This window comes from Hemiscyllium ocellatum, chromosome 2 (genome assembly GCF_020745735.1).
Source record: "Hemiscyllium ocellatum isolate sHemOce1 chromosome 2, sHemOce1.pat.X.cur, whole genome shotgun sequence".
NCBI classification, from domain to species: Eukaryota; Metazoa; Chordata; class Chondrichthyes; order Orectolobiformes; family Hemiscylliidae; genus Hemiscyllium; species Hemiscyllium ocellatum.
In genome coordinates this window covers 31,976,069-32,120,247 of record NC_083402.1, presented here as the reverse complement: position 1 = coordinate 32,120,247, position 144,179 = coordinate 31,976,069, and the positions used below count along the sequence as shown (strand labels likewise).

Sequence of the window (144,179 nt, the reverse complement as noted above, 5' to 3'; positions counted from 1 at the left end):
TCATGTCTTACCAACTTAATAGAATTCTTTGAGGAAGTGACAAAGTTGATTGATGGACTTCTGTAAGGTGTTTGATAAGGTTCCCCATGGTAGGCTGATGGCAAAAGTGAAGTCGCATGGGATCCAGAGTGTACCAGCTAGATGGATTGAGAACTGGCTGGACAACAGGAGATAGAGAGTAGTAGTAGAAGGGTGTTTCTCAAAATGGAGAACTGTGACCAGTGATGTTCCACAGGGATCCGTGCTGGGATGACTGTTGTTTGTGATATACGCAAATGATTTGGAGGAAGGTATAGGTGGTCTGATTAGCAAGTTTGCAGATGACACTAAAATTGGTGGAGTAGCAGATAGTGAAGGGGACTGTCAGAAAATACAGCAGAATATAGATAGATGGGAGAGTTGTGCGGAGAAATAGCAGATGAGTTCAATCCAAGCAAATGTGAGGTGATGCATTTTGGAAAATCCAATTCAAGAGTGACCTATCCAGTAAATGGAAACGTCCTGGGGAAAAGTGATGTCCAGAGAGATCTGTATGTTCAGGTCCATTGTACCCTGAAGGTGGCAATGCAGGTCAATAGAGTGATCAAGAAGGCATACGGCATGCTTTCCTTCATCGGATGGGGTATTGAGTACAAGAGTTGGCAAGTCATGTTATAGCTGTATAGGACTTTGGTTCTGCCACATTTGGAATACTGCATACAGTTCTGCTTGCCACATTACCAAAAGGATGTGGATGCTTTGGAGAGGGTGCAGAGGAAGTTCATCAGGATGTTGCCTGATATGGAGGGTGCTAGCTATGAGGAGAGATTGAGTGGTTCAGGATTATTTTCATTAGAAAAATGGAGTTTGAGAGGGACCTGTTTGAGGTTTACAAAATCATGAGAGTTATAGGTAGGGTGGATAGCAAGAAGACTTTTCCCAGAATAGGGACTGAATTACTAGGGATCACAAGTTCAAAGTGAGAGGGGAATAGTTTAAGGGAGATATCCATGGAAAGTTCTTTACGCAGAGGGCAGTGAGTGCCTGGAAAGCATTGCCAGTGAAGGTGGTAGAGACGGACACAATAGCGTCACGTAAGGTGTATCTAAACAGAAACATGAATGGGCAGGGAGTAGAGGTTTTGGATCCTGAGAAAATAGGTGACAGGTTGAGATAGAGGATCTGAATTGGTGCAGGCTTGGAGGGCCAAAGGGCCTGTTCCTGTGTTGTAACTTTCTTTGTTCTTTACACAGATCTCCACCAGGCCTGTGGCTATGAAGGGCTTGCTCTCTATCACTGTCCTCATCACTACTCCTACCTTTCACTTCTACCTCCGCCTTTTTAAGTTGACTTTGAGTTTTCAGTTTCAACCTCCAAAGTTTAAAAACTCTCCTTTTCTCCCTTTCTTTTGCTAGGGCCTCCCTTTCCTTTCATTTTTCCTCTGCTTTCAGTTGTAATTAATTTCCTTTTCATGTTCAAGCTGCTTCATTTGCAATTGAATTTTATCTACTTCCAATTATTCCAATGGCATTTCCGACAATTGTAAATGTTGCTGCCATTACCTCAACTTTTCAGACAGACAAAAACAACCCCAACTCCAGCTTTGCCTTGCTCACTTTCTGCAGATCTCCTGAAGTGACTTCTTCCACCTCCGGGGAACTCTTAGTGACTGAAAGAGCCATTATTACACAAGACACAGCCTGTTTAAACTGACCAAATTCAACACCTGCAAAGAGAATACCAACACTCACCACTCACTGCCTTTGAGTCCAATAATCCTAAACTCAACCTGGAATTCAAGCTTTTGATCCTGTTATCGACCAGACAAGACCCCCTCAAAATATATTAAGAAGGTAGTCTAGACTTTAACTTTTTCTTATTTTAAAGCTAAGTGTAAGGCATTGTGCTCTTGGTCCAACTACCAGACTGGAAACAAAACACCATTTATTCACATACTATAATCAAAATACAGGCAAAGTAAAAACAAAAAAAAAATTCATTTGACTGGAACCCTATCAAAATGCTTAAGAAAACTATATATATATATAATATATATATATATATATATATACACACACAACATTGTAGACCCGGGTTCAATTCCCGACTCAGGCGACTGACTGTGTGGAGTTTGCACGTTCTCCCCGTGTCTGCGTGGGTTTCCTCCGGGTGCTCCGGTTTCCTCCCACAGTCCAAAGATGTGCGGGTCAGGTGAATTGGCCAAGCTAAATTGCCCGTAGTGTTAGGTAAGGGGTAAATGTAGGGGTATGGGTGGGTTGCGCTTCGGCGGGTCGGTGTGGACTTGTTGGGCCGAAGGGCCTGTTTCCACACTGTAAGTCTAATCTATCTGAAAACCTCCATGATAGACAACAAGCACCAGCCACACACACTCCACATCCATGGACATTGGCACTAGACATGTACCAAGCACTAAGAACCCTCATAGCACATCTCCAGTTGTTCTTCTGCACTTCTGTACTTCAATGCTGTACCTCAGGCTTCACTGGCAACTATTATTGCAATGCTGCAGCAAGGCACATGCACCCAGCTAATGGACTGGATCAGATTGCATCCCTGGTGTCTGAACTTCATTCGCTTTCATGGCGCACTCTCGCTCTGAGCTTATCCCTGCCATTTATTGTCTTGCCTTTTTCTGCGTTCTCCCCTCAGCTTGGACCTTTATTACATCTGCCTTGCCATGCAGACGTAAAATCAAGAAGCTTGTCATATTTGTCAGCAGGCCTCAGTCATACGGTGGGTGATACCTTCTGTTAGGAGGTGCCAGCACAGTAAGTTCAGGACAGCCTCTGCTGCCGGTCCAGGCATTTGGAAAATGGTCAGTCAGCTTTCGGTTAGAGACACAAAAACTACAAATGCTGGAATCCAAATTAGACAAGCAAGAGGCTAGAAGGACACAGCAAGCCAGGCAGCTTCAGGAGGTGGAGAAGTCAATGTTTCGGGTGTAACCCTTCTTCAGGACTGGGGGGTGGGTGTGGAGGGAACTGTAGATAAAGGGTGTGGTGGGTGCAGGGTGGTGAGGTGGGGATAGGTGAAGACAGGTAGAGAGTACAACCTGGTTGGTCAATGGGAGGGATGAATCTGGTTGGTGGCAGGGAGCAGTGGAAGGGAGGGGGAGGGGCTAGGGAGGGAGTTGGGGATGGGAAGGGAGGTTATTTGAAATTGGAGAACTCAATGTTGAGTCCTCCGGGCTGTAGTCTACCCAGAGGGAAGATGAGGTGTTGTTCCTCCAATTTGCGTCTTGGCTCATTTTGGCAATGGAAGAGGCAAAGATGGTCATGTCGGAAAGGGAGTGGGAGGGGGAATTAAAATGGGCAGTGACCGAGATGTCTGTTTAGCACTTGCGGGCTCGACAGCAATGATCGGCGAGCCATTCCCTAAGTTTACATTTGCTCCCCCTGATGTAGAGAAGACCACATCGGGAGCCCCTGATGCAAGAGAGACAGGTGAACTTCTGTCTCACCTGGAAGGACTGCTTGGGGCCCGGGATGGAGGTGGGGTGGGGGGGGAGGTGGTGTACTGGCAGGTTTTGAATCTTTTCCAGTTGATTTCAGGGCAGTCTGAACCAGAGTATATTCTACATAATGGATGGGGAGCAGATTGATGGACAGTCCACCACCCGTCTTAACACTTTCTACCCTACTGTAGGCTGCTTTCCTCCCGGAATAAGAGTCGGAATCACATTGGGTGAAAGTCTGTGCTACATCTGTTACTTTTGGTGTAGATAGGGAGGTGAGTAGGCTGTGCAGAGGTCAATACAGGGTTAGTGGTATCAGCGGTTGGGATGGGTGAGAGCGAGTGTGGAAGATGCTGCTGGCAATAGTGAGCAGGGTAGACCATGCGCTTTGGTGGGAGGTGGGCACAGTAGCAGAGACAGAGTACTGTGAAGTATCAGAGAGAGAGGATGTTGGTGCTTTGAATTCCCCCAGAGGGCTGAGAATGCACTGCCACGGGTAGCAACCTCGGGCTAGGCAGCTTTGGTCTGGTGTTGTGGCCTCCACTGCCGGTTCTAAGGGAAGACAACAGCCCATGTTTACACCAGTCCATCCAGAAGGACCTGAACGCAGGGCAGGGGGTGCCATGTCTGCCATATCCATGGCAAATGTCAATAACCATTCAGGGCTGCTCCAAACTGACAGTGTACAACAGGCTTTTAAAGATGGCACAGATGCAAGGGCTGACAATCTTTTGGTGAACACCCAGTGAGTGGTGAGTTGATTTGGGAATGGTGCATGGTAAGGCAGGGATAGGATTGAATATGAGGGACCCAGTAGGAGCAGGATAGGTAGTTGATAAGGACTGTTTGGTAAGACATGAGAATAAACCTCACTGGGCCTCACTGGGCAAAAAAAAACAACCCAACTTGCACCTTGCGAAACAAGTACAATTCAATCCTGTAATTTCCATGCACGACATTTTACACAACTTTTACACTAACCACTGACCTAATGGGTATGCAAATAAACTGACCCAGGAAATTATCATATTAGTACCTTTGCCAAGTGCACTTGCTTTCTATTGTTGTAATGCACTGTACGAAATCTTGAATTGACTAGATGCAGTCCACGGCTGTAACCTAATTCTGGTGGTTTATAAATTGTTTCACCTTTGCTGAGAGCTCATCTGTAACTGCTGTTAGATTGCTGTGCAGATAATGTTTCATTAACTCAGCTGAATGCTAAAAAGAACAAATTTGATGGGTAGAGATTAATGGTGTTCATCACTAACTTACAAATTGTCTGTCATACACAAAGTTCACACTGATCTATGCTATCTACAAAATCCAATCCGATCCAAAAATCATTTCCACATAATATCTTTTTTTCTTGCACTTACAGATCTCAGAATGAATAGCTGCATGAAACTGGAAAATGTGAGATTTTAAGTCTGGGTAGAATTACTGTAATGAGATTATATCCAGCCCTGAATAGTTTCTCACAATCCGTATAACTGAAGTGTGAGAGCACGCGGTTGAAATACCACTTAAACACCACCTACATGTTTCCAGGAATTTTATCAGTTAAATCAGTTCAGTTAGTAATAAACCCACCTTGTTGATGTTTAATGAATATCATTCAAACTCTTCTTTGCCCCCACCCAAATATAACAGCTTCACCGAAAACAATGTCAATTCGCATTTAAATAGTAGAACGTCCCAACAGTAGCTTTGTCAAACAGAATTTGACATCAAGTCACAAATAGAGACTTTAGGGTAGGTGACCAAATGTTTAGTCAGAGAAGTAGGTTTTTGAGGACATGGATGAAAGTGAGATAGAGAGGCAGAGAGATTAAGAAGGAAATTTGAGAACATGGGACCTAGAAACCCGAAGGAACCACTGGCAATGATGGGGTGATGAAATCAGTAATGGAAGAGTTGCAGGAATGGAGGAGATTTCAGATGTTGGGAGATCATGGAGGGATTTGAAAAAGAGGATAGAGTTGTAAAAATGAAAAGGATCTTAATAGAGTGCCAATATGGGTCAGCGAGGTGAGGGCTTATAAGTGGATCAGGACCAGTGAAGTTAGGGCATGGGGAAAAGTTATTTGGTAGACATCAAGTCTGAGGCACTTTGAATGCAGGAAGCCAACCTTGAGTGCATTAGAATGCACAAGTCATGAGGTACAAAGAAATTGATGAGGATTTCAACAGCTGAGGCACAAACTGTGTTAGGTATTGCCCTCCAGATGAATGGCTTAGGATAGCCATGTGATCGTAAATTCACCACAAACATAGTGCCAAGATTCTGAGCAGTCTGCTTCATTCCCTGATGGTTGCTAGGGAGAGGGAAAGAGTCTGGGGCTCAGAAATGAAGTTTGCTATGGAGAACCAAATACAATGGCAACAACTTAGTTTGGTAAACCTCTGTTCCTCCACTACCAATGTCTCACAGTCGGATTTTACAATTTAGACAGATTAAAGTGGTTGAGAGTAGTGGTGGTGAGGAAGAGCTGGGGGGTGTCAGTACACCTGATTTCAGGTAATGTTGTCAGGCGTGTAAAAAAACTTGGAAAGATGCAAGGAACTGGTCCATCAATAACCAACCTTTAAAACTCCATGTACTTTATTATTTTGCTAAAAGGAGAGACATGTTGCTGAATCTTTCTGTCTTTCTCTCGTTAGAGTAAATAAAGATATCCCAAACATCATCATCACCATCTCTGGATTGGTCCTGGACTAACCACCAGGGTTGATCCAGCAGAAGTGGCAGCAGAGTGGTATACAGTCAGAAGGCAGTTGCCTTGGGAGTCATTAACATTGACTCCAGGCACAATGAAGTCTCATGGCTCATGGGCAAGGAAACCCCCCACTGATTATCACTTACTATTCTGATGAAATCATGCTCCCCCATGCTGAACACCACTTGGAGGAAGGCAAGGGTTTTGAATATAGTCTGGTTACTTTGCTTGATATATATGGTATATCTGATAAATTTTAAGCACATATTTCTGACCAATGAACACGCTTTTTCATTAATATCTAAATGGCCTACTATTAGAATTTTGTGAACCAATTGTAAAATTTCATCACAATACCCAGTTGAACGTTCCTCATCAGCTGGTGTTTGAGGTGGTCTCCATTACCTTGCCAGCACCTTGTCTTTTGTATAATAACATTGAGGTACAGGATCTGATTGAGTTTTTGAATAAGCTCTCTCAATTCAGGATCCATCTGTTACATTTCCATTGAAGAAGATGGGTTAAACATGTCAGACTCATTCTCGTTTACTTTTTTGAATAAAATGACAGATAACTGAACTTCCAAGCCATCTCCATATTGTAGCAATTTATCCTCTTCCTGTCTAATTTTGTGGGCCTGAGATCTATTCACAACACAGTCAGAAAGCAATCCAGGATGTTCGTCACTTAGATTCTCAGTCTATTTCACTTCTAGATTAAGATGCATAGGATAGGGAAGGAAAGTGCAGGGGATGGGCACAATTGAAATGTGGATCTTATTCAAGGAACAGCTATTGCATGTCCTTGATAAGTAAATACCTGTCAGGCAGGGAGGATGTGGTCATCAAGGGAGCCGTGATTTATGAAAGAAGTTGAATCGCTTGGTAAGAGGAAGAAGAAGGCTTATGTAAGGACTAGATGTGAAGGCTCAGTTAGGGTGCTTGAGAGTTACAAGTTAGCCAGGAAGGACCTAAAAAGATGACTAAGAAGAAACAGAAGGGGACATGAGAAGTCATTGGCAGATAGGGTCAAGAAAAACCCTAAAGCTTTCTTTAAGGGGAGACAATGGCCTAGTGGTATTGTGGCTGGAATGTTAATCAAGAGACCTAGATCATGTTCTGGGGACCCAAGTTCAAATCCTGCTATGGCAGATGGTGGAGTTTGAATTCAACAAATATTTCGAATTAATGGTCTAATTTTGACCATGAATCCATTGTTGATTGTTGGAAAAACCCATCTAGTTCTCTAATTTCCTTCAGGGAAGGAATTTTCCATCCCTACCTGGGCTGGCTTACATGTGAATCCAGATCCACAATGATGTGGTTGACAGTTAACTGTCTTCTGGGCATTTAGAGATGGGCAATAAATGCTGACCTAGACAGCAGCACGTCATCCCATGAATGACTTTTTTTTAGAAAGTATATCATGAATAAAAAAATGACTAGAGTAAAATTAGGGCCAATCAAGTACGGTAGTGGGGAATTGTGCACGGAGTCCTAGGAGAAGTGCCAAATGAATATTTTTCATCAGTATTCACATTTGAAAAAGTTAATATTGTTGGGGAGAATACTGAGATCCAGGCTATTAGAATAGATGGGATTGAGATTGACAAAGAGGAAGTGTTAGCAATTCTGAAAAGTGTGAAAATAGATAAGTCCCCTGGGCCAGATGAGATTTATCCTAGGTATCTCTGAGAAGCCAGGAGAAGATTGCAGAGCCTTTGGCTTTGATCTTTATGTCATCATTGTCTACGGGAGTAGTGCCAGAAGACTAGAGGATAGTAAATGTTGTTTCCTTGTTTACAAGGGGAGTAGAGACAACCCTGATAATTATAGATTAGTGACCCTTATTTCAGTTGTGGTTAATGTGTTGGAAAAGGTTATAAGAGTTAGGATTCATAATCATCTAGAGAGGAATAAGTTGATTAGGGATAGTCAACACGGTTTTGTGAAGGGTAGGTCGTGCCTCACAAACATTATTAAGTTCTTTGAGAAGGTGACCAAATAGGTGGATGAGGGTAAAGTGGTTGATGTACTATTTATGGATTTCAGTAAGACATTTGATAACATTCCCCACGGTAGACTATTGCACAAAATGCAGACGAATGGGATTGAGGGTGATTTAACGATTTGGATCAGAAATTGGTGAACTGAAAGAAGACAGAGGCTGGTGATTGATGGGAAATCTTCATTCTGGAGTTCAGTTACCAGTGGTGTACTGCAAGGATCTGTTTTGGGGCCACTGCTGTTTATCATTTTCATAAATGACCTGGATGAGGACGTAGAAGGATGGCTTAGTAAATTTGCAGATGACAATAAGGTCAGTGGAATTGTGGATAGTGCCAACGGATGTTGCAGGCCGCAGAGGGACATAGATAAGCTGCAGAGCTGTGCTGAGAGATGGAAAATGGAGTTTAATGCTGAAACGTGTGAGGTGACTTACTTTGGAAGGAGCAACAGGAATAAAAAGTACTGGGCTAATGGTAAGATTCTTGGTAGTGTAAATGAGCAGAGAGATATACATAGATCCCTGAACTTAATTGAGACATATAAGATAATCAGAGGGCTAGGTCGGGTGGGCAGCAAGAGCCTTTTTCCTCAAATAGTGATGGCTAGCATGAGGGTGTATAGTTTTAATTTAAAAGGTGATAGATGTAGGACAGATGTCAGAGTAGATTTTTTTACTCCATGAGTAGTAAGGGCATGGAACACCTGCCTGCAACAGTAGTAGACTCGCCAACTTTAAGGGCATTTAAATGATCATTGGATAAACATATGGATGAAAAGAGAATAGTGTAGGTAAGGTGGACTTCAGATTGGTTTCACAGGTGAGTGCAACATTGAGGGTTGAAGGATCTGTAATGCACTGTTATGTTCTATGTTCTATTAGTTATTTCAACACACTTGGTAAGTCTAATCTTATGAGCATTCCCCAAGATAAAATTAATTTCTTCATAGTGATTTGATGCCCTTCAACTTTAATTTCATCATTTATTGAGTCACTCTTTAATCCAATTGTGTATAATGGGACAAGTTTATAATCTCTATGTGTACCTCCAATTAATATTTTCTTTCTCATTACCCTTTCAGAAAGACAAATTGTGTCATCAACCTGCATTGATACATTCTGGCATCTTGTAACATCTTTGATAGTTTGCATCTTTGGTGAGAAATGTAAGAGAATATCTCTCGTCTCTCAACAAAACCTTTAAACCTTTCCATAATTAGTTTACTTATTTTATTGGAGAAGTAAGGGAACACTTTTCCTTTTGAGATAACATAAATACAAAATAAAACAGAAAAAGAAGTTCACTAGACTAATCCCTGGGATGTTGGGATTTTTTTTAGGAGAGGTTGAGGAAACTGGAATTGTATTCTCTACAGCTTCAAAGAATGATAGCTGCACTTATTGAAACTTACAAAATTCACACAGACAGGATAAGGTGGATGATTCCTCTGACTGAGGACTATAAAACCATAGACCTAATGTCAGGATAAGTGAAAGGTTATTTTATCTCTATGTTGCTCTTATGTTCCCGTAGACAGAACATTCAATAATCTGAATTTCATTAGCAGTAAGCAAGGAACAATGTTAGAAGATAGAACATAGAACAATACAATGCAGAACAGACCCTTTGGCCCTGGATATTGAGCTGACCTGTGAACTATTCTCAGCTCGTCCCCCTACACTATCCCATCAACAACCATGTGCTTATCCAAGGATTGTTTAAATTTCCTTATTGTGGCTGAATTGACTACATTAGCAGGTAGGGCATTCCACGCCCTTACCACTCTCTGCGTAAAGAACCTGCCTCTGATGTCTGTCTTAAATCTATCACCCCTCATTACCCCTTGGCTATCCTGAACAATCCGACTCTTCTTAGCAATTTCTAAGGAAGCACACTTGATCACTGCAATAACTTTAATACCCATTTCCTTTTCATGATATAGCCTCTATTGAGAATTCCTCAATTGATCTGACTCCTGCTATAGTTCTTTCATTTAAATTCCAGTCATTCGCTTTAGTCTGTTCAGTCTCATTACAATGGAAACATATTACTTTCTTTTTCTTTTTCTAATTATTTCATGTGATTATGGTTTGCCACTGGCTGGGACAGAATCAGAGATACTATGGTTCTATAAACGCTGACCCAGCCACATTGCTCATCACTTTGAGAAGATGGTAATGTCATCATTTTTAGCCTTTTCTCTTTATTATTTTGGCATCTTTCCTTTTGTTCCTTAAAATAATATCCCTGGATTTTTTTATCTTTTCACTTGGCATGTTGATTCTTATATGCCTATTTTCCATATGTAACTATATGTTTTTATTCATTCACGGTGTGTGTGTTATTGCTGGCAGACCAGTATTCACTGCCGATCCCTAATCATTCAGAGAACAGTTAAGAGTCAACCATATTGCTGGGGTCTGGAGTCACATGTAGGTCAGACCAGATAAGGATGGCAGTTTCCTTCCCTAAAAGGCATTAGTGAGCCAGGTCAGTTTTTCCCGACAATCAGCAATGGATCATCATTAGATTCTTAATTTTTGATGAATTCAAATTCTGTGGTGGGATTTGAACCCAGGTCTCTAGTCCAGCAGTAAGACCACTAGACCATCAACTCCTCTGAAGTTTATCTTTCAGGTAAATATATGTTTCTGAAATATATCATTTAGGAAAAATTTATTATCTAAAAAGTACCACAGGTATACACCAGAAATGCAGCTTCTTAGATTGTTGATAGTGAAGCTCATCCAAATAACTCTTAATGGTCACCAGAATTGAAATTTGTATTGTCATCATGATTTCCCTCATTCACAACGTTTTTGCTCTAACTTCAGTAACTGAAACAACCTTCACTGCAAGATCAAAATCCAATATCATCTTTACAATGAGGAACTGGATGATTTACATTCACCCTCGGAGATTTTTAGGCTCTGTATTTCCCAGAAAAGCATTTTGAGTTCTTCACAAATGCAACATTTTAGCTACCGTTAGCCAGTGTCATTTGCTTCATGAATTATTAGTTTTAAAAATTTCCACAAGATCAGCTGATATTCAAAATGAATATTTCAAATACCGCTTCTCAACACGTAAAACAAACCATCTAACATTTCACACCAACACCCAAAAGTGGAATATGTCGTGGAACATTGTCTCCACTATTCTTTCATTTTCACCCCATACCTCCCCCTTATCGCTCATCCCTCTTCCTTCAATCACTCTTTCCTCTGTTTCTCTTTTTGATCCCAACTCTCACTGCCCATTCTTATCACTTCTTTTCCACAAAGTTTTCTTTCCCTTTCACGACTCCCCCCCCCACCCCACCATGTTCTAATTCCTCTTCCCTATCTGATCCTTTCCTTATTGCTCACACCATCGTTCATTTGCTATCCCATATGTGCTACACTTATGAGGTTCTGAAACTGAATAGAAATAAAATATATCACTTCTACTCTCGGTTGCAAACAAATCAAACTTTAAATTGTCTTTACTTTGAATGTGTTGATCGATTTTGCTGAGCACTTAAAGAATTAATATCATGAGCATCAAGATAGTCATCATTTTACTTTTTTAAAAAAAAGTTATGCAATAACTTGTTTCAATGCTGATATTTCAGCATGTTCAAAAGTTCAACTACAATCACTCATTGAGAACTATGATGACTTGTAGAAAAAATGCTTAGTGACTGATTTCACATTTTCTGAAACTAACAAGAATGTAATTTACAACATGGGAAATCTGAAGGGATTTTTATGTTAAAAAGAAGCATTTTATTGCCCTTATCTGAATTGAATCAAGTGTTGATTAATTACGGCATTCAAAGTTAACACTTTGAATCAGGCACAGTTTAGTTTTACACGTTCCACCTTATTCAGATTCTAACTCCTACGATACCAATTACTTATGGATCAATAAGGCTGAGCTTGCCCCCATTGCTCAGTCCTTTGAGTATAGGAGTTGGAAAGTCATGTTGAGATTGTACAGAACATTGATGAGGCCTTTTCTGGAATACTGTGCCCAGCTCTGGTCGCCCAGTTATAGGAAGGATATTATTAAGCTGGAAAGGGTTCAGGAGAGATTTACCAAGATGTAGCTGGGTATGGAAGGTTTGAGTTTTGAAGAAAGGTTGGATGGGCTGGTACCGTTTTCACTGGAGTGTAGGAGGCTGAGAGGTAACCTGATAGAACTTTTAAAAATCATAAGGGGTGCAAAAAGAGTTAATGATGGGTGTCTTTTCCTTAGGATGGGGAATTTCAAGACTAGGAGGCATATTTTTTTAAAAAACACAAGAGGGCAAATATTTTACACAGAGGATGGTTCACATATGGAATGAACTTCCTGAGGAAATGATGGATGTGGGCACAAGTACAATATTTAAAAGACATTTAGATAAATAAATGAAAAGGAAAGATTTGGAAGGAGGTGGGGCAAGGGCAGGCAGGTGGCACCAGTTTAATTTGGAATTCTGCTTGGCATGAACTGATTGGATCTTAGGGTCTGATTCTGTGCTGATTAACCTTATGGCTGTGTGTCTATGACAGATGAGGAACAGCAATAGGCTAGAGAAAAAACATGTTCATAATTCACAGCAACATGTATTACAGTAAGGAAGAATGATTGTAGGATGGGGGATGAACTAACTGTAGAAAAATAGAAGCACAGAAAATAGGAGCAGGAATAGGCCATTCAGCCCTTTGAGCTGAAAATGTGTTGCTGGTTAAAGCACAGCAGGTTAGGCAGCATCCAAGGAACAGGAAATTCGACGTTTCGGGCCAGAGCCCTTCATCAGGAATGAAGCCCTTTGAGCCCGCTCTGACATTCAACAATAGGTGTCCTCTCAGCTCAGACAACACATTAAAGTCTGTCTGTGTCCCAATGTTGAGTCAGACTGGGTCTATTTCTAAAATGGGATTTACAGAATCTCACATGGATTTATGCTGTTTTTGAGCAAAATAAAATGCAATTCTGAAAATACTAATTCACCCCATAAACTTATACGTGTGCCTGTGCAGGAGAGACAGAGTGGAGTGTGTGTGAGTGCAAGTGCAAATGAAAGAGTGTGAGTATGTGTATGTAAGCTTGGTCAAGTATGTGTGTGAGTGTGATGGGATATAAGCCTGCAAGAGGGTGCAGTTTGGATGTGAGTGTTGGGGAGTTCATGGCGTGCGTATGAGAGAGAGTCTGTGTGAGTGTGTGTGTGTGTCTGATAATGTATAGTGCAGTGGAGTTAACTGTAATGTGACATGAGCTCAATGTCCCAGTTGAAGCCATCCCAATGGGTACCAAACTTGGCTATCTGTCTCTGCTTGGCCACTTTGCATTGTTGCTTGTCCTGAAGTCCGCCTTGGAAGATGGTAACCTGTAGGTCCAAGGCCAAAGAAGTGATTGTTTCACTTTGTAGAAGAGTTTAGGACCAAAGTGCATAGTGTCAGAGGTGTTGTTTATTTAACACAGAGATAAGGAGTAATTTCCTCTCTCGGGGTAGTCATCCTGAGGAATTCTTTCCTGCAGAGATTGTCTAGGCTGAGTAATTAAAGTTCTTCAAGATCAAAGTAAACAAATTTTTAATCAGTGAAAGAATTAAAAGTTATGGGAATAAGGCAGGAATATAAAGTTGAAGATTGCCAGGTCAGCACAGTGGCTCAATGCTTAGCACTGGTGCCTCACAGCACTAGTGACCTGGGTTCGATTCCAGCCCTGGGCGGGGTGTCTGAGCTCTGTCTGTATGGAGTTTGCACATTCTCACCGTGTCTGTGTGGGTTCCCTCTCACAAAGATGTGCAGATAGGTGAATTGACCATGCTAAGTTGTCCATAGTGTTCAGGGATGTGTAGGTTAGATGCATCAGTTGGGATAAATGTAGAGTAATACAGTAGGGGAATAGGTCAGGGTGGGTTACTCTTCAGAGGGTCAGTATGGAATTGTTGGGCCAAATAGCCTGGTTCCATTCTGCAGGGATTCTATGATTCTGTTCTATATTAGACATGATCTCATTGAATGGCAGAGCACACAGTGGAAGGGTCGAATTACTTCCTTCTGGTCCTATCGCTTATGGACTAAAGGACATTGCATGAGGCCTTTGTAGGACCTATCCCTTTGCCTCTGTCTGAAATACAAGTAGCTGAGATGTGTTTCTCTGATATTTAATTGCAGGTACAAAAAACATTTTGAGGGCCAGGAATGCTGGTAATTGGGATTTTATTATGCACTTCCTTTACAACAGCTACACAGTAACATTTGATGGTCCTGAATAGGGTTACACCCGAAACATTGACTTCTGTGTCTCCTGATGCTACCTGGCTTGCTGTGTTCTTCCAGCCTCCTGCCTGTCTACACAGCAACATTGGTGTATCACAGCTGATCTCTATTATTGAGAAGTTGAAGATAATAACAATAGTTATATAAGATAGCAAGGCTTCCTTCATATTTCAAAGTCCAAACAGATCTTCAACTGTAAAACCACTCTTAGATTTAAACAAATGTGTTAAAGTATTTGGTAAACTGCTATTGTTAGCATCCTTCAATTTGCTGAACTCCTTCTGAAGCATCTGGAGTGGTTAGCTTCTCTGTTTCAAATAGGCAGCATTGCTACAGCAGTAAGCAGTTGATGAGGTTTGGTTAACCGTAAGGAGGGAATGAGAAAACATTTAAATATATAATTTCACAGGCCAAAATGAATCTGTATCATTTTAACTCTACGCTGCTATTGTGAAAGCAGGTTCTGTGTAAATGCCTCCTGGTTTTCAAAGGTAATTAAACAAAATACTCTAAAATGTTTATTTCCTGTATTTGATGGTCATGTATGAGCACATTTACAGTTGTATTTCTAAGTACTGACATGCCATGTCATTTTTAAATAAGAATTTATGAGGTGAGATTGCCCTGCATACTATTAGTATGATTGGTCAATGCAGTTTAAATGCTAGATATTACAAAACACCCAAAGATCAAATTATCTAGCAAATTTCAAAGTAATAAAAACTACCATTGACTATTTTTGAAAGGAAGAATAGTTTACAGATCATTTCCCAAACTGAAATAATTTGGAATTACCATTGTCAATTTCCAAATGTTGTCGCTTCCAATGATAGCAAGAAAATATGTTAAGGAGGAGGTATTTGCCTCTGCACTTGTTGACTGTGAATGTGAATGTGAACAGCAGAATAAATGGTACAGCCTGAAAATCACACTGCATCACCTCCCAATTACACCTCCCATCACTTTCATTCAGTTTTAAAGTTGCCTTGTGCCAATCTGAATATTGTTTTTCATCTTCCTTTTAGACAGACTATTCCTTATTCTGCCATTCACAGTCACACTGCACAATTGCTTTGTTTTTTTTACCACAACCTTTTGTCTTTTCTCCATGTTTTTTTTATCATTTGATCTTTTGTGTCCTCCAACCTATCCTAGACCTTCCCTTTCTTCCTTCCAGCCCCTCGACTCATCCAACAGCATCATATCCTCATATGCCTATCTTCCTTCAGGTCAAAAGAAATGATATTCAACTCAAAGCTTTAACTCTATTTCTCCCTCCGCAGATGCTACTGGACTGGCTAATTATTTCCAACAATTTCTATTTCAGATTTCTAGCATCCACACTATTTTGCTTTAGTTTTTTGCTCACCACCACTTCTCTTTCAGGAATTCTAAATGTTCTGATGATCAGACCATTTGATTCAGTGTTGTTTGTATCTACTTGCTGAGTGCAACTTGTTTTTCATGTTTCCTATGTTACAAGAAAAACACATTTTGAAAGCCCTTTTTTCAGTGGTTTGTGACATCCTGAGGTCAAACTGGTTATGACACAAATGCAAGCCTTTCCTTTTCCTTTTTTCTTAGCTCACTCATATGCACTGCCTAGGTAGGGCACAAGCCAGGTATCTAACGTCCCAGCTGGAAAACTGCGTGGGTGAGGGAGGTTCAGAGGTGAACAGAACCTGGAAGTGTTCTAGTCTTTGTAACTTATCGGCAGTGAGCTTTCTTCATTAGACTGGCATACAAATTCTTGCATGTTGCACAGTCAACCTCAATAACTTCTGATTCTTTGAACCATTTCTACAAATGAGCAATGTGATTTGATGATCTGATACGATTAACACCATTGACACTGTTGCAAAGATGTTGTACAAAAGGACTCACAGTTAGAACTGATTGCATAACATGATTTAGTTCATTGCAGGGGGTTGGAATATAATGCAGTAGGCATCAGCGTGTCTAGCTCAGTATTGATCCAAACACAATGTTCTATATTGCAACTGTAAAATCAAAAGGCGCAGTTTCCAGAAAGATTCTTAATGTCTTCGAATAACTATTTTTGTACAAGAAGTAAATCCCTCAACTGTACATTGTCGATACGCTCTGCCTACCATCTTGTATCTAGAGAAAGGAGAAGAGAATCAATGCATCTGAATGGTAATTTGGAAATTTATACAATTTATGGTGGCTCAGTGGTTAGCACTGCTGCCTCACAGCACTAGGATTCCTGGATTCAATTCCATCCTCAGGCGACTGTCTGTGTGGAGTTTGTACATTTTCCCCGTGTCTGCGTGGGTTTCCTCCAGGTGCTCCTATTTCCTCCCATAGTTCAAAGATGAGCAGGTTAGGTGAATTGACCATGCTAAATTGCCCTTAGTGTTAGGTGCATTAGTTGGAGGGAAATGGGTCTGGGTGGGTTACTCTTTGGAGGGTTGGTGTGGACTTGTTGGGCCCGAAGGGCCTGTTTCCACTCTGTAAGGAATCTAATCTAATCTACCGACCAGATAAGAAGTTACAGATCCAGAGAATAACCTCGTATTCAGCTATCAACAAACTTTAGATATTTAAAGGCAATGTGAGAATAGCTTAACAGAAAAATTAATTTGTAATCAAATGGTATTACATTGTAGCTAAACATGATGCTGATCAGACTTCATTTAAAACATAAATTACAGGAGGAACGCAATGTGGTAGCTCACTATGGCACTAATTACAATATTAGCTCAGCACTTTGAAGGGTAAATTCTATTTTTGTATGAGGAGGGGTAGGTAGTTTAACTATAATCTTCTATCAGAACTGCTGATAGACTAGCAGATATTCTGGAGAACGTGCATAAACATCTATCTTCATGATTCCTCCAGAGTTTACCCTAATCTTCTGCTAATCACGTGCCAGCAATAAGATGGATGTAAGGGATCCCCTGCATTGTCTTTTGTAAAACAATGTCCCCAGCTAGGTATTGGAGAAAAGAGATTTATTTCCAGCATGTTCAGAAAGTTTGGAGATGGGATCCGGGCTGCAATAAGGAAGCATGAGGACATTTGCAGCTCCTGTCTGGGAGAACATCATTGAAATGTTTCTTTAAATAAAAGTTGCTTCTTCGTATCATGTTGGTGATCATCAAACAGGGCACATGCTTAAAATGTTCACCTGGATTGTCCACTGGTTAGGCAGTTATTATGCTAGTGTAGATGGGAGTGCAGGCTTTCCATTGCAGATAGGGGATCCCATTGTAGGAATTGCCAGGGAACTTTGATTTTCCACTGGGCATTTCCACTACACCTGGGAGTCTCCATTTAAATCAAAGACTTTAGGTGCTTCCAATGAAATTAAATGAAATAGTTACTCAGGAAAATTTAAATATTAAATAGCTGGAAAATAATGCTGGAGGAATAGAAATGGGGAACAAGGAAATGGCTGAGGAACTGAATAATTACTTTGCATCAGTCTTCATGGTGGAAGACACGAGTAAAATCCCAAAATTTCAAGAGAGTGAAGGGTAAGAGCTGAGTATGGTGGTGATCACCAAGGAGAAGATGCTAGAAAAACTGAGAGGTCTGAAAGTGAATAAATCACCTGGACTATACCCTATAGTTCTAAGGGAGATAGCTGAAGAGATAGTGGAGGCATTCGTGGTGATATTTCAGGAATCACTAGAGTCGGAAAGGTTCTCAGAGGACTGGAAAATTGCGAACATTGCACCCCTATTTAAAAAGGGATTAAGGCAAAAGACAGAAAGTAAAAAAGTGAGGTCTGCAGATGCTGGAGATCAGAGCTGAAAATGTGTTGCTGGTTAAAGCACAGCAGGTCAGGCAGCATCCAAGGAACAGGAGATTCGACGTTTCGGGCCAGAGCCCTTCATCAGAAATGAGGAGAGGGTGCCAGGCAGGCTAAGATAAAAGGTAGGGAGGAGGGACTTGGGGGAGGGGTGATGGAGATGTGATAGGTGGAAGGAGGTCAAGGTGAGGGTGATAGGCCGGAGTGGGGTGGGGGCGGAGAGGTCAGAAAGAGGATTGCAGATTAGGAGGGCGGTGCTGAGTTCAAGGGAATCGACTGAGACAAGGTGGGGGGAGGGGAAGTGAGGAAACTGGAGAAATCCGAGTTCATCCCTTGTGGCTGGAGGGTTCCCAGGCGGAAGATGAGGTGCTCTTCCTCCAACCGTTGTGTTGTTATGTTCTGGTGATGGAGGAATCCAAGGACCTGCATGTCTTCGGTGGAGTGGGAGGGAGAGTTAAAGTGTTGAGCCACGGGGTGGTTGGGTTGGTTGGTTCGGGCATCCCAGAGGTGTTCCCTGAAGCGTTCTGCAAGTAGGCGGCCTGTCTCCCCAATATAGAGGAGGCCACATCGGGTGCAGCGGATGCAATAGATGATGTGTGTGGAGGTGCAGGTGAATTTGTGGCGGATATGGAAGGATCCCTTGGGGCCTTGGAGAGAAGTAAGGGAGGAGGTGTGGGCGCAAGCTTTGCATTTCCTGCGGTTGCAGGGGAAGGTGCCGGGAGTGGAGGTTGGGTTGGTGGGGGTGTGGACCTGACGAGGGAGTCACGAAGGGAGTGGTCTTTGCGGAATGCTGATAGGGGAGGGGAGGGAAATATATCCCTGGTGGTGGAGTCCGTTTGGAGTTGGCGGAAATGACAGCGGATGATACGCTGTATACGGAGGTTGGTGGGGTGGTAGGTGAGAACCAGTGGGGTTCTGTCTTGGTGGCGGTTGGAGGGGCAGGGCTCAAGGGCGGAGGAGCGGGAAGTGGAGGAGATGCGGTGGAGGGCATTGTTGATCACGTCTGGGGAGAGTCTGCAGTCCTTGAAGAAGGAGGCTATCTGGGCTGTACGATATTGGAACTGGTCCTCCTGGGAGCAGATGCAGCGGAGACGAAGGAATTGGGAATATGGGATGGAGTTTTTACAGGGGGCATGGTGGGAGGAGGTGTAGTCCAGGTAGCTGTGGGAGTCAGTCGGTTTATAATAGATGTCTGTGTTGAGTCGGTCGCCCGAGATAGAAATGGAAAGGTCTAGGCAGGGGAGGGAGGAGTCTGAGACAGATAGAAATGGAAAGGTCTAGGAAGGGGAGGGAGGAGTCTGAGACAGATAGAAATGAAAAGACCGAAAGTTACAGACTGATTAGCCTAATCTCAGTCATGCGAAAGATTTTGGAGTTCATTGTGAAGGGTGAGATTTCTGAATGCTTGGAAGTGTATGGTAAAATAGGGCAAGGTCTGTATGGGTTCATCAAGGGGAGGTCATGGCTGACAAATCTGCTGGAATTCTTTGAGGAGATAATGAGCAGGTTAGACCAAGGAGAGCCAATGGATTTTATTTACCTGGACTTCAAGAAGGCCTTTGACAAGGTGCTGCAAAGGAGGCTATGGGTAAGATAAGGGCCCATGGTGTCAGAGGCAAGGTGCTAGCATGGATAGAAGCTTGGCTGTCTGGCAGATAGAAAATGTAGGGATAAAAGAATCTTTCTCAGGATGGCAGCTGGTGACAAGTGGTGTTCCGCAAGGATAGATGTTGGGACCACAACTTTTCACTTTATACACTAACAATCTAGATGAAGTAACTGAGGGCATTCTGGCTAAGTTTGCAGATGACACAAAGATAGATAAAAGGGCATGAAGTTTTGAGTAGGCAGGAGGCTGCAAAAGGATTTGGACAGGTTAGGAGAGTGGACAAAGAAATAGCAGAGGGAGTACAAAGTGGGAAAGCGTGAGGTCATGCACTTTGTCGGAAGAATAGAAGAATAGACTATTTTCTAAATGGGGAGAAAATTCAGAAGTCTGAAGTGCAAAGAGACTTGGGAGTTCTAGTCCAGGATTTTGTCAAGGTAAACTTGCAAGTTGCAGTTAGGAAGGTAAATGCAATGTTGGCATTTATTTTGAGAGGACTGGAATATAAAAGCAGGGATGTATTCTAAGGCTCTGGTCAGACCACATTTAGAGTATTATGTGAAGTTTTGGGCCCCATATCTCAGGAAGGATATAGTGGCCCTGCAGCAGGTATAGATGAGGTTCATGAGAATGGTCCCAGGAATGAAAAGCTTAAGGATTCTGGGGCTATACTTGATGGAGTTTAGAAGGACGAGGGGGAATCTAATAAAAACATACAGAATACTGAATGGCCTGGACAAAGTAGATATTGGGAAGATGTTTCCATTGGTAGCACAGCCTTACAATAAAGGGAAGACCTTTTAGAATGGAAATAAAGAGAAACCTCTTCAGGCAGAGAGTGGTGAATTGATGGAATTCACTGCCACAAAAGACTGTGGAGACTGGGTCTTGAGTATATTTAAAACAGAGATTGATAGGTTCTTGATTGTCAAGGGGATCAAGGGTTATGAAGGGAAAGCAGGAGAATGGGGTTGAGAAAGTTATCAGCCATTGAGTGGCAGATCAGACTTGATGGGTTGAATGGCCTAATTTCTGCTCCTATGTCTTATGATCTAACACTTGAGTACCTATTCAACTGAAACGATACTTATCTCAATACCCACTTGACACCCACCCCAGAATATTATCCTTACATTCTGGAGGGGTAAGGGTCATCATGTTTTCTCTGTCATCACACTCTGCCACTGTACCCACTTCCCACCAAGCTTCATGGGCTACCATTCTCATTACTTAATGCAGAATCTTCCCTCAAAAGCTCTCACTTACACCAGTACCACCCCCCCCCCAAGATGCTAACCTTTCCCTACTCACTCACCCGAGACACCTCACCACCTTTCCTGTTCCCGCAACTCATTGACAGCTCTTTCATCCACTTTCATCTCTCTTATTCCCTCCCTTTGTCTCAATGCAGGAGAAAACAGCCCACAATAGAGGTGAAAAGGCCAATGGGGGTGTGTGTGTGTGAAGGGGTGGCTAATAATCGTCTTCTTGCCCCATACATGGAAAAGGTTGTTCAGCTTGTGGGATAGGACCATAACTGCTCATGTGATGCTGCCGAAAGCTCCATGTCCTGGTAACCAAGTAAGTTTCATTGTTCTCTGCTGCTTTGTTTCTTCATTTCTGTCAGAATTGAACGAATTCTGAACATGCTCAAGCTTCCACACCTGTTGTGGAACGCATTCACTCTTTTGTTTTATGCAGATATGATTGTTCACCCCACAGCCATTGCTAACAAGAGAAAAAACCCTCTGGACATCAGCTCTTATCTCATCTATGAGCAAAAAGCCAGTGAACTCTCACAGGATGTACCAGCAAGACTGTCTCCTGCAAATTCCAGCAGCTCAGAGATTTTCACATTGCTGGGGATTTGACCTAGATTAACATCTAATCGTGGTTTATAAAGTTTTAGCAAGACTTCCTTATTTTTATACTCCATTCCTTTTGAAATAAAGCCACCAGTCCATTTGCCTTCTCTATTATCTGCTGAACTTGTAAGATAACTTTTTGTGATTTATATATGTGAGAACTCCCAAAATATGTCTGTGCTGCCGTTTCTACGGTAATATTCAGTTATATTGTTATTTCTGCCAAAGTATATATAACTCAATTTTTTTCCAAATATACACCATCCCCAATTTTTGACCACTCATTTAGCTTGTTTATATTCCTCTGTGGACCTTTTGTGTCATCCTCACTACTTGACTTCCCATCCGGAAACTTGTCAATAGTATTTTCATTTCTCCCATACAAGTCTTTAATATAAATTGTAAATAGTTGTGGAACCAGCACTCATCTCAGTTGCACTCCCCTAGATTGCCAACCCAAGAACCTCCTCTAATCCAAACTCTCTGTTTTCTATTGGTTAGCCAATCCTCTATCTGTGCAAATATATTGCCTCCAACACCATGCATTCTTACCTTATTAAGTAGCTTTATATGCAGTACTTTACAAAACGCCGCTTGAAAATCTAAATATATGGCATCTACTGGTCCCCTTTATCTATCCTGATTGTTACCTCCTCAATGAATTGAAATAAACTTGATAGATTTGATATTTCCTTCAAGAAACCATGACAACTCTGCTTGATTTTATTACATACTTCCCAGTGACAGATGTTAAACTAACTAACCTATAGTCACCTGCTTCATGTCTTTGTTCTGTTTTAAAAATGAATGGTTCATTGGCAGTTTTCTAATTCTCTGGAATCTAAAGGTTCTTGGAAGAATTTCACTTTGTGTATCTTAGGACACACCAAAGAATTTATCAGCCATTAACTTCAATTATGTCTGTAGTCCTTTTTCTTTTTGATAGATATTTTATTTTTCTCTTTTGCCCTTAGCCCTCCACACCCAGTGGTTAGCACTGCTGCCTCACAGCGCCAGAGACTCGGGTTCATTTCCCGCCTCAGGCGACTGACTGTGTGGAGTTTGCACGTTCTCCCCATGTCTGCGTGGGTTTCCTCCGGGTGTTCCGGTTTCCTCCCACAGTCCAAAGATGTGCGGGTCAGGTGAATTGGCCATGCTAAATTGCCCGTAGTGTTAGGTAAGGGGTAAGTGTGGGGGTATGGGTGGATTGCGCTTCGGCGGGTCGGTGTGGACTTGTTGGGCCAAAGGGCTGTTTCCACACTGTAAGTAATCTAATCTAATCTAACCTCTCCCACTTTGCCCCTTCTGATTAATTAGTAATTTTGGAATGCTGTTAGTGTTGTTTATAATGAGATCTGATGCAAAGTATGTATTCAGTTCTTCTGCCATTTCCTGATTCTTCATTATTATTTTCCCAACCTCATCCTCTGAGGAGCCAATGTTCATTTTTCCCTCTTGCTTCATTTTAATATATTTAATGAAGCACTTACAATCCTCTTTTGTGCTACTTGCTATTTTACCCTCAAAGTTTGTTTTTTCCACTTTTATTGTTTCATTATCTTTTGTTGGTCTTGAAAACTTTACTGCCCTGTGGTGTATTGTTAATCTTTGCCACATTGTGTGCCCTTTTCTTTCAATCAGATGCTATCCTAAGTTTGGTCCTGAGAAAGGGTCACTGCAAACCAAACATTAACTCTGACTTTCCTCCACAAATGCTCCCAAACCTACTGAGTGCTTCCAGCAATTTTTGCTTTTGTTTCTGATTTCCACCATCTACAGTTCTTTCAGTTTTTATTTGTTATCCTAAGTTCCTTGATTAATCATAGTTGGTTTATCCCATTCCTAGATTCCTTCTTCTTAATTGGCAAATAACTTTGAGTCACAGATTATTTTCTATGTTGCCTCCCTGGTGCCAAGGTCATGGCCATTCTTTATCAACAATCTTCTTTCTGTTAAACTACTTTCCCAGTTGATTCTAGCCCATTCTGCCCTTATTCCTTTGTAATTATCCCTGTTACATTTAGCAGAATTATTTCTGAGTGTCTCTCTCTTGAAATGAACGCTAAATTCTACCATGCTATGGTGACTGTAACCGAGAGGATATTTATTCTGAGATCATTTATTAAAACTGCCTCATGACACATTGTCTGATTCAAAGTAGTTTGATCCCTGTTTGGATCCACAAATATTGTTCCAGGAAACTGTCCTAGACACACAGTGAATTTCTGTTGGCTGCCTCTGTCAATTTGATTCTCCCAATCTACATGAAGATTAAAATCACCCATAACTAAAATATTGCCTTTTTTAATCTTCTGCTTTATTCTCTGATGTACTGGGGGTCTGTAGATTACTCCCACTAGTATCTTCTTCCCTTGTTTCGCTTTATAATCTGACTTGCTTTCCACATTAAGTTTTAGATAATTATTTAACTGTAGTATTCACCTACTTATGTAGCTTTTTGCATATTTTGTTAACTTCAACACCAATTTATATGTCATATTAAATTTTAAGAATAGAATAAACTTTGACCAGATAGATACTCAGCTCCTTTCTCTTTAGTGGAGCAAGAATCTATTTCTCCAGGGCAAGAAGGATAGAAAAGGTCAAAGAAACAAACACCTCCTTCTCCTTTTCCTGAACTACCCACTCAAAAACTCCCACATTTGTACTCAATTACATTAGCTGCCCCAATTTCCTACCTGTTCTGTTGATACCTAAATGAATAACGAACTCTGCCTGTACATCCTCCTCCTCAACAATAATCTGCAGCTACTTAGTGACACCCATGACCCGAGCACCACGAGGCAACATAGTAAACACAATTCATGGCACTATGGCCACTAGAATTGCAGTGGGATTGGGATTTCCATTCATTCATTCAGTGATTGGGTAAATTTCATATTTGCATTTGCATTCTACAGGTGTATTGTGAAAGGGAGGTGGCTACCCAAAGTATCCAACAGCCTATTATGAAGGTCATCTAACCTATTATAGTCACTCAAGGTGAAACAAAGATTACAGCAGAGTATCAAACTGAACAAGTCTATTGGCAAGCCTTGTCATTCAGGAGCAGATTTTTGCCATTTGATCAAAAATATCGCATTAACCTGACTCACTCCCCAAGGGTATCAAAGACTGATTCACAATGCTCAAATAAATCTTGCTCAAAACGCATGTATAACACTCATCAGCAACTATGCATCAACAATAATACACATGGACAAGATTAAAGATTAAATGAGGGTCACAGCACAATTATCGCAAGAATGACAGATTGGATTAAACCCAGTGATTTTAATGTCCACGTTGGTACTGGCTGTAATATATGAAAGGGAGTGCCGGGGCACCACAGCTTTGGAAGAATAAACTTCAATGACTGGCTTAGAACAAAAAACAAATAAAATTTACAGCCCAGGAACAGGCCCTTCGCGCTCTAAGCCTGAGCTGATCCAAATCCCCGAGTAAAAAATGAGGTCTGCAGATGCTGGAGATCACAGCTGCAAATGTGTTGCTGGTCAAAGCACAGCAGGTTAGGCAGCATCTCAGGAATAGAGAATTCGACGTTTCGAGCATAAGCCCTTCATCACTTATGCTCGAAACGTCGAATTCTCTATTCCTGAGATGCTGCCTAACCTGCTGTGCTTTGACCAGCAACACATTTGCAGCTGATCCAAATCCCCGTCTAAACCTGCCGCCCAATTCCTAAGCATTTGTATCCATCTGCTCCCCACCTACTCATGCATCTGTCCAGATGCATCTTAAATGAATCTACCGTGCCAGCCTCCACCACCTCTGCTGGCAACGTGTTCCAGGCACCTACCATCCTTTGTGTGAAGTACTTGCGGCATGTATCCCCTCAAACTTTTCACTTCTCACCTTGAAAGAGTGGCCTCTCGTTATTGAATCCTTCACCCTGGGAAAAAACTTATCTCTATCTACCCTGTCTATACCCTTCATGATTTTGTAGACTTCAATCAGGTCCCCCCTCAATCTCCTTTTTTCTAATGAAAACAATCCTAACCTACTCAACCTCTCGTCATAACTAGCACCTTCCATACCAGACAACATTCTTGTAAACCTTCTCTGCACCCTCTCCAAAACGTCCACATCCTTTTGGTAATGTGGCGACCAGAACTGTACACAGTATCCTAAATAGGCTGAACCAATGTGTTATACAATTTTAACGTGATTTGCTAGCTCTTACACTCAATACCCTGTCCAATGAAGGCAAGCATACCACATGTTTTCTTGACCACTCTATCCACCTGTGTAGCAACCTTCAGGGTACAATGGACCTGAACTCCAAGATCTCTCTGCTCACCAACTTCTCGTATGGCTCGGCTCTTCCATCTACTGTATAAATCACTCTAGAATTAGACTTCCCAAAATGCATCACCTCACATTTACCTGGATTGTACTCCATCTGCCACTTCTCTGCCCAACTCTCTAGTCTATATTTTCCTGTAATCTTTGACAGTCCCTTATGCTTTCTGCTCCTACACCAATCATCGTGTCATCTGCAAACTTGCTGATCATACCAACAGTGCTCTCTTCCAGATCATTTATGTATATCACAAACAACAGTGGCCCCAACACTGACCCCTGTGGGATACCACTGGTCACCTTTCTCCATTTTGAGAAACTCCCTTCAACTACTACTCTCTGTCTCCTGTTGCTCAACCAGTTCTTTATCCACCTAGCTAGAACACCATGTGACTTCACCTTCTCCATTAGCTTACCTGGGGAACCTTATCAAACGCCCTATTAAAGTCCATATATATGACATCTATAGCCCTTCCTTCATCTTTCAACTTGGTCAAAGAACTCTTCAAAGAACCCTATTAAGTTGGTAAGGCACGATCTCACCCATTCTTTTCCAAATACAAGTAGATTTCTATCCATCAGTACCTTCAGCAACCTTCTCACCACTGACATCAGGCTCACTGGTATGTAGTTACCTGGAATATCCCTACTATCCTTCTTGTACAGGGGGATAACATGAGCAACCCTCTAGTCCTCTGTCTAGGGGCAATGAATTTAATCTCACAGTGACAAATATAATCTTCCAGCAAGTTGAGAAACTGAAAGCTTAATGGTTGCAATTAGATCTAATTATGGACACTACTAGACAATGTTTTTGTACAAGAGTGGGGTGGCATGATGGCACAGTCGTTAGCACTGCTGCCTCACAGCACCAGGGACCCAGGTTCAATTCCAGTCTTGGGCGACTGTCTGTGTGGAGTTTGCACATTCTCCCCGTGTCTGCGTGAGTTTCCTCCAGGTGTTCCGGTTTCCTCCCACAATCCAAAGATGTGCAGTTCAGGTGAATTGGCCATGCTAAATTGCCCATAGTGATAGGTGCATTAGTCAGAGGGAAATGTAGTGAAATGGGTCTGGGTGGGTTACTCTTCAGAGTGTCAGTGTGGACTTGATGGGCAGAAAGGCCTGTTTCCACACTGTAGGGAATCTAATCTAAACAGAGAGATGTCAAGATCCCGTGCTCTATTCACAGCTTCAGAAATGCTGAACACTGGTCAGATTGCTGGCTGTCAAGAACAACATGCTTTCGAAGACAGTACCTGCTGAATCAAACCACAAAGGAAGCTTGGCAGAAATATCTGAACACATGTTGCCAAGAGACAAGAACTGGAACAAAAATTAATCATAGAACTTGCTGGTGTCACAGAATATAACACAGACTTCATTTTTGGAAGAAGATAAAGGATGTCACTCATAACATTGCAGCTGTAGTCATCTTGGATTCATCAAACAAAGACATCAAAGTTGTTTGACAAGAATCAGATCCTAGATTTTTTTATATATAATTCTCACAGAGTCTGCATATCTGACAAAAGAAACCAAATAAGAAAATCCAGATGCCATTAAGTCAAGTTTTTTTTATTTCCAAACCATATTTTGTTCATAAAAACGCTTTATATACACACACAGTCACAGAAGCAGTTTGGATGTGTACAGTAGCATATGGAGAAACTGATAAACGCTGGAATTTGACTCTATCCAATAAACAAAGTAAAGGCATTTTTCACTTATACAAGACTACATTTTCATGTATGAGGCACCAGGAGGGTCTGATAACTGAACGGATCCCCATTTAACTTTGACAGAAAGACCTTAGATGGTGGTCTGTCCCCACTGCACCTTGGCGGCAGCTCCCCCAAGCTTTAGTGCGTCCTTCAGCACATAGTCCTGGAACTTGGTGTGTGCCAGTCCACAACACTCAGTCGAGGTCAACTCTTTACACTGGAAGACCAACATGTTTCAGGCAGACCAAAGAGTGTCATTTACTGGCATGATAGTCCTCCAGGCACAGTAGGTGTTTGTCTTGGTGTGCATCCTTGGGAACGGACTGTGGAGCACAGAAATCTGCATCACAGAGCTACTCGGGATGAACCTCAACAAAAACAACTGCATCTCTCTCCAGACTTCCTTTCCAAAGGCACATTCCAGAAGGAGACATGTGACAGTCATTCCCCCTTCCCCCGCAGCTGCTTCGAGGGCAGAGTGCTGTGGCACAGATAGGCCAGGCATACCAAAAGAATCTCATAGGTAATGCCCTTCCCACCACCAACCAGCGATATCTTAGTGCTTGTTGGAAAGTTCTGGTGATGAGGCACTCTGCTAAATGACTTTGACAGTCTGCTCAGGGAACAATTCAATAAATTCCACTCCTCTCCTTTTCCCTCAGCGTCTTGAGGACATTACGTGCTGACCACTTCCTGATGGACTTGTGCCAAAGGTAATTTTCATTGCAAATTTCTCTGTGAAGAAGAGGTGATATAGAGAATGATCCATGTACTTGGAGTGTCCAGCAGCAACAAGGCCAGTCCTATACTTCACAACACAGGAGACAGGTAGAACCTCAATACGTGGAGATACTTGATGTTGGCATACCGAGGGTCAATGCATAACTTGATGCAGCTGCACACAAAGGTCACCATCAGGATACGGGCAGTGGTAGGTACACTCTTCCACCTTCCTTATTCAGAATTTTATACATGGTATCCCCACAGACACAGTCCATCTTAGACATCCAGATGAAGTGGAAGATGGTCGGGTGACTGCAATGGAGCAGGTTCTGGGAAAGGGCCGGGAACTGTGCCAGGTACAGTAACAGAAAGAAATGACCAGGTATTTACCCACAATGGAGAGAGAGTGATGCTGCCAAAAGACCAGGTTCTGCCTCACCTTGGTGACGCACGCCTCCCAAGATTTTGTGCATGCCCTGTCCCCTCTGAAGCATCTTTCTAGCACTTTCATGTACTCTAGTAGAAAGTGAGGACTGCAGATGCTTGAGATCAGAATCAAGAGTGTGGTGCTGGAAAAGCACAGCAGGTCAGCCGGCCTCCGAGGAGCAGGGGAATCGACGTTTCAGGCACAAGCCCTTCATCAGGAATGAGGTTTGTGGGCCAAGGGGGCTGAGAGATAATTAAAAGGCATCTGGGTAGGTATATGAATAGGAAGGATTTGGAGGGATATGGGCAAAGTGCTGGCAAATGGGACTAATTAGGTGGGGATATCTGGTCAATATGGACGAATGGACCGAACGGTCTGTTTCCGTGCTATACATCTCTGACTTTGACTCGATAAATGTGGGGGGGAGGGGAGGTGTGGTGTGAGGGAGGTGGTAGCTGAGAGTGGTAGATAGAGGTGAGGGAGAAGATGATATATCAGAGGCAGGCTGAGAGATACATGGGAGGGGGTGGAGTCTTGGGACCCTGCAACCACATGGGATCAATGTGGATTTCAACAGTTTTTTCATTCCCCCACCCCCTCCACATTATTCCAGTCCCAAGCCCCCAACTCAGTATTACCCTCCTGACCTGTCCATCACCTTTCCCAACTACTCCACCCGCCTCTCCGACCTATCACCTTCTCCCTCACCTTCATCTACCTATTGCATCCTCAGCTACCTTCCCTCTCACCCCAGCCCCCTCCCATTTATCTCTCAGTCCCTGGCCCACAAGCCTCATTCCTGATGAAAGGCTTATGCGAGAAACAGCGATTCTCATGCTCCTCAGATGCTGCCTGACCTACTGTGTTTTTCCAGCACCACACTCTCAACCCTTCATATCATCTGTCCTGACAGTGAAGGGGATAAAGAATCAGTCAGCAGAGATCCCAAAGAACGTAGCCTTGCTATCGGCTTGATTTACCTGGGGCCAGTTTGAACCAGTCACAGACGCTCATGAGTCTGTGCACTGACAGTGGATCCGAGCACAAAATGGTGACATCATCCACGGACATAGAGGCTTTGACCCACAGGCCTCTATTGCCTGGATAGTTACTGTTCTCAGGCTCCTATCTACCCAGATGGATTCAGCAAAGGGCTTTATACAACACATAAACAAGGCAGGACAGAATGGGCAGCCCTATCTAACTGCAGATCTGACCGGGAAGCTTTTTGATTCCCACTTATTGATTGACACTGCACTGATGATGTTGGTGTAGAGCAGGAGGATCCAGCTGCGCATTCCCTCCCCAAAGCCCATGTTGGAGAGTGCATCCCACATGTGATGTCCTGTTAAAGACCTTCCCATGGTCCAAGCTGATGAAGCAGGTGTTCACTCTCCAGTCCTGCACGTAGGTAATCATATCCCTGAGGAGTGCAAAACTCTCAGAAATTGTCCTACCCAGTACAACACAGGTTTGGTCAGGATGGATCACCAACCCCAGAGCAGACCTGACCCAGTTGACAATGACCTTAGACAGGATTTTATAATCGATATTTAACAGTGAAACAGGTCACCTGCAGATGAAAGCTTCCCTCTACATGAATGACGTGGCTGGTTTTCACTCAGATCCATTGACTTCCACTTACACTTCATCTGAAGGTCTAAGATGGACCCTGTCCACAGGGACAGGGATAATTTGGGGCAGGGAGTGGGGAGAATGAACATACCCAATGTTGTCCTCATCCTAATGGCTGCATTTGTGTGGAGCTGCATCAAGCTGTGCCTAGACCCTTGGTACGCAAACACCAAGTGTCACGACATACTGTGGTTCTACCTGACCTCAGTGTTGCAAAGGATGTGACTGGCCTCATTGCCATGGGATGCTCCAAGTACATGGACCGTTCCTTATCACCCGTCCTTCATGGAGAAATTTACACTTTGACCACAAGTCCATTAGGAAGTGGTCAGCACCTAGCATCCGAGACCCTGCGGGAAAAGGAGAGGTTGGATACTGTTGTGTGGTTCCCTCAAAACACTGCCAAAGTCACTGACAGTAAAGCTCATCACCAGATCTCTACAGCTTGGCTGGTGGTGGGAAGTGCACCACTGTGACATCCTTCACGTGTGCCTGGTGAGCCTGTGCCACCACACACTGACCTCAAAGCGGCTGCGGTGATTAGGTGGGGGCAGAGGAGTACAGACTGTCACCCATCCTTCTGGAATGTGCCTGTACAAATGAAGTCTGGAGAAAGGTGTGGTGATTTTTGTCGAGATTTGTCCCGAGCAGTTCCATAACACGGAACTCTGTGCTCTATGGTTTGTTCCCTGAGACACACACTGAGACAGCAACTGGAGCACAACCAACTTGGCGAAACAAGTTCTTTGGTCTACCCAAACTTGTTGGTCTTCCAGAACTAGGAGTTGACCTTGACCAAATGTTGCAGACTGGCTCATTCCAAGGTCCAGGACTATGTGCTGACTTAGACACCAAAGCTTGGGGCAGCTGCTGCAACAGTGCAGTGTCGACGGTCTTTTTGCTGAAGTTAAATGGGGGTCTGTTTAGTTACTGGACCATCCTGGTGCCTCAAATATCTGTAAATATAATACTTACATGTAAGGGATGCCTTTGGGTTGTTTGTTGGATGGAGTCAAACTTCAATGTTTGTTTGTTCCTTCATATGCTACTGTACAGAACTGAACTGCGGTACTGACTATGAATGCATATCAAGATATTTTTATGAATAGAGTATATTTTTGAAATAAAAAATAAGAAAACTCATTAAGCCTCTCTTGCTAAATCTGGAACAAGGCTATTTTCCCCAAGAATACAGGCTGTTTCTGTAATCCACCTATTAGAGATGAAGCAAATCCATCCCCGTGGTGTTTTGCTTCTCTTCATGACAAATAAAGCCCCCTCAAGGATTATTCTCAATTGGTTTGTCATTCATAGATTTTGTAAACGCAGAGCCACATTGTAGCTTTTATGACAGTCAATATCAAATCCACATAAAACAAAAGCCTCTACGTGGTGATTGTTGATATGACCAAAACATGGTAAACTGGGAAAGTTTATGAAAGATACAAATGATGATCAGGACCATCTTCTCATTTCCTCTTGGCAAATTGACACCTTATCAGCTGCATTTTATAGAATCCCTACATTATGGATGCAGGCCATTCCTCCCATCAAGTCCACACAAACTCTCCAAAAAGCATTCATCCTGACCCCGTAACCTTGCATTTCCCATGGCTAACCCACCCATCCTGTTGATCCACTATATGGGTAATTTAACATGGCCAATCCACCTAACCTGCACATAGTTAAACTGCAGAAGGAAACCGGAGCATCCAGAAGAAACTGACAAGACAGGTGAAAATGAGCAAAACCAACGCAGACAGTCACCAAGACTGGATTGAGTCCAGATCCTTGGCACTGAGGCAGCAGTGCTAACCAATGAGCCACCGTATTGCTCACTTCCCTGTCACGAGTAGCATAAAGCAAGGTTGTAGAATGACTCAATTTCTGTTTGTTATTTAATTTCCAAGTTTTCACAGAGAATTACTAAATGAACGGTCAGCTGGCTTACTGAACTGTGGTCTTATAGCACACACTCCAGAGGACATCAAGCTGCTGTTGGCCACCTCTGCCCAAGCCTGAGAATACTTTGGCCTTATGATAAAACTGAAAAATGTTGTACCAACCTGTCCACAGACAAATTGCAAGGGCACATTGTCACCCAGTTTTGAGAAGATTTTTCACCTTTGCCGCACTCAATTCAGTCTGCTTGGTTGACAGTATCTACTCCAACAAGATCATGGTGAATGGTGAAACCACCCAAAACTAAATGAGTGGAAGCTCATTATTCAGCAGGCTCACTCACGCGAAGACCATGGAATTTGTTGCAAAACATATAGATTGATGTCCACCAGGCACTGGGTTATCGCATCACTTTACTGGCAAGCAAGGCAAGCACAGCTTGACATTGTCAGTAAACAGCTGCATTCTACATCATCAAGTGCCAGGATAAATGACTAACACTGGAGTTCTTGCAAGGTGCTTCATTCCTGGTATTGAGAGCAAGCTCAACTGTTCTCACCTTCACTGGGTCAGTCCTGTGGTTTGCGATAGGGGATTCCCAGATATACACATCTGGTATATACACATCAGATGTGCACTTCTGGTACGCCGAGCATCAGAAGGAGCGCTGCTGGAGGTCCCAAACTCATTGACAAAGACATCCTGGAAGCTGATCTGAGAGTCTGTGCGCGTGTGTGTGTGTGTGTGTGTGTGGGGGGGGGGGGGGGGGGGGAGACAGAAACCCTGAAAAAGAGAGATGTTTTCGATCATCAAGCAAGCTTGCTATTTGAAGAGAGCAGTCAGATTCCTGCGGGACCCAGCCAACAAACCGGGCAAGTTAATGTCTCAAACCCAAGACTTGGGCTTCAGCGTCAGAGGACACCTGGGTTAAACTGTCTCTGATCTCCTCCAGAGACTTTATCGGCAACTCATCACGCCCGCGTCAACTCTTTGAACGATCGTAGGAAAATTACAGCAACTTGCGGAACATCAGCTCAAAGGGGAAAGAAAAAAGCCCCATACTTTGACGACTCATGCAGGGTTTTTTTCTCTCTGACAAGAAGGCAGGTTTTCCAACTCATTGCTACACTCCGTCATAATTAATTACACCGTCCAGCTCCGTTATTTGAGCGCCATCCACGGTTGTGATAAAGCCCAGCCTAAACTGGATTCGACACCAAAGTTTTGATGGAGTGCGCCAGGTTGGGGAAGAGATGCCTGTGTTGTGGGAGAGGGTACACACACACACACACACACAGAGGAAAGTGGGCAGGGTGTGAACTGGTGAATCATGCGAGAGATGGAGATAGAGAGAAGGGGAAAAGCCCCGAGGCTGTTTGGGAGAGCGGGCCCCGCCTCCTGTGTGTGTGAGAGAGAGACAGAGAAAGAGAGAGAGGCGCTCAGCAACGCTTCACCAGAAAGAGCGGGATCGGGCTCCAGCGCCCACCCTCACGGACTCTTCCCCCCTCTCTCACTCTCTCATCTTCCCGGTCCATCAGGCCGATGGTGTGACCCCCTCCGTCTCACCCTCACCCATCAGATTCCCCCAGTGAGCGGCAGAAGATAAAGGTGAAGAGAGCGGTTGGATTGTGAGGGACATCCAGGCGGCAGCGATGAAGCCTGTCCATCTCCTTCTGCATCTTCTCGCCTCTTCCCTCGGGACAAGTGAGAGAGTTTTAACTGATTTCATCCTGCTTGGTGTGAGCGCTTGGGCAATAACTACCATCACTGGGAGGGAGGGAGAGAGGGGGTCCCAAGCCTTGTTGAGTAATTTTTTTGTTTTGTTTTGTCCCTTTCTCCCCAAGGCAGTGAAAAATGCGAGAGCGAGCAGGTGACCGAATTTCCAGGTAAGTCATTTGCGCAGTGAACTCTCCTTGGTGTAGGATACCATTCGATCGTCCCGTGAAATGCTCTGACTTTATTTTTGAAGCATGCTTCACATACCCACAAGCGTTATATAATTCCGATTTGCTATCTGCTTCTCAATCTCCCATTGCTTCAGGACTGTGCAGCCTAACGACGTGACACTGTCTCTTTAACCATTGTGTTTCCTCGGGTCCCAGGACTCAGCCTGACAATTCCTTCTCGTTAACTCCAACACAACCTTTCAGGCTTTTGACACCTCCCTCCCCTACCCCCTCCCCATAATTGCCTCTTAAAGGGCTTTTTGTGGCACCACGGTAGTGTCCCTATCTTTAAACCAGGAGGCTTAGGTTGAAGTCCTACATGCTCCTGAAGTATATAATAACATCTCTGGGGGTGAAGAGAAGACATTTTCATACCCTCGATGTGAAATGCTTCCTGACCTCGCTCAGTTTTAAGGTTTGGAGCTGAAAATGTGTTGCTGGAAAAACGCAGCAGGTCAGGCAGCGTCCAAGGAGCAGGAGATTCGACGTTTCGGGCCAGAGCCCTTCATCAGGAACACCCTTCCTGTTCCTTGGATGCTGCCTGACCTGCTGCGCTTTTCCAGCAACACATTTTCAGCTCTGGTACTCCAGCACCTTTCCCTTTCTCTTCCCAGGTTTAAGGTTTGTTTTGCGCTCTCCTGAGAGGACCAAGTGGGCTTTTTTTTTCATCTAACCCACCCTGTCAACTATTTTAAGCGTTTAAGGACTTCAGCTTGATCACACCTTAGACTGCAACGCTGAAGCGTATTTTCAATGCTTTCAGTCATTTTATTTTTCATTCTGGTGAATCCGTATTACATTGGGCTGTCTTCTCCGGGAACCTGTGCCCATCATGGAATGAACACCGTCAAATCCAAGCTCAGAGGCACGATTGCTGGTGTTGGCCGTCTGAAGTCAACGCCGCTCAGACACATGGGTTTGGCTCCGCCGGGTGCCTCACATTCGGGGAGAGGGGAGAATCTGTTTGACCCTGACATTGGGACCCTGACAGAAAACCCTGAACGACTGAAATTTTTGGAAGTTTTGTTGAAAAAATGGGAATAAGTGCTTAAATATGCTTATACATGATGATCCATTCCTAACGGGTACAGCAAATCCTTCTCCAGCCACACTCATGGCTAGATATTATACTGACATTGTTCATAACCTGCAAGCTTGCAAGTCACAACTTTAACTCTGACTGTAACAAGTATAATTTCAATTTCCTTGAGCAGATGTACCTCAGAGTTATCTTCATTAATCATTTCTTGTTCTCGTCACATTTCCTTTTAACTGATTTTTTTTTTAGATTTCCTCATTCCTCTCTTTGTTGTCAAGAATAATTTAGTATTTGCAACTGTTCAGCATTGTTACAAAGTGAAGGTGATTTAGAAGTCATTTGTTTATCATTTTAACCTTTGTTGTGTTTAAATATCTATTGAACACTTTAATAGTGAACACTTTACTGAGTACTTCAATATCGAGCACTTTAAAATATACATTTAGTACTTTAATATGAGAACGTTACTATGAGGACTTTTAATATTGAGTTCTTTTAAATATCTATTGAGCGCTTTCATATTGAGTACTTTAACATGATTACTTTGTTATGAGAATTTTAATATTGGGTACTTTTAAATAAATGTTGAGTAAATAGAATGCTTTAATGCAAGTAATTTTAAATATATAGATTATTTTGTTATAAGTATTTTAATATTGAACAGAGATTTTAACGTATGTATTGAGTACTTTAAGATTGAGTACTCTAATACTGGGTGCTTTTAAATTTGTATTGTGTATTGTAACAAGGACAGAGCACCCCCAGCCCTCACCTTCCACCCCACCAACCTCCGTATACATTGCATCATCCTCCACCATTTCCACCAACTACAAACGGACCCCACCACCAGAGATATATTTCCCTCCCCACCCGTATCTGCTTTCTGTAAAGACCGTTACCTCCATGACTCCCTCATCAGGTCCACACACCATCACCCCACCAACCTCCCCTCCCCTCCTGGCACCTTCCCCTGCCACCGCAGGTATTGCAAAGCCTGCACCCTCATCTCCTCCCTCACCTTTGTCCAAGGTCCCAAAGGAGCCTTCCACATCCATCAGAGTTTTACTTGCACTTCCACACATGTCATTTACTGTATCCATTGCTCCTAATGCAGTCTCCCCTACATGGGGCAGACATGACGCCGACCCACAGACTGCTTCAGAGAACATCTCCAGAACACCAACACCAACCAACCCCAACGCCCCATGGCCGAACATTTCGACTCCCCCTCCCACTCCACCAAGGACATGCAGGTCCTGGGCCTCCTCCATTGCCACTCCCTAACCACCTGACACCTGGAGGAAGAAAACATTATCTTCCACCTCAGGACCCTGCAACCCCTTGGCATCAATGTGGATTTCACCAGTTTCCTCATTTCCCCTCAACCCACCTTATCTCAGTTCCAACCTTCCAACTCGGCAGCATTGTCATGACCTGTCCCACCCACCCGTCTTCCTTTCCACCTATCCGCTCCACCCTTCTTTCTGACCTGTCACCATCACCCCCACCTCCCTCTACCCATCACGCTCTCAACTACCTTTCCCCCACCCCCACTCCCCCCTCCCATTTATCTCTCTACCCCCTCAGCTCACAGCCCCATTCCTGATGGAGGGCTTTTGCCCGAAATTTTGATTCTCCTGCTCCTCAGATGCTGCCTGACCTGCTGTGCTTCTCCTGCACCATACTCTCAACTCTAATGTAACTCTAAGCCAATTGATTTAAATACTAAGCACTACCAGAACACTAGCCTTTTTCTTCTATATTCTCACCATAACTTAATCTTTATGTCTTCTTGCTTAACATCAAGTGATGATTTCCCATTTAGTACTTCATGTTCCTATGAAATTTATTCAACTGGCACCAGAGCTGTTTCAATATAGCTACATCACTGACATCTAGCCGATTTTTGCTCTAATTACAATTCCTCCTAACTGATGCTTTCAAATTTACTCTTTACATTATCAGAAATAAATATTTAGCATTTTGAACTTTCTGGAGCATTGTTATATAGTAAAGGTGATTTAGAAATCATTTTAACTCTCCTGCTTTATGTTTAAGTATGTACTCAGGACATTCATTTCAAACCAAACCATTGAAACACTGAGCAAAACAGTCATAAGATCAGACATTTTTCATGTAGTCTCACCGCAACTAATCTTTATCTTTTTGCTCATATCACAGAGATCATTTCCTATTTTGTACTTCATGTTTTTTTTTAAATGAAGGTGTTTAATTCTTTATTCCTTTATAAGAGGTAGGCATTGCTGGCAAGGCCAGCCATTGCTACCCATCTAAAATCACCCCATAACTGAGTGGTTTGCAAGGCCATTTCAAAGGACTGTTAAAAGTTAAGCAGCGAATCTGGAATCACTTGTTGGCCAGATGAAGTGAGGACAACAGATTTATTTTCCTCAAGGACATGCGTGAACCAGATGGGCATTTATTGCCGATCAATGGCAGTTTCAGGCTCTATCACTGAGACAAATTTATATTCCAGATTTATTAATTGAATTGAATTTGCACCAGGTGCTGTGGTGAGATTTGAGCCCATGTCCTCAGAGTATTAATCTGAGCCTCTGAATTATTAATCAATGATTGACATTACTAAAACACAACCATCTCCCTTCTTGGTTATGATTAGTGTGGAAACAGGCCCTTTAGCCCAACAAGTCCACACCGACGCACAACCCACCCAGACCCATTCCTACACCTAACATTATGGGCAATTTAGCATGGCCAATTCATCTAACCTGCACATTTTTGGACTGTGGGAGGAAACCCACGTAGGCACAGGAAGAATGTGCAAACTCCACACAGTCACCTGAGGCGGGAATTGAACCCAGGTCTCTGACGTTGTGAGGCAGCAGTACTAACCACTATGCCACCATGACTCTTACTTTAAACTGGCACCACAATAAATCTGTTCCAGTACCACTATGACACTGGCATCAAGCCCACAATGTTGAAAGCTGACCACTGAAAGCAAGATAGATCCAACCTAATCAATTATTTTCCTATCAGCCCTCTCTCAAATATCAACAAAACGAAACAAAAAGTTGTCACAGACTGTCAAGCACTACTTCACAGACAACTCATTCGTCAATCCTCAGTTTGGATTCAGCTAAGATAACTCAGTTCCAGACTTCAGTATTCTCCTGTTCAAACATGGATGAATGTGATTAATTTAAGAGACAAGGTGAGAGTGACTACCCTTGACATTAGGCAACATTTGTCCAAGTACCATACCAAGGATCACTAGTAAAATTTGTCAATGGAAACGAAGGGGAAAATTCTCCATTGGTTGGTATCATACCCAACACATAGGAAGATAGTTGTAATTGTTGGAGGTCAATGGCCTCCATTCGAGGACAATGCTTCAGGAGTTTCTCAGAATTGTATCCTAGACTCAACCATCTTCAACTGCTTCACCTATGACCTTTCTTCCATCATAAGGTCAGAAGTTGTGCTGTTTAGTGATGACTGTGCAATGTTCAATTCCACTTACAATTCCTCAGTTAAAAATGTGTTGCTGGTTAAAGCACAGCAGGTTAGGCAGCATCTCAGGAATAGGGAATTCGACGTTTCGAGCATAAGCCCTTCATCAGGAATGAGAGAGAGTAGCCAAGCAGGCTAAGATAAAAGGTAGGGAGGAGGGACTTGGGGGAGGGGCGTTGGAGGTGGGATAGGTGGAAGGAGGTCAAGGTGAGGGTGATAGGCCGGAGTGGGGTGGAGGCGGAGAGGTCAGTAAGGAGATTGCAGGTTAGGAGGGCGGTGCTGAGTTGAGGGAACCGACTGAGACAAGGTGGGGGGAGGGGAAATGAGGAAACTGGAGAAATCTGAATTCATACCTTGTGGTTGGAGGGTTCCCAGGCGGAAGATGAGGCGCTCCTCCTCCAGCCGTCGTGTTGTTATGTTCTGCCGGTGGAGGAGTCCAAGGACCTGCATGTCCTCGGTGGAGTGGGAGGGAGAGTTAAAGTGTTGAGCCACGGGGTGGTTGGGTTGGTTGGTCCGGGCGGCCCAGCGGTGTTCTCTGAAGCGTTCCGCAAGTAAGCGGCCTGTCTCCCCAATATAGAGGAGGCCACATCGGGTGCAGCGGATGCAATAGATGATGTGTGTGGAGGTACAGGTGAACTTGTGGCGGATATGGAAGGATCCCTTGGGGCCTTGGAGGGAAGTGAGTGTGGAGGTGTGGGCGCAAGTTTTACATTTCCTGCGGTTGCAGGGGAAGGTGCCGGGGGTGGAGGTTGGGTTGGTGGGGGGTGTGGATCTGACGAGGGAGTCACGAAGGGAGTTGTCCTTGCGGAACGCTGATAGGGGAGGGGAGGGAAATATATCCTTGGTGGTGGGGTCCGTTTGGAGGTGGCGGAAATGACGGCGGATAATACGTTGTATGCGGAGGTTGGTGGGGTGGTAGGTGAGAACCAGTGGGGTTCTGTCTTGGTGGCGGTTGGAGGAGCGGGGCTCAAGGGCGGAGGAGCGGGAAGTGGAGGAGATGCGGTGGAGGGCATCGTCGATCACGTCTGGGGGGAATCTGCAGTCCTTGAAGAAGGAGGCCATCTGGGCTGTGCGGTGTTGGAACTGGTCCTCCTGGGAGCAGATGCGGCGGAGACAAAGGAATTGGGAATATGGGATGGAGTTTTTGCAGGGGGCAGGGTGGGAGGAGGTGTAGTCCAGGTAGCTGTGGGAGTCAGTCGGTTTATAGTAGATGTCTGTGTTGAGTCGGTCGCCCGAGATAGAATGGAAAGGTCTAGGAAGGGGAGGGAGGAGTCTGAGACAGTCCAGGTGAATTTCAGGTCGGGATGGAAGGTGTTAGTAAAGTTGATGAACTGTTCAACCTCCTTGTGGGAGCACGAGGCAGCACCGATACAGTCATCGATGTAGCGGAGGAAAAGGTGGGGGGTGGTGCCAGTGTAGTTGCGGAAGATGGACTGTTCCACATATCCTACGAAGAGGCAGGCATAGCTGGGGCCCATGCGGGTGCCCATGGCAACTCTTTTAGTTTGGAGGAAGTGGGAGGATTGAAAAGAGAAGTTATTCAGGGTGAGGACCAGTTCAGTCAGTCGAAGGAGGGTGTCAGTGGAAGGGTACTGGTTGGTGCGGCGGGAAAGGAAGAAGCGGAGGGCTTTGAGTCCTTCGTGATGGGGGATGGAGGTGTACAGGGACTGGATGTCCATAGTGAAAATAAGGCGTTGGGGACCGGGGAAGCGAAAATCCTGGAGGAGGTGGAGGGCGTGGGTGGTGTCCCGAACATAGGTGGGCAGTTCTTGGACTAAAGGGGACAGGACCGTGTCGAGGTATTGGGAGATGAGTTCGGTGGGGCAGGAGCAGGCTGAACTAAAGGGGACAGGACCTGCAAGCAACAAAACTGGACAACTTTAAGCTTAGTCTGATAAGGGCAAATAAGACTTACACTTTATTAGTGCCAAACAATGATCACTTCAAACAAGAGAGAATCTAACCAAATCCTATTGACATTAATTGACATTGCCATTGTTAAATCCGTCAGCATCAATGTTCTGGGGGGTTTTCATTGGTGAGAAACTGCACTGCACCAACCATATAAATGACATAACTACTAAAGTAGATGACAGGCCGGACATCTCTGGAAGGTAGGACATCCTCTGGATCTGAAAGACACTTCACCTTGACATTTGTAAAACATTAGTTCCAATACCAATGCACTATAATTGCAATGTGTCTAAATGATATTGCATCCAATCCACACAGAATAGAATAACAGAATTATGATGATGTAGAAGGAAGCAGTTTGGCCAGTTGTGAGTGTACCAGCTCTCTACCAGTATTATGACTTAATGCCAATCTCCTGCCTTTTCTCCATAACCCTGCACATTGTATCTATTCAAATAATCATCCAGAACTATCATAGTTTTGAAATCCTGTTATAATATTTCCTCTTCGCGGTTTTGTGTCCGAGGAGGACCAAGTGTCTCTGACCTGTCCTCACCTACAAAGTTTCTCACTCTGGAACCATTTTTTATAACTCTCTTCTGCACTTTCTCCAGTGCTTTCACTTCCTTCCTAGAGTGTGGCACCCAGAACTTGCACATTACTCCCACTGAAATCTAAGAAATGTCTCGTATAAATTCAACATAACCTGCTTGCTCTTGCACTCTGACACCATTCTAATAGTGCCAATACTTACGACTTTAGTTTATCTTGCTATCATAGTTAAACATGTACTGTCATTTTGGAACATACATTAACCTTTAAGTCAAGATACATCAAATAATTTCTAAGTCTTAGATTTCCACCTGCTGTGACTTGTGTTAAAGAAGTTAAAAGATGAATCATCAATCTGACTTATTTACAGTACGTTATTTTCCTACACCTGTGAATAATAATGAATTTAAACAGCTAAATATATCCTGTAATTCTGAAACTCATAGCATTCTATTTATTATGCTCATCTAAATGCTACACGTTGAGAGCTCTAACATAATTTTACATTCAAGGATTGAAAGTAGCAGCTACAGTTTTTACATTGTCTGTCATTTTCAGAATTTCTGGTTATTACAGGTTCCTCAATTCCATTGCTCGATTTTCCAGGCAATATACTTTTAAACAATGTTAATATTAGTCAGTTACTCAACAAAGTTTCACTGGTGACATCAGCAGGTTAGAAATCTGAGAGTTTTCTGTAGGAAACAGCTTGAAGTTGTGTTTTGTTTCTCCTCAGCAGCATTTCAATTAACAGTACAGACAGCGTCCCTGCTAGAGAGGATGCAACTGGACTGTCCCTTGCTACCAAATTAATTACTGGATTGCGTCAAGTTAAATTGTTTGAGAAATGTAATCACAGTGACAATGTTAATCTAAAATGCGGTATGCATAAATTATGGGTGCATTTTGAATCAGCTTTTGACAAAAAAAGACTTAAGCAACTGGAGAAAAACCTCCTGAAATGTAGCACATAGTGCAATCTTCTTAGGCATTCTTAGACTCATAGAGATGTACAGTACAGAAACAGACCCTTTGGTCCAACTCAACGTATCGACCAGATATTTTAAATTAATCTAGTCTCATTTGCCAGCATTTGACCCATATCTCACTAAACGTTTTTATTCATATACTCATCCAGATGCCTTTTAAATATTGTAATTGTACCAGCCTCCGTCAACTCAGCTGGCAGCCCATTCCATACACGTACCACCCGCTGCGTGAAAATGTTGCCCCTTAGATCCCTTTTATAGCTTTCCCCTCTCACCTTAGATCTATGCCCTCTAGTTTGGTCTCCCTTACCCTGGAAAAAATCCTTGACTATTCACTCTATCCATGCCCCTCATGATTTTATAAACGTCTGTAATGTTATCCCTCAGCTTCCAATGCTCCAGCCTATTCAGCCTGTCCCGATAGCTCAAACCCTCCAACCCTGGCAACATGTTTGTAAATCTTTTCTGAGCCATTTCAAGTTTCACAATGTCTTTCCTACAGCAGGGAGACGAGAAATGAACACAGTGTTCCAAAAGTGTCCATAAAATAATAAAAAAGGAGCAGAAATAAGCCATTCACCCCTTCGAGCCTGCTCCACCATTCAATATGATCATGGCTGATCAACCAATCCAGTAGCCTATTCTTATTTCCTCCCCATTTCCTTTGATCCCTTTAGCACTGAGAACTATATCTAATTTCTTCTTAAAAACATGCAGTGGTTTAACCTCATCCATTTTCTGTGGCAGAGAATTGCACAGGCTCACCCCTCTCTGGATGAAGAAATGTCTTCTTATCTCAGTCCCAATCAGCCACCCTATTTCCTGAGACTATGACTCCTGGTTCTAGACTCCTAGGTCAACAGATACACACTTCCTGCATTTACCATATATAGTCCTGTTAGCATTTATAGGTTTCTCTGCAATCATCCCTCATTCTTCTAAAATCCACTGAATATAGTCCTAACCAATCTAGTTTCTCTTCATACATTAGACTTGCCATCCCAGAAATCCGACTGGTAAACATCCGGTGCACTCCCTTAATAGCCAGAACATCCTTTCTCAGATAAGGAGACCAAAACTGCACACAATACTCCAGGTGTGGTCTCACCAAACCCTCTAAAATTGCAATGGGACATCTATGCTCCTGTACTCAAATAATCCACATCCGTGTTATATTACATGCAACAACCTTTAAGCTTAGAAGCTTAGAGCGGATTGTCCAACAGATTTTATTCAGATACCGTAATTTGCATAATTTAGTGAATTTATTTTATGAAGAATTTACCATTTGAAATTAAATTCAATGAAATCATTGAGTACTAGTTTGCTTGGATTACAACTGAATGTCTTAGTCAAGGTAATTTGAGTACTATTTCTGCACATCCTGTAACCTAAAACCCAGCAGTACTACACTTCTAGCATGTAGACAGCAGAGTACTAATGCTAAATGTGTAGCAAAGCATCACTAAACTCACAAAGAGTTGAGTGGCATTGGTAGTCAGCTCCTTGTGAGTAGAAGAAAGTGAGGACTGCAGATGCTGGAGATCAGAGCTTACAAAAGTGTTGCTGGAAAAGCACAGCAATAGTGAGTAGAGGCTACCTTTTCAATATTATTGCTGTGCATCAAATGCTGTAGCTGATGCAGAACCAATTTTAAACTTAATATATATACTTAAAGAGTATACGGAGAGTGTGGTGTTGTTGACTGCAGCTACTGTAGTTCATGTCAGAAAAATGGTTGACCGACTTTTCAAATCCTTTTTCAGTCATTGTGCTGTAAAGTTTTAAGCCAGAGATGTGTGTATTGCTGTCCCTTTACCCCGGGCAGGTCCCCCAGTTTAGCACGATTCCTGGTGAGATACCCCAAATCATGGGATGAACTTGCTCTCTGAATTTGTTCACCCATCACCACAGTTGGTCGCAATGAGGTTAACTTATAGTGTCTTTGATGCCTTTCTCCTTGACCCAGATGAATGTTTGTTTGAAAAGGAATAGTATAGCCAGGATTTCTTGAGCTAGCAAAGAATGACTTTATTAATTACTAAATATAAATGCGAGAAGAATTAGTAACACCAAGCGTACACATACATTAGGAATAAGAGCTGAGTCAAAAAGATATAAGGATCTAAGAATTGTTCACAATGGGCATATAGTTCAACATCACAGCTATTTGAATGGAAGTCTGAAACAAAAACTGAAATTGCTGGTGAAACTAAATAGTCTGGCAGCATCCGTGGAGGGAGAAGAACAGAGTTTCAGGTCCATTGACTTCATCAGAACTGCTCGTAGTTAGGAAAGGCTTGTATTTATGCTAAAGCACAACTGAGGGAAGGGGGGAAGAAGTGTAGAGGTGAGTGGATAGGTGTAGTTGGAGCCAAGTGAGGGAGAGATATGAAAGGGCTGGGTAAACAAGAAGGTTATGGAGAGCAGGCCAGAATAGAAGTACAGCAGAATAAAGATAATGAGAGGAAGATAATAGATTAATTTTGTTCTTACTTAATTGAGTGTTGTATATATACTATAAGGATTCTTGAACAGAATAAGGTGAAAGATGCACCAGCACACTTTCAGTGGTGAATCTCATTTGTTGGGAGATCATATTGGGAAAGCACAAACAGTCCATGGTCTGCCAACCATTAAATATATTTATATCTAGGTAGCCGATACATATTGCCAGTGCTTAATGCTCTGAGTAGGAGGGCTCAAATGGAAAACATAACCTTTATCTAATTCAACTGAATAAAATGGCAATAGGTATTTTGTTTATTTTTTAAAAATGACTCACTGTTGTAATTACTTTATTAAATATAGCATGAAAATCCTTTCGTCATTATTATGCTATATAAAGCATTTGATCCTGAGATGAACTTTGGACCATAAATCAATGCCATTGATAAGGCATTAATTTTCACCTCAGTAATTTTGTCTGACTCTGCCTCACCTTAGCTCATTTATTGCTTAAGTAATCATTAATGCTACTTTGATGTGATTATTTCAATGCACTCATGACCAGCCTCCCACACACTGCCCACCACAAACAAGAGTTCAACTAAAGCACTGCTGTGCATATCCGAAATCACACTAAGTCTTGATAACCAGTCACAACTATTGTAACTGATCTGCATAGGCTCCTGGTATCGAAATGCTCCAATTTTTAAAATTCGCAACATTGTTTACAAATTTCTCCATGGCCTCACCTCACCAGAATAACTGCACACCTCCAATTCTGGCCTGTTCAATATCCCTGATTTTTAGTTGCTCCATCAATTCAACTTGTTTTCAGCTGCCAAGGCCCAGGCTCCAAAATTTCCTTCCTAAATGTTTCTCACTCTCTCTGTTCTGCTTTAAGATATTCTTTAAAATCTATTCCTCTTTAGCTCATCTGTCTTATATCTCCTTGTGTGGCTCAGTATCAAATTTTGTTTGTTAAATGCCTTGAGATGGTTCATTGCATTAAAAGCTGTAAATAAATACAACTGTTGTTCTTTTAAAAGTTTAGCGGGGAGCATTTAAATGGGCACGCTGAAGCATTTATAACAGCATTGCTCTCTGTGAATTCCTGGTTTGCATATATTCATTGTTTTTTGGAGGTTTGTTCAGCACTCCTTTGCAAACTTGAAGAATTGTGTGTAGTGAAAATGAATTTCACAGTGCATTGTTAAACAGCATGTGTTTATTTTTGGACATCAGACGGACCACATAACCTGCAATGCTACTATATAAAAGAAATTGAAAATGGCTTGAAGTGCACATGGAACCATGGAAAACACCATACAAATACTACCACCTACACACTAAAAATATACAGGTAAGTTCATTTGATTTTACCTCAGAAGATACATTTTTATTTTCAATTGAGCTGAGTTATTTTGAGGTGAATTGAGTTACTTTGAGCAAATTAACATATACGTAAATAGGAAATTTGCAAATGCTGTGAATTTGAAATAAAGTAGTCGCGAGAAATGACAATGTAAAGTGCATAGTTAGTGTTACATTCTTAAAATGTCTACGTGACAGCCTTCCTGCTGTGTACTTTTACAGATCAATGGGAAAGAAGCAGTACTGGATTTGATTTTGGGGAATGTTTCAATGAGGAGCATTTGGAAAATAGTAATCATTACATTTAGAACAATTGTGGAAATGGAAGAAGGAAACTCAGATGAGAAAATATGCAAACCAGAGGATGGTTAATTTCAGTGAGTTGAAAAGTGATCTGGCCTAGGCAGATTGGAAGGTAAACAGCAAAAGTGAGCCCAAAGAGAATGTTTTCAGGTACAGGATAGACACAGGGAAGAAGAAGAATGATACCCCAAAGCCTAAGATCCGGGATGGCTGTATTTATAGAGGTAAACGTGTCATGGAGAAAGAAGGCTTATAATAAGCACCAGATCTATAATTAACAGGACCAAATACAAAAACTACAGGGTAAGCTGCAAAGGAATAAGAACAATAAAGGGAGTAGAGTGGACTAGACCAACAGATAGCATTAAGGTGAAACCATAAAACTATTTTAGATATAGTAAAAAGGCAGTCAAAGGATGGGTGCAGTCAATTAGAAACAACAAAGGAGCAATTCCTTTAGGTAGTATGGTGGCTCAGTGGTTAGCACTGCTGCCTCACAGTGCCCAGAGACCCAGGTTCAATTATACCTTTGGGTGAGTGTGGGGAGTTTGCATGTTCTCCCGGTGTCTGTGTGGGTTTCCTGCCATAGTCCAAAGATGTGCAGGTTAGGTGGATCGTCAACAGTGTTCAAGGATATTCAAGGTGGATTATCTATGATAAATTCAGGGTTATGGGTTTCGGAGGGTTGGTGTGGACTCGATGGGTCGAATGGCCTCCTTCTACACCATAGAGATTCTATGAAATTCCTGTGGAGGTAGGCTGAAGTATGAAAAGAATGTTTTGCCTCATTGTTCATTAAAGATTTTTGAGGGTTCTGGGATGATGCTACTCCTTTATCAAGGTTATGTTGTCTTTGGTTTTTTTTCAGAGAGATTGTAAAAGACACAGACTCCGAAAAATTGAAGTTGAATTGGTTTTAGGGCCAATTTGATAATAGCTAACAGATCCTGCCTCAGGCAAAAGGCTTTTTAGTTTAAAGAAAACACTTGAACAATAAAAGGGGAGTGGCCAGTTCTCCCAGTGCATCTTTTCTCTGGTTTGGTTTGGTTTTAGCACAGTAGTGTTGGTAACGCTGCTGGACTCAAAGAAGCAGGACCATGCTGATCCCTCTGTGTTTGATTTTACCCGTTGTGCCAAGGGATGTTTATGGGGATTGCTGCAAGTATTTGGAACAGCATCATTAACAGGATAATCTGTTGGGTTTTCGGATAGGTTAGTTATTCTGTATTCTGTTCTCCTTTGTGTTTCATTCGGTAACCTTGTAAATAAGTTCTGTCTTGTTTAAAACTAAATGGTTTGACCTGCTGCATCGCTCCTGGAATATCTGCATTACACCCGCTTAAAACAACTAACAAAGTTAGGGTCTGGGCTACTTTCCTGAAATGTTTTGAGGGGGGGGTCTGGCCTGGTCCATAACAGTTCTGCCAATGCTGCTGTAAATAAAAAGGTTGTGGAGAAATTGGATAAGATAAAATAAATAAATTGATTCAAGGAAAGCTAATGAAAGCAGTGGAAGTGTTCAGCCAGCTCCACACTGGTGATGGGAGACATTTAGAATTGACAGTCCAGGACAAAATCACTTGGCATTTGGAAACATGTGGGTTAATACATGAAAGCCAACCCAGAGTTGTTAACAGCATATTTCTACATGATGACTTAATTGAGGGCTTTGATAAAATAACGGAGCTGATTGGCGAAGGTATTCTGGTTGATGTGTATATGGGCTCTCAGAAGGCATTTAATAGAGCACCACAAAAATATCTTCTTATTAAAACTCAAGTCTATGAAATGAAAGGCCCACAGTGCTTGTGTGGATAGAAACTTGACTAAGGGAAATGTAACAGGGAGAGGAGCTAACTGTTGTTTCTGAAACTGGAAAGAAACATGTAACGGTGTTCCCAGAGGTCAGTGTTGCGACCTGTCGGAGAAATTTGCCCAAGAGGTTAGAGATCACAAAACACAGCTCGACGTGAAATTGACAAACAGTTTATTGCAAGTGATATCGCTGGAGGAGAGATTGACGAGGCTGACACAGAACTGACAGTCTGCACAGGTAGATCAGATGGCTAGCACTATAAGGCCGGCAATGATAGCAATGAGGGCTATTAGTCCCTGCAGTAGGGCTGTGCCCCATGACCCTAGCCAGGAGGCCGCCCAGTCCCATAAGTCCCAGCGGGTGTTCTGATCATGCAGGACAGAATCTACCTGCTAGATATGTTGGACCAGGTCTGTGATGTTTTCACTGGGGTCAGGAATGTAAGTGCAGCAGTCAGCACCAATAAGAGCACATGTGCCCTCTTTCCCAGCGAGCAGACGGTCCAGGGCCATCCTGTTCATCAGAGACACAGTTCGGATGGCAACAGCCCCCGCATTCAGCTGGACGAGTGCGTCTGCTGTGGAGTTTGTCACCTCCTCTAGTGTGGCTGCGAGTTTGTGGGCTTCTACCTGTAACCGTAGGGTTGCAGAGTGGGGTGACATCAGGTAGAGAGCTGCTTCAACGGCAGCGAGGGCTCGTCTGCTATGGGTCATGGGTTTTGGGAAGGGAGGGGAACAGGGAATGATACATGAATGGTATGGCATACCCAACCTAACTCCTAGTCCAGCATACCGCCAACCAGGGGTAGGCTTTGTGGCCACAGATAAAATAGGTGCCGTTGTAGGGCCGGAGATGGCGGGTCTGGGTCCCTGTCCAGATGATGAGGAAGGTGGTGTTCTGGCTGGTCCTGTTGAAGACCTGTAGGTTTAAAATGCTACCTTCTGCAGTAGATCGACGTGCTGCAGGAGTTAGGAGCAGTGAGTCAGTGCACCGACTCCAGCCAGCCTGGACGGCTGTGTGCTTTTTAACCAGATGAATCACGCAGGTGGCCCTTGTGTGTCAGTGTCAGCGATGGTCAGGGCTGGGGGCTCATGGAAGAGGTTGTAGACCGGGTAAAACCATCCTTTAAATGTGTCCAGGCGGTACCCTGCCGACCTCCAGTGGGCTGGGCTGTTGTCCCATAGTTGGGCATGGCCAGTATGATAACTTCAGGGGATCTGTCTGGGTCTAGCCACCACTCCGCCATGTCAGAGATGTTTAAGGGGATTGAGGCTAAGGGAATGCCCCTGTGAGGGTGCACAGGAACCCCAGTGCAGACCCAGCAGCGGACCTGATTAAATCGCTGGGCATACCCATGGGCCATTTTGAGGAAGGTGCTGGCCCGTAAGTCACGGCTGGTTATAAAATGCGTTGTCCCTTGTCCCTGTTTGCCAGCAAGCCACAGTGTGTTGGTCAGACAGATCAGGTCGAGGGTGCTGACGGTGATGGCTGCCGCAAGCAGTTGGATCCATCCTCGGTGGTCGGAGTGGTATCTTCCTCTGTGTGGTCCCTGTTCATTGGTTGTGGAGCCCTCTTGCAGCGGGTGGCATGTGTCCATTTGGGCCGTCCATCCAGTTTTACTGCAGTCCGGGTCGTCATTAGGATCAGGTACAGGCCTTTCCACCTAGGGGAGAGAGAATCTTTTTCTAGTGATTTGATCATGACATAGTCCCCGGGTTGGAACGGATGAATGGGCACTGATTGGGGTGTGGGCAATGCGGCCTTGTCCTGGCCATGTGGAGCACTAATGCTCCTGCTGGTGGAACCGGGATACCCTGCTGTAGGGAGTTAATCACCGGCTTGATGCCTTCTACTGCTGCCGGGGACAGTGGGTATTGCCGGATAGACAGAAGGATGGCTCCTTGTTTCATTGTGACAATGTGTGGCGGGGTGGACTTCACTTGACCTGCATGGTTAGGGTGTTGCACCCACAGTGAGGTCAGGAGGTCTGCTAGCAACACGGGCTTCTTATAAGAGGGGGCAGTGTCTGGGGCTAGCTTGGTGAAAGTGGCCTGGAGTGTTACAGGAGTGCAGCTCACACAGAACACCTGCTCAAGTTGGGCAACCTCTACTAGAGGGGTGGGAGCTTGACCGAGAGGCATGACGTGGAGGAGGCACCCCTTTAGGCACACCATCATGTGGCCTAAATCCTTAGGGACCCCGAGGCTCTTAACAATGAGGGGAATGTATGGAACAGCCGTTGGGCCGTTGCAGAACAGTGCAACCTGTTGCTTATCAAGCTGTACCTCTGCTGCCACTCCCTTTGGTCCACAAAGTACAGGCCAGTGAGTGCTAGCGGGGAGGGGAGGGTGAGATGAGGGGTCTGCAAGGGCAGCATGTGCTGATGCCAGTTCCTGTGGGCCGGAAGCTGCACAGTGAGCCCGACAGACAAAGCGGCCTATCACTGTCACTCAGCGGAGGAAAGATAAAGTGGGGGATGAAGGGGCCGTTGAAAGGAGGGGTTCAAGAAGAGCTCTGGTAGGGGTGGTGGGACAGGACCAGGCGTAGCAGGAGCTTGTCTGGTTAGGAGGTTCTGGGCTGCAGGCAATTGCCGCCGGCAACATGGAATAGTGGGTGTCCGGGATCTCCAGTGTGCGGCCCTCAGGGGAACAGTGAATGCTGGCATTCAGTGCCCTGGTTTTTCAGGGCAGTGGCTGTGCTGTGTGTGTGAGTCTGAGTTGGGCAGCGGTAGTGACTTGGAATGCTCAGCGGCTGCTGTGTCCTGCTGCGAGCTTCTCGTGGGCTGCGTGGTAATAAAGGCAGCCACTTCATTTAGCAGTGGGTCTGGCTCTGGGGCCAGTAAGGGAGGTTTAGGGAATTGGGGGGGGGACGTAGGGTGGCAGGACTGTGCCTGGGCTGGCAGGGATCTCCACAGTCTGGATTTTATTGCTACGATCTTCAACTTTAGGAGGCTGATGGTGTTTGGCAATGTCCTGAAACTTTGCAAGACATTGCAAGATGTAGACAGTGTCCCAGAAGGGATCTCCATGCCCCCTTGTAATGGCCATGGTTCAGTAATCAATTTTATCAATTGTGAAGGATCCCCTATATAGTCAGTTCCCATGGGACCAGATGTAGAGGTCCCTCGTGAAGGGGATAGTGTAACGGCTGTCCCCTGTGTCTTTTAGCACGGTGTCTGCTGGTGACAAGAGCATCCCCTACCTTGTTCTTGCAGACCACGTATTTACCAGGCCTTTTCAGGGTACTCTTCTTCATTTTCGGCCCCGGGCCGTTCTCACCACGTGGTTGGGGTTGGCCAACTCCCACAGCTGGCATGTCCTGGCAGACGGTTGATGTCTGTGCTCCCATGGCATCCTGGACATCTTGGGATGATTTCTAAGTGCTGTGTTTTAGGTTTCGAGGAAAAAACAAGAGATAGAGAGCTAACAGAACACAGGCAGTGAGTGATTGACAGGTTAGGCAATAAGAGTTACTCAAGCATGTAATAGCTGACCACAAAGTAAACAAACACTTCAGTGCTGAACAAACACAGCCAGGTGGGACACCTGGCATTGACAAAGCAGCACTCAGTAAGCACACAACAAGCAGACACACCCAAAACAAACACTTAGAAACCACAGGACGGGACAACACAGCTGGAATCGAGTCAATGTTGTTCCAGCTGTGGATCTATCAGTGGTAAAGTAAGTATTTGATGAGTGGTCTCTCCACGTATTGTGCCGAACTTTCTCTGCCCGACCATCTTTCTCCTGGCTAGGATAGGTTTGTGACAGAAGTGAAGGTGAATCATGTGTGCGCCAAATGAAGGTTTGTTGTAAAATTTCAGGTAATTAATTTCACACAGTTGATGACTTCCACAAGCCCAGTCCACGCTGTTTAGGACCGAATTACCGGCTGCCCATTAACTTACTTTCCCACTGGAAGACCTCCTCAGGCCCAGATGTGGCACTTTAACAGTCAGTTAACAATTTCGGAGCCGATGCTCACCTCCACAGGCCAGAGTCATTACTCACCTTCCAAATTGCAGCAGCAGCCAATTAGTGAAATTTGAAAATAAATTTAGCCGCTTACCAGACTACCTCCTCAGGCCAAGTTCTGGCAGCAATTTAGGAGTCCAGTGGCCACCTCCCCAGGCCAGGGTCACTACTCATGTTCCAAATTACAGTAGGTGAAACCAATTCGCCACAGATCAGAATTGGTGCCACCCTCCGCAGTCATCCAACCTTTCTCTGGTCTGACCCGCTGGGCAGGGCTGGCCGCCAGGTACCAATTGGGCTAAATGTAAAATGTGAGGTTCGCTTACCCTGTTGAGAGAGAGAAAAAAAGGGCCTGCTGACTAACGCCAGACTGTGGGAGAAATTTGTCCAATAGGTTAGAGCTCGAAGTGAAATTGACCAACAGTTTATTGCAAGCGATATCGCTGAAGGAGAGATTGATGAGGCTGACACAGAACTGACAGTCTGCACAGGTAGATCAGATTTCTCCACCCACAGCTGAGGATGAGACCAGTTTTATAGTAATGTTGCACTATGGCACTGATTAAGAAATGGGAAACTACAATGTTTCTGGAAACGGAGTAATTTAGTTACAAGGGTGCAAATTGGAAACCAGTTTAGTCGGGTGAATCTCCTGTTCCTTCGCACACTGTAATATCCTGACTTGGAGATGGCAGTGTTGGACTGGGGTGTACAAAGTTAAAAATCACACAACACCAGGTTATAGTCCCAACAGGTTTAATTGGAAGCACTAGCTTTTGGAGCGACGCTCCTTCATCAGGTGGTTGTGGAGGACAATTGTGTACTCTACAACCACCTGATGAAGGAGCGTCGCTCCGAAAGCTAGTGTGCTTTCAGTTAAACCTGTTGGACTATAACCTAGTGCTGTGTGATTTTTAAACTTAATATCCTGATGGTATCGTGGTTCCATTCATCTTCACAGGTAGGTGTTAAGCTCTCTTCTAAAGTGTTGAGGTGCTTCCATTGTCCTGTTCCTGGAGCATGTCCTTTGCTGGTGCCTTTCTGGCTGTCCTGCTCTTTGTGTGGCTTTGGTATTGCTGGGTTGTGAAACTGCCCTTAGAGCTTTGCCATATCTGTGGTGCTCTGTCATGTCCATGGGAGCTTACAGTCTATTCCCTTGTCTGTGTGCTGTCTGATCCAGCTTGTGAACTGCTCGGGAACTCTGGGTGTTTTGGTACAGTTTGGCCAATTTTGCTTTTGTGGGTCTATCGTGGTTTAGCAAATCTTTTCCTACACGACCACTACTCCTTTTTGATGTCAAATGATTTGTTAATGGTAGGACAGACTCAAGGAGCTAAGTGGCCTGTCCTAGTTCTTCTCTTTCTGTTTAAGATAATTTGCAAAAAAATCAGAATCACCACCATCAAAAAGAATTGATCCAGCAAGTCCAAATCATAGAACTACTGAAGCGTTACGACACAGAAGGCGGCTATTCAGCCCATCGTGTCATCGGTTATTCAGCTAAGCATTACCTGGTGTCCACCTCCTGCTTTTGCCAGCACTATAGACAATCCACTTACCCTGCACATTATTTCAATCCAAATAAGCATCCAATACCTTCTTGAATTCTTCAATTGAGCATGCCTCCACTGTTTTTCCAGCGCATTCCATACCCTAACTATTCGCTGAGTGAAAACATCTTTGCAACTCACTTTAATCTATGCCCATTGGTCCTTGATGCATTTAGAAGTAAGACCAACTTCTTCCTATCTACTCTGTCTAGATGTCTCCCTCATTTTGAAAGCCATATCTCCTTTCAGCCTTTTTTTTTCCAAGGAGAACTGTGCAAACCTCTTCAATCTATCCTCACAACAGGAATTTCTGATCCCTGAACCATTTTTTTTGTATACTGCTTCTGTACTCTCTCAATACATTCACATCTTACAGTTGTCCACAACTGTGCACGAAATGTCAGCTGAGCAAACAAATAGGGAGGTCTTGCTAAAACTACACCAGGACTAATCAAACCATGAAAATAAAACAATGAGCTGTGGACACTCCAGATTTGAAACACAGAAATTGCTGTCAAAACTCAGTAGGTCTGGCACTATCTTTGGAGGGAAAACAGAGTTAATGATTCGAGTCCAGTGACCCATTGAAATGTTAACTCTGCTTTCCCACCACAGATGCTACAAGACTTGCTGAGTTTCTCCAGCAATTGCTGATTTTGTACATTACCTATCAAATCACATCTGGAATATTGTGAATAGTTTGGTCCCCTTATCATAGAATTCCTATAGTGTGGAAACAGGCCATTTGGCCCAACAAGTCCACACCAACTCTCCAGAGTATCCCACCCAGACCCACTCCCCGACCCTATTAGTCTACATTTCCCCAGACTAACTCTCCAAACCCACACACCCCAGGACACTATGGGCAATTTACCATAGCCAATTCACCTGACCTGCACATCTTTGGACTGTGGGAGGAAACCAGAGCACCCAGAGGAAACCCACACAGAGACGGGGAGAACGTGCAAACTCCACACAGGTAGTCGCCTGGAGCTGAAATTGAACCCGGCACCCTGGAGCTGTGAGGCAGCAGTGCTAACCACTGAGCCACTATGCCACCTTATCTAAGCAAAAATGTAATAGTATTGGAGGTGGCCTCAAGAAGGATTACTAGGTTAATCCCTGCTGTGAAGACTTTTTCTGATAAGGAAGTGTTGAGCAGATAGGCCCTGTAACACATTTTAGAAAATGGGAGGTAAATGTATGAAACCCTTAGGGGTCTTGAAAGGGTAGATGCGGAAAGATTGGGAGAGTCGAGGATGAGATGGCATAATGTCAGAGTAAAGTGGAGCCGATTTAAGACAGAGTCCAGGAGAAATTCCTTCTCTCATAGAATAGTGAATCTGTGGAATTCTTTACCACAGAAGTCTGCCAAGTTTGGGTCATTAAGTATTCATGGCTGAGATAGACAAGTTTTTAATTGGTAAGAGAATCAAGGGTTATAGGGAAAAGGTAGGAAGGTTGGGTCGAGGATTATCAGATCAGCCGCGATCTCATTGAATGTCAGAGAAGCCTCAATAGGTCGAATTGCCTTCTTCCGCTCCTGTGCCTTAATGTTTTATGCTCTTTCCTGGAGATTGGCATTTCCATGGCAAGTACTATTGCTATGGAAACTGTTGTTGCAGTCTATTTCCATTGCTGGGGAATGGTGGATCCCTGGAGCTGATGGCTGTTCTGTGCTCTGTGTGGGTGATGAGGTCACAACTTCCTGATCAGCTACCTGCAATGAAACATGAACCTTTTGTTGTTGTAGATAGATCTCTGCAACTGTGGCGGTATACCTGGTCACTCACATTCACTGCGTATGATGGAGGTGACAATGCTCAACACAAGGTCCCAATTTCCTGTATGAGCTGACTTGTTCAGAATATTGAATGTCTGGTTGGCTTCCCAATGGGAGTGACATGGTAGTATTACCACTGGGAAATTTGGCTGTTATTCTCTTTGATTTTGTCATTTACATCCACTATGACTTCTGGCTTCAATAATCGTTTTGCTATTGAAAAAGTATTTTGTGTAGAGTGTGACCGTTCTTGGACCACTTTCCATGCCTTCAGGATGTATGTTTCTCCATTCAAGGATTGCCTTACACAAACCTATGCTGGACTTGCTCAGTTTCATTACGATCCCCTTGTTGATTTTCATTGCCACCTCAGCCTTCACAGTTGATTGCGGGTAATGCAGAGATGATGAGTCATGTTGAATTTCCCAATCTTTTATGGAATGGCTGAATTAGGGCTGGCAAGGGTAGCTCAGTGTTTAGCCTCACAGCACCAGGGACCCAGGTTGGATTCCAGCCTCGGGCGACTGCCTGTGTCTGCTCCGGTTTCCTCCCACATTTCAAAGGTTAGCTGGATTAGCCATGCTAAACCATCCAGAGTGATGGGGCTAGCTGGAGTGGCCATGGGAAATGTAGGGTTGGGGGATGGGTGGGATGCTGTTCAGAGGGTAGCTGAGGACTTGATGGGCTGAATGGTCTCTTTCTGCACTTTAGGAATTCTATGATTCACTCAAGGACAGAGGGTCATTGTTACTCACAATGACTGGAATACAGGACAGAATGAAATGTGTTTTCAGCTATTCTGTAATCTCACTGATTGTCTTTGACAATGGTGAAAGTGACAAGATACAGTTCAATGAAGAATGTGGGGGGGAGGGGGGGTATGCCAGGGAGCAGCACAAGGCAACCAAATATGAAGCATCAACCTGTTGAAGCTTCAAAACAGAATTACTTATGTGTCAAACAGCACAAGCAGCAAGTGACAGACAACTGTTAAGTGATTCAACAACCAGCAGATCAGATCTCATTTCTGCAATTCTGTCACATCCATTCATGAATGGTGGTGGACAATGAAACAACTCACAACAAGAGGCTCTGCAAATATTCCCAACAGCAATAATGGGGGAGCCCAGCACTTAAGTGCAAAAGATAAGGCAGAAGCATTCGCAACAATCTTCAGCGAGAAGTACCGAGTACACGATCCATCCAAGCCTCCTTCAGAGGTCACAGCATCAGAGATAACAGTCTTCAGTGAATTTGATTCACTTCGTGCGATATCAAGAATTGGTTGAAAGCAATGAATACTGGAAAGGTTATGGGCCCTGAAACCATTCAGGCAATAGTACTGAAGGCTTGTGCTCTAAAATCTGCCGCTCCCCTAGCCAAGCTCTTCCAGTAAACTTACAAGGAGAAAGTGAGGTCTGCAGATGCTGGAGATCAGAGCTGAAAATGTGTTGCTGGAAAAGCGCAGCAGGTCAGGCAGCATCCAAGGAGCAGGAGATTTGACGTTTCGGGCATAAGCAGATTCGGGCAGATTCCTGATGAAGGGCTTATGCCCGAAACGTTGAATCTCCTGTTCCTTGGATGCTGCCTGACCTGCTGCGCTTTTCCAGCAACACATTTTCAGCAGTAAACTTACAACACAGGTATCCACCCGACAATGAAGACAATTGCCCAAGTATGTCCTGTACGCAAACAAGCAGGACAAATCCACTCCAGCTAACCTTATCAGATTACTCTCAATCATTAATAAAGTGATGTAAGGGTCATCAACAGTGTTATCCAAGATAGTGGTGGAGTAGGACTCCTCAGCCAGGGCTCATCCACTCCATCCATTTCTCTTTCTTCTTCCATTTTCTTTCTCTTTTGTGTGTTTCTTTCCCTTATTTCTTCTTGACGATGTCCTGAACACCCAGTCTCAGCGCAGGCTTGGACACCTGACCTCAGCACATACCTGGCGTGGCAGCCTCTCGGTGGCCCAGTGTAACAGTCTCTCGGCCCAGTGTGGCAGTCTCTCGGTAGCCCAGTGTAACAGTCTCTCGGCCCAGTGTGGCAGTCTCTCAGTGGCCTAGTGTAACAGTCTCCTAGCCCAGTGTGGCAGTCTCTCGGTGGCCCAGTGTAACAGTCTCCTAGCCCAGCGTGGCAGTCTCTCGGTGACCAAGTGTAACAGTCTCCCGACCCAGTGTAACAGTCTCGCGGCCCACTGTGGCAGTTTCTCAGTGGCCCAATGTAACAGTCTCCTGGCCCAGTGTAACAGTCTTGCGGCCCAGTGTGGCAGTCTCTCAGTGGCCCAGTGTAACAGTCTCCTAGCCCAGCGTGGCAGTCTCTCAGTAGCACGGTGTAACAGTCTCCTGGCCTAGTGTAACAGTCTCCTGGCCTAGTGTAACAGTCTCCTGGCCTGGCGTGGCAATCTCTCGGTAGCCCAGTGTAACAGTCTCCTGGCCTGGCATGGCAGTCTCTCAGTAGCACAGTGTGACAGTTTCCTGGCCTGGCGTGGCAGTCTGTGAGTAGCACACTGTGACAGTCTACTGGCCCGGCGTGGCAGTCACTCGGTAGCCCAGTGTAAAAGTCTCTGGCCTGATGTGGCAGTCTCTCAGTAGCACAGTGTGACAGTTTCCTGGCCTGGCGTGGCAGTCTCTTGGTAGCTCAGTGTGACAGTCTACCAGCCCGGCGTGGCAGTCACTCGGTGGCCCAGTATTCCGGTCTCCTGGCAGTGTGGTGTTCCCTTAGTGGCATGGCACAGTGTTCTCTCAATGGCCTGGAATAGCAGTCTTTGGCCCAACACGGCCTAAGCATGGAATTAAGATGGTGCCAGAGTGATGTCTCAGCCTTGTGGTGAAGCCTGGTTCAGTTTGGAGTCAAGGCCCAGTGCAGACAAGAGGCTAGGTGCTGGCATGGACTGGGTTTGAAGGACTGTCATTCAGATCTTCTTATTTCTTTATTTTTCCAAATTATACTTATGATACATAATGCTGGATTTTTTATTTTTTGATTAGATTAGATTCCCTACTGTGTGGAAACAGGCCCTTCAGCCCAACCAGTCCACACTGACCCTCCGAAGAGTAACCCACCCAGACCCATTTCCCTCTGACTAATGCACCAAACATTATGGGCAGTTTAGAATGGCCAATTCACCTGAACTGCTCATCTTTGGACTGTGGGAGGAAACCGGAGCACCCAGAGGAAACCCACACAGACACAGGGAGAATGTGCAAACTCCACACAGACAGTCGCCCGAGGCTGGAATCGAACCTGGGACCCTGGTGCTGTGAGGCAGCAGTTCATCAAATTGAAGATAACTCAAATATAAATGAGTACATATATGATTTTCTGAACTCGAGTAGATACCTTAGTTTATCTGGGTGCGTACCTGCTTGAACTCCGAGATTTCCTAGATGAGCTATTTCTTCCAGGTGGAGTGCTAGACTTCTTTTCTTTCTTCCTCCCAGAATCTCCATCTCCATCTTTGCTTTCTTCTTTTGCCTTGCTGTCACTTTCTGTTGTCTTTTATCTTGATGGGGAACAGCTTTCTTTAATTTTCTAACCTTTCTTCCCTAAACATTTGTATGTAAAAATCCGAACCTCTGTATCTGTGTAGCTAAGTTGGCGCCAAAAGTGGTGACTTGTAAATTTTTCACTGTATTCATTTAAGTACATGTGACAATAAAGCTAATTGTAATTCTAATTCTATTTACTCAGCAGTTGTCAAGAAACATCTTGCCAAATTTCTCACACTGTTCTCCCACATTTCTCACCCTGGCTCACATCTTTTGGATTTTATGAGATTATGCCAATTTTAACTGCCGAGTTGTTGACTTCCAAAGTACTGTATGTTGACCTGTTGTTTTCCCATTAAATCTGGAATCTTCCACACCGTGTCTTAGCACCCTGAATTCCTTTCTTGGTGAAGGCCACTCTCAGCAGCATGTTAGCAATGTACATCTATTTACCTTACTTGTGGGTCATGTCCAGATGATATTTTTGCAAATTTAGTGCCATAATTTGCAAACACACTACACAAATAGAAACTGTTTGAGGAAGATACTTTGATGTGGCATGTGATCATATTTTATTGCTACTTTGTCTCTTTCAAACAGGGGTAATTGTTTAAAATACTCCCAGACAAATACGAGAGCACCTTTTCAGTTTTCCAGGTTTTTTCACTGCGACCTTGTTCCCAGTCCGGTCTGTGGCAGTTGTTACTTTCTTGGTCTCTCACTTCTTTGCCACCTCTTCTACCTTGTCATTCAGGCTGGTTTTGAAACAGCTGATGCTGATTTGATCTCATACATGTACCGATTTCCAGATGATATTCCCCAGGAGACACCTAGAACCTGTAATAATGTTTCTGATGGCTTACTGGATCTGTTTGGCAATCAATCAACGTGTTTGTGGCCTGTGAAATGCTGCGAATCTCCTCTGGCACATTTGGGGTTACTGATCTAAGCTTTGATTTGCTTCAACTGTGATAAGTGCATTTCGCTTCATGTCTACTGCCTGGAACGGCAGATCTTCATTCTTCCCATTGCTTTCGGCTCTCTGTTTAAATTTTCCTCTTGGGATGAGTATCATTCCATCCCTAAGCCTCACCCTTACCTTTGAGGGCTTCATTCACGGATCACCGTCTCGAGCCACTTTTCACAAAGGTGTGAAACACTTCGTATTTTGTGAAGCACTGGTGTTTATCTAACGCTATGTTCTCCTACTGCAGTCATCACTCTAACTGTTTATCACCTTTAGATCTGACATTGCCAGCCTGTTGTCTGATGTGAAGTGATTGTTATAATCATTTGGTGACATCTCTTTGCAAGATGGCTTTGCTTCTTTCCAGCTAACTTGTGAACAAAGTGATTCACCTTCTTGCATTTGCAGCAATGCTTTCCCTATGCCTGACATAATTTTTTTTTGTGTGATGTCCTCTGCACCATTTGCATCCTATATTTCTGACCCTGATCATTCTGCTGGTTTTTCTGCAACTAATTATTGCTTTTTCCCAGTCTGTTATTTTCAGTGGCTTGGGATATTTCTCAGCACCTTGTTTATTGTCTCGTTAATACACCACAGTTGATTTTAGACAATCTCAGATCTTTTGTGCATGTTGATAGCTCACTTGGTACAAGGTTTCTCCTCTCTCAACAAACTTGCTATTGCAGCAGGATCCCTTCAGCTTAGGAACAATCATATCAATGATGAGGCCACCTTTCAGTTCTCCTAACTCTCAGGAACCAGGAAGATATATCAGTGCAGCCACGTTCAGATCAATAGTCTCCCCTGAGCTCAGATGTTGAACAAATATCATTGACAGATAATATTAATGTGGGGTTTAAAGTGTGTGGATAAGGCTTTCAATGTTTCTGCCGTTGAGCCTTTCTGCTCCTCAGTGAGACCGAGACAGTAACATAGTTTGTAACAACTTTTCGTGAGCACAGATAGCTGGGTTGGAGCTCCTACATCCTCAAACTTACTTATTAATTCTGTAACTATTTCATGCTTTTGCTGCTGAGAGTGCTCAACTCTGTCTTATATCTCCTTTCAGAAGCCCGGAGTGAAAAATGCACAGCTATTTCGATTCACTCAGTAATTTAAAGTTGCAGTCCTTTTTTTATAACTTATTTCTTTAATTAGCTGGCTCTCTTAATAGCTCTGAAAATCCACACACTTTTAGCTCTGCACCCTGACACCATGTTCCAAGTGATATGTGTTTAATAGCTATCACAAATTACACACATAAGCACTTCATGCAGATGTAGCGATCACATGACTATGCGCAAGTCACCCAGTGTTTTGAGGATACAATTGCATTTCTCCAAAAAATTATCTTGAACTTCAAAACCACCATGTTTTCCACTGCCATGCAAGAGAACAAATGAACAAATCTCCGTGATACAATGTTCTAGTGTTTAATTGAACTTGGTTTAGTCACAGTGCATATACCTTGTCATCACATGAATCTCTCTCTTTTACTCTCTCTCCTCTGTTCAAACACTTTTTCTTTGCAGGAACTGAGGGCCTGGAGACTGAGATATATGTGGTTTTATGCTCTGAGCCTTTTGTGATGGAGGTACTCACAAGTACTGCAGTGGGCACAAGACAGGATGTTGGTTTGTCATGAGCTGACATCCTGAAATATGAAGGCTTCTTTAGGAACTGATAGGGTGAGGCTTTTTTTTCCCAGCCATGAGGGCTAGCAGACCTTTTGAATAATTGTTCTTGATAAGCAGGAAAGCCAATCACTAATCGGCACGGTGGCACATGTGGGCGGCACGGTGGCACAGTGGTTAGCACTGCTGCCTCACAGCACCTGTAGACCCGGGTTCAATTCCCGACTCAGGTGACTGACTGTGTGGAGTTTGCACGTTCTCCCCGTGTCTACGTGGGTTTCCTCCGGGTGCTCCGGTTTCCTCCCACAGTCCAAAGATGTGCGGGTCAGGTGAATTGGCGAAGCTAAAATTGTCCGTAGTGTTAGGTAAGGGGTAAATGTACGGGTATGGGTGGGTTGCGCTTCGGCGGGTCGGTGTGGACTTGTTGGGCCGAAGGGCCTGTTTCCACACTGTAAGTCTAATCTAATCAAGGATTGGAAACTACTGAAGTTAATGTAAACTCAAAGACAATATTAGAATATATAAAGACACTAAAGTCTAACTAGGGCCTGATAGTCCACTCTCAGATTTTGAACCAAATAAGTCAGGGAAAATGCAGGTAATTTAGCATGAACCTTCCAAACCTCTCTTGATTTAGGAATTGACTTATGGTCTCAGACAGGACTAGGAGCCAGTGAGAACTGCAGATCCTGGAGATCAGAGTTGAGAGTGTGATGCTGGAAAAGCACAGCAGGTCAGGCAGCATCCGCGAAACAGGAAAATCGACATTTCGGGCCGGAGCCCTTCATCAGGAAAGGCTCATTCCTGATGAAGGGCCCCGGCCCGAAACGTCGATTTTCCTGCTTCTCGGATGCTGCCTGACCTGCTGTGCTTTTCCAGCACACATTCTCAATTCCGAGACAGGACTGCCTATCATGGCCCAAAATCTGGGGTTTAGTCTCTTGGGGTCCTGTCATGCTCTATCAGGGTTTGGACAACTTCACTCATGTCAGCAGACTGGGGGCCCAGGGAACAAGCAGCACCACAGCCTAAAGTTTCTGCCCTCACCCTGCCTTCTGAATCGGGAAAGTTGAAAATGTAGCTCCATTGTTTGAGAATGGTAAGATTGAAAAGCCAGGAATTTACATTCCTATTAGTTCAGTATCCATTGTGAGGAGGTTGTTGGTATCTATAATATAGAACAAAGTGACTGAGCATTTAGAAAAAAAGAATGAACTGATTAGAGAAAACCAACAGGGTTTTGGAAAAGGGTAGGTCATCTACTGCAGATCTAGTTGAATTTTTTGAGAAAGAACTAAAGGAGTAGCAAAACCAAAAATGACAATTCGTCTCTGGATGAAATCTATATGTACTTCCTAAAAGTACTCTTATAATTTCCACATGTGAGACTCTTAAAAGTAAAACTCATGAAATTGAGAGCATATTGTTGACCTAGTTCAGAGTCTGAGAACAGAGGGTAGAAAAATGTGTGTGTATTCAAATTTGACAAAGTGTTTGATGGTATCTCGTAGTGTTGTGGGCTTGACTTATCGCAATATTAAAAATTCAGATACTGCAGTGAAGAACTATACATTAAAATTCGTTAAAGGTGGCATAGTAAATAGTGTAGATGCGAGCAGAAAATTACAAAAAGTGAGAATGATACATTACATGAACATACAAAAATGTGACAGATGGATTTCACCGGAGTTTAGTGTGAGATCATCCATTTTAGATCAGCAAAGGATGGGACTGAGTATTGTTTAAATGATCAAAAGCTAGGAAGAATAGAGATCCAAAGATCTCCAGGGGTACATTTCAGGGGTACGTTTATCTAGATCAGAAAAATAAAATGCGCAGGTACAATAATGCACAGGTGACTAAGGAGGTGGACAAGGGTAAAGCGGTAGATGTGGTGTATATGGATTTTAGTAAGGCGCTTGATAAGGTTCCCCATGGTAGGCTACTGCAGAAAATATGGAGGTATGACATTGAGGGTGAGTTGGAGGTTTGGATTAGGAATTGGCTGACTGGAAGAAGACAGAGGATAGTAGTTGATGGTAAAGGTTCATCTTGGAGTGCAGTTACCAGCGGTGTTCCACAAGGATCTGTTTTGGGACCATTGCTGTTTGTCATTTTTATAAATGACCTGGAGGAGGGGCTAGAAGGTTGGGTGAGCAAGTTTGCGGATGGTACAAAAGTCGGCGGAGTTGTTGATAGTGAGGAAGGATGTGGCAGGTTAGAGCGGGATATAGATAAGCTGCAGAGCTGGGCAGAAAGGTGGCAAATGGAGTTCAATGTAACTAAGTGTGAAGTGATTCACTTTGGTAAGAGTAACAAGAAGATGGAGTACTGGGCTAATGGCCGGATACTTGGTAGTGTGGATGAACAGAGGGATCTTGGTGTCCATGTACACAGATCTCTGAAAGTTGCCACCCAGGTAAATAGTGCTGTGAAGAAGGCATATGGTGTACTGGCTTTTATTGGTAGAGGAATTGAGTTCCGGAGTCCTGAGGTCATGTTGCAGTTGTATAAGACTCTGGTGCAGCTGCATCTGGAGTATTGTGTGCAGTTTTGGTCGCCATACTTTATGAAGGATGTGGAGGCACTGGAACGGGTGCAGAGGAGGTTTACCAGGATGTTGCCTGGCATGGTAGGAAGATCGTATGAGGAAAGGCTGAGGCACTTGGGGCTGTTTTCATTGGAGAAAAGAAGGTTTAGGGGTGACTTGATAGAGGTGTACAAGATGATTAGGGGTTTAGATAGGGTTGACAATGAGAACCTTTTTCCACGTATGGAGTCAGCTATTACGAGGGGGCATAGCTTTAAATTAAGGGGTGGTAGGTATAGGACAGATGTTAGGGGGAGATTCTTTACTCAGCGAGTCGTGAGTTCATGGAATGCCCAGCCAGTAGCAGTGGTGGACTCTCCCTCTTTATGGGCATTTAAACGGGCATTGGATAGACATATGGAGGATAGTGGGCTAGTGTAGGTTAGGTGGGCTTGGATCGGTGCAACATCGAGGGCCGAAGGGCCTGTACTGCACTGTATTTTTCTATATTCTATGTTCTACTAACGAGGCAAAAGGGTAATGTAAGCATTTGTCTCTATAGCGCCAGAATATTAAGAGGAGAGTTTTGCTGCAGCTATAGAAAACCCTGATTATGCCACATCTAAAGTAAGACTTGCTGTTTCAGCTGCTGCATCTTAGAAAGGACAGATTTAAAAATCACACAACACCAGTTAATAGTCCAACAGGTTTCTTTGAAAGCACCAGCTTCCAGAGTACTGCTCGTCCATCAGGTAGCTACTTGGGCAGGATCGTAGGACACAGAATTTATAGCAAATAAAATAGTGTCATACACTGATGGAATATATTGAACAAACCTAGATTGCTGTTAAGTAAGTTACCAGGTTTTCAATGGTTAAATTATGTGGTGGAGTTTCATAAGGTCAGATTCTATTGCCTGCAGTGTAGGAGGGGATTTTATTTAGGCTTTCAGGATTTTGAGAAGAATTGATAAAGTCAATGTTTTCACACAGAGGGTGGTAAGTGTATGGAATGAGCTGCCAGAGGAAGTGGTAGAGGTTAGTACAATTACAACATTTAAAAGGCATCTGGATGGGTATATGAATAGGAAGGGTTTGGAGGGACATGGGCTGGGTTCTGGCAGATGGGACTAGATTAGGTCGGAATACCTGGTTGGCATGGACGAGTTGGACTGAAGGGCCTGTTTCCGTGCTTTACATCTTTATGACTCTAGGACGCTAAAATTTTCTGCTGATGAAGGAGGTTATGAGCATGAATTCATAACTTTAAAATCAGAACTAATTTATTGAAGAGAAAAATGATGAAACATGATGTCACACAAAGAGTAGTAGAATGATTAAACTATCACCCACAATCTATTGCAGCCACAGATAAATGAGTGCTTTTCTGCTGGCAGTCAGTGACTAGTGGTGTGCCTCAGGGATCAGTGTTGGAACCGCAATTATGCACAATTTACATAAATGATTTGGAGTTGGGGACCACGTGTTGTGTATCAAAGTTTGTGGATGACACTAAGATGAGTGATAGAGCAAGGTGTACAGAGGACTCTGATAGTTTGCAGAGAGATATAGATAGTTTAAATGAGTGGGCAAAGGGCTGGCAGATAGAGTACAATGTTAATAAATGTGAAATAATCCATTTTGTTGGGAATAACCATAAAAATTTGCAGCATGCCACTGTGCAGAGGGCCCTGGGTATCCTTGTGCAAGAATCACAGATGTTTAGATTGTAGGTGCAGCAGGTAATGAAGAAGACAAATGGAATGTTGTCCTTCATTACTAGAGGGATGGGGTTTAAAAGCAGAGAGGTTATGTTACAGCTGTATAGGATGCTGGTGAAGTCACATCTGGGATACTATGTGCAGTTTTGGTCTCCTTACTTGAGAAAGGACGTACTGGCATTGGATGGAATGCAGAGGAGGTTCACTTGGTTGATTCCAGAGTTGAAGGGGTTGGCTTATGAAGAGAGACTGAGTAGACTGGGATTATATTCATTGGAATTTAGAAGAATGAGGACACATCCTGTAGAAATATAAAATGATTAAGGGAACAGATACAATAGAAGCAGGGAGGATGTTTCCACCGGTGGCTGAAACTAGGACAAGAGGGCATGGCCTCAAAATTAGGGGGTGCAGATTTAGGACTGAATTGAGGAGGAACTTCTTCAACCAGAGGGTTGTGAATCTGTGGAATTCCCTGCCCAGTGAAGTAGTTGAGGCTTCCTCATTAAATGTTTTTAAAGTTAAGATAGATAATTTTTTGAACAGTAAAGGAAATAAGGGATATGGTGAGAGGGCAGGTAAGTGGAGCAAAGGCCATGAAAAGATTAGCCATGATCTTATTGAATGGTGTGGGCTTGAGGGGCCAGATGGCCTAATCCTGCTCCTGGTTCTTATGTTCTTATGTTCACAGGTATTTCCTTTCTCTTAATTCTTTCATGAGATTTGGGGGTCATGGGCAAGGTCAACATTTGTTGCCCACCCTTAATTTCCCCTGAACTGAGTGGCTAGCCAGCCCACCTTAGTTCTGTGCATTTGCTGCTGATTAATGAACCAACTTGCTTCATTTGGCAGCTCCCGAATTCTCCTCTTCTCCTCTGAGAAACTAGATGGTGCCAATTCCCAGCATGAGATTCAAAGCTGTTACCTTTGTAGCCACTTTAAGCTCTGGGCTTTCCTGCACACTCGATGGACACTGTCTTCCTCAACCCTTCATCCCGGCATCAAGAAAAGACCAGCCTCACCCGTTCTCAGACCAATTCATGTCCCACTTCAACCCTTCAGGACTTGACTTTGGAGCTCAGGGACACCTATGATATGTATGCTTCTGCCAGGTCACTTTGTGAAAAGTGACTTATGCACAAGATGCATCTTAATGCTCTTAGCTTCATTTGTTAGCATTCATTCACTTTGATCTTACTTCGAGGCTGCTGACTGCTAGCCTCCATGGCTTGTATTGCTTTCTCATGGACAAGCTCCTCTGTGCTAAGCTACAGGCTGTCAGCCTCTGTGTCTTGTATTGTTCTTTGGCACAAAGGAAGAGGAAGGCAGCTCGTCACAGTTCAGAATACTGGACCGTGAAGCAAGTGGACATGTCACTGTATTGCACTGTGCCAACAGTTTGCGTGCAAACATACTGCATGGGCTTCAACCAAATGGCCATCTGAAAGTCAAAGGAGGGTTATGTGGGGTCAAAGTGGACTATGGTCAGTCAAGGGTACCATCCCAATCAGTCAACTGACTCATCTGACTATAGTTGGTCAGATTCATGAATACAAACAGAATCTGGGCATCTGTATCTTTCTGATCCATGGATTCAGCCATTATAGGATCTGAAGGTCAAGCATAATCAGTTTGGGGATTACGGGCTCATCAGTCAAGGTGCTGTAGTGTCATTAGTTCAGGAGCCGGGCAATGCTCAACTGGGGCTATCCTTGCAAGTCAGTCCGGACAGTGGGCCACAAACACTGCATGAGATTGGGAATTAATATTCAGGAGTCTGTGAAGTCCTGGGGAAAGTGAGAAGTCAGGAGGTGGCCTTCATTGGATTTGGGCATTCAGGAAATGATATCAGTGAAAGGCAAAAATTCAAGATAGAAGGGCGTAATCTCTCAGAGGGGACGGGGAGCTTCTAGGGTTAAAGAGGTGTGTATTTCACAATAATCACTTAGTCACCTCTTGAGAGTGTAAGGCAACAGAAGAATGGTAATTAGTAAAACCATAGGCTCTAAATGGAAATTGGAGATGTCTGGGTTTTATAAAGGAATTGAATGAAAACACGGTAGAGGAGACTGAAAGATCAGCGAGGATACTGGGTCAGCAGCACAAAAGGAAACATGAAGGATGATGGGATCATCCTGTACCTCAGGCAAATCCTGAAGTTACTCATAACGAGACAAAATTGAAACTTTATTATTTTTGATCAAATTGATGACAGGTATGCAGTATGGGAGATATAAATTGGCATTTGCCTGTTTGGGGCAGAGTAAAATGTTTTGAATTTGAGACCCTGCTAGGGGTAGTTGCATTTATCATGCATCCACTGATGTCACCCATCTGACAACAAATTGCACTGTCTCAGCAAGTCATTCGTTATTGCAAAATATAGCCTCAAGCAGTTTTAACCATACATTGTTCCCACTAATTGACCCCTCATCAGGTCAGCTAAGCAACTGTAATCAGATGCTAACTTAAATGTGTCACCTGGACTTAGTATTTCTGAAATATATTTACCAGCTAACACCGGAAAATAACACTTCAGAGCCACCACATTCTCACACTAAACTGTAAGTATGCATAGACAAAGTCTGTAATGTTTACGGGCGCTATTGTTTGGACGTGCAGGTGTTATCATGGTGGTTTACTGCCAGAATTTCTCTCTGCAAATATAGCATGAATACTTTGTCTGTAAAATGTATGTTTGGGTAAGGATTACATATCTTACCATGTCTTATTGAGGTATGAGATTGACCTTCTGACAAAGCCATCACACCACTGTGTCAGGGCACAGCCGTTAGGGCAGGACCTGGATTGCAACGTCTTAAATGTTACGTGGCCCGGGGTTTAACTGTGGCACCCGCAGCATGAATGTTGCAAAGACCCAGCAGTGGTGGGCAGTTCCACCTTGTCAGTCAGGCAGCTCCACGATATTGGCATCAAGGTCAATGCCGTAGTTAATGAGATAAAGTGCCAAGGATTGCACGATTAAACTGCTGTGAGGCAAATTCAGCCCAAAGTTAGGGTTTTGGGTCAACTTTTCAGAACATGAGGTAGCACTGCAGTAAATTCAGGCTGAAAATATAAATGCTGGAGATCACAGTGTTTCAGGCAGCATCCATGAAGAGAAGGAAAGGTAATGTTCCCTTGTAGATCCCAGCTACCAGGCTTTAGATCCCTCCTCAGTTTATCCACTGAGTTAAATTTCAAAAACTTAGCACATTGAAGAGGTTCGGGGCACAGTTATTCACTCCGGGATGCTTTGCATGGTTTGAAAGCTGTACACAACAAATTAACTTTATCTGGGTTGAAACTGGTAGCATTCATGGTGGGTCAGTTCCTGTGTGCTGGAACAAATATTGAAAGATCTACCATTGGTTCCTTCATTCACAAGACAGCAGCTTTTTTTGCTTCTGCAGAGAGGAATACTGAGAAATGCTATGAGTTCATGGTAGTTCACTTGTCCTATTTCTGGTAATGCCGTGTGAAGGATTTCACAAAGCATTCACCACAAAAAGGAGAAGTAACTTCTAATCTTTGACATTCACAGAAGACACACCATCTCAGTGTAAAAAGCTCTCCAACATCTGCATCTCCAATGGCCTTAACTGTTTCAGTTCTTCCAGACCCTTAATTTATGTAATCGTCATTCCCCTTCCTCTTCCAATTTGGGAACAATGTATAAATTGTTATTGTCAGTTTTGCATCTCTGACTTTGACAATTACTTAGAATCATAGAGTCATAGAGATGTACAGCATGGAAACAGACCCTTCGGTCCAACCATCCACGCCGACCAGATATCCAAACCCAATCTAGTTCCCACCTGCTGACACCCAGCCCATATCCCTCCAAACCCTTCCTATTCATACACCCATCCAAAAGCCTTTTAAATGTTGCAGTTGTACCAGCCTCCACCACTTCCTCTGACAGCTCATTCTATACACGTACCACCCTCTGTGTGAAAAAGTTGCCCCTTAGGTCTCTTTTATACCTTTCCCTTCTCACCCTAAACCTATGCCCTCTAGTTCTGGACTCCCCGATCCCAGGGAAAAAACTTTGTCTATTTATCCTATCCATGCCCCTCATAATTTTGTAAACTTCTATAAGGTCACCCCTCAGCCTCTGACGCTCCAGGGAAAGCAGCCCCAGCCTATTCAGCCTCTCCCTATAGCTCACATCCTCCAATCCTGGCAACATCCTTGTAAATCTTTTCTGAACCCTTTCAAGTTTCACAACATCTTTCCAATAGGAAGGAGACCAGAATTGCATGCAATATTCCAACAGTGGCCTAACCAATGTCCTGTACAGTCTCAACATGACGTCCCAACTCCTGTACTCCATACTCTGACCAATAAAGGAAAGCATACCAAACACCTTCTTCATTATCCTACCTACCTGCGACTCCACTTTCAAGGAGCTATGAACCTGCACTCCAAGGTCTCTTTGTTCAGCAACATTCCCTAGGACCTTACCATTAAGTGTATAAGTCCTGCTAAGATTTGCTTTCCCAAATGCAGCACCTCACATTTGTCTGAATTAAACTCCATCTGCTACTTCTCAGTCCATTGGCCCATCTGATCAAGATCCTGTTGTAATCTGAGGTAACCCTCTTCGCTGTCCACTACACCTCCAATTTTGGTGTCATCTGCAAACTTACTAACTCTACCTCTTATGCACGCATCCAAATCATTTATGTAAATGACAAAAAGTAGAGGACCCAGCACCGATCCTTGTGGCATTCCACTGGTCACAGGCCTCCTGTCTGAGAAACAACCCTCCAACACCACCCTCTGTCTTCTACCTTTGAGCCAGTTCTGTATCCAAATGGCTAGTTCTCCCTGTATTCCATGAGATCTAACCTTGCTAATCTGTCTCCCACGGGGAACTTTGTCGAACGCCTTACTGAAGTTCATATAGATCACATCTGCCGCTCTGCCCTCATCAATCGTCTTTGTTACTTCCTCAAAAAACTCAATCAAGTTTGTAAGACATGATTTCCCACGCACAAAGCTATGTTGACTATCCCTAATCAGTCCTTGCCTTTCCAAATACATGTACATCCTGTCCCTCAGGATTCCCTCCAACAACTTGCCCCCCCCACCAATGTCAGGCTCACTGGTCTATAGTTCCCTGGCTTGTCCTTACCACCCTTCTTAAACAGTGGCACCATGTTAGCCAACCTCCAGTCTTCTGGCACCTCACCAGACATTTGTATCGATGATACAAATGTCTCAACAGGAGGCCCAGCAATCACTTCCATAGCTTCCCACAGAGTTCTTGGGTACCTGATCAGATCCTGGGTAGTTATCCATCTTTACGCGTTTCCAGACATCCAGCACTGCCTCCTTTGTAATATGGACATTTTGCAAGGTGTCACCATTTTTTTCGCTATTTTCTATATCTTGCATATCCTTTTCCATAGTAAATACTGATGCAGAGTACTCATTCAGTATCTCCCCCATTTTCTGCGGGTCCACATATACTTCCTTCTTTTTCTTAACCCTCAATTTCTTTAGTCATCCAGCATTCCCTATACCTACCAGCCTTTCCTTTCCTTTCACCCTGACAGGAATATACTTTCTCTGGATTCTTGTTACCTCATTTCTGAAAGCTTCCCATTTTCCAGCCTTCCCTTACCTACGAACATCTGCCCGCAATCAGCTTTCGAAAGTTCTTGCCTAATACCGTCTAAATTGGCCTTTCTCCAATTTAGAACTTCAACTTTTAGATCTGGTCTATCCTTTTCCATCATTATTTTAAATCTAACAGAATTATGGTCGCTGGTCTCAATTTCCCTCTGACTATTAGGGGTCTATAATACAATCCCAATGAGGTGATCATCCCTTTCTTGTTTCTCAGTTCCACCCAAATAACTTCCCTGGATGTATTTCCAGGAATATCCTCCCTCAGCACAGCTGTAATGCTATCCCCTATCAAAAATGCCACCCCTCCTCCTTTCTCACCTCCCTTTCTATCCTTCCTGTAGCATTTGTATCCTCAAACATTTAGCTGCCAGTCCTGCCCATCCCTGAGCCATGTTTCTATAATATCCCAGTCCCATGTTCCTAACCATGCCCTGAGTTCATCTGCCTTCCCTGTTAGGCCCCTTGCATTGAAATAAATGCAGTTTAATTTATTAGTCCTACCTTGTCCCTGCCTGCCCTGACTGTTTGACTCGCTTCTGTTCTCAATTGTTCCAGTCTCAGACTGATCTCTTTCTTCACTATCTCCTTGGGTCCCACTCATTAGCCTCGTAGCACTGGGAATAATCCAGATATTACTACTCTCGCGGACCTCCTTTTTAATTTTCTGCCTAACTCCCTGTAATCTCCCTTCAGAATCTCAACCTTTTCCCTTCCTATGTTGTTGGTTCCAATGTGGACAATGACCTCTTGCTGGCCCCTCTCCCCCGTGAGAACATTCTGCACCCTCTCTGAGATATCCTTGATCCTGGCACCAGGGAAGCAACATGCCATTCTGCTTTTTCGCTGCTGGCCACTGAAATGTTTGTTTGTACCTCTAACTACAGAATCCCCTAACACAATTGATCTCTTGGAACCCGCTGTACTCCTCGTTGCATTAGAGCCAGAAACTTGGCTGTTCGTGCTACATTTCCCGAGAATCCATCACCCGCTACATTTTCCAAAACAGCATACCTGTTTGAAATGGATATATCCACAAAAGACTCCTGCACTAGCTGCCTATCACTCTTACCTTTCCTGGAGTTAACCCATCCAAGTGACTGTATCTGAGACTTTCCCCCCTTCCTATAACTGCCATCCATCACATACTGTTGCTGTTGCAAATTCCTCATTGCTACTAACTGTCTCTCCAACCGATCCATTCAATCTGATACGATTCACAGCCAACAGCATTTATGGCAGATATAATCCACAGTAACCCTTAAACTCTCTTTAAACTCCCACATCTGACAAGAAGTACATATCACACTGTTAAAGGCCATTTTTGCTCCTTCACAATCTACAGACCCAGAAAATAACACCGTCTTATTCCACTACAAACACTGCCCCAGGTTAAATTAATAGTTATGGCTTATATTTAAGTTTAATCAAGAGACATATCTCCAAAAACATATAATCAAGAAAGAACCTATTCTACTCACTACTGCAGATTCTCTGTAGGCAGCACTTAAAACAACGACTAACTTATCTGATTCTGTGCTGTGAACCTCACCCAACAGTTCCTCCAAGGTGAGTTGTGAATTTCACTGTTTGTTAATTTTCCCAGATGCACTCCGCTATCCAGCAATATATGAATTCAAACAGCAAAGGCAGTTCTTCTCCCTTTTAAAACTGCTGTTGTTTTGACTTTTTTTTCCAAAATTCCAAAACAATGCAACAGCATATAAAACAATAATTGCTGCTCCTGGAATTCGAGGAAATCACCTCCAACACCTAAAATACCTCAAAAAAGGAGCAGCTGTTACAGCCAGAATTTTTTCCCATACTCCATCTTGAATTTCCCAGAATCCTCATCACATCTTTTATAAAATACTCTGCATTCAAAATCATGAGGTTTCAACAGATGTTCATGATTTATGTGCAAACCAGTTTTAAAAGCAGAAGTTCTACTTTTGTGTGAATCCATCTCATAAATTGCAACAAATCTTCTGAGTGTCTTGGTGTTAAGCAGACAGTTGCTTCCCAAAGATGCTCTTTGTATGTTTGCTGCCATTTTGTTGGTTTGAGATGTTGGCCAGGTATCTTACTTCACAGTATCTCCAGTGGCAAATGACAGAATTTGGAACTTCACTGCCCATGTCCCTTGCATTTATTGCTTTGTGAAAAGTAACACACCATTTCTGCTTCTCTGAATGAAACCGCATGTTCGTTTTTGTCTAATGCTTTCACAACCATAGGTTCTAAACTCCTCTACACAATGTTGAAAGCTAAATTGAAAACAGAGCTCGGTTACCTATAAATAAGACAATAAACAATATTGTGGAGAAGAGAAGATAAGGAGGATGCAGATGTGTATGTTTAGGTGAAATGGGTGGGCAAAAATCTCGCTGATGGAATATAATATAGAAGAATGTGAAGTTGTTTACTTTGGCATGAAGAACAAAAAACTGGAACCTTACTTGAACCAAAATGACTGCAGAATATCCAGGTACAGAGGAAACCACGTATTCTCGAAGTATGCCTGAGTCACAAAAGATTTTTTTTTGTTACTCAAAAGGTTAACCTGCAGGTATGAAAAGTAACTAAGAAGGCAACCTTTACTATGAGAGGAATTGAACATAAAAGTGAGGATAGTATCTCACTTGGCCAGATCACTGTACAGTGTGCAGTTTTGTTTTGTATCTTTAAGGAAAGACATAAATATGTTAGAGTCTGATAAGAGGAAGTTTACTTGAATGGCACCCGAAAGGAGGTGGAAAGGTTGAACAGGCTAGTTTTGTTTCCGCAAGAGTTTGGAACATGAGGGGCAACTTGATTGAAATGTATAAGTTCCTGAATGATCTTGACCAGGAGAGGATGTTTCATTTTGTGGGTAAGCCCAGAAATCGAGGAGATGTTTAAAGTTAAGGGTTGCTCTCTTAGGACAGAGACGGGGAGAATTTTCTTTCTCTGTTAGAGTTGAATAACACTGGGACTCTGCAAGGATATCTGAAGGATAGATTCTTGTTAGGCGAGGGACTCAAAGATTATTATGGTACAGGTAGGAATGTAGATTTCCAAACACAAATCAGCCATGATCTTATTGAATGATGGAACAGGCTCGAGAGATCAAATTGCTTCTTTCTGCTATCAAATTTGTATGTTTGTCTAATGATTGCACTTGAGTAAAATCATTGAAATTTACAATAACCCCGTTTCGTTTTTCAGAATTGGAAAAACCTCTTCCCTCAACACAAAATTTACCGCCATCACTGGCACTTTTTACGTAATTGAACGAAAATATTTTTACATTTCGGAAAATACAACAATATCGATAACAACAGTAGAACAGAGAAGTAAAATGTACCAGAATACAACATCCATCACATTGATTCCTAAAGATTCAGGTAATGAACCTGAATTTCTGGTAAGCACCTCATTCATGTTTCAGTTTCTTGAACTGTTTTCTCCAAAAGGACCTAATCATCAGACATGAATTCCTGTTTCAAAATGTGTATCAAAGTGCAAGGAAAAATGTAGTAATTGGATGAAAAACCAGTCATACAGGTCAAGTCTCAAAGCTTTTCAAAATAGTATTCAAGAGCTTTTTTTTGCTGCATTATCATGTCACATGATTAACACAGTTTTTTTTCTGTGGTAACGTTAGTACCAATTGTGTTTTCAACAATTCACTGTAGGATTACAACAAAGGTCTTTCTTAAGGCTGAGAATACTTTTTTCCAATAAACTGCTAAAATGTCTTTTAAGTCCTTAACTAAAACCCTTAGAACAAATTTAGCTTTTCGAGCATTTACATACTTATACTGAAAGTTAGAAATTTACACCATTTGTGCAAAAAATGTAATTCTAAGGCCAGTTTATGATCACTTGGCAAGTTCCAAATACTCCTGAGGTAGACTTTATTTTAAGAAGCATTGTACCTCATGTGCCAATTCAGGAAGCCAGCAAAGGCTTTCTATAGGTATGTCAAGAATAAAAGGATGACTAGGGTAGGTATCGGTCCAGTCAAGGATAGTAGTGGGAAGTTGTGTGTGGAGGCGGAGGAGATTGGAGAGACATTAAATCAGTACTTTTCATCAGTATTCACTCAGGAACAGGACACTGTTGCTGATGTGAATATGGAATCACAAATAATTAGAATGGATGCCCTGGAAATATGCAGGGAAGAGGTTTTGGGAATATTGGAAAGGATGAATATAGATAAGTCTCCTGGGCCTGATGGCATTTACCCCAGGATCCTATGGGAAGCTAGGGAGGAGATAGCAGAGCCATTGGCCTGGATTTTTATGTCATCGTTGTCAACAGGAATAGTACCAGAGGACTGGAGGATAGCGAATGTGGTCCCATTGTTCAAGAAAGGGAGTAGGGATAGCCCTAGCAACTATAGGCCAGTGAGTCTGACTTCAGTGGTGGGCAAAGTCTTAGAGAGAATGGTAAGGGATAAGATTTATGAACATCTGGGTAGGAATAACGTGATCAGGGATAGCCAGCATGGTTTTGTGAAGGGCAGGTCGTGCCTCACAAACCTTATTGAGTTCTTTGAGAAGGTGACCAAGGAAGTGGATGAGGGTAAAGCAGTAGATGTTGTGTATATGGATTTTAGTAAGGCGTTCGATAAGGTTCCCCATGGTAGGCTAATGCTAAAACTTCGGAGGTATGGCATTGAGGATACATTAGAGGTTTGGATTAGGAATTGGCTGGCTGGAAGGAGACAGAGGGTAGTAGTTGATGGATTATGTTCATCTTGGAGCGCAGTTACTAGCGGTGTACCACAAGGATCTGTTTTGGGACCATTGCTTTTTGTTATCTTTATAAATGATCTAGAGGAAGGACTTGAAAGCTGGGTAAGCAAGTTTGCGGATGACACAAAAGTCGGTGGAGTTGTGGATAGTGAGGAAGGAAGTGGTAGGTTACAGCGGGATATAGATAAGTTGCAGAGCTGGGCGGAAATGTGGCAAATGGAATTCAATGTAGCTAAGTGCGAAGTCGTTCACTTTGGTAGGAATAACAAGATGATGGATTACTGGGCTAATGGTAGGCTACTTGGTAGTGTGGATGAGCAGAGGGATCTTGGTGTCTATGTACACAGATCTCTGAAAGTTGCCACCCAGGTAAATAGTGCTGTGAGGAAGGCATATGGTGTACTGGGCTTTATTGGCAGAGGAATTGAGTTCCGGAGTCCTGAGGTCATGTTGCAGTTGTATAAGACTCTGGTGCGGCCTCATCTGGAGTATTGTGTGCAGTTTTGGTCGCCATACTATAGGAAGGATGTGGAAGCTTTAGAACGAGTGCAGAGGAGGTTTACCAGGATATTGCCTGGAATGGTAGGAAAATCTTATGAGGAAAGGCTGAGGCACTTGGGGCTGTTCTCATTGGAGAAGAGAAGGTTTAGGGGAGATCTGATAGAAGTGTATAAGATGATTAGGGGTTTAGATAGGGTAGATACTAAGAACCTTTTACCGCTAATGGAGTCAGGTGTTACTAGGGGACATAGCTTTAAATTAAGGGGTGGTAGGTATAGGACAGATGTTAGGGGTAGATTCTTCACACAGCGGGTTGTGAGTTCATGGAATGCCCTGCCCGTATCAGTGGTGAACTCTCCTTCTTTATGGTCATTTAAGCGGGCATTGGATAGGCATTTGGAAGTTATTGGGCTAGTATAGGTTAGGTAGGATTCGGTCGGCGCAACATCGAGGGCCGAAGGGCCTGTACTGCGCTGTATCCTTCTATGTTCTATGTTCTATGTAATAGTCAGTTTTTTGACTGGCAAAAGTCCCCATTGCCAAGTGCCCATCTTCTATATGATGCAGCTTATTAATGGCTAATTTAAGGTCAAGATCATCACAGGACAGTGTCACAGAGTAAGTAAACTGTTGTAGAAGGCTGATTCTCCAATTGTGTTCCTTTTTGCCATCTCACACAGTTGTCTCACAACAGATTCTTGCCCTTTCAGATCTTACCAAAGACAGCTCTATGTATATCTTTTGCCTTAGACATGGTTGCACACTCTTTACTTACTATAGAATCCCCAAAGTGTGGAGCCAGGCCATTCAGCCCATCAAGTCCGCACCAACCCTCCTGAGAGCATCCCACTCAGACTCAGCCCTGTACTCTATCCCTGTAATCCTACATTTCCCATGGCTAATTCACTTAGCCTGCAATTCCCTGCATACTGTGGGCATTTTTGCTTAGCCAATCCACCTAACCTGCACATCTTTGGACTGCGGGTAGAAACCAGAGCACCCAGAGGAAATCCATACAGATTAGGGAAAAAATTGCAAATTCCACATGGATGGTCACCCAAGGATGGAATTGAATCCAGATCCCTGGTCCTGTGAGGCAGCAGTGCTAACCACTGAGCTACCCTGCTGCTCAGTCAGATCTTCAGTCATATGACACATGTCCAGTGTAACTTGCTGCTGTTGCAAACGTGTTAGGTTTTAAGATCTGGTGTATTTTTAATTTAGTATCGGTCGCATTCTGTCATTCCATCATTCTTCTTACAAAAGTATGCTATATCTGTTTCTTTGTCCTCATTAAGTTACATTTCTTAGCCCCATTAGCAAATGCTGTCTTATACTAGACACTTTATTTCCTTTTTTCCATGTCCCATGATGTTTGTTCTCTCTAAAGAGGGAGATTTACTCCATCATAATTAGTAGAAAGATATGTGATAAACCTCTTCATTTTTCCTGGACATTTGGTTTCATACATTCATCCCGGCCTCTTTCTCTTCCTGTTTTTCTCTCCTGATCTTGAATGCGCTCTCCCTGTTTAGAAATGTGTAATTAGGCTAACGTTTGCGATCACCAAGGCTTCTTCGGCAGCACTATCAAAATACATGACCTCCCATATTTGAAATGACCAAGTCAGGAAGAGCATGTGAATGCCATAATCTGCAAATTCCCCTCCATGTAACACATCTTCCTCATAAAGACTGGCCAGGCCTGCAATACCCACATTGCATGAATGTATTTTTAAAAATCTTCGATATTTCTTCTTCTTCACATTGTAGTGTTTCTAGAAGAAGACCACATCCAACAACTGAAAGAAAACTAGGAATGAGAACTAAATGCCTACATTGCTAATGATTCCCATATCTCCTGAATGAATTTATAAAAACACTCTCTGAGTTCTATCCCTCTAGCAATATGCTGTATATAGTATTCACCTCTGTGCACCATTAGCCTGAGTGCTTTAATGAGCTATCTGCCACTATCCCTTACTTTTGCTCCCATTGTCTATTAATTTCTATTGCATAATATTGATTATTATTCCTGTTATTATTCCTTTAGTCGACCTTGATCCTATTGGTTTACTGTGAGACTTTTATGATGGATAAATCAAATAGGTTTGTTTCCTTAATACAATAAAGCTGTGGAAAGCATCTACAATTGCACAATATACAAAATATGTTTTACATCGCAACTTTCCATTTTTATCTCTTTCCTATGCAAATGTACCACTTTTTTTTTAACTCCAAGCAACAAGTATCTTCTAACTGCCCAGCAAATGTTATTCAAATATTAATTTCATTGCAAAAATAAACAGTGTAATCACATTCCTGAAAACATGACAGCATTATAGGAGCAAATTACTGCAGATCTGTACTGAAAACAAAAACTGCTGGAGATCCCAGTGGGTCAGACACCATCCATGGAGAGAGAGAGAGAGCAAGTTAACGTTTCAAGTCTCGATGACTCTTAATCAGAGCTAACCTGCTGTGATTTCCAGCATTTTTTTGTTTACAACATGGCAGTATTATTGGTTTACCTCCTGGTAGAACAGATGAGCAAGGATCAGAATGTTAATTAATTATATATTGCACCAACTCTACAGATCTTGCAAAATGAATGTTATGAATGTAAAATTGAGCCAAATCATGAGGATTATCAGAGAACATAGAACATAGAACATAGAAGGATACAGCGCAGTACAGGCCCTTCGGCCCTCGATGTTGCACCGACCGAATCCTACCTAACCTATACTAGCCCAATAACTTCCAAATGCCTATCCAATGCCCGCTTAAATGACCATAAAGAAGGAGAGTTCACCACTGATACGGGCAGGGCATTCCATGAACTCACAACCCGCTGTGTGAAGAATCTACCCCTAACATCTGTCCTATACCTACCTCCCCTTAATTTAAAGCTATGTCCCCTAGTAACACCTGACTCCATTAGCGGTAAAAGGTTCTTAGTATCTACCCTATCTAAACCCCTAATCATCTTATAGAAGCTGATGCTTTTTTTTTGTCATGAAGAACAATGCAGTCTCTGAATTGTTCAGGAGGCCACATTTGGGAAGAATAAATGCATGACAAATTTGCATAATTGCAATTCAATTGGTGTATTTTGATTGTTTCAGAAAAACCTGCAACACCTTCTGACATAAAGTACACAAAACATGAAGGGCAGTTAAAACTGACATGGAGTACTTCAAAGGAACTGGAGTATGAGTTAGCTTACAGGAAGGCTGGAACTTGCAACTGGCTTTCAGTAAGTAAAGCAAATCTTTGGAACTACGTGTTGATATTTATTCATTAACCAAATATCTTGCAATAAGAAATAGAAATAATAAATCCAGGAATACTGAAAAGCTGCAGTCACATGTGAAAGAGTTGGAAAAGGAGAGCACATGGTTCAATACCTGTATTCATAGTACACTTCATTAGTCTTAGAACTCTCTCATAGTATCTTCCATGTAAATGCAACATTGGAAGTCTGAAAGAAGCTGCAAACACTGTTAAGATGAAATCTCAATCTATTTTTGGGTAAGATGCCTAGGAAGGAATGTTGACAAGGACACCTGGAAAATTACCTTCTCTTCTACAATTGGTGTTATGAGGAATTTTAAAAGGCACTTGTTCAATTCAGCAGGCAGCTGGGGTCTTCGTTTAACATGTAGATTGAAGCAAGTGAACTGAGAATGTACTTGTTTGGATTATGAGCTCACTCCAGCAGATGCAGACTTTGAAACAACATTTCCACCAATAAGACAACATGATACCAACTAAGTCGACAAATGGGGAAAGATCAATCGTCCCAGCAAAGATGAATGTATAAGCAGCAATTTAGCCATAGATTGTAAAAAAGGGCCAATAAACTAGCCCACCCTCCTGATTTTTAACTGAAGTCAGTAGAACTGCAAATTAGGTAATAGGGAGACCAGTTTACTTCTACACTTGAAAATTACCCTTTTTTTTCCCAAATGATATTGATTTTTGTATCCATCATTGCTAATATTGGGATAAATTGCGTTACTTTGTAGTTTATCAAGTTGAAACATTAAGATTAACTACTTTTGAAAGGAAACCACAGAGTGCTGGAGAAACTCAGCATCTGAGGACAGAGAAGACAGTGGGTGTGTCCTTTCTTCAGAACATGATTAGAAACATGAACTTTATTTTCTCTGCAGAGATGTTGGCAAACCTGCTGAGTTTATCTAACAATTTTGGTTTTGGTGTTTGTTTCAGATCCAACAAATGTAGCTCTTTTTTTAAATTTTACAGTTAAAGCATGCTGACTCATTATTTAGTAAATTATTTCCAACAGTCTTTATTTAATTTTATTAAAGTAAACACTGAAAAAGATGTGCCCAAAATGGGCACAGCAGAGGTTTCATCTGCTGGCCTGTGGTGCAAGCTATGGTTGACTTCGTTTGGGCCTCATTTAATTGTCACCAGTAAAACGCAGCTCCAAGGGATGGGGTATCGGGAGAATATTGGAAAATTCAGTTGTATGGAGCGCAACAAGTTGCATACTTCACACGTTCTGAATTGAAACTTGTACTCCAGTATTGTGGTACACTGAAGTATCCTGCCTCTGAATTGAAAGCTCCAGATACAAGCCACACTTCAGGACTTGATGGCCAACAAAGGTGTATTCAAACTTAGCTAAACAGGTTAAGTATCAACCTACAAATCCTTCCAATAGCAAGTAGTGAGAGCTGGAAATTCCAGATAGATCTCCAGTTGTAACATACATATAACAATGCAGGTTACTACTGCAATACATGCTCCCAAGTAAACAGGAACACATCACACCAGCACTGAAGCCTAGAAAGTTAATTCCAGAAGAGGTATTTTTTCAGATCAGTGATTGAATAAATTGTATGAAAATTCTCAGTCTCTCCTTACACCACTAAACTTGGACGTAATGTTTCCAGCAATTGTAAATTGTTCTCCCAACCAGCCTCCGTGATTAAAACAGCAGTATTGCTATTGTAATTGCTGCTGTGAGAAATGATCATTTTGCCAGATAGATGGTTAACATGGAGGTAAAGATATGTAGCATGTAGAGGTGAGTTTTCTTTGTTGGCTAAGAGTGTAGAGTGGGTTCAACTTTCTGAGAAAAGTTATACTTTAAACCTATAATTTGTAATACTATAAGTATGTCATATGATCAGCTCTGAGTATGTACAGGTGAGAGCATGAACCAGAATTTGAGGTCGAAATGACATTGTGAACCATACAAGTGAAAACTTGAATATGTTTATTGAACCTTTCCCAGCGTTGAGATGTGTTATAACCTTAAAAGTGCTTGTAACTCTCATCTATGCAAACAGCATGCAGGAGAGACTTGGCAATATGCTATGATTCAACATTTGTTTTTCCTTTTTTAGCAAATGCTTCGATAACAACAACAAAACAATGCCTGTGTGACCTGAATAATTGCAAGTAGACTCACAGTGGTAGATTACTATTACACTGCAATCCTTTCAAGCTTGAACACATGATTTGAATCGCTATGTGATACACTATTAAAGCAGAAGCATGGTGCTATTATATTATGTAATATGAACTGCAGCATTAATTATTAATTCATTATGTGGTAGAAGAGATTATCAAATAAACATACAACAGCCCTTTTCTATGAATTACATGTAAATAATGCTTAGAAATTGTGTTCCATCCTCCAAATTCCATCGCTCTCTTCCCCCAAGGGGTGGCACAGTGGCTCAGTGATTAGCACTGTTGCCTCACAGCACCAGGACTTGGGTTCAATTCCCGCCTTGAATGGATTTTGGACATTTTCCCCATGTCTGCGTTGGTTTCCTCTGGGTGCCCCAGTTTCCTCTCACAATTCAAACATGTACAGATTAGGTGGATTGGCCATGCTAACTTGCCCGTAGTGTTCAGGGATGTGTGGGTTAAGTGCATTAGTCAGGGGTAAATGTAGAGTAATAGAATAGGGGAATGGATCTGGGTGGGTTACTCTTTGGAGGATCGGTGTGGACTTGTTGGGCCAAAGGGCACGCTGTAGGGAATCTATGAGAACCACCAGTACCAACACCATTCTTCCCCTGAAGAAGTTGCCACAGATGGCTGCCAGGACAGGAAAAGGGAAAGAAGAAAGGAATGTGTCTCTGCAGCTTGTGTTGAATGAAACAGACTGTGGTAATGGACCCAGATATGAAGGGAGGTAGTTATTCAGGCCACTATTTATCCTTCTTTAAATCTTGTTCCCAGGTACCTAGCCTCAAACTATAGCACCTGCCTTTTTCTGCTCTGTCCCTTTAAAGACTTTTTCTGTATATAAGTACATACTAAGTTGGAGTTGGAATAGGGCCCAAAGTTTGCTGCACCAGTCGATACACTCATAGCAGGAGAGAGTGAGGACTGCAGATGCTGGAGATCAGAGCTGAAAATGTGTTGCTGGAAAAGCGCAGAAGGTCAGGCATCCAAGGAGCAGGAGAGCCGACGTTTCGGGCATGAGCCCTTCTTCAGGATACACTCACAGCCTCAAGTGCACTTTCCTGCCTTTGCCTGACACCCTTTAACTCACTCATTAATCAAGAATCTGTCTATAAAATACTGCAGATGCTGGAAATCTGAAAAAAGCATGGAGAATGCTGAAGAAGCTCAGCAGATCTAGCAGAATCTGTGGAGAGAGAAACAGAGTTAATGTTTCAATTCTACATAGAACATAGAAAAATACAGCGCAGTACATGCCTTTTGGCCCTTGATGTTGCGTCGACCCAAGCCCACCTAACCTACAATAGCCCACTATCCTCTATATGCCTATCCAATGCCCATTTAAATGCCCATAAAGAGGGAGAGTCCACCACTGCAATTCTGGGATGACTGTCTTTCAGAACTCAAGTTCAGTTCAACCCAAGTCTAAAGAAGTCATATTGTTTAACTCTATTTCTCTCTCCACAGATATTGCCTAACCTGCTGAGAATCTGTCTATGTCCACCTTAAAAGTATTCAAAGTAGAATCCCTGAACTACAGATAGAGGCCTTTTAAGCCCAATTGGTCTGTACTGTCCTTCTGAACAGTATCCCATTCTATCACCATAACCCCACATGGGGTTTTACCTGTTACTTAACCTGGACATCCCAGGACACTATGGGGCAATTTAGAAAGGGAAATCCCCCTAACCTGTATATTTTTGAACTTTGCAGACATACAGTTAAAGAGATGTATAGGACAGGAACAGTCCCTTTGGTCCATTTTTGAATATAATTCTATTAATGTTGGCCCATAGGTTCTCGTGGATACCCAAATCTGTTTTGCTAGATCTGTTCCAAATCTGTCCCATTTAGCATGGTGATAGTGCCACACAACACAATGGAGAATACCCTCAATGTGAACATAACACTTTGTCTTCTGAAGGATTGGGCAGTTGTCATTCTTACTAATACAGTCTTGGAAAGATGCATTTGTGACAGGTAGGTTGGTGAGGACAAGCACAAGGGTGTTTTCATTCTTGTTGCTTACCTCAGCAAATGCCACAATCTAGTTTACCAACTACGTCCTTTTTGGCTTGACCAGCCTCAGTCAATAGTTGTCCTCCCAAGCCATTCTCAGTTATGGATACTGAAATACATAGTATATTCTGCACTCTTTGGCCCCACTTTTTTTTGCTTTTCCCATTTGCTGTTCAACATGGAGGAGTACTGATTTATCAACCAAGGTGCTAAATAGCAAGAGATTTCCTTTTCTGCAGTTGACCTGATGCCATGTGGTCTTATGGGGTGTGGTGTTAATGTGAGGACTCTGAGGGCAACAACTTCTGGACTACATACAACTGTTTATTTTGAACTAGTGAATGCTTCAATACTTAAGTTCCTTACTTAACCTCATCGCAGATAGATCGTAATATCTTCCCACGATGGAGATTGGGTAAGTTGACTGTTAGGCGTGAGAGAAAAGAGGTAGGATGTACAGGATTGGGATGAATTGATACTGAGTTGGCATTGGGGCTATAAAGGGCTATGTAGTGTAAGCACAGAGGTGTAGGTTGGTATGGAGGGTATAAGGGTCATAGGCTCTGGGTGGAAAGCAAACGTTGACATAATTGTTGTTGGAGAGTTGTGTATGAGTGTGACAAGGATTGAGAGATGAAGGTTGAAAGGCCAACAGGATGGTTTTTAAATTTCTATTTCATATTTTTGACAAAGCCCCCTGCACGAAGGTAGGTTTTTCAGTACCCGACAGCCCCAGCACTTTTACAAGAATTGCTCATCCCTATCCACCGCTCCCTCCCAATATCCAAATTGAAAATTCCAAGTTCAAGGGCACTTTCTCCCCAGTATAATCTCATAGCAGCATTTTCTTTAACAGGTAACTTCAAAATTATCTGAGTCTGTGAACATAGGACATGTTTACTACAAGCAGTAGTCAGATCTGATAAACACACCCACAATTGCTGCTGACATTGAACAATGAGGTGAAAATGACAGTCCTTGATATCGAGGCTACAAATAACAACATGGCATCAAGCAGTTGTCAGTGGGTATCAGAGGACGAACTCTCCACTGGCTGGAGTCTTGCTTGGCACATAGGAAGATAGTTGTGATTGTTGGAGGTCATTCATCTCAGCTCCAGAACGTCGCTGCAGGAGTTCCTCGGGGAGTGTCCTAGGCCCATTTTCAGCTGCTTCACCAATGACCTTCTCTCCATGATAAGATCAGATGTCGGGGTCTTCTCTGATCATTGCACAATGTTTAGCATCATTCATGACATCCCAGATACTGAGGAAGTCCCACTGGATCTGGACAATATCCAAGCTTCGCCACATAATGCCAGGCAATGACTATCTCCAATAAGAGACAATCTAACCTCTACTCCTTGTCATTCCATGTTACCTTCACTGAATCCCCCACTATCAATATCCTTGGGGTTACCATTGACCAGAAATTAAACTGGATTTAGTATATAAACAGAGTGACTACAGCAGCAGATCAGAGGTTAGGAATACTGCAGCGAGTAGCTCACCTCTTGACTCCTCTAAGCTTGTCCATCATCTACAAGAGGAAAGTTAGAAGTCTGATGGAATACTCCCCCACTTGCATGGATGAGTGCAGCTCCAACAACACTCAAGAAACTAAATACCATATGAACAGGAGTTGACCATGCAGGGCCTCGAACCTGTTCCAGCACTCATGGGTGATCTGTGGCTTAACTCTATATCGGCTTTGGCCTATTTTCCAAAAATACCTTTTCCTTAACAAAACATTATTATCTCAGAGTTAAAATTAAAAGTGATCAGGTATCCACTGTCATTTGTAGAAGAGAGAGAAAGTAGCCTGCTTTATTGGCACCACATCCACTAACATTCACTGCCTCCTTTACTGACTCTCAGGAACAGCAGTATGTACCATCAACACGACGCACTGTAAAAATTCACCCAAGATCTTCAGACAATATATCCAACACCCACTTCTATTTATAAGGACAAGGACAACACATATATGGGAACAATACCAGCAATTTCCCCTCGAAATCATGCACCATCCTGATGTGGAAATATATTATTGTACCTTCACTGTCACTAGGTCAAAATCTTGGAATTCGCTTCCTTGAAGGTCAACCTCCAGCACATGGACTGCAGTGGTTCAAAAAGGCAGCCCAAAGATAGTAGTGATGGGCAATAAATGCTGGCCTGGTCAGCGACACCACATCTCACCAGTGAATTAGTTTTAAAAAACTTGGTTTTCACCCGGACCATTTACCATCTTCTCCACAAGTGGAGAAAAGGACCATAAAACACATATTGTAAATTAGGCAAAAGGTCACAAGAATGGTCAGAAAGTAAGCTGGTCACACCAGGCATCGAGCTCAGTGCTGACGTTTCTGGGTGAGTCCTGCAAGATAACGTAACATGCAAAATAATTGGCAGAAGAGAGTGAAAGGGAAGCTGGACTTGAAACATTAGAGTTTCCTTCCCCAGGTCCCCTTGGAGATCTTAGTATATAGTTGCCACAGATACCTGAGGAGGAGGAAACAAATTGACCTGTTTCAATTCCTGCTACATTTCCACTGTGGAGTCAGGTTTGTCTCAACATGGTTGCTCGGCTGTAGTTCTGGTCCACCATAAAGACCATATTAAAAGCAGATAAAGGAGGGATGTGAAGTGGCTAACAGCTATGTCTGACTGAGATACCACATTTCACACACGTACAAAACTTCCCTCAGTTCTTAACTCTATAAGCAACAATGTATGCACAACTGAGAGTTCAAAACCACAGAAAGTCAAGATGTTTCTCTTAATAGTAATTACAGTAATGGCATAAGTAGTGTTGTACATCCGAAAACTCTTTAGTTTGTCTCTGATGATCTGCCATTGGTTGTCCCCAGAACTGGTTGGTATATGTTTTTTTTTCACAGGTCTCACTGATTGTTCATTCACTCCTTTGGGGAACAGGTATTGAGTTGTTAGCTATAAAAAGATACATGATTAAAGAATATTTGGAATATGCTGAATTTAGCTATACCTCAGAGTGTATTATTGAAATTTTTGCCTTAAGGTAATCACCGCTCCTCCATTTAAGAATCTAGTCATATGCACCTGACTTCGGAACAAGTTGATTGACAACATCGGCAGATAATTAATGCTGGCTAAACAATTCAGTTCAGCTAATTCACTCACTCCTTCTTATGTGGTGTCTCAAAGTTTCTTATGCAATTACAGGATTTTCATCAGCACTCTTTCTTCTGGAAATTATTGCCAAATGTTGATTTTTTTTTGAATCTGTAGAAAAACTCCCTGATCGCAGTCACAGCCATTATAAGTTGATATTTGTGTTTCTTCATCTTCTCAACTGCTTTTACATTTTCACATAAAGTCATGGAGTCATAGAAATGCACAACATGGAAACACACCCTTCGGTCCAACCCGCCCATGCCGACCAGATATCCTGAATTAATCTAGTCCCATTTACCAGCTCTAGGCCCACATCCCTCTAAACCGATCCTATTCATATACCCATCGAGATGCCTCTTAAATGCTGTCGTTGTACCAGCTTCCATCCCTCCCTCTGGCAGCTTTATTCCATACATGCACCACCCTTTGCATGAAAATGTGGCCCCTTCGGTCTCTTTTAAATATTTCCCCTGTCACCTTAAACCTATGCCCTCCAGTTGTGGTCTCTTTTACCCGAGGGAAAAGACCTTGTCTGTTTATCCTATGCGTGCCCCTTCATGGTTTTATAAACCTCTATAAGGTCATCCCTCAGCCTCTGATGCTCCAGGAAAAATAGCCCCAGCCTATTCAGCCTCTCCCTATAGCTCAAATCTCCAACCCTGGCAACATTCTTATAAATCTTTTTTGAACCCTTTCAAGTTTCACAACATCTTTTTGGTAAGAAGGAGCCAGAAATGAACGCAATATTCCAAAACTGGTCAAACCAATGTCCTGTACAGACGCATCGTGACCTCCCAACTCCTATAGACAATGTTCTGACCAATAAAGGACAGCATACCAAATGCCTTCTTCACTATCCTAACTACCTGCAACCCAACTTTCAAGGAACAATGAATCTGCACTCTAAGGTCTCTTTGTTCAGCAATACTCCCCAGGACCTTACTACTAAGTGTATAAGTCCTGCACTGATTTGCCTTTCCAAAATGCAGCACCTCATAGTTATCTAAATTAAACTCCATCTGCCACTCCTCGGCTGATTGGCCAATCTGATCAAGATCTCATTGTAATCTGAGGTAACCTTCTTCGCTGTCCACTACCCCTCCAATTTTGATGTCATTTGCAAACTTACTAACTATACGTCCTATGTTCACATCCAAATCCATTATATAAATGACAAAAAGTAGTGGACCCATCTTCGATCCTTGTGGTACACCACTAGTCGCAGGCATTCAATCTGAAAAACAACAGTCAATCATCACCCTTTGTCTTCTACCTTTGAGCCAGTTCTGTATCCAAATGGCTAGCTCTCCTTGTATTCCATGTGATCTAACATTATTAACCAGTCTCCCATGGGGAACCTTGTTGAACACCTTACTGAAGTCCATATAGATCATGTTCAACACTCTGCCCTCATCAATCCTCTTTGTTACTTCTTCAAAAAACTCAATCATTTTAGTGAGACGTGATCTCCCACGCACAAAGCCATGTTGACTATCCCTAATCAGTCCTTGCCTTTCCAAATACATGTACGTCCTGTCCCTCAGAATTCCCACCAAAAACCTGCCCACCACCTATGTCAGGCTCACTCGTCTATAGTTCCTTGGATTTTCCTTACCACCTTTCGTAAATAGTGGCACCATGTTATTGTGACTATTGATTATCCAAATATATCAGCGAGGAGCCAAACAATCACTTCCCTAGCTTCCCACAGACTTCTAGTGTACCCCTGATCAGGTCCTGGGGATTTATCCACCTTTATGTGTTTCAAGACATCCAGCAGCTCCCCCTCTGTAACATAAATATTTTTCAAGATGTCACCATTTCTTTCCCTACATTCTTTATATTCCATGTCCTTCACCACAGTAAACACTGACACAAAAAACTGGCTTAGTATCCCTCCCATTTCCTGCAGTTCCACACATAAACTGCCTTGCTGATCTTTGAAGGGTTGTATTCAACTCCCTAGTTACCCTTTTGTCCATAATGTATGTATAAAATCCCTTTGAAGTCTCCTTAACCCTATTTGCCAAAGCTATCTCATGTCTCTTTTTTGTCCTCCTGATTTCCCTCTTAAGATACCCCTACTGCCTTTATATGCTTCTTAGGATTCACTCAATCTCTGCTGTGTATACCTAACATATGCTATCTTTTTTTCCTTATACAATCCATCGGGTTATTTGTCAGATGCTTCCTGGAACGTGTAACTTTCTCTTGAAATTTATAGTCGGAACATACCTGAGGCTCTATTTCAAACACTAGAATTTCTTCTGTGATCAGGATTAAACAGCATGTTCAAAGTACAGTTAACCAGACAACTGTGCACTTTGATCACAACTTTCACTGACTTCTCTGTCATACTGGCTGTTTTAGTTATGTTGATTGGTGCTCTGCATTGGTAAAAACAATGACTGCAGATACTGGAAACCAGATTCTGGATCAGTGGTGCTGGAAGAGCACAGCAGTTCAGGCAGCATCCAACAAGCAGCGAAATCGACGTTTCGGGGGTTCCTGATGAAGGGCTTTTGCCCGAAACGTCGATTTCGCTGCTCGTTGGATGCTGCCTGGTACTCTGCATTGTCTGTTTCTGTTGTATATAAGCATGAAAAAGATATGAGCAGGACCAGACCATATGCACATCAAGGCTGCCCCATTGGTCAATATGATCATGGCTGATTTCAATCCCACTTTTTCTTCATTAAATACACTCTTAATTCCAAGTCAGTTATTTCATGCTATTGGTGAATTTAGGCTTTGTAGTGTAAATTACTTCCAATTACTGCTTTAGCTGAAACCTGTCGAGATTCCCCCTCAATGTAGATGCTTTTAGTTCACTTCACTGCATTAAAGGATTGCAGTATCAGCTGATGTGCTGTTACCTAGGTAGCAGCTGTAGTCCAAAGTAATTCATTGCAATATGAAATGTTTCATCTTTTTCAGAGAGTTGTGAAGGCACCATCTAAATATAAATATTTCTCTTTTCTTCTTTTAATCCCAACACTTTCTTTGCTGGGGATCTAGAGTGCGAAAAGAAAAAGAGCAAATGCTCATCTTTCAATAGACCAACTGCATTGTAAATTATGAGAGTGCAAGTTCTTAAGATTCCACACAAGACATAAAATTTTTGCTTATGTGAATTCTTTGGATAGAACCTATTGCAGCATAAAATAATACCTGTTTCATGTTCAGGGTAGCCATTAATATGGCATCATCATCATGCTCTAAAATACATTGGGAAAGTAGGAACCATTTACATTGAGTGTGTCTCATCAGACCAGTCTTGGATACCTGGCCCTGGTGACATATCCACTTTCAAGCCTGCTAAAACCGCAAATATCACCTCCTTGTCAGTGCTCACTTGTTCAAGTATACCACAGTCCCACTCCCTTTCTAGATTTATGTTGTCCTTCTCTGTTGTGAATACAAATGCAAAGTACACATTTAACCCTCAGCTATATCTTCTGACTTCATAGCCAATTTGGTCCTTAATGGGCCCTACTCTTTCCATGATTATTCTCTTGCCCTAATGCCACCTTTATTTTACCCATCAATGGTTTTTAATGTTCCCTCTTCACCCTTCTAATCTTTTTGTTAAGCAACTTCCTGCACTTCTTATTCTCCTCCAGGGCATCTACTGTTTTGAGACTTTGGTATCTACCATAAACTTCCTCTTTTTTTTTCTAATCCAGTTTTGTACCTCCTTTGACATTTGTGGTTCTCTATATTAGTTGGTCCCACCCTTCACCCTTATGGGGACATGTTGGCTGTGCACTCTAACTGTTCTGGATTTTCCTGCAAGTAGCTGCTCCCAGTTTGTGACAATGCGGCCCTTTTAATAAGGTTATGTTGTCCTTGGTTTTGTTTTCAAGAGGGGTCGTAAAGGCAGATGTGTCAGGAAATGGCTACTTCAAACAATGGCAAGTGTGTGGTCAGTGTGACCAGTCCAAGTTCAGGTTATTTTCTAGTTTGGTTTAGTTTTAGCAAGGAGTCCAAAACTGCTGGGGACCTAGAGAAGCAGCTCCAGTGAAAAGAGTTCCATGTTTCAACAGATGTTTCTTGCCTGAACTTTCTGAAACCTCTCCAGCCTGTAAGACCCTGTGTTGAATTTACCTTTTTGCCAAGGTATGTGTTTGTGGGATGTTGTAGGGATTGGAAGCACTCCTTTGTTAAGTTGCAATAGAGTTAGTTGGGTTACCAAATAAGTTGTTATTTGAAATTCTGTGTTATTTTGTTCATGTTTCATCCATATTGCTTAAATAAATGCTGTTTTGTTTAAACCTGAGTGGTTTGACCAGCCGTATCACTCCTGGAATATCCACTGTACATCTGCCTAAAAAAAAGCAACAAGTTAGGGTCTGGACTACCTTCTTAAAAAGTTTTGAGGGGGTCTGGCCTGGTCCACAACACAGTCCACTTTGGCCAGATCCTATCTTATAATCTTACAATTGGTGTACCTCTAGTTCAGAACCTTTATTTCCAGTCTTTGCTTTGTCCTTATCCAGCATTACTTTAAATATGATGGATCATTAAAATGTTCTCCCCATTGACACGTTGGCCACTTGCCAGCTCAAATCGCTAAAATTATGTCTCGCCCCAACCTGTCTTATAGGACTTTCTATGCGCTGTCTTCAAATATTCTCCTGGTTCTGCCCTCTCTAAGTCTTTTCCACTTCGTCTATCCTAGATAATACTGGGGAGCTTGAAATGCCCTATTATTATTACCCTTATTATTTTTACATTTCTTCGAAATTTGCCCCTACATCAGTCTTTCTATCTCTCTCTATTTGGGAGTGTATTGTCCATCCCCAGCAAAGCAATTGCCCCATTTTGTTTTTAAGTTCTACCCATATGGCCTCATCTGAGAAACCTCCAAAGGTAACATCTCTCCAATGTCAGTAATTGATTCCTTGACCAATATTGAAGAGCACTTCCACTTTTACATCACCCTACCATCTCTGATACAAATTCTATACCCAGAATATTGCCACTCCTGTCCCTCCCTCAATAATGTCTCCTATACAGCAATGATATCATATCCCCATGTGTTAATCCACACCGTCCCCTTATTTACCTTGTCTTAACTTGATTACATTCGCACTGCCTCTAGGCAGACTTTGAATATCGCATCCAACCAAACCATTACTCCATATCCCATCTCCCCTGTTAAATTAGTCTAAACACAAACAAACCACACGAGCAAAACCTCGTGTGAGGATGTTGATCCCATTCAGGTTCGGGTGCAATCTTTTGGACTTGTGCAGGTCCCATTTTCCCCAAGAATGAACCCAGTTATATAGGAATCTAAAGCCCTCATTCCTGTTCCCATGTTTCAGCCACACATTTATCTGTTCCTATACTCACTAACATGTGGCATCAGAACTAATCTAGAGATTACAACCTTTGAGGTCTTAATTCTTAATCTGATAACTAGCTCCCTAAATTCTTGCTGCAGAACCTGATCCCTTTATACCTGTGCAGTTGGCCTGAAAGTGACAGCTCTATGACTCTGACTGCTCACCCTCCACTGTCAGAAAACCCTGCAGCCGTTTACTGATATCCTTTACCCTGGCTCCAGGGAAACAGTGCATCATCCTGGAGTCACACCTGTTGCTGCTGAAGCAGCGAAGTGTCTGCCTCACTATTCAATCTCCTATTACTATTGTTCTCCCTCTCCTTCTGTTCCCACTTGTGTAACTGGGCTCTTACTACATTGCTCAAAGGAGCAATCATTATCAGAATCTCCTATTATTGTTATCCGAGGGATTACCATTTACCAGAAACTGAACTGGACTAAGCCATATAAATATTGTGGCTTCAAAAGCAGGTCAGGACTAGGAATCCTGCAGTGAGTAACTTATCTCCTTCCCAAAGCCTGTCCACCACAAGGCACAAGCCAGGACTGTGATGGAATACACTGTACTTGCCTGGATGAGGGCAGCTGCAGCAGCATTGAAAAGGTTTCACACCATCCAGGACAAAGCAGCCTGTTTGATTAGCAGCACATCTATAAATGTCCACTGCCTCTCCTAGTTAGGCTCAGTTGCAGCAATCTGTACCATCTTCGCTGCAGGAATTCACCAAAGATCCTTAGATTGCACCCTCCAAACCCAAGATTCCCAAGCACCGACCCCCCCCCCCCACTGCTCTCCACCCCGCCCCCACCATCTCAAAGAGTAGGGGAGGCACGTGCATGGAAACACCACCATCTGTAAGTTCCCTCCAAACCAATCACCATCCTGACTTGGAAATAAAGATTCACTCAGCTAAAATCCTGAAATTTTCTTCCTTGTGCCTTTGTGAATCAACCTGCACATGGATTGCAACTACTCAACATGTTCATCACCACCTTCTCAAGGGGATCAGGAATGAACAAGAAATGTTAGCAATGTCAACTTCCCATGAGTAACTTAAAGAGAACTGATGATGTGGATTATATATTCTAACCACCTACAACAAGGTCGTAGCGTGGACAGACCATAATTGTGCAGGCAATAGTTTAGAATTTGACTAATTTGCTAAATTCATGAATCGTTTTGTTTATTACTGCTTTCCTTTTACATACCCCATTGCTAAAAGGACTTTCTGCTGCTATAATCATAGTTGTTATGTTTATATTCTCACATTTCTCTCTAAATGCATCATTTACAAATAACTCCCATTATCAGTGAGAAATGTCATTAGCGGTCCAAATGGAGTCTCTATTAACTTTTCCATTATTTTATCCAGAATTATTTTCTTACCTTTACTCTATGATTGTCAACTGACAAAATTGGTTGCCAACTCTACAATATGTAAAATTCAAGTCTTTTTTATCCTGTACCTTTAAATCAAAAGGCACTATTTCATTGAACTTTTCCACGAAAGGCAGACTTACTAAAGGCTATGAGAGTGTCTGTTGTTGATTTTAGGGGCTCAGGATTGTAGTTTCCTAAAATAAGCAGCCAACGATTTGTAAAATTTTCTGATAGTTTATTGAGGAGCAGCACTTTAAACATGATACTTGATTTAATTGGGGAAAGTGTACAATCATGACAGTTCAGGGTGGGACACTGATATCAGAGGACAAACAGGATGTTGGCACAGACTGTAATAGTTGTATTTATGTTGTGGGGTTAATATCCTGCTCTCTAGCCAAGGTTTAGGAAACTCTTCCCTGGGTCTTCCTCCTCCTCTCTGGTCCATCTTCCACCTGGAAAAGACAGCTCTCTGAGGACCACATGAGGAGAACTGCCAAATGAGGGCTGCCCAATGAGAAATCCCCCCAAAGACTCCTCAATGAGAAATCCCCTCTGCCCCAAGCACTTATCATTATATCACATATCTATGGCATCAACGTGGATTTCACCAGCTTCCTCATTTCCCCTTCTCCCACCTCACCCCAGCTCCAGCCCTCCAGCTCAGCACTGCCCTCATGACCTGTCCTATCTGCCTATCTTCCTTTCCACCTATCCACTCCACTCTCCTCTCTGACCTATCACTTTCATCCTCACCCCCATTCACCCATTGTACTGTTTGCTGCCTTCCCCCACCCTCCTCTCTGACCTATCACCTCCATCCCCACCCCCATTCATCTATTGTACTCTATGCTACTTTCTCCCCACCCTCACCTCCCTCTCATTTACCTTTCCACTCTGCAGGCACTCTGCCTCTATTCCGATGAAGGGCTTTTGCCCGAAACGTCGATTTTCCTGCTTCTTGGATGCTGCCTGAACTGCTGTGCTTTTCCAGCACCACTCTAATCTAGACTCACATTTCTAGGGGCAGCCTGTCGAAAGTTGCAATAATTTGTATGACTTTTAATTACGTTAATAATTTGTATGACTTTTTATGCATATTCATGTCTACCTCTAACAAATCCAAAGAACACCTTCCCTCTTCCAAAGGTCAATGTAGCACTCACATAAGGCAAATGACCTCTCTTGTGGGCAGCATAGTCATAGAGGTATAGCGATGTATAGCATGGAAACAGGCCCTTCGGTCCAACTCGTCCATGCCGACCAGATAACCCAACCCAATCTCGTCCCACCTGCCAGCACCCGGCCCATATCCCTCCAAACCCACATCTTTAAAAGGTTGAGATCCTGCCCCTCACTGGTCTAAACTGGGCTGGGTTTCACTCACCTGGGTCACCAAAATCAGACATGACTGGAGGGAGCTGTTGTTTTATATGGATTTCTGCCTCCTCAAAACGCATAAATGCAAACGTGATCCACCCCTATTAGAATGGGATTTCTCATTTTCAGCCACCTCTGCAATTCCCTGCATGTGGAGAGGCTGTCTATCATTGCAAACACCCTTGTCTATGTCTGGCAATGAGTAATCACTCAAATTGGAATCATATAAAAACCTGTTAAAAAGATGCTATACTCATAGATTTTGCAGAAAGAATGTAAATATTAATTATATCTATGTTTCAAAAGGTTCATTTCCAACCTTCTGGAACTCTACAAGGATTGGAACGACTGGCTGCTTACGAATTTCGGATGCGCTGCAAAATTAAACTTTGGAGTTCTTGGACTAAAATATACCATGTCCCTCCTGGTAAGTACTGTGCTATATTAACTAAAGCAAAACATACAACTCCCATTCAAGGCTATGGATGAGGTTTAGTTGAAATTTTGGAAACTGCGATTGATAGGAGTTTGTTAGGTAAGAGTGTCAGAGGTATAGTGAAAATGCACATAAATGGACTGTAAAATAGGTTGAAGTGTTCACTATTTATTCTGGCAGCATAAACATTAAGACCGTAGACCGTGTTATTACAGAGAACAAGTATGATAAGATATATTCACAGAGCAACAAAAACATGACATCTCAAGCACAAACTTTGCTATCGTCATGCTCATTGCAGCAGCTATTCAAGACATAGCTGATACATTCATAGCAAGAATTTTATGTAGCATGGTGTTAAACTGTTTCATCAAAATTTCCTTTCAAGGTACACACGTGCTTCATCATAAATACATGCAAACTCACAAAACAGAACAACAATTAGCGCATGGCAAGATCAAGTTGCCAGATCAAGATCTGAGCAGTTGCCATTCTATGTTCCCACTATTTATTGTGCCTCCCCGGAGCAAATAAACTTTGCATCCATTGATTTTAATTTGGGCTCCACAGCTGGTACTGAAATCTTTCTGCTGAGAGAGATTAGTATAGACAGGCTAACTGTAAGCAGAAACACAGAAATGTTACATGGCTGAAGGAGACCATTTGGTCCATCATACCTGCACTAACTTGTTAAAGGAGCATCATTACCCAATGCCAATTCCCTTTCTCCCCATAACCTTGCACATTACTTTTATCCAAACAATCATCCAATGTACACTTGAATGCCTCATTTGAACCTGCCTCCACCACACTTCTCAAAATCAGAAAAAGCCCTTCAGCCCATCGAGCCTAAGTGAACCAAAAAACAACTTTAAATCTATACCAGTCCAACTTTCTAGCACTTGGTCCATAGCTTGAATATTGAGGCATTTCAAGTGCTCATCAAGTATTTTCTCTTAAAAATTGTGTGGTTTCCCACACACATTACCCTCCCAGCCAGTGCATCCCATATTCCCACTACTTTCTGGATGAATAAGTAATTCCTCAAATCTCCTCTAAACTGTCTACCTGTCATCTGAAAATTACGCCCCCTTGTTTTTATCCCTCCATCTGAGGGGAACAGCTCCTTTCTATCCAAGCTATCCATTACTCTCATCATCTTACGCTACTACAGAAGTGGGCCACCAAAATTCCAAAATTACAAAAACAGAAGCTAGAAATGTATATAGTCAAAAATTATTTTATAATTCATGACAATATCAGTCAAAAGGTAAAACAAATACACCTTTACATGATTGAGAAGTTTAATAATTAATATTCCTATTGATTATTGTTGTTAGAAACCTGAGAGAAATTGTCATTGGCAGCAGTTCACGACAGAATCACCATCTGTGTCAAATGACATTGGGAAGATGCCCAAACAAAACCTTTTCCTTACAAACAGAAGCCAGACTGAAAATTTCCTTGAGGAACACAGAAACCTCAAAATAAGTTACCTGTACAGAAAGTGGTTGAAAAACAGCTATTGTTTCTGCTTTATTCCAGAGCTAATAGATAAGCCACAGGTTTATATGCCTGTAACTGAACTAATGCAGGAACCTGGGAAACGCCGCTTTACAATACGGTGGGAGGTATGTACATTACCTTGAACGCCTCTGAACAAGCACTGACTCATTTGTTGTATAACATTATCATGTCCTTATTCTTTTTAGGTGTAGGTGATTGTAGTAATCCTAACTGTTAATGAGCTAAAATTTGAGTAATAATGGGAAATAAATTAATAGTGTATTCCAGAAAACTTTAATTAACAGACATGAAAAGAGAGTGTTACAATCCTCATAGAGACCAATATGCCAGAGGTTTTCATCTTGGAGTAACATTTAAGACAGAGATGAGAAGGTATTTCTTCTCTCAGATGATAATGAATCTGTGGAATTCTTTAGTGCAAAAGGCTGTCATAGAGTCATAGAGGTGTACAGCATCGAAACAGACCCTTCATTCCAACCTGTCCATGCCGACCAGATATCCCAACCCAATCTAGTCCCATCTGCCAGCACGCAGCCAATATCCCTCCAAACCCTTCCTATTCATATACCCATCCAAATGCCTCTTAAATGTTGCAATTGTACCATCCTCCACCACTTCCTCTGCAACTCATTCCATACACGTACCACTCTCTGTGTGAAAAGGGGGCCCCTTAGGTCTCTTTTATATCTTTCCCCTCTCACCTAAACCTATGCCCTCTAGTTCTGAACTCCCCAAACCCAGGGAAAAGACTTTGCCTATTTACCCTATCCATGCCCCTAATCATTTTGTAAACCTCTACAAGGTCACCCTCAGCATCTGACGCTACATAGAAAACAGCCCCAGCCTGTTCAGCCTCTCCCTATAGCTCAAATCCTCCAAGCCTGGCAGCATCCTTGTAAATCGTTTCTGAACTCTTTCAAGTTTCACAACATCTTTCCGATAGGAAGGAGACCAGAATTGCACGCAACATTCCAACAGTGGCCTAACCAATGTCCTGTACAGCGGCAACATGACCTCCCAACTCCTGTACTCAATACTCTGACCAATAAAAAAAAGCACACCAAACACCTTCTTCACTATCTGTGACTCCACTTTCAAGGAGCTATGAACCTGCACTCCAAAATCTCTTTGTTCAGCAACACTCCCTAGGACCTTACCATTAAGAGTATAAGTCCTGCTAAGATTTGCTTTCCCAAAATGCAGCACTTCGCATTTATCTGAATTAAATTCCATCTGCCACTTCTCAGCCCATTGGCCCATCTGGTCAAGATACCTGTTGCAATCTGAGGTAACCCACTTCGCTGTCCACTACACCTCCAATTTTGGTGTTGTCTGCAAACTTACTAATTGTACCTCTTATGCTGTCCATTACACTTCCAATTATGGTATAATCTACAAACTTATTAATTATACCTCCTATGTTCATATTCAAATCATTTATGTAAATGACAATAAGTAGAGGACCCCACACTGATCCTTGTGGCACTCCACTTGTCACAGGCCTCCAGTCTGAAAAACAACCCTCCACCACAACCCTCTGTCTCCTACCTGTGAGCCAGTTCTGTATCCAAATGGCTAGTTCTCCCTGTATTCCAGGAGATCTCACGTTGCTAAACAGTCTCCCATGGGGAACCTTGTCGAATGCCTTACTGAAGTCCATATAGACCGCTACCGCTCTGCCCTCATCATTGCCCTTTGTTACTTCTTCAAAAAACTCAATCAAGTTTGTGAGACATGATTTCCCACGCACAAAGCCATGTTGACTATCCCTAATCAGTCCTTGTCAAGGTTAGGCATTAAGTATATTTAAGGCTGTGATAGACAGATTTTAAATCAGTTAGGGCTGATTGGCCTGTTCCTGTTCTTACTTTCCAATTACCTTAAACACTGCTCCAAGTATTGAAATATACTACAGTTACATTTAATAAACATGTATTTTGTGCTCAGTATTTCGCTGTACACATTACTACATTTGCAATGATTGAAGTTAATAACTTATACACGAATAGGAATATATTTTTAAAACTGAGGTAACTTTTAAAGGAAATTAGTACACACTGTATTTGTTGCCTCTGAATATTAGGCATTGAGCCTTGGATATAGACTTTGTTTAAAGGTCTGTAGGCAAATCTGTATTGCCACAATAAGAGATTTCTGTTAGAGTCATAGAGACATACATCAAGGAAACAAGCCCTTTGGCCCACCATGTCCATGCCAATCAACAAACGCTGGTTTACACTAATCCTATTTCCCTTCACTTGGTCCATAGCCTACTTTGCCCTGGTGTTTTAAGAAATTATCTAGATGGTTCCTAAATGTTGCAAAAGTTATCAGCCTCCACCACCCTCTCAGGCAGCACATTATTATATCTACCATCCTCTGGGTGAAAAATCTTTCCTCAAATTTCTAAACCATCTGCTCCTCACCTTAAATGTTTGTCCTCTCGTTGTAGATAATCTGCCATGGGAAAGAGATTCTCACAATCTCCTCTGCCTGTGCCTCTATAATTTTGTATACCCTATACAGATCCGCCCTCAGTCTCTTCTGGGTCCAAGGAAAACAAACCCGGTCTATCCAAGCTCTCCTCATAACTGAGACATTTCATTCCAGGCAACATCATTGTGAATCGTCTGCACTTTCTCCAGCGTAATCATGTCCTTCTGAAAGTGTGGCAAAAAGAACTATAAACAGTATTCCATCTGTGGGCTAACCAATGTCTTTTAAAATTGTAACATGACTTCCTTGCTCTCATACTTCATGTCCTGGCTCATGAAGGCATGTATTCTTCACCACCCTGCCTACTTGAGCTGGCACTTTCAAGGATCTATAAACTTGTACACCAAAGTCCATTTGTTCCTCAACACTACCATTACTGTGTATTAACTACCCTTATAAGACCTCCCTCCCAACATGCATCACCTCGCACTTACTGAGATTAAATTCCATCAGCCATTATTCTGACCAATTTACCAGCTGATCTACAGCAGAGTATAGCCTGAGACCAGCCCCCTCACAATCAATAAAATCAACAATTTTTTTGTGTCATTTGCAAACTTACTAATTATACCTCCTTAGAGTTATAGAGTCATAGAGATGTACAGCATGGAAACAGACCCTGTGGTCCAACCCATCCATGCCGACCAGATATCCCAACCCAATCTAGTCCCACCTGCCAGCACCCGGCCCATATCCCTCCAAACCCGTCCTGTTCATATACCCATCCAAATGCCTCTTAAATGTTGCAATTGTACCAGCCTCTACCACATCCTCTGGCAGCTCATTCCATATACGTACCACCCACTGCGTGAAAAGGTGGCCCCTTAGGTCTCTTTTATAACTTTCCCCTCTCACCTTAAACCTATGCCCTCTAGTTCCCAAAACCCAGGGAAAAGACTTTGTCCTATCCATGCCCCTCATAATTTTGTAAACCTCTATAGGTCACCCCCTCAGCCTCCGACGCTCCAGGGAAAATAGCCTCAGCCTGTTCAGCCTCTCCCTATAGCTCAAATCCTCCAAACCTGGCAACATCCTTGTAAATCTTTTCTGAACCCTTTCAAGTTTCACAACATCTTTCCGATAGGAAGGAGACAAGAATTGCACGCAATATTCCAACAGTGGCCTAACCAATGCCCTGTACAGCCACAACATGACCTCCCAACTCCTGTATTCAATACTCTGACCAATAAAGGAAAGCATACCAAATGCCTTCTTCACTATCCTATCTACCTGCGACTTCACTTTCAAGGAGCTATGAACCTGCACTCCAAGGTCTCTTTGTTCAGCAACACTCTCTAGGACCTTACCATGAAATGAATAAGTCCTTCTAAGATTTGCTTTCCCAAAATGCAGCACCTCGCATTTATCTGAATTAAACTCCATCTTCCACTTTTCAGCCCATTGGCCCATCTGGTCCAGATCCTATTGTGATCTGAGGTAACCCTCTTCACTGTCCACTACACCTCCAATTTTGGTGTCATCTGCAAACTTACTAACTTTACCTCTTATGCTCACATCCAAATCATTTATGTAAATGACAAAAAGTAGAGGGACCAGCACCGATCCTTATGGCACTCCACTGGTCACAGGCCTCCAGTCTGAGAAACAACCCTCCACCACCACCCTCTGTCTTTTACCTTTGAGCCAGTTCTATATCCAAATGGTTAGTTCTTCATGTATTTCATGAGATCTAACCTTGCTAATCAATCTCCCATGGGGAACCTTGTCAAACGTCTTACTGAAGTCCATATAGATCACATCTACTGCTCTTCCCTCATCAATCTTCATTGTTATTTCTTCAAAAAACTCAATCTAGTTTGTGAGACATGATTTCCCACGCACAAAGTCATGTTGACTATCCCTAATCAGTCCTTGCCTTTCCAAATACATGTACATCCTGTCCCTCAGGATTCCCTCCAACAACTTGCCCACCACCGAGGTCAGGCTCACCGGTCTATACTTCCCTGGCTTGTCTTTATTGCCCTTCTTAAACAGTGGCACCATGTTTACCAACCTCCAGTCTTCCTGCACCTCATCTGTGACTATCGATGATAAAAATATCTCAGCAAGAGGCCCAGCCATCACTTCTCTAGCTTCCCACAGAGTTCTCGGGTACACCTAATCAGGTGCTGGGGATTTATCCACCTTTAATTGTTTCATGACATCCAGCACTTCCTCCTCTGTAATCTAGACATTTTGCAAGATGTCACCATCTATTTCCCTACACTCTATATCTTCCATATCCTTTTCCACAGTAAATACTGATGCAAAATATTCATTTAGTATCTCCCTCATTTTCTGTGGCTCCACACAAAGGCCGCCTTGCTGATCTTTGAGGGGCCCTATTCTCTCCCTAGTTACCCTTTTGTCCTTAATATATTTGTAAAAACCCTTTGGATTCTCCTTAATTCTAGTTGCCAAAGCTACCTCACGTCCCCTTGTTGCCCTCCTGATTTCCCTCTTAAGTATACTCCTATTTTCTTTATACTCTTCTAAGGATTCACTCGATCTATCCTGTCTGTACCTGACATATGCTTCCTTCTTTTTCTTAACCAAACCCTCAACTTCTTCAGTCATCCAGCATTCCCCATACCTACCATCCTTCCCTTTCACCCTGACAGGAATATACTTTCTCTAGATTCTTGTTATCGCATTTCTGAAGGCTTCCCATTTTCCAGCCGTCCATTTACCTGCGAACATCTGCCTCCAATCAGCTTTTGAAAGTTCTTGCCTAATACTGTCAAAATTGGCCTTTCTCCAATTTAGAACTTCAACTTTTAGATCTGGTTTCATTCACATCCAAGTCATTAATGTACATAGTAACATGATTTCCCAGCACTGAACCTTGTGGTAGACTGCTGGTCACAGACTTCCATTTATAAATGCAACCCTCCACCATCACCCTTTGCCTCCTATTTACAAGCTAATTTTCGATCAAGTTTGTCAACTTGCCTTGGATCCCACAGGCTCTTATCTTTTAGACCAGCCTTCTATGTGGGAACTTGTCAAAGGCATTACTGAAGTCCATGTAAGCTACGTCAACTGCACGACTTGCATCAATATATTTAGTCACCTTCTCAAAAAACTCAATTCAATTAGTCAGACAGGATCTCCCTCTCATAAATTCATGCTGATGATTCCTAATTAATCCCTGCCCTTTCAAGTATTGATTAATCCTTTCCTTTTGAACTTTTTCCAATAATTTCCCTACCATTGACGTCAGACTAATTGTAATTACCGGGTCTATCACTGCTGTCCTTCTTGAACAAAGAGCCCCACTGGCAATTCGCCAGTTATTTGACACCTCACCAGTGGCCATCAAAATATTAAATATCTCTACCAGGGCCCCACTAATCTCCTCCCTTACCTCCCACTGCAGCCTAGGATACGTTTAATCAGGCTCAGGAGATTTATGCATCTGTATGCCCACTAAAACATTAAACATTTCCTCCTTATTAATCCCAACATGTTCTAGAACGTTACCGTCAAAGTGGAATCCCCAGTTACAATGTCTTTCTCTTTTGTGAATACAGATGAGAAGTATTTATTTAAGACCACACCTACATTCTCTGGCTCCTTTGATTTCTAATAGGTCCCACTATTTCCCCAGTAATCTTCTTACTCTAAATATACTTGCAAAACACCTTGATCTCACCTGCCACATATTTTGTGGCCCTTCTTTGCTCACCTAATTTCCTTTTTAAGCAACTGTTACACTTTATACTTCTGATGGCCTCCCCTGTTTTTAATGTTGAGAGTGTGTTGCTGGGAAAGCACAGCAGGGCAGCTGAATTCCTGACAAAGGGCCTATGCCCGAAACATTGATTCTCCTGCTCCTCGGATACTCCCTGACCTGCTGTGCTTTTCCAGTGACACACATCTCTCACATCCATGATCCCTTGTCTTGCCCTTGCCCTTTACTCATGTAGGAACATGTTGGTCCTGAATTCTCACTAAATTGCTTTTAAATGACTCGCATTTTCCAAATGTCGCTCTCCCAGTCTATGTTGTCTCATGATATTGAAACAGACCTTCCCCAGCTTAGACAATTCTGCACTATCCTTATCCCCTTCGATAATGACTTTGAAACTTACAGAGGGGGTAGTCACTATCCCCAAAATGCTCGCCCACTGAAGCTTGACTGGCTTCATTTCCTAGGGTTAGGTCTAACACTGCACCGTCTCTAGTAGGACTATCTATGCACGGGAACAAAAAGCTCTCCTGAATGCACATTAAACATTCTACCCCATCTAATCAATTCAGACTAACACAATCGCAATTAATGTTAGCAAAGTTGTGAAATCCCCTCCAACTATCCTCCTGCTCCTCTATCTCCCACTGACTGTTGGGAGGCCTGTTTAAACACCAGCTCACGGACACCGCCTCCTACTGCCCCCTTGACCATGACCTCACCTCCCACCACCAAGCCACCATCTCCCGGACCATCCATAACCTCATCACCTCAGAAGATCTCCCATCTACCGTCTCTAACCTCATAGTCCCACAACCCTGCACCGCCCGTTTCTACCTCCTGCCCAAATTCCACAAACCTGACTGCCCCGGCCGACCCATTGTCTCAGCCTGCTCCTGCCCCACAGAACACATTTCTGCATACCTCGACACGGTCCTGTCCCCCTTAGTACAAGAACACCACACCTACGTTTGGGACACATAAGACCATAATACCTTAAGACATAGGAGTGGAAGTAAGGCCATTCGGCCCATCGAGTCCACTCCGCCATTCAATCATGGCTGATGGGCATTTCAATTCCACTTACCCACATTCTCCCCGTAGCCCTTAACCCACGCCCTCCACCTCCTCCATGATTTTCGCTTTCCCAGTCCCCAACACCTTATCTTCACCATGGACATCCAGTCCCTGTACCTCCGTCCCCATCACGAAGGACTCAAAGCCTTCGCTTCTTCCTTTCCTGCCGTACCAACCAGTACCCTTCCACTGACACCCTCCTTCGACTGACTGACCTGGTCCTCACCCTGAACAATTTCTCTTTCCAATCCTCCCACTTCCTCCAAACCAAAGGAGTAGTCATGAGCACCCGCATGGGCCCCAGCTATGCCTGCCTCTTCGTCAGATATGTGGAACAGTCCATCTTCCGCAGCTACACTGGCACCACCCTACACTTTTTCCTCCGCTACATCGATGACTGTATCGGCGCTGCCTCGTGCTCTCACGAGGAGGTTGAACAGTTCATCCACTTTACCAACACCTTCCACCCCGACCTCAAATTTACCTGAACCGTCTCAGACTCCTCCCTCCCCTTCCTAGACCTTTTCATTTCTATCTTGGGCGACCAAATCAACACGCATATTTACTACAAACCGACCGACTCCCACAGCTACCTAGACTACACCTCGTCCCACCCTGCCCACTGTAAAAATACCATCCCATACTCCCAATTCCTTCGTCTCCGCCGCATCTGCTTCCAGGAAGACAGTTCCAATACCGTACAACCCAAATGGCCTCCTTCTTCAAAGACCGCTATTTCCCCCCAGACGTGATCACCGATGCCCTCCACCACATCTCCTCCACTTCCCACTCCTCCGCCTTTGAGCCCAGCCCTCCAATCGCCATCAGGGCAGAACCACACTGGTCCTCACCTACCACCCCACCAACCTCCACATACATCGCATCATCCGTCATCATTTCCGCCACCTCCAAACGGACCCCACCACCAGGGATAGATTTCCCTCCCCTCCCCTATCAGTGTTCCAAAAAGACCACTCCCTTCATGACTCCCTCATCAGGTCCACACCCCCCACCAACCCAACCTCCACTCCCAGCACCTTCCCCTGCAACCGCAAGAAACGCAAAACTTGCGCCCACACCTCCCCCATTACTTCCCTTCAAGACCCCAAAGGATCCTTCCATATCCACCACAAATTCACCTGCACCTCCACACACATCATTTACTGCATTCGCTGCACCCAATGTGACCTCCTCTATATTGGGGAGACAGGCCGCCTACTTGCGGAATATTTCAGGGAACACCTCTGGGACACCCAGACCAACCAACCCAACCACCCCGTGGCTCAACACTTCAACTTCTCCTCCCATTCCATCAAGGACATGCAGGTCCTTGGACTCCTCCTTCGCCAGACGATAGCAACACGACGGTTGGAGGAAAAGCGCCTCATCATCCGCCTAGGAACCCTCCAACCACAAGGGATGAACCTAGATTTCTCCAGTTTCCTCATTTCCCCTCCCCCCACCTTGTCTCAGTCAAATCCCTCAAACTCAGCACCGCCCTCCTAACCTGCAATCTTCTTCCTGACCTCTCCGCCCCCACCCCCACTCCGGCCTATCACCCTCACCTTGACCTCCTTCCACCTATCGCATTTCCAACGCCCCTCCCCTAAGTCCCTCCTCCCTACCTTTCATCTTAGCCTGCTGGACACACTTTCCTCACTCCTGAAGAAGGGCTCATGCCCAAAACGTCGATTCTCCTGCTCTTTGGATGCTGCCTGACCTGCTGCGCTTTTCCAGCAACACATTTTCAGCTCTATTTATAATCCCAACAAAGTAAGCCACCTTTTTTTTATTGTTAAGCTCTGCCCAGATGGCTTCATTTGAAGATCTTTCTAGGATGCCCTCCCTCATTACTGCAGTGATAGTTTCCTTTATCAATACTATAATGCCCCCATTCCACATTCTTTTCACCCTAGGCTAACTTAAGATGTGAAGCTGTTCAAGCAACTCCTGTCAACTATTTTTCATAGAGTGTATTCTTTCAGAGTGCAGCCACAGCCAACAGTACAATTGTGCAAGGATACAATATTACAATTGAAAGGATACCCACAAACCAAAGTTATGACATCCAATCATTTGAAACATTCAGCAAAGAATGTGTCTTCATCCTTTCACAAGCATGTTTCAAATTCCGAGTGCTTGCCTACAATTCAGCCAGTTTCTCACCTGCAAATGAAATCATTCTCCCATCTTTTAATCAAATGAGTAAGTATCATCTAAGATATATTTAATTCATCTTGTTGTGAAAGTTACTTACTGCATGATTTTTGGACCTTAAGTGTAATACTTCAACTTAATGCAGGTCTAAACAACAGGATTAATGCCACTCCCCAAGGGAACAACAGCATTTTAATTAGCTGGAACTCGGATGTGAACAGGCAGACGAGAGTTTACATTATTGACTGGGGTCCTGTCATTGGGAATAAGGCACACATTCAATGGTCAAAAAGAATAAAAAAGAATCGTCTCAATTTCACTTTGAAAGGTGAGCTTGCTCTTTCCAGCCTTACAATTTATTTACAAATACAGTGTCCATTTTGGAAGCAGAAAGCTTAACTTACATCCAAATATCAATGTGGATTCAATTTTTCTTTTGCTATTGGTATGTCTGTACTCATCTAAGCTGAAGGTAAATTGAACTTCATGATGTGCAACAGAAAGAAACAAAGTTCTTGTCAATTGAAAGAGATGTCAGACAGTTTGGTGCTCAGGACATGTGACTCAATCTCAAAGAATTCTAACTTTCTGTAATTCTGAATAGGACCTTTATCACATGAGGTTCTCCCAGTGCAATGAAGGTATATGAAGTAAGCAGGCAGCATAGAGTAACAAAGCTTAACATCTTGGGCCAATGACAACAGAATCTAGATTAGAATTGATAAACTCAATTTATTTCGCAGCCTTACCACAGAAACAAACAGCCAGCTTTGTGTTTGAAGTGAATCAAAGTCTCTGAGTATTCTTTCTTCCTAGAATGACCCATGATCTGAATAACTGAGTATTATATTTCAAAGAACTGAGAATCACAGAATGAGAATTACAGAACAGAGGAGGCAATACACTTCCTTGTGTTTGCACTGGATCTCCAAATGAGCATTCTAGTTTCTCATCACTGGAACTAGTCTTACAAACGTCTCCTTACACACACACTACCCAGTGCACTCACACTCTTTTAAAAACGTGGCACCTAGAACTGTATGCAGAATTCCAGCTGAAGTCTAACTAGTGTCTTCTACAAGATCAGCATAACCTCCTTGCTTTCATACCCTATGGCCCTATTAACTTGCTGTTTAGACCTGTCCTTCTGTTCTTCTATCTCATTAAATTTGCACCCTTCATCTTGCCTTGTCCCTCCATGATCTTCCTACTAAAATGAATCACTTTACATTTCTTAGCGTTGAACCTCAACTGACACCAACTTGTCTATTTCCTTTTGAAGTTTGCGCTATCCACCTTACATTTCACAATGACTCTAAGATTTCTATCATCCATAAATTTTGAAAATGTGCATGTTGCATCAAGATCTAAGTCATTGACATATATCAGAATGTACAAAGGTCAGAACAGTTCCCCAGCCCAAACATTACTCTCAGCCCATTTCACACCATGTTGCCACTGTCCCTTTTATTTCATGAACATTACAATACCTCTGTCGGTGCAAAACTGTCTCAGTACTGAGCAAGTTCATCAATTTACATTTTACTACATAAGTCCCTGGTGTGAGATTTGAACCTACAACCTCATTACTCAGAATTATGCTACCAACCGAGCTGTGGCTAACACGTTGGAACAGTATAAATCATGTGTCATCACTTTCTAAAGCAGGAGAGCATGGGAACAATGTATTTTTCAGAATGCACACAATATATAATTTTTTTAAAAAATCCCCAGACTACATGAGAGTTGATGGGGGCCAGGGAGGAGCTGATGTGAAACTTGAAAGGATTCAGAAAAGCTTTACAGGGATGTTGCCAGGGTTGGAGGAATTGAGCTATAGGGAGAGGTTGAACAGGCTGTATTTGTTTTCCATGGAGTATCGGAGGCTGAGGGGTGACCTTATAGAGGTTTACAAAATTATGAGGGGCATGATTAGGGTAAATAGACAAAATATTTTCCCTGAGATGGGGAGTCCAGAACTAGAGGGCATAGGTTTAGGGTGAGAGCGGAAAGATATAAGAGAGACCTAAGGGGCAACTTTTTCACACAGAGGGTGGTACATGTATGGAATGAGCTGCCAGAGGAAGTGGTGGAGGCTGGTACAATTACAGCATTTAAGAGGCATTTGGATGGGTGTATGAATAGGAAGGGTTTGGAGGGATATGGGCCAGGTGCTGGCAGGTGGGACTTGATTGGGTTGGGATATCTGTTTGGCAAATGAGTTGGACCGAAGGGTCTGTTTCCACGCTGTACATCTCTATGTCTCTATGACTCTCCTCTGAATGGAATGGAAGACATCCCAAGAAATTCACTGTTGTGATGAAAAATATTTAGATTGGGGGCATTTTAAGAGTCTTGTAATTATTAGATTATAAAGAGAGTTACAAGGAGAGGCTGGATAGGCTGGGATGTTTTTCACAGGAGCATAGGAGGTTGAGGGATGATCTTATAGAGGTTTATAAAATCATGAGGGGCATGAATAAGATGAATGGTGGGTGTCATTTCCCAAGGGCAGGGGATTTCAAGACTAGGGAGTGTATTTTTAAGGTGAAAGGAGAAAGATTTTAAAAAGACACTCAGAGGCATTTTTTAACGCAGAGATTGGTTGGATTGTGAAATGAACTTCCAGAAGAAGGAGTGAATGCTGGTACAGATACAATGTTTAAAAGACATTTGGATAAGTACATGAAAAAGAAATATTTGGAGGGATACGGGCCAAGTGCAGGCAGGTGGGAGGATTTTAGTTTGGGATTATAGCCAGCATTGACTGGTTTGATCAAAAAGTCTCTTGCCGTGCGGTATGACTCTATGACTGTTAAAAGGAAGTGGACAGTGGAGTCCTCCCAGAATGAGAAACAGGAGCAAATGGTGACACTTTACAAAAGAGTGCCAAAACGATCAAGCAGACCAGTTTTATTTGAGTGTAATCTAAGAAAATGGAGCTGATTATTATGAATAAATTCAAAGATTGAAGATTCAAATATTGTGCAGTGGTAACATTGTAAACAGCAGTCAACATCAATTTGGAAAGGTGAATCTTATTCGTCTAACCTCTTGAATTTCTTTGAAGAACTCGCAAGTCACGTGAACTTGATATTTCCAAACACAGAGGAGCAGCAGTTGATAAAGCTGATGCAGTGCTGCATTGTTCAGCCAGAATATGGTGAACAGGTTCAAACTGTAAAGGATAGTTCATTATTATTGTCTTGCTATGGTCATAAATACATAGAAGTGCTCTGATGCTGTGAAATGGAAGCCAAGAATCATGGTAGGAAACTTAAATGTGAATAATATTCAGACTTTAAATGTCAGCTTGGGACAGCTAGAGTTCACAGGAAGAAGTGTTAATCTGCCATTTCAGAAGAATAGGAATAAGTCATCTCCATATGGAATGCCTGGCACAAAGTACATTATCACTAAGGCAATTTATTTTTGCCTCTGTCGTATCATCTGACTCTGCTCCTGCCACATTCCGCCCGCTGCAGACTTAATTATTCCAATGCACCCCCAGCCCACTCCCAGGCTCTCTTCCCCCAGACGTTTGAGTGAGGTTTAATGAAGCCTCTTCACTGGAGAGCCTCATAATGCCCTCCTGACCAATTTAAACCATGCCAAGCCACCACTAATTGGTTCTAAGCACACACTCTGCCATTAGAAATCCAGTTCAGGCAAATCCACTATTAGTGACTGTTCCCTATACAGTGTAGGGTCTGAACCCCCATTAATCTTGACTTCAAGGCCGCAACCCAAAAGACAAAATCTTGCTGCTCATGTTAACGGTCAAAGTTATAGATTCATAGAATTTTACACTGCAGAAGGAGGCCATTTCACACATCGTATCTGTACTGGCTCTCAAAAGAGCTCCCCAGATAGTCCCATTCTCTAGTCCAATCTCTATAGCCCTCTAAATAAATCACTTTCAAGTATATCTCCCCCAAATCTCTTTTGAAACCTTGTGTAGAAACTGTCTCCACCATTCTCCCAGGCAGCACATTCCAAATCCTAACAGCTCTGAGTAAAGAAGTTTCTCCTGATGTCATTCCTAGCTCTCTTGCTGACAACCTTGAAATTGGGATGAATAGTTACTGACATACCAACTAGTGGAAACAAAATGTCCTTCTTTAACCTATCAAATAAGGTCACCTCTTAGTCTTCTCTGCTCCAAGGATAATAAACCCAATTTCTCTAATTTTTACTTGTATCTAAAATCCCTCATTCCTGGTATAATTCTAGTACATCACCTCTACACTCTCTCCATGGCTTTAAGATTCTACCTTAAATAAGGTGCCCAGAACTGAATGTAATATTCCAAATGTGGTCTGACCAATGATTTGTGGAGGGGTAGCATCACTTCCTTACTTTTATACACTGTGCCTTTATTTATAAACCCAAGGATCCTATATGTTCTCTTAGCAGCAGATAGTGAATAGAGGGATATGGGCCACTTGGAGGCAATAGGTTTTTAGTTTAGGAAAGTCATCATGCATTGGCACAAGCTGGGTGGGCCAAAGGGCCTGTTCCTTACTGAATTGTTCTTTGATATTAACTCACCTGGCCACATTCAGTGAATCATGTGCAGTGATAGACATACATTCCCTTAAAGAAGCAAAGGTTATAAAATTGTTTATTACACCTTCATGCTCATCCTGAATTCCCTTGCAAAGGAGGTGGTGAGCTATTTACTTGTCCCTTTGTGTAAGTAAATCTTGAGTGTTGTTAGAGAGAGAGTTCTAGGATTTTAATCCAACACCAGAGATGGAAAGTACATTTCCAAGTCAGGATAGTCTGTGGCCTGAAGGAGACCATGCCTTTGTTTGTATAGGCGGCAGAGTTTACAGCTTTGGAAAGTACTGGTGAAAATTGCTGAAGTTTGTCCTGTATGCCTTAGTGGAGTGATTATCCATAACAGCTGTGCTGCCAAAGCAAGTGACATCAGCTGGGCTGCAGGAAGCAGTTCTGATGTCTCCAGGCTGGAGTCAAGGGAGCTGGGAATAAGAGGGAGGCAGAGATGGCAGCAGAGACTAGGCACATAGACTTCATAAACATGTTGGATGAGCAACAAATCCTGAAAAGGAACTTACAATCATGCCAATTGGAGATGTTCCCAGAGTTAATAGGTTAATGGTCACCATCTTTATTGAGAAGGCTGCACTTAGTCCTCTCTGGGTGTGATGCTTCAAGCAAAGGAGCCCTTCCCACATCCCACAAATGAATTTAAAAATGAATCTATTTTCCCTTGAAGCTCAAAGGCATTACCATAGCCAGAGCTTCTACATCTGACCATGCCACCTTTGAGACTGGCTTCTGTTTCCCGATGATACATCTGTGGGGATATGTGTTCTTGTTGACAGTATTCGCAGTCTATGGTACACACAACTGTGCATTAGTGATGGAAGAATTCCATGTTAAATGTGGCGGATGTGTTAATCAACATGGCTGCTCTCTCGTGGATTATGGGACTCTTGAGAGGTATAGAAGGTACGCTCCGCCTGGCAAGTGGAGAGTATTGCAACAGATTCCTGACTTATGAACAGGTTTTGGACAGACAAGAGATGAGTGTCTTGTCACAGAACCTCTGACTTGTTCTTGTAGCCAAAGTATTTACATGGCAGATTCAGTTCCGTTTCAATCAATGGCAACTAGCAGAATGTTAATAGTATGGGTGTTGGCTATGGTAATGCCTCTGAGCTTCAAGGGAAAATAGATTCACTTTTAAATTCATTTGTGGGATGTGAGCATCGCTGGGCTGGCCAGCTTTATTGCTTGTCCATAGTTGCTCATGAGAACATAGAACATAGAACATTACAGCGCAGTACAGGCCCTTTGGCCCTCGATGTTGCGCCGACCTGTCATACCAATTTCTATCCTCCAATCTTCTGGCACTGTTTCTGTAGACAATGACAATTTAAAGATCAATGCCAAAGGCTCAGCAATCTCCACCCTGGCTTCCCAGAGGATCCTAGGATAAATCCTATCCATGGTAATGAGCTGCTTTCTTGAACTGTTGCAGTCCATGTACTGGAGGTTGACCCACAGTGCCATTAGGGAGGGAATTCCAGGATTTTGACCTAGCAACAGTGAAGGAACAGTGATACATTTCCAAGTCAGGATGGTGAGTGGCTTGGAGGGCAACTTGAAGGTGGTGATGTTCCCATGTATCAGCTGCCCTTGTCCTTCTCGATGGAAGTAGTCATGGATTTGGAAGGTGCTGTCTAAGAATCTTTGGGGAATTTCTGTAGTACATCTTGTGAATAGTACACATTGCTGCTACTGGGCGTCAATGGTGAAGGGAGTGGATGCTTGTGGAAGTTGTATCAATTAAGCAGGCTGCTTTGGCCTGGATGGTATCAAACTTCTTGAGTGTTGTTGGGGTTTCACTCATCCAGGCAAGTGGGGACTATTCCATTGTACTCCTGACTTGTGCTTTGTAGATGGTGGAAAGGTTTCGGGGAGTCAGAAATTGCCCAGGTTTTCTTGCATTTAAACATTGACTGCTTCAGTATCTGAGGAATTGCGAATGGTGACTTGTGCAATCATTGGAGAACATCCCCCAATTTGACCTTATGATGGAGGGAAAGTCATTGATGAAGCAGCCAGGACTTCTGGTTGCAGGGCAAGTGTTCAGCATGGGACTGAATCGAACTGGAGGTGGGTCCATTGGTGAAGAGATGGTGCTTAAAGGATGGTGACTCCCACATTGGTGGATCTAGTGCAAGCAGCAGCGAGATGATGGAGGGCTGTCTTTCAGTTTGCTCCTTTTACTCTTTTTATTCTTAAACTATTCAAAATAGCAGCAGCTCACAGTGACTATTGAAGATTTTCACTGTCCTTTACTGTATTATTCATAATTTAATTATTCATTCAATAAATGGTTCATCGTTGACAGTTAAATTACCAATGTAAATTTGACACCAAGCCACATATTGGGACAAAGGACATAAAGCTTCATCAAGATGCAGGTTTGAAGGAGCATCTCTGTAAAGGAAAGGGAGGGACAGGAACAAATTCCAGGGACTGGATATCAACAGGTGAAGGCATGGCCACCAATGATTATACTTAGGTGCGCACAGTTACCTGAATTAGAGGGATACAAAGATCTGAAAGGTTGTGTGGCTGAAGGTGATCACAGAGATAGAAAGGGTTGCGACCACATAGGGATTTGAAAGGATGAAGATCTTAATATCAAGGTGCTGCTTAACCAGAAGCCATTGTGAATCAGCGAACACAGGGGAGATGGGTGATTGGGACTGGTGTAAGGCAAGACAATCGCTGCAGAGCTTCGATAAGCTCAAACATCTGAGGGAGAGAACCTGGGAGTGGGCTGGGAGTGCATTGGAATAATTAAGTCTGCAGCGGGCGGGATGTGGCAGGAGCAGAGTCAGATGATACAACAGAGGCAAAAATAAATTGTCTTAGTGATAATGTGCTTTGTGCCAGGCATTCCATATGGAGATGACTTATTCCTATTCTTCTGAAATGGCAGATTAACACTTCCTCCTGTGAACTCTAGCTGCTCCAAGCTGACATTTAAAATCTGAATATTATTCACATTTAAGTTTCCTATCATGATTCTTGGCTTCCATTTCACAGCATCAGAGAAATATCTGCATTATTTATCATTTTTCCACCAAGTGTTCGGGGAATTTCAGCAACACAAGAAGCTAAGAGCAGCCATCAGCTCCTGCTAAGTGACTGAGGATTTGAGGATTACTGAGTTCCTCACAGATAGCCACTATCTCATACCGAGGGCTAACAAATCCTAAACCCTGACCTGCTGGAAGCCATTCTGTCACACCAAAACCATGTTAGATTAATCAGGACAAGGAAATGATTTATCTTCTGGTGGATGTAATTAAAAGGAGTTGAATTCTGTCTCTGGAGCATTCAAACATAACAGGTCAGAAAGCACGTTCTACACCTCATTCAAAAGAAAATCAGCCTGGCTAAAATTATATTTCTGTTTTACATCAGGCCAGTGTTGAAATTCTGCCCTGTGCTCTCCATGTTAAGGGATAAAAAAAATACAAAGGTTGAAAAAACAAAAACCAACTGATGTGTGTAGTGATCGTAATGAGGTCAGCCAGGTGGACCTGATAGAATATTGGTTAACAGAGCTGTTAACCTGGTCCAATCAGGGAGCCCTGGCTGACAGATATAAACAGAAGTGTTGCCTTTTCGGCGGCCGCCATTCTGAGCGGTGGATCTCTGCGTAATAGCTGAATTAAAATCCAGCCTCTGAAGAAAATCACAATTTGTAAAAAACCAACATGCAGAACGATGCTGGTGAATTTGTTGATCTTTACGTTCCATGTAAATGCTCTGCAAGCAGCAGAATTATTGCTGCAAAGGACCATGCTTCCATTCAAATCAACATTGCTGAGGTTGACAAAGTAACAGGAAGATTTAATGGTCAGCATAAAACCTATGCTATCTGTGGAGTTATCCGCAGAATGGGCGAATCAGATGATTGTATCTTGTGGCTGGCTAAGAATGATGGCATTGTGGCCAAAGTTGTCTAACAAGCTGAAGGCTAGTTATGAAAAGTTTCATGTTTGTATAGAAATAAAAATTTGAGCAAAAAAAAAATAAACAGAAGTGTTTTCACTGTGTCTCACACCTGCACACAACTTGAGTGCTGGGGAAAAAATAAGTACTTCCACAGTTAGGCGGTAGTGTGGGGGTAATTTTAAAAAAAAATTAAAAACAGGAGTGTAAAGGGTTCTGCTCACTCTGAGAGCTGGCTCTGAGGAAGCTGGATCAGGATCAAGGACTCTCCACATGTAAATAAGGGGTGACGTGGTGATGGGATACCAGCCTCCGTGGATTTATTTCAAGGGGAAAAGCTCTAGTGATGTGAAAGGATCATGCTTGGTTTGAGCCAAAACATTAACTTGCCTTACTCCTTCAGTGCCAGCTAACATGATGTGCTTTTGACATAACAGATGCTGTATTTGAAGATAAATTAAGAATGGCAATAACCTATTTATGGAGTCTTCATTGTGGATAGTCTTTAACAATAACCTAACACTTCTAATCCTCCAACTCCAACCCTATTGCCCACTGTGGTGAAAGTGCCTGTATTTGGCACTTTTTATTGATTGCCAGACTAAGATTAACAATCCATCATATAGAGTCATAGAGATATACATCACAGAAACAGACCCTTCGGTCCAACTTGTCCATGCCGACCAGATATCCCAATCTAATCTAACCAGCACTTGGCTCATATCCCTAAAAGAGGAAGCCTCTATTCTACCAAGCTCTTGCATTTTTAATCTGTTATTTGATTTTTTTTGAAATTGCTGACTCTTCATGACATGAAACTGTTTTCTACGAAGCAGATACCTTTAAGCCGAAGCAACGCTACAGAATAATGTTACACAGCAAGACAAAAAAGATTCCCATGAACAATACAGAGAAAACCATTGGGGTGGTTGATGTTTACACATTGGAAGGAAGTATGTTGAATCAAATCTCTGCGTATTTCTATTATAACTTGACATTCATGTATTTAAAAGAAACAAGAATTCTAAATAGGTGTACATTTGAATTTTCTTTTGATTCAAGCACCAAGAATTGGTCCCAGTAATATTACTGTCACCAATATTTCCAAAACCTCTGCAATGATAAGATGGAATCCAATACCTGAAGATGAATGCCAAGGTTTTCTTCAAGGTTACAAGATTTTCTATTGTGTGATCAAGTCTGCTGTCGGAAACACATATTCACGTAAGATTAAAATAAGTTTCAATTGAAACTTCATACGAATTCATACCTTTAATGCACTGAACTCTTGGTATTCATGTGTTTTAAGTATTTAATCCACACAATAAAGTCAAAACTGTCAGGGAATATTTTATGGTATGGGAAGATCATCGAATAAGATTTAACAGTGAAGGCAATTGGTAAATAATAATTTAACCTGAAATTTGCTCTGATTCTTAGGCACAGATTCATGTAATCTGGGCAGAGGAAAGTGGAGGAATTTGGGATGGAAACCTCTTCTCTGTGGTACAGCCCATTTCTGATCTTGATGCCGATTTCTGAATGAGCTAGATGCTTTTATTGGCTTCTCCCGCCATCTTGATATCACTGTGAGAGGCCGGACTACAGGAACAGATTTCCGCTTGTTTCACCAATTCCATTTTTACTTTGGGTGATTCCAGGTGGTGTTGCTGGGGACCAAAATGTCACTTTATAATAGTGATTGATTGAAGAGGCATTAATTACATTTAAAGGTCAGGCAACTAAAGTGAAGCTGTAAAAACTCGGCCAGTTTAGCTCGTCTGACATTGCATGCCACCCTTCAACAGAGCAGTAACTCTGATATTCAAAAGATGATCAGGGCACCTATGAACTATAAGATCATGTCATGTCCCTAGAATTTGGGATGATGTAAGCAATAGGCAGAGCTGATGGGTTAAAGACTCAATCAGCCTTACCACCAGCAGTGCAGTGACTTAGGCCTTTCTACGCTGTTGTCTTGCTAATCTGTTGTCATTTTGTACTTTGCAGCCATTTCAGTGAACTCTTCTACAACGTTTTACATGCTCACAGGACTGTTGCGAAAGACTCTCTACACTGTACAAATCTCAGGATATACGAAAGCAGGAGAAGGAATCAGAAGCAAAGCAGTGTCCTTTGACACAAAAGAATACAGTAATTTTAATAAATGCTGTTTTAAGGTTTATGAATGCAGCACTTTAAGATATCAGTTACAACAAATTTATTTTCCCAATTACTTATCATAAGGTAACATGCAATTAGAACACATAGAAGCCCAAAAGATCATGATGCATGGATTCTTTATTCCACTGGCATTACATTATTAAAAACAGGAACAGAAATTAAAGTTAAACAATGGGTATTTACATGGAATAAAACTTGTGGCTTATATTGGGTTGAAGAGTTCTTCCGGGAGCCCTCCTTCCCCCAACAATGTTCTTTTTTCCCCAAGAGGATGTCCATTCAACTTACCTTGCCTTCCTTCATCATCACTGCTTCCTGGTGGAGGTCTTGGTACAATTGCTCAAGTTCCCTTGCTCACTGCCTTTTTTCACTGTCGTGACCTGATGCTGGAGGTAGCATTACATTTCCCTTTCAAATAATCCTTGACTTCTTTGTCAGTCAAAAATCTAACTCAGGCTTGAATAAAATGTAAAGATCCAGCCTCCACCTTCTAAAGTAGAGATTTCCAAGATCTAACGATCCTCTGCAAGAAAACTTATTCTCCCTATTTCTGCTTTAAAAAGAGTCCTTTCATTTTTAAACCACGTCCTGTAGTTCTAGTCTCCATTGTAAGAGGAAACATCCTTCCAGTGTCCACTGTCTCTAATCTCTTTCAGATCTATAAATTTCAATAAGATCACCCCTCATTCATCTCAACTGTAATGGATATTGGCCTGACTTTTTCAAACCTTCTTTGAAATTCAGAGTAAATCAGTGAATAATTATATTACTTACAGTGTGGAAACAGACACTTCGGCCCAACAAGTCCACACCGACCCACTGAAGCGCAACCCATGCGCCTACATTTACCCCTTCACCTAACACTACAGGCAATTCAGCATGGCCAATTCACCTAACCTGCACATTTTTGGACAGTGGGAGGAAACCGATGCACCCAGAGGGGGGGTGCCACACAGACACAAGGAGAAGCACCCAGAGGGAACCCACACAGACACGGGGAGAATGTGCAAACTCCACTCAGACAGTCCCTGGGGCGGGAATTGAACCTGGGTCTCTGGCACTGTGAGACAGCAGTGCTAACCACTGTGCCACCGTGCCACTGCTCTTCATCCCAATAATGTGTTGTGGTCTTGGGGTAAGGTGGGGTGTGTTTGTGTGTGTGGGGGCGGGGGGGGGGGGGGTGTAATTTGGGTAATTCAGAAGTAATTCTACACAACCTTTTAGAAAATTCACAACCAAAGTTAAAAAACAAAAAAAAGGATCTCTTGAAAGAATGGCACTTAATAAGCAATTGATATTAATGCTACATATAATAAATATTAATGAATACAGTAAGCTGCTATATGTCTACAAACTATTTCACTAAATGCTTTAACACTTTCCATTCATTATTTCAGTTATTTCTAATGTGAGGAAAAGGGAAATGCTGATTCCATGGTAATGTCACTAGGATAGTAATCCAGAGGATCTGGGCACATGGTTTTACACTCACCATGGCAATGATGGAATTTAACTTAATGAAATCTGCAAGTTAAAGCCAGCCTCAGAGATGGTGACCAGGAAGCAATCAGTAATTCTTTTAAAACCCCATCCGATTCACTGATGTCGTTTAGGGAAGAAATTCTGCCATCTTTATCTTGTCTGGTCTACTTATGACAGCAGATATACTGTAGTGTGACTGATATGTAAATGCTGATCTAGAATGATGTAGCACGCCATTCAGTTCAAGGGCAATTAGAGACAGGCGATAAATGTTGTAGTTGGTTTTTGCCAATCACACTCACATCCCATTACAATATTTAAGGAGGTCCTATTTGTAAACTCCATTAATCTGCACACTTCACAGCTCAGTCAAATTTAGGTAGATTCAAATAACGTAAATAATTCATTGATGTTCTGTAAATACCTGGAAGCGATTTCTGATAGAACCCTCCCTAATTGTTTTGTTTTCTTTTTAAACAACAGACGATGGTGAAATTAAAGCAATAGCTGTTGGTATCAGCATTACAATAATCATTTTTGTGTTTCTGGTGACATGGCGATGTTTATTCCTCTTTAGAAGGTGAGAAATTTTATGAAAATTAAACTTTTAAAGTGCTTCATTTTTTCCAGCATGATATTACGCATTGCTTTGCACTATACTGATTATAATGAATCGGAATGGTCTTAGAAACTTGGCAGGTCATTGGGGATAAGAAGATCAAAATTATTTTTGAAGAGAACTCACTCAGTGAAACAATATACATTTTTGGAGCTCCTTTCAGATCCCCATGTTTCCTGATGAAGGGCTCTGGCCCGAAACGTCGAATTTCCTGTTCCTTGGATGCTGCCTAACCTGCTGTGCTTTAACCAGCAACACATTTTCAGCTCAGATCCCCATGTCAGTCAGAGACACCATAGTCCCTCCCAAAGTATCACTTTCACAGTTGCCAATATTAATAATTGGGTGTTGGTTGGCATGTAGCAAATTGCAATTGGCCCTTTTCATCTGGTTAAATTGGGTTGAATAAACACTATTATGGAGACATCCTCTCTCTATCCCTCTTGTGGGGTAGTGCTACTATCCCTATCTCTAGGTTAGAAGATCCAGCTGTTCACATCTGTCATAACATGCCTGAACAGTTTGATTGGAAGCATTTATATATCCTCCCTTTTCTTCTTCAAAAAAGTGTGATAGAATCTTTCTGGATCCATTAGATCAGGCAGCCAGAGCTTTGCATAATATCTCATCTGAAACTTGGCTCCTCCAATTGCACAGCACACAACTGGAATTCAACTCTGAAGTGTCAACTTCAATGCTGCTGTCAAGTCCTGAATAGATCTGAACGTAATGTTTTGAATCAATGGGGATCAGCCTGCCACTGAGTCAATCTGATGCTGAGAGTATAATCATTAATGTTACCTGCACAAACTGTGGAACAAAGGGGAGAAAAATCTTTTGCAGTTGCACATTGTAGTAGTTCATTCATTCATGCTGCTCCTGAAAGGAGGCTTTGGTTGTTGTTGGCTAATCCTTCCTCCTGAGCTGTTTCATTGGCCAGTTTTGTCATAGAGTCATAGTCAAACAGCACGGAAACAGGCCCTTTGGTCCAACCAGTCCGTGCTGACCATAATCCCAAACTAAACTAGTCCTACCTGCCTGTTTCTGACCAAGATCACTCCAAAATTTCCTATCCATGTACTTATCCAAATGTCTTTTAAATGCTGTAATTGTACCTGCATCTGCCATTTCCTCGAAGTTCATTCGACATGCGAACCACCTGTCAATGGTGGCTTCCATTTCCTTCCACCTTCGGGGTGAGGAGGCAGATCCTGAGTCTGCCTCAGCCAAAGGACTGTTGAGTTAGTTCATTGTGTATATTCAAGACTGAGTGGGTCAGGGTTATGGGGGGGAGAAAGGCGGGACAGTGGATTTGATGATTACCAGATCAACTATGATCTCTTATAATGGCAGAACAAACATGATGGGCTGAATGGCCTGTTTCTGCTCCTACGTCTTATGGTCTTAACTGATGACACTATGCACCAAATGTTTTTGTCATTAATTAACAACGTGGCTTAGACTGAATGGAACTTACCAGCTGACATAGATAAAACTTAAAGATGTTCCCTGATGAAAACTACAGCATGTGGTAAGATCAAGTTAACTTGGTTACAAGAGGAACAAAACTGGCAGCTTAAAAGTAGGGATTTAGATATTTCAGATGCAAGAGAGAGGAATGTAAAGGAAGTGAGGGAGTTATATTTCTGTATAAGGAGAATATGGCAGCTATACTGAGGGAGGACAGCTTGCCGGCTCATCCAGGGAGGTGATCTGTGTTAAGCTCAGAATAGAAAGAGTGCAATTACATTAATGGGATGGTACTATAGACCTCCCATAAGCCATGGGTGTTAGAGCATCAGATATGTGGACAGTTTATTGAAAATGTGAAAATAGCAGGGTTGCTGTGGTGGGTCATTTTCATCTCCCCAAATATTGATTGGGGCTCACTTAGTTCCGGGGACTTGGATTGGACAGGCCTTGTTCAGTGTGTCCCAGATGGTTTTTTCGAAGCAATATGTAACAGGTCCAACTCCGGAAGGGGCCATATTAGACCTGGTGTTGGGGAATTAGGCCAGCCAGATGATCAGAATTTCAGGAACAGTGACTATAATTCTGTAAGTTTTAAGATACTTATGGATAAGAATAACAGTAGTCTTCAGGTGAAAGAACTAAATTGTGAGAAGGCTACCACAAAGTTCGGCAGGAGCTGGGGAATACAGATTTGGGGTGGCAATTTGAAGATGAATCCACATGTGGCACGTAGGAATCTTTTGAAGGCCAGTTGATTAGAGCTCAGGACTAGCATGTACCTGTGAAAGTGAAGGATAAGAATGGCAAGATTCAAGAACATTGAATGACAAGAGAATTGATGACCTTAGTCTGAAAGAAATATACATAAGGTTTAGGAAACTGAAGACAGGCAGAGCCCTTGAAGAATATAATGAAAGAAAGAACTTAAAAAAGGAATTAGGAGGGCTAAAAGGATCCATGAAATGACAGGATGAAGGAAATTCACAAGGCTTTTTATATAGGTGTAGGAGACTAGCTAGGACAAGGGTAGGTTGCAGCTGATACTAGTACTGCTTTATCCAAGTGGTGCAAAATAGAAGTAAAGTGGCCTCACAAAATTCATCTAAACAGTGGCAGATTATACAAATAACCTGCTTGATTGGTGCCTTTTCCAACCCCCTAAGCTTTATTCCCTTCACCACCTATGAATAGTGGTGTCAGTGTGCACCATTTATAAGATACACAGCAGCAATTCACCAAGGATCCTTCAACAGCGCCTTCCAAAATTCATGAGCTTCACCACCCAGAAGAAGAAAGGAAACAGCCACCACCTACAAACTCCCCCTGGCGCCATACACCATTCTGACTTGAAAAAAAGGATATTATCAAGCCGGAGAGGGTTCAGAAGAGATATACCAGGATTTGATGGGTATAGAAGGCTTGAGTTATAAAGAAAGGCTGGATAGGCTGGGACCTTTTTTCACTGGAGCATAGGATGTTGAGAAGTGACTTGTTGGAAGTCTGTAAAATAATGAGAGGAATAGATAGAGTTGATGGTAGTTATCTTTTCCCCATGATGGGGACTTTCAAGAGCAGGGGGCAAGGTGAGAGGCGAGAAGTCATAAGAGACAAATATTTTTACACAGAGGATAGTTCAAATGTGGAATGAACTTCCTGAAGAAGTGGTGGATGTGGGTACAATTACAATGTTTAAAAGTTAGAAATCATACAACACCAGGTTATAGTCCAAAGGGTTTATTTGGAAGCACTAGCTTTCGGAGCACTGCTCCTTCATCAGATGGCTGGGAGCCGAGCTCGGAAAGCTGTGCTTCCAAATAAACCTGTTGGGCTATAGCCTGGTTTTGTGTGATTTCTAACTTTGTCCCCCCCAGTCCAACACCGACTCCTCCACATCAACACTTAAAAGACCTTTGGATGGATCATGAAAAGGAAAGGTTTAGAGGAGTATGGACCAGGACCAGGAGCAGGCAGATGGGACTAGTTTAGTTTGGGATTATGGACTGGTTGGGCTGAAGGTCCGTTTCCGTGCTGTGTGACTCTATGACTATATCATTGTTCCTTCACTGTCACCATGTTCAAAATCCTGGAACCTCTTACTGAAGAGGGCTGTGGGTCTACCAACATCACATGGCACACAGTGGGCCCAGAAAGCAACTCAGTTGTCCTCCTTGTCGCGGCACAGTGGTTAACACTACTGTCTCACAGCGCCTGAGACCGGGTTCAATTCCCGACTCAGGCGACTGACTATGTGGAGTTTGCACGTTCTCCCCGTGTCTGCGTGGGTTTCCTCCGGGTGCTCCGGTTTCCTCCCACAGTCCAAAGATGTGCGGGTCAGGTGAATTGGCCATGCTAAATTGCCCGTAGAGTTAGGTAAGGGGTAAATGTAGGGGTATGGGTGGGTTGCGCTTCGGCGGGTCAGTGTGGACTTGTTGGGCCGAAGGGCCTGTTTCCACACTGTAAGTAATCTAATTCAATAACTAGGGATGGTAATGGTCTAGTCAGCGATGCCCACATCCCATGAAAGATGTTTTAAAAATCTGTTTATTTATAGCCATTGTAAAATTAAAATTAACATTGCAAATTACTCTAATTTTAGAATAAAGGAAATATTTTGGCCAAGTATACCGAACCCTGGAAACAGTTATGTAATCCGGATTATAGGAAAAGATTCCTTGCTGGTATGTAAATGGTTTCTGCGTCATTTTATTTTTATTGCCACTCACTGGGTTTTTATTATATAATGTCCTCCATTCAATATCAGTGTTAATATTTTACATTCCTTCAGGGAATAAATGTGCCACCTAATAAAAATCTTCATGAGATACATTATCATTGATCTGTGAGGAAAAGGATTCTGCCATGTGAAATGTACTTGCTAATGCTGGTGATACTCCTAAGCTTTATTGTGAAATCACATGAAAGGCACTATGTTGTTATGGTATTTTAAGACTGCCAGTTAGTCTCAGATAAATGGAACATCTACTATGCTGAGACATATTGCAGCTCAAAAATCAGCCACATATTTATAATTGCCACATTTGCGCAAACAACACAGTACTCTGAGATTGGGAGGACAAAAGATGCTCTATTTGATCTCAAACCATTGTGTCTATCAATCAATGAATGGGAAGAGATGGTTAGATGTTTTTGAAGTACTGTTACCAAAGAAAAATGACACCATTAAAGGAGCAAATTAAAGAAATCGTGGTTTGGCTGCTTTGCAGGCACCAAGAGCAATCTCTTGTTTAAAGAACCTGAATGAGGGAAACGATATTGGGAAGAAGAGGGGACTTGGCATTGAGGAAGGTGAGGGAACTGCTGAGAGGCAAGTCCCTCCCCTTTCCCCTTCGCGTCCTTGCTGTTGGGCCCTCCCCTTCAGCCCACCTCCCGCTACCACTCACCTCTGGTTTAGGATTCTGTGCATTCTAGGCCTTGGATGTGTATTAAACAGGCAATAGCCACTTGCTCTTCAATAGAACTTCTACTGGTTGGCAACTCAGTGAACTCAGTGAGATTTATAATCCTGGGATCCTTTATCCTGGGGGAAAACGCAGAGCTGGTCTGTTAAGCTCCTGATTGGCACATAACGTAGCCAGTTTCCTGAAGCAATTCTGAACTCTCACTGGTTCTCACCTTTACAAGATGTTATCCCATTACCTGTTTAAGTCTGGAGAAAGGTAGCACAGTGGCTCAGTGGTTAGCACTGTTACCTCACAACACTAGAGACCTGGGTTTGATTCCAGCTTTGGGCAACTATTTGTGCCAAGTTTACATGTTCTCCCCTGCTCAAAGATGTGCAGTTTGGTGAACTGGCTATACTAAAATGCCCCATAATGTTCAGGGATGTGTAGATTAGCCATGGGAAATGCAAGATGATAGGATGGGTCTGTGTGGGATGGTCTTCAGAAGATCAATATGGACTCGATGCACTGAATGGTGTGCTTCCATGCTATACAGATTCTATAAAAAAGATGCCTGACCCTGCTCTGCATCTCAAAGCTTTTTCTGAATTTTTTATTACACCACTTTACTGTCTTATTCAAACATGGATATATATATATATCAGTAGAAAAGTGTACATAACCACACAAAAAGATAATTAAATGTTAAAAATTTCAATAAAACAGCTCCCTCAAAAATAGTGTTTTCAGAAAACATTAATGCACTTCTGATCTTCTACTGTGACAGGAAGACTTTTTATATTTCTCTGATTCGTGAAAACCTGCATCCTTTGATCCCTTTGCACCCAAGCTCTATACCCAACTCCTTAAAATTATATAATTTTTGGCCTTGACAATTTCTGTAGTAGCCAATTCCATAGGCTGAACACTTCCTGGGTGAAGAAACTTCCCCTTGTCTCAGTCCTAAATGGTTTACCCAGAATTCTTAGACTAAGACTCCAGGTTCAGAACTCCCTTGCCAACAGGTACATCCTTCCTGCATCGACCCTGTCTAGTCCTGTTAGAATTTTATAGGTTTCTGCAAGATCCCCCCTCATTCTTCTAAGTACTAGTGAATATAATACTAAGCAATTAAATCTCTCCTTATACAGCAGTCTTGCCATCCTAGGAATCGGTCTGGTATACCCTTGCTGCACTCCCTCTTTGCAAGAATATCCTTCTTCAGATAAGGAGACCAAAACTACACACAATATTCCAGATGTGGTCTCACCAAGGCCTTGTATATTTACAGGGAGAAAGTGAGGACTGCAGATGCTGAAGATCAAAGCTGAAAATGTGTTGCTGGAAAAGCACAGCAGGTCAGGCAGCATCCAAAGAGCAGAAGAATCGACGTTTCGGGCATGAGCCCTTCTTCAGGAATGAGCCCTGAAGAAGGGTTCATTCCTGAAGAAGGGCTCATGCCCGAAACGTCGATTCTCCTGCTCTTTGGATGCTGCCAGACCTGCTGCACTTTTCCAGCAACTCATTTTCAGCCTTGTATATTTACAGCAAGACATCCATTCTCCTGTGTTCCTGTAGTAATAAAATTTACAGCCCATCGAATTGTTCTGCTGCATTTTTTTGACTCAATGGGGAAACATATGTCCTTGACATGCCTTATATTTTAGTGCTAAAAAATAAATTTAGTGCAGGTGAGACTTTTTTGTTGTCGGTGTGATAGCTCAGATCTCATCTCCTTTGAAAGATTGGAGCTCCTCACTTCTAAGTATCTATGGTGTCTATTTGAAACAGGCATTAGGCACTTTGAATGTGCAAATCAGGACTCTATCGCAATCACTTACAACAGTGGCAAGAGATTAGCTTCCACGGTGATCTAAACAGCAGAGTAGCATGACTGGAATTTTTGCATGAAGTGAACAATTAATTGAACCATTTGTTAGTGGACGCTACAACAAATTTATAAGAGCCCTCAGGAAATCATGTTAATAATTGTTTATTTTATACAAATACAGGAGGAACCAGTCTTACCACCATGAAGTGTAAAGCTAGCTTTGATAATTTACAAATAACCCCAAGCTTTGCACAAAACCTGCCAACACACATATTGCATTATCTACTGTTTTCCTACAGATTTTTCACAGATATTATCTGTATTTCACTCAAGGCTCAGGTCGATTTTCCTGCTCCTCGAGTGCTGCCTGACCCACTGTGCTTTTCCAGCACCACTCTAATCTTGATCCTGTATTTCACTTAAGGCTAGTGTTATTTTGCTGATAAGTGTAACTTTGTACTCCTCTGCAATCTGTGGTTCATATTTGCTTTTACAATATAACTGAAAATTTAATATTTAGCTAACTGGAATTGATCCAACTCCTTCACTATTGGTATTGATATTAGACTGAAACCTTGAGTTTATGGTTTGAAAATAATTTAACGTTGTCAACTGAAAAAGAAATACACATACAAACCATACAATAGGTACAGATTTCACTTTTAAATAACCAGTACTTATCCTTTGTCTCTTCTTCATTAACTCTGAGACCACATTGCTTTCTCTATCTCAATCTCTCACCCTTCCATCTTCTCAGCTCCAATATTAATATACTACCTTGTCTGTTTCTCCTATTCTCAATAAAAACATGTCTTGGAATATTATTGCCACTATGAATATACATAGTATTTTTTTCTTTTGAATTAACAGCCACAGTTGGAAAATGAGTTATTAAGCCTCAAAACAAATCCGCCTCTAATGGAGGATCTTGAAAGTCTTCATATTATTGAAGAGGTCACCAACACTTCCATCGATTGTCAGCTGCAAGAGAATGAAGAAGACAGTGTAACAGATCAGGACTCGAACAGCAATCTCAGCAACAAGCCACCATTCATCCAGGTAACTGACTACACAACGATGGAAAACTTTCGCCAAATAATTGCAGGCACTAATACTGCCATCCAGCCCAGCAGATGTGAAACAGAATTTAACAATCAACAGAATGGCTGTTTAATTCAAAGCTACATGAAACAGCAAGTCCATCAAACAAGCATACAGACACCAGGACCTATTGGGATCGCTTGTGACTGAAGATCCAGTCTTTAGATCAGAGTGGTGCTGGAAAAACACAGCAGGTCAGGCAGCATCCGAGGAGCAGGAAAATCGACGTTCGGGCAAAAGCCCTTCATCAGGACTCAACTGCTTAAAAGTCTTGATCGTGTTAAAATCGTACTGTATTCTGTATTCCCAGTAACTCTTCGGAACAAACTTCTGAAACTGGGACATTTGACGATGGTGGTGGCTATTGCAGAAACTGTTCAAATACTGATAGAAAGGCTAGTCCTTGAAATAAGCCCAACTGAACTACATTCAACAATTGCAAAGCTCTCAAAGTGTCTGTGGGATGTACATATAAAAGAAAGTTCTGTAAGGTTTTTTTTGCTGTTTGCATTTAAAGCCAGCTCTGCTGTGTCCCCACTCCTTTATGACATTTGACGACAGTGCAAGTGAATGGTGTTTAGACAGAATCTGCATTATCATTAACTCTTGGGGACAAATTTCCTAAACTGGGAGCTTCGATTGTGATTGTGACTATTGCAGAATTTGCTCAAAGAAAGACTGGTGGTTCTGCATGGTGTTTAATTTCACACATATTTTGGTATTTGTTTGCAAAAGTGAGAATTCAAAGCTGAAAGGAGTTGGTGAAATCAGGTAGAACATGTTTGGGAGATTCTGTCAGAAGGATGTGAGCCAGAACTTTGAGTTTGACAATGAAGGTGCATGAGCTGGTGGCCATTTTATGTGTGTAAAAACCAAGCTCTTATATGAGACTGTGCTTGTTTTATGCAAAGTGTCCCCCCATCATGCAAGAACATTTGGCAGTGAAGAGAATACCAAAGTATGGAGATCCAGGCATGCTGACCATTATCACACCGAGGGACCCAGTACATAAGGGATCGGTTACTGTTTGAAGAGCTGAAAAATGGTGAACAGCTCAGGGAAGTTATCTAAGTGGCTGAAAATGAAGTAGAGAATGAAAGTGTCTGGCCAATGGAGGAGAAGTACTGGCTTCCAGCATGAACCCAGCACTGAAGCCTTTCTTCAGTGAGAACAGGGCTAAACACAAATGAAACTCTCAGAAAACAACATCCAATTGTCTTTGTGTCCAGTATGTTATTACAGAGGGCTTTCGAAATAGGTCACCATACATTTGCGCAAACCTCGTAAACATAATTGATGTATCTAGAACTCAAGGTAATTTTGGTCATTCCTGTAATGGCAGTTTGAAGCATTTGCTGTGGAAATTAACATATAGCTGCTCTTTGCAAGGCATTCATAGAAACTGCTGGAAGCCTCTCTGAAACCACAAAGTGTTTTTAATGATTTCTGTGAGGTTCAGGGGAGAATGGAAGATTTTGCAATGCAGTTCCCTCCCTCTGACATATTGATACCAACAACATGGATAGAAAAAAGGATGAGGTCCTGCAAGCAGAATTTAGGGAGCTAGGAAGCAAATTACAAACAGGAACCAAAGCTAGAAATCTCTGGATAACTTCTGGTGCTACATGCTAGTGAGTATAGAAAAAGAAGCTTAGAACTGGTGAATAAATGGCTGGAGAGATGGTGCAAGAGAGAGAACTTTAGATCTCTGGGATATTGCGAGCATTTTTGAGGGCAGTGTGACATGAACCTGATTGGAATGGGACCAGCATCCTTGTGGGGAGGTTTGCTAGTGCTGGTGGGGAGGGTTTAAATGAACTTGACAGGAGTGGGGTATGATCCAGAGAAAAGGTTCAGCAGGAAGAGATGAACAGTCAAAATTAGGAGAGGCAGCAAGCGAATCAAGAAAGCATAGAAATGATCGGTCTTTTAAAGGTACAAGGGAGTTTGCCAAAATTGGATATGATTTATTTTAATGCCCAGAGTCTGACAACCAAGGCAGATGAGTTGAATTTAAACACAGGGACCTGACGACATTGCTGTCACTGAGATGGTTGAGAGAGGGGCAGGATTAACAGCTCAATATTCCAGGCTGTTCAGGTGAGACCAGGAAGGAGGTTAGAGAGGAGAGAGTAGTGCAATATTGATCAGGAATAATAAGGCATGGCATCTTAGAGGCTCCTCAAACAAAGCCATATGGGTAGAACCTTAAAACAACTAAAGGAGCAATGACCTGGCCTAGAGTGTACTATCCGCCCTCTAACAAACATAGAGGAACAGAACAGCAGGTACAAATCCAAATTTCAGAGAAACATAAAAACAATAGGGTAGTGATAGTGGTGGATTTCAACTTCCCTAACAAGATCTGGCACAGTCTTAGTTTAGAAAGTTTTAGGGGGAGCGGAATTCTTATGTATCCAGGAGAGTCTTTTAGGCCAGTACGTAGTAGGCCCCCAAGCGAGGGGACAGTCCTGCACTTAGTGTTAGGTAATGATTCCAGGTAAGTGTTTGAATATCAGTGAAGGAACATTGTGCAGGCAGTGATCACAACTCCACTGCATTCAAGGTTGCTTTGGAAGAAGGCAAGGATTGACCTGAAGTCAAATTCCTGAACAGGAAGGCGGCCAATTTTAATAAGGGCAGTTATGATTTGACCAGAATGCACTGGGAGCAGATCCTTTCAGGTAGTTTGTGTCACAGCAGTAGAACACAGTCAAGAAGGAAATAGGGAGAGTACAGGGCAAATATGCTCCAATAAAGATAAAGGGTGAGACCAGCAAATCCAGGGAACCCTGAGTATCAAGGGATATACAGGGATACAAAAAGGAGACTTACGTCAAATACTGAGGGCTCAAAACAGCAGAAGTTCTAGAGGAGTATAGAATGTACAAGAGGAATCTTAAAAAGGAATTCAGGAGAGCAAAAAGGGGCATGAAGGAACAATAACAGGCAAAATAAATGGCAAAATACCCTTGCAGATTAAGGGTAAAAGGATAACTCGGGAAAGAGTAGAACCCATTAAGGCTCACGTGGAAATTTGTGGTGGAGCCAAAGAGATGGGTGGGCTCTAAGTGAATATTATGTGATGGTGTCCACTAGTGAGCAGGAAGGTGAGAGTATGGACATCAGGGAGAAGGCCTGAAATATAACTAAAGAAATTAGCACAGACAAGAGGCTCGAAGTGGTGTGACAGGCTGAAAAGTAGATAAATCTCCGGGGCCAAATGAAATGTATCCCAATCTGATGGACAAGGCAAGGGAGGAAACTACAAGAGTACTGGCAATAATTTTCAATTCCTCTCTGGCCACAGGAGAGGTACCAGAGGATTAAAGGACAATCAATGTGGTACCGTTATTCAAGAAGAGAGCAAGGGATAAGTCAAGAAGTTACAAGCCAGTCAGACTAACCTCAGTGACGGGGAAACTATTGGATGTAATTCTGAAGGATATTTAATCTACACTTGGAGAGACAGAGATTCCTTCAGAACAATCAGCATGGTTTTACAGGAAGGTCATGTCTGACCAACTTGATTGACTTTCTCAAAGAGATGACCATGTGTGTAGATGAGGGCAATGCAGTCGATGGAATCCATTTGGACTTCAGCAAGGTTATTGATAAGGTCCCCATAGTGAAGGTAAGACTCAATGGGATCTAAGGACGTTTGGCTAATTGGATGCAGAATTGGCTGAGAGATGGAAAGCAGAGGGTGTTGGTTGAGGGATGTTTTTATGATTAAAAGCTTTTGACTAGTGGGGTTTTGTAGGGATCAGTATTGGGGTCTTGCTGTTTGGACTGTATATAAATGATTTCGATTTGAATGCAGGGAGAATTGATCAGTAAGTTTACACATGATACAAAAATTGGCAGGTGCTAAATAGTGTGGAGGTTATGTGTAGATAAATTAGTCAAGAAGGCATATAGGAGAATTATTTTTAATTAATTATACAAAAAGTTGTTAAGGTCACAGCTGGAGTATTGCGCGCAGATCTGATTTACAATACCTGATGGTTTTGATTGCACTAGAGATGGTGCAGAGAAGATTCACCAGGATGTTGTCCCTGTGCCAGAGAGTTTTATTTATGAGCTGAGATTGGACCGACTGGGATTATTTTCCTTGGAGCAGATGAAACTAAGGGGAGACATGATTGAGATATATAACATCATGAGGGGTAGACAGGAAGGAACCCTTCCCTTTGGTGGACGGATCAGTGACAAGAGGGCATTAATATAAGGAGGTAAGGAGCAGGAGGTTTAGAACAAATATGAAGAAACATTTTGTCATGCCAAACGTTTTGGGAATCTGGGACCATCTGCCCGTAAGGTTGGTAACATTTTAGAAATATTTAGATACACACTTTTTTTTTGTAAATATATTTATTAGCAAATTTTTTTAACTTCACAAACATATAAAAATATTGAAAAAATACAATCAATAACAAATATCAGTATAATAAAAAAAACACAAATTACCATACAACTACTGTCTACTAACTACTAACCTACCCTATAATACAAAACAAACCCGAACACTGTGCAAAGTAACACCAAGAAATAAGTAAATAATTAATAAATCAAAAAAAAAGAAAAGCAAAAAAAAAAATACAGAATACAGAACAGCTATGCTCAGCGCAAAGCTCCCAAACAAAGGAACACGAGCATTGTATATCTACCCATATTAACCCAGGGGACCCCCCTCCAGGGCCCAGGGCTTGACAAATCTAACAATCCTGGTTAAACAAACGCTCTAGTTAAGACAACTGACAAATCTATATTCAAATAGCTCCAGTAGGGCTGCCATGTCTTATAAAAATGGTCTGTTGTGTGGTGCATCATGTTTGTAAAACAGTCCAAGGGAACGTGTGACATTTATGTGGGTTTGGAAAAAAGGTGAAGTCCCTGCTGGTAGGGTGAAGACATCTCCAGATATCCACCAGCCCCAACTCCTCGCATAAGTCAACCACCTGCTTGGTCTGCGAAGAAATATTGGGGGCCCACAAGGCATCCTGTCCACTGTCGGATCCAAAAGACAATGAAAACTCCCCCCCCTCCCATAGTAATGTGCTGTGTTCCAAAAGCACTCAACTCAGAGAAAGAAAAAATTTGAGGGGATATGCCAGAGGAGAAGTAGAAGTTTAAAATGCTATATTCCTCCCCATGTATCAGGGCTTTAAGTATCACATCTTTCACCTGCTCTAATAATGTGAATGGAAGAGTTTTCTGGATAAGTACTGCCACTCCCCTACTTTTAGTAGTAAAGGATGAAAAGAATACACAGTCATAACCACCCTGTTGTAATTTCAGGTGTTTTCCATCATTAAGATGGGTTTCCTGCATCAAAGCGATATCAACCCTTTCCCTCTTAAGGGTAGAAAGCACTTTTTTCCTTTTAACGGGTGAATGACTTCCATTGATATTCCAGGTGCACCACTTAATAAGATACTTAGCCATATCCCCTTTCAGAGACCCTTGAACCCCTTAGAGGGAGAACCCTGCTCACAAAGTGCCGAAAACAAGTAAATAAAGACTCATAGACTCGAAGAATTATATATACAAAAACTACTCTATCATAACTATAAACAACTATTACTATCAAAAAGCTACAAAAACTAACTATAAAATCTTGAATGGAAGACTCTTTTCCCCCTGCCCATAGGGAGCACTCACCCTACCATCCCCTCCTTCACAGCTCCTTCAAATTCAGACTGTGCCCAAGCCTTAGGCCAGAAAAATAAAACCAATGAGATGATCCTAAATCAACAGAAAAAAGACAAAGTCAGGATGGGCGCGCCACCCATCCCTGGCTTCATGTCCACCCCTACTTCTGACGAAGAGGGAAATAGAACAAACAAAAGAAAAGGGTGAGACAACAAAGAACGTCCACAAAATTTCCCATTAGAAAATCCAGTTATTAAAAAAAAGGAACAACTTAGTCATAAAGTCATAGAGATGTACAGCATGGAAACAGACCCTTCGGTCCAACCCGTCCATGCTGACCAGATATCCCAACCCAATCTAGTCCCACTTGCCAGCACCCAGCCCATATCCCTCCAAACACATCCTATTCATATACCCATCCAAATGCCTCTTAAATGTTGCAATTGTACCAGCCTCCACTACTTCCTCTGGCAGCTCATTCCATATACGTACCACCCTCTGCGTGAAAAAGTTGCCCTCAGGTCTCTTTTATATCATTCCCCTCTCACCCTCAACCTATGCCCTCTAGTTCTGGACTCTCCGATCTCCTATTTATCCTATCCATGCCCCTCATAATTTTGTAAACTTCTATAAAGTCACCCCTCAGTCTCTGACGCTCCAGGGAAAACAGCCCCAGCCTGTTCAGCCTCTCCCGAAAGCTCAAATCCTCCAACCCTGGCAACATCCTTGTAAATCTTTTCTGAACCCTTTCAAGTTTCACAATATCTTTCTGATAGGAAGGAGACCAGAACTGCACGCAATATTCCGAAAGTGGCCTAACCAATGTCCTGTACAGCCGCACATGATCTTCCAATCCCTGTACTCAATACTCTGACCAATAAAGGAAAGCATACCAAACGCCTTCTTCACTACCCTATCTACCTGTGACTCAATTTCAAGGAGCTATGAACCTGCACTCCAAGGTCTCTTTGTTCAGCAACATTCCCTAGGACCTTACCATTAAGTGTATAAGTCCTGCTAAGATTTGCTTTCCCAAAATGCAGCACCTCGCATTTAACTGAATTAAACTCCATCTGCCACTTCTCAGCCCATTGGCCCATCTGGTCCAGATCCTGTTGTAATCTAAGGTAACCCTCTTCGCTGTCCATTACACCTCCAATTTTGGTGTCATCTGCAAACTTACTAACTGTACCTTTTGCGTTTGCATCCAAATCATTTATGTAAATGACAAAACATAGAGGACCCAGCACTGATCCTTGTGGCACTCCACTGGTCACAGGTCTCCAGTCTGAAAAACAAACCTCCACCACCACCCTCTGTCTTCTACCTTTGAGCCAGTTCTGTATCCAAATGGCTAGTTCTCCCTTTATTCCATGTGATCTAACCTTGCTAATTAGACTCCCATGGGGAACCTTGTCAAATGCCTTACTGAAGTCCATATAGATCACATCTACTGCTCTGCTTTCATCAATCTTCATTGTTACTTCTTCAAAAAACTTAATCAAGTTTGTGAGACATGATTTCCCACGCACAAAGCCATGTTGACTATCCCTAATCAGTCCTTGCCTTTCCAATTACATGTACATCCTGTCCCTCAGGATTCCCTCCAACAACTTGCCCACCACTGAGGTCAGGCTCACCGGTCTATACTTCCCTGGCTTGTCTTTATCACCCTTCTTAAACAGTGGCACCATGTTTGCCAACCTCCAGTCTTCCGGCACCTCGCCTGTGACTATCGATAATACAAATATCTCAGCAAGAGGCCCAGCAATCATTTCTTTAGCTTCCCACAGAGTTCTCGGTACACCTGATCAGGACCTGGGGATTTATCCACCTTTAACCGTTTCAAGACATCCAGCACTTCCTCCTCTGTAATCTAGACATTTTGCATGATGTCACCATCTATTTCCCTACAGTCTATATCTTCCATATCCTTTTCCACAGTAAATACTGTTGCAAAATATTCATTTAGTACCTCCCCCATTTTCTGTGGCTCCACACTAAGGCCGCCTTGCTGATCTTTGAGGAACCCTATTCTCTCCCTAGTTACCCTTTTGTCCTTAATATATTTGCAAAAACCCTTTGGATTCTCCTTAATTCTATTTGCCAAAGCTATCTCATGTCCCCATTTTGCCCTCCTGATTTCCCTCTTAAGTATACTCCTACTTTCTTTATACTCTAAGGATTCACTCAATCTATCCTGTCTATACCTGACATATGCTTCCTTCTTTTTCTTAACCAAACCCTCAATTTCTTTTGTCATGCAGCATTATTTATACCTACCAGTCTTCCCTTTCACCCTGACAGGAATATACTTGCTCTGGATTCTTGTTATCTCGTTTCTGAAGGCTTCCCATTTTCCAGCCGTCCCTTTACCTGCGAACATCTGCCTCCAATCAGCTTTCGAAAGTTCTTGCCTAATACCGTCAAAATTGGCCTTTCTCCAATTTAGAACTTCAACATTTAGATCCGGTCTATCCTTTTCCATCACTATTTTAAAACTAATAGAATATGGTCGCTGGCCCCAAAGTGCTCCCCCACTGGCACCTCAATCACCTGCCCTGCCTTATTTCCCCAAGAGTAGGTCAAGTTTTGCACCTTCTCTAGTAGGTACATCCACATACTGAATCAGAAAATTGTCTTGTACACACTTAACAAATTCCTCTCCATCTAAACCTTTCACACTGTGGCACTCCAAGTCGATGTTTGGAAAGTTAGAATCCCCTACCATAACTACCCTATTATTCTTCCAGATAGCTGAGATCTCCTTATAAGTTTGTTTCTCAATTTCGCTCTGACTATTTGGGGGTCTATAATACAATCCCAATAAGGTGATCATCCCTTTCTTATTTCTCAGTTCCACCCAAATAACTTCCCTGGATGTATTTCCGGGAATATCCTCCCTCAGCACAGCTGTAATGCTATCCTTTATCAAAAAGGCCACTCCCCCTCCTCTCTTGTTTCCCTTTCTATCCTTCCTGTAGCATTTGTATCCTGGAACATTAAGCTGCCAGTCCTGCCCATCCCTGAGCCATGTTTTCATAATTGCAATGATATCCCAGTCCCATGTTCCTAACCATGCCCTGAGTTCATCTGCCTTCCCTGTTAGGCCCCTTGCATTGAAATAAATGCAGTTTAATTTATTAGTCCTACCTTGTCCCTGCTTGCCCTGACTGTTTGATTCACTTCTGTTCACAGCTGTACCCGTCTCAGATCAATCTCTTTCCTCACTATCTCCCTTGGTCCCACTCCCCACCTTACTAGTTTAAATCCTCCCAAGCAGTTCTAACAAATTTCCCTGCCAGTATATTAGTCCCCTTCCAATTTAATTGCAATCTGTGCTTCTTGTACAGGTCACTTCTACCCCAAAAGAGATTTCAATGATCCAAAAAAGTGAATCCTTCTCCCATACACCAGCTCCTGAGCCATGCATTCATCTGCTCTATCCTCCTATTCCTGCCCTCACTAGCTCGTAGCTCTGGGAGTAATCTAGATATTACTACCCTTGAGGACCTCCTTTTTAAATCTCTACCTAACTCTCTGTAATCTCCCTTCAGAGTCTCAACATTTCTCCTTCCAGTATCGTTGGTTCCAATGTGGACAATGACGTCCTGCTGGCCCCTCTCCCCCGTGAGAACATTCTGCACCCTCTCGGAGACATCCTTCATCCTGGTACCAGGGAAACAACATACCATTCTGTTTTTTCTCTGCTGGCCACAGAAACGTCTTCTGTACCTTGGACTGCAGAATCCCCTAACACAATTGATCTCTTGGAAGCCGACGTACCCCTCATTGCATGAGAGTCAGTCTCAATGCCAGAAACTTGGCTGTTTGTGCTACGTTCCCCTGAGAATCCATCACCCCCTGCATTTTCCAAAACAGCATACCTGTTTGAAATGGGTATATCCACAAAAGACTCCTGCACTAAGTGCCGACCTCTCTCACCCTTCCTGGAGTTAACCCATCTATGTGACTGTATCGGAGACTTTCCCCCCTTCCTGTAACTGCCATCCATCACATACTGTTGCTGTTGCAAATTCCTCATCACTTCTATCTGTCTCTCACACCGATCCACTTGATCTGATAAGATTCGCATCCAACAGCATTTATGGCAGATATAATCCACAGTAACACTTAAACTCTCTTTAAACTCCCACATCTGACAAGAAGGACATATCACTGCAAAGGCCATTTTTGCTCCTTCACAATCTACAGACCCAAAAAATAACACCGTCTTATTCCTCTACAAACACTGCCCCAGGTTAAATTAATAGCTATGGCTTATATTTTAAGTCTAATCAAGAGACTTACCTCCAAAAACATAATCAATAAAGAACCCACTGTACTCACTACTGCAGCCTTTCTCTTGGACAGACTTAAAACAACGATTAACTTATCTGATTCTGTGCTGTGAACTTCACCCAACAGTTCCTCCAAGATTAGTTGTGAATTTCACTGTTTGTTAATTTTCCCAGAGGCACTCTGATGTCAAGCGACATATGAATTCAAACAGCAAAGGCAGTACCTGTGCAGGTTCTCTCTCTCTCTCTCTCTCTCTCTCTCTCTGTCCTGCGATAACTTAAGGTTTTACTAAAAAGCTTACACACACATGCACGCACACACATACACATACAATGCTATGGGGTGAATTTGCATTCGCAGAATTGTAACTGCAGATACATTCTATTTTGTTCAAAAATCACACAATCTGCAGTCAGTCATAGAGTCGTAGAGATGTACAGCATGGAAACAGGCTCTTCGGTCCAACCTGTCCATGCCGACCAGATATCCCAACCCAACCTAATCCCAGCTATCAGCACCCAGCTCCATACCCCTCCAAACCCTTCCTATTCATATACCCACACAAATGCCTCTTAAATGTTGCAATTGTACCAGCCTCCACCACATCCTCTGGCAGCTCATTCCATACACGTACTACCCTCTGTGTGAAAAGGTGGCCCCTTAGGTCTCTTTATATCTTTCCCCTCTCACCCTAAATCTATGCCCTCTTATTCTAGACTCCCCGATCCCAGGGAAAAGACTTTGTCTATTTATCCTATCCATGCCCCTCATAATTTTTTAAACCTCTATAAGGTCACCCCTCAGCCTCCGACACTCCAGGGAAAACAGCCCCAGCATGTTCAGCATCTCCCTGTCGCTCAGATCCTCCATCCCTGACAACATCCTTGTAAATCTTTTCTGAACCCTTTCAAGTTTCACAACATCTTTCCGATAGGAAGGAGACCAGAATTGCATGCAATGTTCCAACAGTGGCCTAACCAATGTCCTGTACAGCCGCAACATGATCTCCCAACTCCTGTACTCAAAACTCTGACCAATAAAGGAAAGCATATCAAATACCTTCTTCACTATCCTATCCTGCAACTCAAGGAGCTATGAACCTGCACTCCAAGGTCTCTTTGTTCAGCAACATTCCCTAGGACCTTACCATTAAGTGTATAAGTCCTGCTAAGATTTGCTTTCCCAAAATGCAGCACCTCGCATTACTCTGAATTAAATTCCATCTGCCACTTCTCAGCCCATTGGCCCATCTGATCAAGATCCTGTTGTAATCTGAGGTAACCCTCTTCGCTGTCCACTACACCTCCAATTTTGGTGTCATCTGCAAACTTACTAACTGTACCTCTTATGCTCGCATTCCAAGTATTTTTCCCCCTTTCAAAAAAAGAAGTTATTAGGGAGAAAGAAAGGAACAAAAAAAGGAAGGTAAAACATGGGAAAAGAAGGAAAAGAAAACAAACATTAACCGTATTCTTCAGGCCAGTCCACCTATTTTAAAGTGTCTACAAGGTTTTTAGCTTTATTCGCCAAGTCAAATGCATAAACTGAGTCCTCTTGGCTGAAACAGAGCACTGCGGGGTATCTCATGGAGTACGGGATGCTCAGGTTCCTCAGCCTCTTTTTAACTTCATCGAAGGTCTTGCTCTTTCAAATTACAGCTGCACAGAAATCCTGGAAAAACATGATTTTTGACCCCTTGTACAGCAGTGCCTGTGGATCTTTTCCCAGGGATCTGGAAGCTTCTATCACTTTTTGCTTGTCCTTATATGAATGGAAGTGCACTAGTACTGAGTGGGGGTGACTGGGCCTTTGTAACATGATAAGCCCTTTCAATCTGCAGCCTGCTGGACTCTATGGGAAGGCCCAAAAACTCCGACAGCCAGCTTTCAAAGAAGCTGACTGGCTGCTCACCTTCCTCACCTTCAGGGAGCCTGACAATTCGGAGATCTGTCCTCCGACCTTGATTTTTGAGGTCATCGATATGGTCTCACAAGGCCCGCACCTCTCGCTCCAGCACCTGGATCCAACTGGACGAGGACTCCATCGCAGCTTCCAAAGCCTTAGTTTGACCTTCCACCCCTCCAGCCGCTCCCTGAGGCCCTGGATCTCCTGCTCATGCTTCTGCAGCATGGATGCAATAGGATGGACCTGGGCATGAATCTCCCCACGGATCTCCTCAATCACAGCCCCAACTTTCAAGGTAAGTCCCTCCATCGCCGCAGCCAATTCCTGTGAGTCTGTCAGGTCCCTGGGAGGTTCAGGAGAGGCTGCTGTTGCTGCAGACTCTGGAGTTGTAGGTACTGCAGGGGAGTGTCCTCCCTGCTGCTGGTTGTTTGCTCCTTTTCCCTTTCTCATCCTTCCCACTCCCAAATATGAACAAATACATGTTCTGTAAGGTTTTAAACTAATAATTCCACAACATAAGTTGGCCAGGGATGGCAAAAAACACCAGTATGCCTTGGCTGTTAGGCAGAGCTGTCCACAGCAGTTCTACAGAATCGCCGCCATCTTGCCGAGTAGATACACACTTTTGACTGGAAGGCATTCAATGCTATGGGTCAAAGACTGGAAAATTGAGAATTTTTCGAATGACTGACACAGGCTCAATGGGCCAAAGGACTGACCTGTACCCTCCGTGACTCTGCGAAGCCAGAGGTCTGGGTTTGAGTCCCATGCCCAGGATTCGATGGCCGAGGATGTTGGGTTCATAATGTATCCAAGCAGTGGCCAGTAGTAAAAGCAGCCGAGATTTCCAGTCAACCATGTGACTGAAAGGTAGTTGAGATTTCAACCATCAATGGCCAATGCTCCAGCCTTCACTATGGATAGACGAGTGCATGGTGTCATAGCAACATGAGTGAACTGTAACATACCACAAAGAGAAGGCAGCCTCTTTCTGGTTGCTGACAATGCCTCCAAGGTAGATTAAGCTGTCACCTATCTCCCCTGATCCCAGGCTGTTTGCACATTCACAGTCTGCCCGTTAGTATTGAATTGACATCAGCAGTTTTCCCAATTATAATAATGAGATCCACCCACCACAGGATCTCCCAGCAGCAACATCAGGTGGGCAATGTGAACAGTACACAAATCAGGTAAACTCAATGGTTCACCAAATGATGCTGACCTCTCAGTCCTGCTTGACCTCTCTACTGTGCCTCTGCCTTTTAGATTCCCACACTAGTGGAAACAATCTCTCAGTATCTACACTGTGCCTTCAAAATATTTTTTGTTTCAATGAGATTGCCTCTCATTCTTTCAAACTCCCTGTGAATAAAGGCTTCATTTATGCATCATCTTATCACAGACAAAGCCTCCCACCCTGGGGACCTGTTTAATGAACTGTCACTGTGCTATCTCCAATGTAAGACTATGTTTCCTTAAAACATAGAGACAAAACATTCCAGATGTGGCCTACGCAAAAGCTGTGTATGATTGTAGCAAGACTTCTTCATTCCTTACACCAAATAGAGTCATAGGGATGTACAGCTTGGAAACAGACCCTTCGGTCCAACCTGTCCACGCTGACCAGATATCCCAACCCAATCTAGTCCCACCTGCCAACACCCGGCCCATATCCCTCCAAACCCTTCCTATTCATATACCCATCCAAATGCTTCCTAAATGTTGCAATTGTACCAGCCTCCACCACTTCCTCTGGCAGTTATCAACCTCATCACCTATAGTCTCCCACCTATAGCTTCCAACCTCGTAGTCCAGGAATCTCGCACCACCCAATTCTACCTCCTTCCCAAGATCCTCAAGCCTGACCACCCTGGCCGACCCATTGTCTCAGCATGCTCCTGCCCCACTGAACTCATCTCCACCTATCTCGATACTGTCCTATCCCCACATATGTTCAAGACATTACCCACACCCTTCACCTCCTCCAACACTTCCGTTTCCCCAGCCCCCAACACCTCATCTTCACCATGGACATCCAACTCCGTCTACACCTCCATCCGCCATGACCTGGGCCTCCAAGCCCTCCGTTTCATCCTCTCCCGACGGCCCCAACAGTACCCTTCCACCGACACTCTCATTCGTTTGGCTGAACTGGTCCTCACCCTTAATAATTTCTCCTTTAAGTCCTCCCACTTCCTCCAGACCAAAGGGGTAGCCATGGGCACCCATATGGGCCCCAGCTATGCCTGTCTCTTTGTCGGCTACGTAGAACAGTCAATCTTCCGTAATTACACCGGCACCACTCCCCACCTCTTCCACCGCTACAATAATGACTGCATCAGCGCCACATCGTGCTCCTGCAAGGAGGTTGAGCAGTTCATCAAATTCACCAACACATTCCACCCTGACCTTAAATTCATCTTGATCATCTCTGACACCTCCCTCCGCTTCCTGGACCTCTCCATCTCCATTAATGACGACCAACTTGACACTGACATTTTTTACAAACCCACCAACTCCCACAGCTACCTGGATTACACCTCTTCCCATCCTACCTCCTGCAAAAATTCCATTCCATATTTCCAATTCCTCCGCCTCCACTGTATCTGCTCCCAGGAGGACCAGTTCCACCACAGAACACACCAGATGGCCTCCTTCTTTAGAGACCGCAATTTCCCTTCCCACGTGGTTAAAGATGCCCTCCAACGCATCTCGTCCACATCCCGCACCTCCACCGTCAAACCCCACCCCTCCAACCGTAACAAGGACAGAACCCCCTGGTGCTCACCTTCCACCCTACCAACCTTCGCACAAATCATACGCCGACATTTCCACCATCTCCAAATGGACCCCACCACCAGGGATATATTTCCCTCCCCACCCCTTTCTGCCTTCCGCAAAGACAGTTCCCTCCGTGACTACCTGGTCAGGTCCACGCCCCCCAACAACCCACCCTCCCATCCTGGCACCCTCTCATACCACCTCAGGAACTGTAAAACCTGTGCCCACACCTCCTCCCTCACCTCTATCCAAGACCCTAAAGGAGCTTTCCACATCTATCAAAGTTTCACATGCATATCCACCAATGTCATTTATTGTATCCGTTGTTCCCAATGCGGTCTCCTCTACATTGGGGAGACTGGATGCCTCCTAGCAGAGCGCTTTAGGGAACATCTCAACCCCACCGCCCCCTGGCCCAACATTTCAACTCCCCACTCCCACCCTGCCGAGGACATGCAGGTCCTGGACCTCCTCCATCACCACTCCCTCACCACCTGACGTTTGGAGGAAGAACACCTCATCTTCCACCTCGGAACACTTCAACCCCAGGGCATCAATGTGGACTTCACCAGTTTCCTCATTTCCCCTTCCCCCACCTTACCCCAGTTCCAACCTTCCAGCTCAGCACCATTCTCATGACCTGTCCTACCTGCTAATCTTCCTTCCCACCTATCCACTTCACCCTCCTCTCTGACCTATCACCTTCATCCCCACCCCCATTCACCCTTTGTATTCTTTACTATCTTCTCCCCACCCCCACCCCCCTCTCATTTATCTCCCCACCGCGGAGGCTCCCTGTCTTCATTCCTGATGAAGGGCTTTTGCTGGAAAGGTTGATTTTCCTGCTCCTTGGATGCTGCCTGACCTGCTGTGCTTTTCCAGCACCATTCTAATCTAGACTCTGATTTCCAGCATCTACAGTCCTCACTTCTGCCCTGCTGCCTCACAGCTCCAGGGGTTCAGGTTTGATTCCACCCTCGGGCAACTGGCTGCATGGAGTTTGCACATTCTCTCTGGGTCTGCGTGGGCTTCCTCTTCATGCTCCAGTTCCACCCCACAATCCAAAGAGGAGCAGATTGGGTGCATTGGCCACAGGAAATGCAGGGTTACAGGGATAGAGTGGGATGCTCTTCAGAGGGGTGGTTCTGACTCGAAGGGCCAAATGGCCTGTTTCCACACTATAGGGATTCTATGATCTTTGCGACTGGCTCTTTTCAGGGCTGCACCCAACGATGTGTGGTGTATGAGTTTGCCTCAAGGTCATCAATGCCCTGTACAGAAAAACAAATTACTTTCTAAGATTCACAAACAGAGCTATGCTCAAGAACAAACCACAACAAGCAGACCAAACACAGCCAGAATCCCTAACCACCTTAACATACATCAAAGATGACAGCCAGACTACTAAGACCCCTCGGAATCCTAGTAGCACACAAACCCACCAACACTCTCAAACAAAAACTAACAAACTTAAAAGACCCAGTACAACCCATGGACAAAACCAACGTCATCTACAAAATTCCATGCAAGGACTGCCACAAACACTACGTAAGACAAACAGGAAGAAAGTTAGCCACCAGGATACACAAACACTAGCTAGCCACAAAAAGACACGACCCTCTCTCCCTTGTAGCCCTACACACGGATGAAAAAAAACACCATTTCGACTGGGACAACATATCTATCCTGGGACAGGCTAAGCAAAGACATGCCAGAGAATTCCTAGAGGTCTGGCACTCCAACCACAATGCCATAAACAAACACATAGATCTAGATACCATCTATCAACCCCTCAGAAAACAAACAGGATATGACATCACCACAAACCCCAGGAACCCCATCCAGGACAAACATATAAATAGAAAGCAGGAGACAACAGCTTGGAGGTCGCCTCTGATGATGTTACCGAGCCAGGTAATGAAATGTCTGGATATCAAACCTACAGCTCAGCGAGCAAACCTACACCCTAAACCTCAACCTGAGCTACA

The 144,179-nt window shown here is 43.0% G+C and overlaps 2 protein-coding genes across 3 annotated transcripts; both read left to right on the top strand.

Moving 5' to 3' along the window:
• Positions 1-33,845: 33,845 nt before the first annotated feature.
• On the top strand, positions 33,846-128,769 carry LOC132827020 (interleukin-31 receptor subunit alpha-like). Of its 2 annotated transcripts, none has more exons than XM_060843403.1 (15): positions 33,846-34,120; positions 34,261-34,302; positions 46,042-46,159; positions 74,792-74,970; positions 79,952-80,082; positions 95,875-95,995; positions 97,550-97,635; positions 106,781-107,000; positions 107,098-107,280; positions 116,294-116,410; positions 116,520-116,681; positions 117,468-117,611; positions 119,607-119,703; positions 123,812-123,893; positions 127,318-128,769. In XM_060843403.1, exons 1-15 carry the CDS (start codon positions 34,069-34,071, stop codon positions 127,696-127,698), a joined length of 2,115 nt encoding a protein of 704 aa, XP_060699386.1. In that variant the 5' UTR covers positions 33,846-34,068; the 3' UTR covers positions 127,699-128,769. The 2 variants fall into 2 exon arrangements, with proteins under 2 accessions (XP_060699386.1, XP_060699376.1); XM_060843393.1 differs by having other exon boundaries at positions 116,291-116,410.
• Positions 115,128-115,536, top strand: LOC132827016 (small ribosomal subunit protein eS21-like). The gene has a single exon (XM_060843378.1). The coding sequence runs from the start codon at positions 115,220-115,222 to the stop codon at positions 115,469-115,471; it is 252 nt and encodes an 83-aa protein (XP_060699361.1). The 5' UTR covers positions 115,128-115,219; the 3' UTR covers positions 115,472-115,536.
• Positions 128,770-144,179: the final 15,410 nt, after the last annotated feature.

Coding starts and splice junctions, on each gene's coding strand:
- LOC132827020 (XM_060843393.1), top strand. CDS start 34,069: ATGAAGCCTGTCCATCTCCTTCTGCATCTTCTCGCCTCTTCCCTCGGG. Junction 34,121..34,260: donor CGCCTCTTCCCTCGGGACAA/GTGAGAGAGTTT, acceptor TTTCTCCCCAAG/GCAGTGAAAAATGCGAGAGC. Junction 46,160..74,791: donor TACACACTAAAAATATACAG/GTAAGTTCATTT, acceptor TTCGTTTTTCAG/AATTGGAAAAACCTCTTCCC.
- LOC132827016 (XM_060843378.1), top strand. CDS start 115,220: ATGCAGAACGATGCTGGTGAATTTGTTGATCTTTACGTTCCATGTAAA.